Source organism: Macaca nemestrina, chromosome 7 (assembly GCF_043159975.1).
Source record: "Macaca nemestrina isolate mMacNem1 chromosome 7, mMacNem.hap1, whole genome shotgun sequence".
NCBI lineage: Eukaryota > Metazoa > Chordata > Mammalia > Primates > Cercopithecidae > Macaca > Macaca nemestrina.
The window spans coordinates 13,267,654-13,411,832 of NC_092131.1; the positions used below are offsets into that span (position 1 = coordinate 13,267,654).

At 45.4% G+C, this 144,179-nt stretch overlaps 3 protein-coding genes across 3 annotated transcripts; all 3 read left to right on the forward strand.

The window, feature by feature from the left end:
• Nucleotides 1-38,701: 38,701 nt before the first annotated feature.
• Nucleotides 38,702-67,253, forward strand: LOC105467491 (serpin family A member 12). The gene is made up of 5 exons (XM_011717111.2): nucleotides 38,702-38,923; nucleotides 56,075-56,741; nucleotides 58,434-58,704; nucleotides 63,833-63,980; nucleotides 66,392-67,253. Exons 2-5 carry the CDS (start codon nucleotides 56,108-56,110, stop codon nucleotides 66,581-66,583), a joined length of 1,245 nt encoding a protein of 414 aa, XP_011715413.1. The 5' UTR covers nucleotides 38,702-38,923; nucleotides 56,075-56,107; the 3' UTR covers nucleotides 66,584-67,253.
• A 9,997-nt stretch (nucleotides 67,254-77,250) lies between these two features.
• LOC105467493 (serpin family A member 9) lies at nucleotides 77,251-90,775 on the forward strand. The gene is made up of 5 exons (XM_011717113.2): nucleotides 77,251-77,312; nucleotides 83,515-84,159; nucleotides 85,957-86,230; nucleotides 88,459-88,606; nucleotides 90,212-90,775. The coding sequence occupies exons 2-5, from the start codon at nucleotides 83,532-83,534 to the stop codon at nucleotides 90,413-90,415; spliced, it is 1,254 nt and encodes a 417-aa protein (XP_011715415.2). The 5' UTR covers nucleotides 77,251-77,312; nucleotides 83,515-83,531; the 3' UTR covers nucleotides 90,416-90,775.
• A 9,860-nt stretch (nucleotides 90,776-100,635) lies between these two features.
• Nucleotides 100,636-113,215, forward strand: LOC105467494 (serpin family A member 11). The gene is made up of 5 exons (XM_011717116.3): nucleotides 100,636-100,720; nucleotides 104,723-105,368; nucleotides 106,908-107,181; nucleotides 110,456-110,603; nucleotides 112,870-113,215. The coding sequence occupies exons 2-5, from the start codon at nucleotides 104,726-104,728 to the stop codon at nucleotides 113,071-113,073; spliced, it is 1,269 nt and encodes a 422-aa protein (XP_011715418.2). The 5' UTR covers nucleotides 100,636-100,720; nucleotides 104,723-104,725; the 3' UTR covers nucleotides 113,074-113,215.
• Nucleotides 113,216-144,179: the final 30,964 nt, after the last annotated feature.

Consider the following 144,179-nt stretch of genomic DNA (forward strand, 5'->3'; position numbering starts at 1 on the left):
GTAACAACTTGAAGAGGGCAAGAAGCTTCCTGGCCAGAAGTCAGGGAAGGGTGCAAATCCAGTGTGCAGACTCCACAGGTAGGGGAAGAACCAAAGCCCTGTTCTTTCACGGTTGGGAGGTGGGTAACCTGGGGCAAGTTCTCAAGCCCTGCTCGCCCACTGCCTGGAAACAGACTCAGGGCTGTTAGCAGGGGCATGGTGGGAGTGAGACTGGCCCTTCAGATTGTTTGGGAGCTGGGTGAGGCCTGTGACTGCTGGCTTTCCCCCACTTTCCTGACCACCTGCATGACTCAGTAGAGGCAGCCGTAATCCTCCTAGGTACACAACTCCATTGACATGGGAACCTCACTCCCATCCCACACAGCAGCCATAACAAGGTCCACCCAAGGAAAGTCAGAGCTCAGACACACCTAGCCCTGCCCCTCGATGGAGCTTCCCTATCCACCCTAATAGCTGAAAACAGAGAACATATACTCTTGGGAGTTCTAGAACCCCACCACGACCAGTTCCTTTCCATACTACCACAACTGATGCTCTCTGGAAAGCACCAGCTCCTGGCAGAAGGCCAACCAATACAAAAATAGAACATTAAACCACCAAAGCTAAACATCCTCACAGAGTCCATTTCATACCCCTGCCACCTCCACCAAAACAGGCGCTGGTATCCATGACTGAGACCCACAGACAGTTCACATCACAGGACTCTGTGCAGACAACCCCCAGTACCAGCCTGGAGCCGGGCAGACTTGCTGGGTGGCTAGACTCGGAAGAAAGATATCACTGCAGCTTGGCTCGCAGGAAGCCACATCCATAGGAAAAGGGGGAGAGTACTACATCAAGGGAACACAGTGTGGAACAAAAGAATCTGAACAACAGCCTTCAGCCCTAGACCTTCCCTCTGACGGAGCCTACCCAAATGAGAAGGAACCAGAAAACCAACTCTGGTAATATGACAAAACAGGGCTCTTCAACACCCACCCCCCCCACCCCACCACCCCACACTAGCTCACCAGTAATGGATCCAAACTAAGAAGAAATCCCTGATTTATCTAAAAAAGAATTCAGGAGGTTAGTTATTAATCTAATCAGGGAGGCACCAGAGAAAGGTGAAGTCCAATGCAAGGAAATAAAAAAATAATACAAGAACTGAAGGGAGAAATACTAGAGGAAATAGATGGCATTAAAAAAAAATCAAAACTTCAGGCAACATTGAACACACTGATAGGCAACATTGAATACTGGATAGAAATACAAAATGCTCTGGAAAGTCTTACAATAGAATTGAACAAGTAGAAGAAAGAAATTCAGAGTTCAAAGACAGGTCTTCAAATTAACTCAATCCAACAAAGACAAAGAAAAAAGAATAAGAAAATATGAACAAAGCCTCCAAGAAGTGTGGGATTATGTTAAATGACCAAACCTAACAATAATTGGTGTTCCTGAGGAAGAAGAGAATATTCTCTGGGAATAATCAAGGAAGTCTTCCCCAGTCTTGCTAAAGACCTAAATATCCAAATATAAGAAGCACAAAGAACACCTGGGAAATTCATTGCAAAAGATAATCACCTAGGCACATTGTCATCAGGGTTATCTAAAGTTAAGACAAAGAAAAGAATTTTAAGAGCTGTGACACAAAACCACCAGGCAACCTATAAAGGCAAACTCATCAGATTAACAGCAGATTTCTCAGCAGAGAAATCTACAAGCTAAAAGAGATTGGGGCCCTATCTTCAGCCTTCTCAAACAAAACAATTTTCAGCCAAACATGTTTATCTAGTGATATTAAGCATCAGCAAAAAAGGTAAAATACTTAGGAATATACCTAACCAAGGAGGCAAAAGACCTCTATTAGGAAAACTACAAAACACTCCTGAAAGAAATCACAGATGACAAAAACAAATGAAAACACATCTCATGCTTATGGATGGGTAGTATCAATATTGTGAAAATGACCATACTACCAAAAACAAGGCAATCCCCATCAAAATACCACCATCATTTTTCACAGAACTAGGAAAAACAATTCTAAAATTGACATGGAACTAAAAAAAGTGCCTGCATAACCAAAGCAAGACTAAACAAAAAGAATAAATCTGGGGGCATCACACTACCTGATTTCAAGCTATACTGTAAGACCATAGTCACCAAAACAGCATGGTACTGGTTTAAAAATAGGCACATAGACCAATGGAACAGAATAGAGAGCCTAGAAATAAATCCAAATACTTACAGCCAACTGATCTTTGACAAAGCAAACAAAAACATAAACTGGGGGAAAGGACACCCTTTTCAGAAACGGTGCTGGGATAATTAGCTACACGTAGAAGAATGAAACTGGATCCTCGTCTCTCATCTTAATACAAAAATCAAGTCAAGATGGATTAAGGACTTAAATCTAAGACCTGAAACTATAAAAATTCTGGAAGATAATATTGAAAAAACCCGTCTAGACATTGGCTTAGGCAAGAGTTTCATGACCAAGGACCCAAAAACAAATGCAATAAAAACAAAGATAAATAGTTGGGACCTAATTAAACTAAAGAGCTTTTGCATGGCAAAAGGACCCATCAGCAGAGTAAACAGCCCACAGAGTGGGAGAAAATTTTCACAATCTATACATCTGACAAAGAACTAATATCCAGAATCTACAGTGAACTCAAACACATCTGTAAGAACAAAACAAACAATCCCATCAAAAAGTGGGCTAACGATATGAATAGACAATTCTCAAAAGAAGATATACAAATGGCCAAGAAACATATGAAAAAATCCTCAATGTCACTAATGATCAGGGAAATGCAAATCAAAACCACAATGTGTTACCACCTTACTACTGCAAGAATGGCCATAATCATAAAATCAAAAAACAATAGATGTTGGCATGGATGCAGTGAACAGAGACCACATCTGCACAGCTGGTGGGAATGTAAATGAGTACAGCCACTATGGAAAATAGTGTGGAAATTCCTTAAAGAACTAAAAGTAGAACTACCATTTGATCCAGCAATCCTTCTACTGGGTAACTACCCAGAGGAAAAGAAGTCATTATATGAAAAAGATACTTGCACACACATGTTTATAGTAGCACAATTTGCAATTGCAAAATCATGGAAGCAACCCAAATGCCCATCAGTGAATGGGTGAAGAAACTGTAGTAGGTATTCACAATGGAATACTACTCAGTCATAAAAAGGAATGAATTAACGGCATTTGCAGCGACCTTGATGAGACTGGAGACTTTATCCTAAGTGAGGTAATTCAGGAATGGAAAATCAAACATCGCATGTTCTCATTGATACGTGGGAACTAAGTTATGAGGATATACAGGCATAAGAACGATAAAGTGGACTTTGGGAACTTGGGGGAAGGGTGGGAGGGAGGCGAGGGATAAAAGACTACAAATATGGTACAGTGTATACTGCTCGGGTGATGTGTGTACCAAAATCTCACAAATCACCACTGAAGAACTTACTCATGTAACCAAATACCACCTGTATCCCAATAACCTATGGAAAAAAATAATAAAAATAACTATAATAATAACTACAACAAAACCAGCTCCTGTTTGTTGAGTTTTTGCAATGTACTGGGTCTTGTGTTTGATGATGTATTGACATTAAATCATCCTGGGAATCCCAACAGACATGCTTTATCCTCATTAAAGAGAGGAGGTGGTGGAGGCCCGGGGGGGCTAAATATCTTCCTTGAGGTCATACAGCTCCTATATGGGAAAACTTAGATTTGAACCCAGAAATTTCTTTTCACCTCCACCTTGACTAGTACAGTTAGAAAGGAAATTTAATCTCAACCAATTGTGCAGCCACCCAGGGGCAGTCCCAACCCACACTTTCCTCTCAAAGAGGATAGGACTCTTTTCTTGGGTTATGTGGGTAGAGTGAGTCCCCTGTGGGCCTGTGACCCTGCAGGAAGCTGTGCATCTCCCAGGGAAATTCTGCTACCCTGAGGCCACACCCACAGTCACGGAGGCTAGGCCACTGCCCCCTAAGAACACAGAGGTGGAAACCAAAGAATTCAGCTGCTTTTTGCCCAAGACCAACATTCCTCAAAATGTGACGCTGGAGTCCTCCATAAGAGAGGTACTCGTTAATTATTTTTGAGACAGAATCTTGCTCTGTCACCCAGGTTGGAGGTCAGTGGCACGATCTTGGCTCACTACAGCCTCAACCTCCTGGGCTCAGATGATTCTCCCACCACAGCCTCCCAAGTAACTGGGACTTCAGGCATGCACCACCACGCCCAGCTAATTTTTGTACTTTTTGTAGAGACGAGGGTTTCACTGTGTTACCCAGGCTGGTCCGGAACTCCTGGGCTCAAGCCATCCATCCACCTTGGCCTCCCAAAATGCTAGGAGCCACTGTGCCTGGCCTAGAAGTTGTTATTAAAAGCAAAGAACCACAGGTTTTCCCCCAAGTCTCTTGAATCAGAATCACGGGTGTGGGCGTGCAGGGCGGGTCTTGGTGGGGGGGGGGCGCTGCACTTAATTCTTTCCCCAAGGGAGTCTTCAGAATCACCCACCGTCTCAGGGCAAGCGCTTGGCGGGGCCTGATCGCTGCAGTTTGAACTTTCACCACCAGAGGGCGCACCTCTATTTCTTAACCGCGCTGGCACCACCTCCACCTTTAGGCGCTCCTAAAACCCGCGCCCTGGGACTTTGGGTGGGAAACGGTGGCTTTTGCGTTTGGGAACACAGGGTTAGTCCTCTACTATTCTGAAAGTGTTAACACTAGCTCATCTAGCCAAACACCCCCTCTTACGTGAGGGACAGAACTTGACTAAGGCAAGTTAATGGAGGAGCTGGGCTCAGAAAGATTCGCAACAGCAGGGTCCACACCACACAGGCCCCTTCCTCTCCTGAGCTTAGACTTGTCGAAGGTTGGAGGGGAAAGAGAAATAGCCTCTGGCCCCGTGGGGAGAAGACTTCAGAGGACCCTGCGTTCATTCGTTCATTGATTCATGCACTTGTTCTCAGCTGCTTACTGAGCTCCTGCTGCAGTGAGCAAAATCACCCTGTTTTGGTTGGTGGGAGCCGCCCCTGCAGCAGCAGTGTGGGCGGGCTCTGAAGAGGAGAGCAGGAGCTGGGATTGACGGCAATGGGGACTCGCTCCAGCTGGGGGAGGGGGCCTTCAGGAAGGGCTTCCTGGAGAAGGAGCGTTTGAGCTGAGCAGAATGACAAGGAGGTACCAAGTGTGGAACAGTGTTCCAGGTAGGGGAATAGCATGGGCAAATGTCCTGCAGAAGTATGGAGCATGGAATGATGATGGCTGTGCTCGGGGGCTGGGGCACATCCAGGACACAGACGTGAGCAACCTTGACCTTAGAGAGCAGCAAGGACATGGTGAGGCAGCCCCAGGTGCGGCCATAGGCCGCAAGGGGAGGGAAGGGGAGATAGGGGCAGGCATCGTGGAGGAGGGGGTGTTAGGTTGATCCCGATTTGGTTTGATTTGAGGACGCTGATTCTGGCCATGCAGAGCAGGTATCACCTTAGCCATGAGGATTTTCTAACTGATGCTGAGCTGGTGATTTCAGAAGGCAGAGATATTTCTGAACTGAGGAGGGAGGGAGGGGATGGTGATTTCTGTTCTTCAAGGGCCTGCTTCATCCTCCAAACCCTATCCCTCTGCCCACCATGGCTGTAGCCCAGCCTTGCCGCCCTTCCTACCCCAGGCTTCCTGCATACGCTGCGGTCTCTGTGCAGTGCTAACCAAAGTCCAGACTCAGAGCAAACACCTGACCTTCTGCCCTGTCCTTCTGAACCCCTCAACTCAGGGCCTCCTAGGTCTCAGTGCTTTGGAGCTGTTGTGGATTGTAGCGTAAGGAGAGGAGCAGGTTTTCCAAACTCCTGTGCGGCTATGAAGGACTTGCAGCAGGCCCTTGGAATGCAGTCTGACTCCGTTTCTCGATGCTTGGCTGCTGACAGCTTTTAATCTTGGTTCCTCCCTCTCCCCTTTCTGCCCCACCTCTGGGCCCACTGATGGGATAGCCCAGTGCTTCTCAAACTGTGCTTGGGAATTCTCACCCCAGCCCCACATACTAACCACCATAAAACACCAAGACAGTCAGTCTTCCTTCCGTGATTTCTCAAGCCATGTTCAGAGCACCTTAGGCAACCTGCCCTGCTGTCCTGAGAAGCCTCATAGGGTGAGCATTAGATCTTTCTATATCCTCGGGTGCATGTGTGTTGCTGTTGGTCTCAACATCCAGATCAAATTTGAGTGGGAGGTGTCCATCCTGCCTCTGGGTTGCAATCACCTCCCCTCTTCAGGATCTGCCCCGATACCTTGCACAGTCCCTAAGGCCATGGCCTGGGCTGTGCGTCTGTCCATGTATTAGTCCATTGTCAAGCTGCTAACAAAGACATCCCTGAGACTGGCTAATTTATAAAGGAAAGAGGTTTAATGGACTCACAGTTCCACATGGCTGGGGAGGCCTCACCATCATAGCAGAAGGTGAAGGAAGAGCAAAGTCACATCTTACATGGCAGCAGGCAAGAGAGCATGTGCAGAGGAAGCGCTCTTTATAAAACCATCAGATCTCCCGAGACTTACTCACTGTCATGAGAACAGCACAGGAAAAACCCACCCCCGTGATTCAATTACCTCCCACCAGGTCTCTCCCATGACACGTGTGGATTATGGGCACTACAATTCAAGATGAGATTTGGGTGGGGACACAGCCAGACCGTATCAGTCCCTCAGGCTGGAGCTAGCAGCATACCTGAATGATAGGCCACTGAGTCTCTGTCCTGGAAAGTGAGATTTGAACGTGAGGAAAACAGTGAGCAAGACTCTTGAGTGCTGAGTTGCGGTTGCAGGAGAGCCTCAAAAGACAGCCCATAGCCCCCTGCGGCTGAGTCCCCAGAGCTGGCTTTTCTGTGATCCAGTCCTTCCATGCTCTGTGAGGCTCACCCACAACCTGGCAGCCCTTCCAATATTTTTGTGTGTTTATTTGTTTAAGCAATCCAAAAGGGTCTCTAAGATTATGTTTTTGTAAGTATAACTTACAAAGTTATACTTTGTAACCGAAAGAAGTATAACTAGCACAGGTATTAGCATATTTCACAAGTTGGGCTGATATTCTCCCTCAATTTTGTCCTTAGTATTAGTTTCCACAGCAAACTCATCCTTTATCTTAGTCCATCATTGTGCTTAGCCTTTTCGTGGATGATTGTAATCCTCAAATTAGTGGCACTCAGTGAGGCCTGATCCCATGGAGTAAACATTTATCCAAGTCTTTTTGGTGGCATCTGGGAAGGGATTTGTCCCTGTGGCGGATGATATATGGCTTCAAGGCCTTTGCTGCTCTTCCCATAAAAGGTGGAGTCTATTTCCCCTTTCTCTGAGTTTAGACATCAGTTGTGGCTTCTCTTAATACTATGGGAGAAGTGATACAACGTGAGGCTTAGCCTTAAGTTCTGCAGCTTCTGCTTTTACATGCTGGAATGCTCCTTTTGGGAAGCCAGCTGCCGTGTATGAAATCCGAGTGATCTGGAACTGCCATGTTGTGAGGAAGCCCAAGCTAACCAAATAGAGAGAGCGGTCTCATGGAAGAACACTTAGGCCCCAGACATGTGAGCAAAACCTCTGTGGCCTTCCAGGCCAGCTCAGCCAGTCATGGTATGAATGCAGCTAAGTGAACGACTCTGGCTGGCACTACATGGAGCCAAAGAACCGCTTGGCTAAGTCCTGAATTCCTAACCTACTGAATCTTCAGCAAATAAAGCCATTGTTGTTTTCAGCCACTGAGATTTGGGGTCATCTGTTACATTGCAATGGATTCTCCAAACAGTACCACACTTAAAAGACTTTTCAAGTCATTGTTCCTTTTCCTTTTTCTTTTTGAAGAACTCCAAAGCATAGCTTGCCTGACAGATACTACATAACCCAACATCACACCTGGATAAATGATGTTCCCATGGACTAGAAGGCTGAGATCTGGAAAGGAGACGTGGGGCCAGTTACTTAATCACTGGTTATTTATTGAGTACCTACTCTGTGGCAGTCACTGTGCAAGGCTCTGGAAATTGAGCATTGAGCAGGACAAAGTTTCTACCCTTGTGGAATGTATATTCTAGACAGAGTGGTGGGCAGTAAACAAATAAACAAATAATAGAATTTCAGCTTGTGCTAAGTGCCAGAAGAAGTCCAGCGGGGAGCAGGAGATAGAGTAATTAGGGGCAAAAGGTCAGTGACATCCACTCTGAGGAAGTGGCATCTGAACCAAGAGCTGCATGGAGGGAGAGGACAAACCATATGAACAAGCATGGCTGAGCATTGTGGGCTCAGGGAAGAGCACAGGTTTCCCAGGCCACACAAAAAGTCAGCAGCAGAAGGAGGTGGCCGGGGCACCTAGGCCACACCAGGAAGTCTCTGGAGAAGAGGTAGCCTCTGCTTCATTCAGATGCCACAGCACCCGTTGCCGTGGAAACCATCTTGCAAAGAAAGTGATGGTCTCTGGCTCAGCAGCACCATAGAAACCGCAAGGAGGGAGACGGTGAGGGGGTGGGTGCAGGGGGAGAACTGGGCGGTTGCCAACCTCCAAAAGGTGTGTGGGTGGGAAGACGAAAGGCTTCGGAGACAACTAGCTGAGCATCACACACAGCTGAAATGACGGGTTGCACTGCAGGGATGACTGGGTTGGATAAGCCTGCTGAGAGCTTGATCATAGTAAGTTAAAAAATTTTAAAAAAACAAAGGCAAACAACCTAAGGAACAGCAAGGCTACTCACATGGTGGGCTTGTGGCTCTGATTAGTCAGATGCCAGGCTGGCTGGACAGCGGGAGGGGATGGACCTGCCAATGACGTGCATTCCTGGTGGAAGTCGCTGCCCGCCCTCAGCTGGAGGCTGGAGAGAGGCCCCTCCCCACAGGGTCAGATCAGCCCAGCATGGGACACACATTTACTAAAACACGGGGTCCTGGCAGCACTGAGGGAGCCCCTCCCTAGGGGCGGTCCCTGGTGGAGGGAGCTGGAGAGAAACTGAACTGGATCATGGGGGTAGGGGAGTGGCTGCCTGAAGCCACCCACCCCGGCTCAGATGAATGTCCTGGGAACAGGAGTCAGGAGGCCTGGATTCCAGTTCTACGTCTGCCATTGGTCACTAAGTTGTCTTCAGCAAGTCACATTCTCTCTCTGGGCCTCAGTTTCCTCCTCTGTAAATCAAGGTGGCTGGACCAGGAAAGGGTTGTAAACTGGACCATCTGGGGCCAGGTCATTAACATGACAAGGAGGCAGGTCACAGGAGCTCAGAGGAGAGCCTGCTGTCAGCTTCAGGAGGACCAGGATCCCTGACTGTGCCACTGCCATGTACATCACCAGTGCCTGGGGCCGTGTCCACATGGCACAGATGCTCCTTGAATACTTGTTAGAGGTGTAGATGAAACTGTGTGTCCAGTCCAATGACCATGTCAACGGATCTCCTGATTACACCAAAGAAGTTGGAAATTTGGGCGTTTTAAATTATAAACTATCCCAATTTTTAACTGTGGACCTCTAATTTCAGTAAGTTAGGGACATTTGTACATACCAAACAGTACAGGTTTGTGTACGTTCAGCTTAAAGATCTTCAAGGCCTTTTCCAACTCTGCATTCTTTGGGGGATGAAAATGTTCATGTCACACTTGATCCCATAAAGGATTTGAGGCAGCTTTGAAGACCTCCCCAGTTTAAATTAAAAAAAATTAAAATTAGGCCGGGCATAGTGGCTCATGCCTGTAATCCCAGCACTTTGGGAGGCCGAGGCAGGTGGATCACCTGAGGTCAGAAGTTCGAGACCAGCCTGGCCAACATGGCAAAACTCTGTCTCTACTAAAAAATACAAAAATTAGCCAGATGTGGTGGCGCACACCTATAATCCCAGCTACCTGGAAAGCTGAGGTAGGAGAATTGCTTGAACCCAGGAGGTGGAGGCTGCAGTGAGCTGAGATCATGCCACTGCACTCCCCCCCAAAAAAATTAAAATTAAAAAGGCATACCTAAACAATCAGGAGAGATAAATCAAAACAGAATACTGATCAAAGCAGTTATAAAAGAGAACAAAAGTAGAGGACTTACCCTACCTGACTTCAGGACTGACTACAAAGAACTGGTCAAGGAATTAGAACAGAATGCTGCAGCCAGGAGGCTGTGTGGACTCAGTGTGTAGACAGTGCGTGTTTACAGCTCGAAGGCGTCATGCAGCTATTTGCCTCCAAGTTTCCAAGAGACCAAGGTGAAAAGCGTCATTCTCACTGTTACGATGAGAAAGGGATACTGGTTCTTCATGTCCCAGCCCCTAACTTGGAAGGAAAATTCTGACTTCAGAACATCCTGTGGCTCCTGCTGGTCGCACACCCACCTTCTCCTGCTTCAGGGCTGGACATGCCTGGGAAGGGCAGAGCCGGGGACCTGGGACTTATTCTTGGCAGCTCTGCCCTTAAATGAGAAGCAAGGGCTCCTTCTAATCCATGCCAGGTTGGCCTCACCATTCAGGATCACCCAGACAGCACCACCTGGCCCTGCCAGGATTACTCGTAGATTGCAGATCCCACCCCGCGGGTGCTGACTCAGCAGACCAGGACGGGGCGGGGTGGGGGGGGTGGGGGGGGTGGGCCAGGGATGTTTATTTGACTTGGTCTCTAGGGTGACGGGATGCCCATAGGGTTTGGGGATTTCTGGAGCAGCCAAGAGCAGGCCAGCACAGTTGTGCCATTGGGGGAACTCAGTGCATGTGTCAGGGATGCCAGGACACCCCTCAGGTGTCTCACCAACCTCATGACCAGCTCCCAAAGTGGCAGACGGGGCAAAGAGAAGCTGTGGTTGCCAGGAATGCCTTGGATTTAGATCTAGATTTCGACCTAGACAGCTCTGCTTTTCCATCTCCACGCCATGTCTCTGTAGGTGTTCACACCCGTGTGTAGCTGGTTACAGACAGGCCTGCACACGCTTCTACCTGCAGTTATCTCTCTCTTTCTATGGACATGGGTGATTTATGTTACACAGAGAGCCATGCATGCATAGAGTACTATATGACACATGTGAACACACACACACAGAGGAGGAGAGAGGAGATAGTAACTTATGACTTCATAAAAACAGGGCCCCCACATGCTAACATTGCTGGATTTTCTTCCCGCAGGAGGCCGGCTGGTGAATGGGCCTCAGGAAGTGGCAGTCAGGCCTCTGTAGGAGGCATTTGATTAAGGCCTGATGGTGTCGTGGGGCATATCGTGTTTGGGGCACCTACAGATACAGAGGCACAGGCAGTGATGGCAGACAGAGGCTTGGGGTGCCCCGACGTCCAAGGCACACACGTTCTGCAGGTGGCATCACACCATCACACAGGAGTCTTCTTAGACTTGAGTCTCTTAGACTTGAGTCCTGTCCTTGCAGACGGGCTGGAGGTCCTCCACAGGGGGACAGGGTCATGCGCAAGCCACCTTCTTCAGCAAGCACTTTCTGGAAGCTAATGCTCTTTTCCTCTTGGTAGGCCCTGACCTTCAGGGCTCTCGGCAGACACCCCTGAACCTGGGATCCACACATCCTCTGTTGGTGGAAGAGCAGGCATGGGGAAGCAGGACTTTCGCAGGCTCTGGTGTTTAATCTGATTTGGGGGTCTAACCTGTCCACGTCCCCAGAAGCCTGTGGCAAGAAGTGCTTCCCTTCATATCGCACGACCACACAGGTGCTCTCAATGCAGAGGCCACTGTGGGAGGGTGACGTGTCAGCGCCTGATTCCTGGGCTACAGTCAAAGCACTGCTTCTTCCTTCCAGTTGGAAACGCTTGTCTCAGTGAGTCATGGCACACGCTCTCTGCCTACTTACCAGTACATGATCAATTCTAGGCCTTGGAGGGGACACCTCTGTCTCTCCTCCCACGCACCCTCTGGCTCCAGGCAGCTGTGCTGTGCAAAATTTGCAGTTGGACAGAACTTCCATCAAGTCAGGCCCTACCACTGCTGTGTGCATGCCCAGGGGCAAGTGATTTCTCCAGCTGGGACTTAGTTTTCACATCTGGAAAATGGGAACCACCCTTCCTACCACAGAAGGTTGCTCTGAGGATTAGCTGGAAGAAGTAACCTAAAAGGGCTTTGTGAATTTTCAAGTTTTGCCCAAATGTACGGCCCGTGGGTACTCTATCTCCAACAGTTGTCACCCGAAGCACTGTGGTTGAAAGACGGTGAAAGTCGGTGCCCGTGGTCCCAGGATACCTTCCTTCTTTTCCAGGAGCTGCTACTCTGCCATTCACCAGGTCTCCATTCACTGACTGCAACATTGGGTCCTTGAGGGAGGGAGGACAAGGCTTTGGGTTGCCAGAAGATGGCACAGAAATGCTTCTAAGGCTTCTGCAGATGCTGGCTTCCCTGTGTTTCCTGATTTACTCTCACAGCTGGATGACACTGGGGCTGAGAGGGACCTTAGAGCCATGGTTCTCAGCAGGGGGCAATTTTTGCTCCCTCTGGGGACATTTCTGGTTTTCACAACTGGAGGGGAGTGCTAGTGGCATCCAGGAGATACCAGGAATGCTGCTGGACATCCTAGCATGTACAGGACAGCCCTCCATGAGAACGGATTATCCAGCCCAAAATGTCAATCATGCTGAGCCTGGAAAACTCCAGTTTACCGATAGATGAACTGAGGCCACAGTGGGGTAGCCTAGCAGTGTGTTGGCTTCCCACCATGGTTTCAGGATGTGGTTATAGGATGGGAGGAAACCTCTGCGTGGCTGAGGTTTGAAGCACTGTGCACCATATTCTAAATAGTGTGCTTGTTAAGGAGTTGCATCCCATCACACACTGTCTTGCCCTCACCTTTGTGATGGTCAGAGCTGGGGGAGGCAAGGCCTTTTGGACATCATGAAATTAACTGGTCAATCAACAGACCTCCTTGTCCCTCTGAATGTTCAGGATGCCCTGCACCTCTGTGCTTTGCACAATCTGTTCGCCCTCCAGCACAATCCCAGCTCTGCTTGCTTCACTCGACCCATGCATCTCCTTGAAGACCCCACTCAGACATCGTCCTTCCGGAAAAACTTTCCTGATTATTGGCCCTGCCCTGGCCTGGGCTCCTCTCCCATGACACACTGTCCTTTATTGCCCTACTGTGTGGAAGCCACAGGTTCTGAAAAGAGAAGGGCAGGAGAATGGAGCTGGGTTTCGAAGAGAAGCAAAGGTACAGATGGAGAGGTGGGGCAAAGCAGGGCAGATTCCCCGGAGCTTGTTCCCCAGGATCTCAGCTTCTCTCTCCATCCCATGCACATACTTCTCACTCCACAAAACTGAGAGTTCTGTAAAAGCCTCAGAAGTTCCATCAACACACAAAGCCTGTGAGTTTGGCTTTATGTCCTTGGAGGTTCTCATACGCATAAAATATCTAGATGTATTTAACCAGGCTATCTTAGAACTGATCACATTACAGTGACCTAAGCACATTATATTTTTAAAAACAACATTTTGGGCATCTCTAATTTCAACAAATGGGGGGTCTCAAACACAGTGCCTGATATTCTACTGGGCATTGTCCATACCTTTTCCTGTCAAACTGCATAACTTCCTTTGAAGGTTAAAGCAGATGATTCGTTTTGTAGATGAAAAAACTGAGACTTAGGTGAGGTAAGGTGGCCCAGGACACACAGCTGATAGGTGACATGGGAGTGGAATCTGAGCTGGTTTCCACTCTTTCCAAGTCCTCTGGGTCCTAGCATCCACTTCCCAAGGTAAGGGAAGGGAAGTGACTATAGCAACGATGGAATGAAATAAAGTGCAGTGCATGACAGTATCGCTCTCTTCTCCACAACTCTTCCCCACTGCCACCAGCTCCACCATTGCTGACTCATGCTCCCTTTTATTTCCCAGGGGTGGTGTCTCCTTTACTGCTTTGGGAAAAAGAAATAAACAAATTAACTGAAAGAAATGCATCTGCCCAGGCCTGCCACCTTCCACTGGGATATTTCTGGTTCCTTTCATCTTTACTTTGCCTCTGCCCTCATGGTCCTACCCCGGGCTGACCCTCCTCTGCGGGTTCACTTTCATAGCTTCCTGACACATTTCTTGCCTTCCATACTCTCATTGGCTCTAGGCTGCAGGCTGCTTGATGGCAGAGGGCCTGGTTTCAGTGTCTCTCCCCAGTGCATTCCCCAGTAGTGCTCAGGAAGTCAGCTCAATTGACTTCTCCACACTGCAGGTGGATGATGGCTGTAGGTGCATCTCAGCACCACCTCCTGAAAAGCTCTTCTAATGGTTGCCTGGAGCACTGAGCTCAGTAGCACAGAATTCTAGGATTGACTACTAATGTCTGCTACTGGAGCAGAATAAGAGGATGGGAAATTCAGCCTGTTTGCTGGTCCTAGAATAGAGGATCAAAATACTGGGAGGAAAAGGTTGGGTTAGAGAGGATTTTCCTTATAAATCATAAGTCCTCTGAACTGATTCACTGTAAAACAAATAAACATCAAGATGCATTTAGAGGGTCATAATAAACAGTGGAAAATGGGTCATAAAGATTGGTTACAGAGATGGTTCAGTGTTTAATCTTTTGGGGCAGTGGTATGGTCTGGTTATGTGACCCCACCCAAATCTCATCTTGAATTGTAATCCAAATTGTAATCTCCATGTGTTGGGGAAGGGAACTCATGGGAGGTGATTAGATCATGGTGGCGGTCCCCCCATGCTGTCCTCGTGATAGTGAGTTCTCACGAGATCTGATGGTTTTCTAAGGGGTTTTTCCCCACTTCACTCAGCACTTCTCTCTCCTGCTGCTCTGTGAAGAGGTGCCCTTCGCCATTATTGTAAGTTTCCTGAGGCCTCCTCAGCCATGTGGATCTGTAAGTCAATTAAGCCTCCTTCCTTTATAAATTACCCAGTCTTGGGTATTTATTCATAGAAGCATGAAAGGGATGCTTACATTGTAACAAGATGGAGGCCCCTTTGCTGGCCAGAATTACTTTTCCAATGAACTCTGCCTTTGAGGAGGTGCTGATAGTTGCTCAGTTTGGTGCATCCAGTTACATTGTTGCTCACCACTCAGTCTGTGGCATTGAAAGCCTCACACCCCATTATATCCTGACTTCCATCTCTGCTACTGCTCAGCTTGACCAAGTCCCAGGCTAGCCTCAGGTTGCTTATCTGTGAAATAGGAGTAATAATTCTCTTGCAGCACTGTTGGCCAGATTTTCTGAGGTAAGGAAGGAGACATGTTTCATGAGCTTCAAAGAGCCACATACCTGTCAGGACCCATTTATGAACTGGGCAGCAACTGAACGATGTCATCATGAGGTAGGAGCCCCACAGGACTTATTGTTAAAACTGCAACTACTTTTACACCAACCTGATAATATTTCCCAGTCTCTGATGGATGAAGTGAAAAAATCAGCAGGAACCAGCAGGTGGTGCTGAAGGCAACCTCTAGTTGCCCTCACTGCTTATCAGCATAAGATACTCCCACCAGCGCCATGATAGGTTACAAATGACGTGTCAGTAACCCAGAAGTTACCACCCCTTTCCATGGTGACAACCTGGAAATTACTGCCCCTTTCCTAGAGAGTTCTAAATAACCCACCTCTCAATTTGCATTAACCTGCCCCTTAATTTGCATGTAATTGAAGTTGGTACACCTGACTACAAAGAGAGTTGCCAACAACCCATGGGTTGCTGACTCTGGGTACACTGCAATGAGTTAGCCCTGATCACAAGAAGGAGTCCCACTCAATAAAATATTGCTAACACCACTGGCTCACCCTTGAATTCTCTCCTGGGTGCAGTCAACAACCTTCCTAGGCTAAGCCCCAATTTGGGGGCTGCCTGTCCTGCATCAATCACATCTCCCTATGAGAAGCATAATTGTGAGTGTTTTGTTGCTGGTTTGTTTTTGTCTTTGTTTCTTCAACCCTCAGAGGCTGTGAGGTTGAGAAACCTTTGGAACTTTTAGCCATAGCCCCACGTTTCTCTCATTTTATTGTCTCATATTTTTACTAGGTAATGACAGCCTTGGTTGGGTTGACTTTTCTAGAAATGATGTTGCAACAAGAGTTGTGGGTTTTTGGAGTTTTCCTCTGTGCTCCCCTGTCTGGTCTGTGCCCCTGCCTCCTGCTCCTGAGCCAGAGGAAGCTCCATCAGCAGCTGCCCCACCTGGGATTCCTTTCATTGTGTCTTGATCTGAAGAGACAACTCTTAGCTCTCACTACATTCCTCAAGGGGTTGCTCACCCCAAAATGGAGAAGAATAACTAGCCAATTCCAAATATTTGGGGGAACTGAGGACCAGCAAGGTCTGTGGTGGTGCAACGCTAAGTAAGGCAGGATGGGATCACAGTTGCGTGAGGCTGAGATGGCTTACTCCCCCCTGCTCTCTCCACCTACATGTCATGGGGCCAGGTTGCTGCCATTTGCTGGGATAATGGCAGGTGGGAAAACAGAAGCAGAAGGTGAAAAAGGGAGTGACAGGACGTAGCCAAAGTGAGCCAGAGAGTGGCTGCCCAGAGAGGGGAGCAGAGCATGGCAGGTCCCCTCTGGGAAGGAGGCATTTGAACAGAGACCTCTGAAGCCAACCAGTATCTCTAGAAAGGGTGTGGTCTTCAGAGGCTACAGAACAAGGTCAGAATCTCAGCTCTGTTTCTAAACAGCCAGTGACAGTTCAAGTCACTCAGATCTCTGAGCCTCAGATTTCTCACTTATATGTGGGGACACCTACCCCACAGGGCTGTGGTAAATGCAATAATCTACAAAATCTGCAATAATCTACGTAATCCACAATAATCTGCCTGGCCCATAGTAGGTGCTCAATTGATGCTCCTCTGCTTGTGTCATACCTATAAGTTGCATTGAAAGCAAACAGAATCTAGAATAAGGGTGATGGAAGTCCTCTATCCTCTACCTGCTTCTGACCCTGCCTGGAGCAGAGTCCCAAAATAAGTACTCCCTCCTGCAGGCAGAGACAATGGGAATGTGGCTGGAGAATATAGACAGGGATGATAAGGGCTCTCTGGGATTGTGTCCTGAAACCCATCTAAGGAACAGATGGCATATACATAGACAAAAGATAGTACAGGGACAAGCTGAGGTGCTTTGTGAGATACCTGAAGGCCGGTCAACCATGCATCCATTCGGCCCTCGTTAAGTGCTTCTGTGTGCCAGCCGCATGCAGTGCTCTGGGAACACCATGCCAGACATAGCGCTCACTCTGAAGGAACTTACAGACTTTGTGGCCAGCATTTGGGAAGGAGTAGGCTGTGCCACTCTATGCACTCCAATGTCTAATGGCTTCCTGTTCCGATTAAGATGATGTCCAGAGTTCTTAATACTGTCCAGGATCCATGGAATGGTCAGCCTCTAAATACTTTCCTGTTTCACTTTCTACCACCGTCCCCTTCACTTACTCCACTCCAGCCCCCACTCCAGAAACCCCACTTTCTTTCTGTTCCCACATGCTAAACTCAGTCTACCCCATGGCCTTTGCACATCCTATTTCTCCTTCAAGGGGAACTCTTCCAGGCTGGTCCTCCTTGTCACACAAGTCTCTGCTCCAGTGTGACCTCCTCAGGGACTCTCCATGACACCCTATGGAAGGAGCTTCGCCCATTCTCTGCCCAGAGTCACCCCATATCACATTGTCCCATTTAGTTCCTTCAAAGCAATGATCGTCACACAAAATCACGTGTCCATTTACCTGTTTGCTCATTTGCTGTCTTCGCTACTAGCATGTAACCTTCATGAAGGCAGGGACCTGCCTATGTGGGAGCCTCAGGGTCTCTAAAGCAAAGCATGCAAGATGATCCATTGCGGGATAGGAAGAAAATATTAGAACTTTGTTTAACTTTTACTATTCGAATAAAAAAGAGAGACATTAATCTCTACTAATACGTAATAAATGGGTTGAGTCTGGGTCCCTCACTTGGTTCACAGGTCACTCAGGCACCTGTCATGTGCAGGATCTGAGGTATGCTGATGGGAGAGTGAGAGCCCCGTGGTTGGCAGTGAGGGTGGGAAGCAGGGTTGTCCTCAGTCCTTAGTTCAACTTCCAACTATTGGCTCTCATTGCAGTTTCTATGTGCCGAGTAAGTGTACTTACCAAATACATAGAATCTATTACTAGGGGTTAACTAAACTAACCCTCACAATGGACAACCCATGTAAAGAGATTCCTCCATCACCTGGGTGGATGTCTTCTGCCGTCTGCACAAAGGCTAGCATGCGCTTCCTGTGTGGGCTCCCACCCCTGGTTCCGGGCCCTCATCAGCCACATCAGTTCTGATGGCCAAGCCATATCTGACAAGGAGTCAGCTAAAGCGTACTAGAGACCGCAAAGACAACTGAGAAATCATATTTATAGCTATGATCAGTAACTCCGCCAGGTTTTGACTGGGAGACACTGCTTGTTGCCTCTCCAATGGACAGTCCCGCCTTTTTTTTTTTTTCTTTTTTTTTTTAAACAGAACTCTGGTTTTATATGGGGTAGCCATGTGCCCAGCAAAAAAGCAACATTTCCCAACTTCCCTTGCTACTAAGGGTGATCATGTAACAAATATGGCTAAAGAGAAATCATAGAACATCTCTTAAGGATTTTTGAAAAAGCTTTTTCTTTTTTCTCACGTAGGCAATGCCCTTCCTCCTCATGGCTTCCTCCTTCTCCCCTTCTGGAATGTAGATGTGATGACAGGCGGTGTGGCAGTTGTCTTGTGCTCCTGAGAGAAAGGACAAGACAGTGATAAAGACTCATCTGTGACATCTTCAAGCTGCTGAAACAATACTGGAATATTGGAACTGTTGTCTTTCTGTTAGGTGAGAAAGCACAACCCCCTAATTTGTTTAAGCGATTGTTTGGTCAGGTTTTGTGTCCCTTGTGGCTGAACACAATTCTAAAAGATTCACTCTTTAGCAAATGTGGTTGTATGAAATATTAGTTATAGTAGTGTGGAACCATCACAATTAGCCAGCTATTTAAGAACTAAGCTTGACTGGGCATGGTGGCTCAAGCCTGTAAACACAGCACTTTGGGAGGCCCAGGCAGGCAGATCACTGGAGGTCAGGTGTTCGAGACCAGCCTGGCCAATATGGTGAAACCCTGTCTCTACTAAAAATACAAAAATTAGCCGGGCATGCTGGTGCATGCCTGTAATCCCAGCTACTTGGGAGGCTGGGGCAGAAGAATTGCTTGAACCTGGGAAGTGGAGTTTGCAGTGAGCTGAGATCATATCACCGCACTCCAGCCTGGGCAACAGAGCTAGACGCCATCTCCAAAAAAACAAAACAAAAAGAAAAATTAGAACTAAGCTCAACATCTGTAAGTTTTTTTCAGTAGTGTCTAAAATCATGTGTTATTCAATTTGGTATGTTAGAAAATTGTATCAATTTTAATAACACATTAAATATCTCTTTAAGCATTTTTATTAAAATGTAATACACATATGGAAACAAGCACATAAGTATAGACCTCCTTAATTATTCACAAACCAAATGCATCCAAGCAGACAAGACCCAGATCAGGAAAGAGAATGTGACCAACTTCCTGGGAGAAACCTCTTTTGAGATTTGATGCTTCATTGTGAAAACAAAAAAGCCACACCCTGTTGGTCACAGAAAAATGACTGAAATAGTCTGTGAAAAATAATAGCATGCTAAAATAAACTTATTTGTCAGCAAATACAGTTTAATGACGCAGAGAAAACATTGTTAAAGAATCAAAGCAAATATTGCTGGAACGAATTTCTCATGTGGGCTGTTTGCTGTATGGTTGGGTAACAGCACTGATGAATCTAATATGTCTCAATTAGGATGCTTGCTAGAGGCTTCGATTCTGTTTCAGCTTTGAATTATACTTAACTGTTATTTTTCCATGAAACCCTAAAAGAAAGTTGTACTGGAGAGTATGTATTTTTCAACACTGTATTATTTCTAAAGTCAAAACAATATTTTTATGGAAAAATGTGCAGGTACAGGCACAGTATTTGTTTAGACTAGAATATACAAAGAATTCTGGGGTGTGGTTCTAGAAATAAAACTGTATATGAAACTCTTTATATTTGCTGTAAGCAAGCTACAAGATATTATCAATGTGTTAAATTTTATAAAGAGAGGTCTTTAAAATTAAATCTTTAGAATTCTTTATAAAAAGATGAAGAGTGATTTTAAATGTCCTGATTTTATGAAAAGAATATCACAAAATGGAATCCTTACAAGAGGAGGAATCATGTGGAAAGCCCTGATACCACACAGAAATGTTCTGCTTATCTTGTGCAAGATAATTGCCAAGTGTGATCCTTAAAAATGAGTTGCATATTTTTTCTTTCACATAACAAATATTTTAAATTTGTTAACTTTTTTTTTTCAATTTGAAATGGATGCCATTTCAAAGTGTATTTATTCCCCCCTCCCCAAATTTCCTATCTCTCTGATATAAAAGATAGGCTTTTATTATGAAATTAGAAAGTAAAATATTTCAAAAGACATAAAAAAAAAACCAGCTTTGGGCTTGGCAGAATTTTTTAAAAGCAAAAAAGTTTTGAAATCTTTTAATCTACTAAAAAATTTTTGCAAGCAAAGTGTTTTAGTGAATTTGAACCTGGGGTAGACTGTTGTGTTTGCTGCTCCTCCTTGGGAAAAGATTATACATTGACCTTGCACAGTGAAATAAGTGCAGAAGTGATGTGATTACTTCTGGAAGTAGGCTTCACGAGCCATGCATGGCTCACCATGCTTTTCTCACCACTGCTACTAGCCACTACAGTTGGTGATATTTGGGAAAGATTTTGGGTTCCAGAGGGAAGATTATGTGGACCAGCAGCCAATCTGTGACTGACCTGTGGCATGAGCAAGAATGAACTGTTGTTGCTTTAAGACCCTGAAATTTGGGGCCATTTGTTATTGCAGCATAGTCTTATCTTTCCTGACTGATACATGACTTGTTGGTTAAAAATATAAAAATACACCAGTTGCCAATTTGTTGATAAATGCAAGCTGATTAAACTCCAAAAAAGTTTAAAAAATAGAATCTCCAAATTAACAACAAAATCCTTTGCCTAGTCAGTGGGTCTCTTATCTTACTATTGGCAGTTATTTCCTAGTCTGCCTGTCGTACTAGCCTGGGAGATCCTTGAGGGCATAGAGATGTCTCTTTAATCTTTGCAGTTCCAGAGTTTACCCCAGATATGGCACAAGTAGTTACTAAATTAAATGTTTACTGAGTAAATGTGTATGTGTAGAGCCTACTTCATCTTAGATCAGCTGTCTTCATTCTTCATAATTCAGTTTATTATATCTGGTATTTGCAAAGCCTTCATTCCAGGAAGTGGTGGGAAAATGGGTGTGGGTAGGTAGAGTCAGGGAATCTGGATTAATGGCTGGCTACAACATTTATTCACTGTGGCTGTGTGATTTTAAATGCATGGTCTAACCTATCTTACTCTCCTCAACTGTGAAATGGGTGAATGTTCATCTCACAGGGTTCTTGAGGGGGATTGAATTAGATAACATTATCAGAGGACTTTGTGACTTCCTATATGATGTTATAATTTTATCATCTCTGAAGTACTGTTGGGAGCACACTGGTTGCTTTGCATCTGTTTCTGTTACTGAAACTGGTCTATTTGAAGGCTCTGGAAAAAAGGTCAGGAACTGGGATAGAAGGTTGTATCACGAACAAAATAAAAGAAACAAATACTTCCCTTGTGTTCCTATTTAGCTGAGTGGTGTCATTAAACTTAGTACACGCACCTCTCCATTTCTCCCACAAAGCCCCTGATCCCTGATCTTTCCAGAGGTGGAATTGTCAAATGCTGCTGGGAGTGCATGCTGATCCCTTTGGAAATCAATAGTACTGCCCTTCCCCAGCGTGCCACTGAGCATGTTTTCCCAGGCCTTTCCCTTCAAAGCCTTTCCCACTCCACATCCCCTCTACAGGCCCACCCTGCTTTGTAAAGCAGTTCTTTCCCAGGGCTGAGTCACAGGGTGAGGAGGAGAGGCCTGTGGCTCAAAATTTGGTACCTGAAGCTATTTTTTTACTCTGGCTTAGGAAAAAATTTAATCCTTTAATCTTTGCCAGTGTAGCGAAGAATGCAAATCCTTTAAAAATCATATGTGCAAATGCAGCAGGAGAATAGGGTCTGGAGGCAGGGAACCTAAGGCCAATTTGTGTGCACTAACTTCCTAGAACTGAATCAAAATGAAAACCCCAACTTTCCACGCATAAGTAACAAAAGAATCAGAGGCTACTCCCTTTGCAATTCCTGCTCTGCTCTTTTTCTGAAAAATGTAAAGTATCTCTGATTGATCCTCTCTCACAACCAATCAGACTGGCCACAGGCCTAGTCTTCATTTGCATAGCACTATAGCTTTGTAACTCCACTTCAGCCTTTGATTGGTTCCCTCCTGCAACCAATCAGATTTTTGCATAAAGTGTAACTTTGTAACCTCACTTCAGCCTCTGATTGGTCCCCTTCTGCAATTAATCAGACTGGTTGTGGGTCATTACTTCATTTACATGGGGTGTTAATCAAGTAACCAACCAGAAACCTCTAGAGGGTATTCAAACCCCAGAAAATTCTGTAACCAGCACTGTTGCGCTGCTTGTTTGAGCCTGTTCCCATTCTGTGGAGTGTACTTTTGTTTCAGTAAATCTGTGCTTTTGGTGCTTCATTCTTTTGTTCCTTTGTTTGTGCATTTTGTCCAATTCTTTGTTTAAAACACCAAGAACTGGACAACTCATACTCAAGACCCTCCACCAGTAACACAAACAGCTGCTCCATGAACAGCCTCAAAGGAGACAGTGGAGAATACAGACAGTGCAGAGTAGGAGAAGCCTGAGTTTGAATTTCGGTTTTGTGTTTTGTAAGTGGCATGACCTTAAGCAAGTTGCTTAACCTCTGAGCCTCAATGTCCTTCTCCATAAAAGGGGTAAAAATCACCCACTTGGGGATGAGAATTAAATAAGGTAACTCCAGTATTATCACATTTTTCTGCTTTGCTGCATTTCTGTCTTTGCTGGCCAATTCCCTCCTTCAATTATTCATTTTTGTGAAATTTCACAGGGGTTTGTAATTGGGGGACAAGGAAGCAACATACCTACACACTTTACTGTCTGTGTCTGACCCAAACCACAGATGCAAATGAACCAATCGCCAACAGACATTGAAAGAAGTAATATGATTGGCCACTGATCATGATGCACTTCTATTATTTACTGAATAGCTAGTGAAGAAGTTTGCTCTTTGGGAAGTTATTCACAGCTCCCAATTCACAGCATTTGGAGTTGGCCTGTGGGAAAAGCTTTCTTTCTATATATATACCTTCCTTACAACTAGGGAAAGATAATGGTTGCCTTATATTTGAATCCTAATAAATTCTCATAGTTTGGACTCTTTCTCAAATAGTTTATTTTGAACAGCAAAGTTCTAAATAGGGAAGATACATAAGCCTTAAACCAACTCCATCAGTGCTAGTCAGGGATGCTTATAGAGATCATATAAGAGAACTTCAGAAAAGGAGACCAGAAGGCTACATAGATTAGGTGTTAATTTCTTATAGTTCTAGCCCTGTAACTCAAAGTCCTGGATTTTGCTATATGCAAACCTTTTAAAAAACATTATTTGATAAAATATGTAATTATAATTATATGGATAATTAACTAAATGAAATGTGTGACTTTTGTGTTCATTTCTAAAAGGTTATGTTTTTGTGTTGCCATCCCTAAAATTTATATTTTTTTAATTGGTCAAATTGAGCATATACTGTATTTTTCAACTTAAAAGGTATTGGAGGATATTAAAGCCATTTCTAGGGGTTCAACCAAATGGGATAATCTGAAGAGAAACCCCTTATCTGGGGGCTTAATGATGGTCATTCATATATGATGTCTCCTTGGATCCTTGTTTTATACCCCAGGAAGATAATCCCATGTTTTTCAATCTACCATTGTGAAGATAAGAATGAGAGCAGCTAGTAGCCTCAGCAGGATTATTCTGAGGCAAGCAATGGACTAAGGGTTATAATATGGTTATCTTATCTTGCAGGTGGCTAGTACCCAGCAGTAAACATGACCATGCAAGGTGACATCCTGCACCATGATCTCAACAATTGATGGGAAAAATCACAATTGTTCTTTAATTTTGTCAAACGCCAACATTCTCTTACTGTTGGCTATAAATGGATAGAAAATGAAAAAAAAGTAAAACTAATATTTGTTTAGTACACTGTAATTTAAAACATGAAACATAGAGAATTAAAGTGTTTTATTTATTTTTTTAAAAATACCTTATCAACAACAGAGCAATGCTTGTCTTCTTCTTGTATTCTTCATGATCCAGAGCAAGGATCTTTAACTTACTCCTTTCTAAGTTTAGATGGGCTTCTAAGATTTTATCTTTTGTTCTTTTGATGTCATGAAATATCTCTGAGAGTCTGGTCTTCACCAAGTTCCTCTGGCTGCATTATCTGTAAAGCCTTTCTAATGGTGAATGTCAACATTTTCATCACCAGCTATCTTTTTCATAACTCCATTTTTGTTCTATTCAGATTTCAGTTCTAGTATTATCACATTTTTCTGCTTTTCTGCATTTCTGTCTTTGCTGGCCAGTTCCTTCCTTCAACTGTCCATTTTTGTGAAATCTCACATGGGTTTGTAATTGGGAGATAGGGAGGCAACATACCTACACACTTTGCTGTCTATGCCTGACCTGAACAACAGATGCAAATGAACCAGTGGTTGACAGGCATTGAAAGAAGTGACATGACTGACCACTGATTGTGATACACTTCCATTATTTACTGAATAGCTAGTGGATAAATTTGTACTTTGGGAAGTTATTCACAGGTAGAACACTGTAGCAACTGAAATCTGAATTGTGTTGTTGGAAGACTGATGTTACTTAGCAAAATCATGTAAGTGAAATTCATTCACATTGAAACTGTGCAAAGGGGGAACGGTCTGTATTTGCTGAGTTTCCAGTGAGAAGTCTGAGCTCTGATTGGTCGAGGATGTTACATCTAGGATCTCTTTTGATATGGTTTGAATCTGTGTCCCTGCCAAATTTATGTTGAAATGTAATCCCTGGTGCTGGAGGTAAGGCCTGGTGGGAGGTGTTTGGATCATGGGTGCAGATCCCTCATGAAAGTCTTAGCACCAACCCCTTTGTGACGAGCTAGTTCTCATGAGATCTGGTTGTTTAAAAGTATGAGAACTTCCCACTCTCTCTCTCTCACTCCCACTCTCACCATATGGTATGCCAGCTCCCCATCTGTAAGTCCCCTGAGGCCTCCCCAGAAGTCCAGAAGATGCTGGTGCCATGCTTGTACAGCCTGCAGAACTGTGAGCCAATTAAATCTCTTCTGTTTATAAATTACCCAGTCTCAGGTATTTCTTTATAGTAATGCAAGAACAGCCTGACACACTTTTCATGGCAGTGTGGGTCGCTGAGACCCTGGGATAGGAGAATAGGAGAGGAAAGAAAAAGATAGCTCTCAACAACTTGGCCAATACTATTTTCCTCATGAAGTCAAGAAGATTTATGGCAGAGGTTCACATCATACCCTAGTCTCGATGTTCTCAGTCTTACCTAGGTTTAGGTGGATCTTGGAAAGACCATTTCCCTGAGGTGCCTCAGTGGGGGTGGAAAAGTTTTTTCTTTTTAAAAATAGCTTTATTGAGGTGTAATTGCTTTACAAAACACCCCTGCACATGCTTAATTTATATAATTTGATGAGTTTGGACATATGCATCTTGTGACACTGTCACCACAGTCAAGGTAATAAACATGTCCATCATGTCCCAAAGTTTCTTTGGGTCCCTTTAAGATTTTTTTAAAAAGAACATTTAATATGACATCTATACTCTTTACAAATGTTTAAGTGCACAATATCATATTGTTAACTATAGGCAAGGAGGGTAGATTTGGATGCAAAGATAGTCACTGGTTGATGCTGAATTAGAGTCTCCTCATCACTAAATTTTCTAAGTTTTTTTTAAGGTTAAGAATCACTAGCATTTTTATTTTTAAAATATTTTTAATTTTTATTTTAGGTTCAGGGGTACATGTGAAGGTTTGTTATACAGGTAAGTTGTGTGTCACAGAGGTTTGTTGTACAGATGATTTCATCACCCAGGTAATAAGCATAGTACCTAATAGGTATTCTTTCTGATCTTCTCCCTCCTTCCACCCTTCATCCTCAAATCGGCCCCAGTGTCTGTTGTTCCTTTCCTAGTATCCACGTGTTCTCATTATTTAGCTCCCACTTATAAGTGAGAACACGCAGAATTTGGTTTTCTGTTCCTGCCTTAGTTTGCTTAGGATAATGGCCTCCAGCTTCAGGTTGCTGCAAAAGACATGATGTTGTTCTTTTTTATAGTTGCATAGTATTCCAGTATGCCATGGTGTATATGTACCACATTTTCTTTATTTAGTCTACCACTGTTGGGCATTTAGGTTGATTCCGTGTCTTTGCTATTGTGAACAGTGTTGCAATGAACATTCACATGCATGTGTCTTTATGGCAGAATGATTTATATTCCTTTGGGTATATATTCAATAATGGGATTGCTGGGTCAAATGGTAATTTCATTTTATGTTCTTTGAGGAATCACCACAGTGCTTTCCACAATGACTGAACTAATTTACACTCCCACCAGCAGTGTACAAGCATTCCCTTTTCTCCACAATTTCACCAGCATCTATTATTTTTTGACTTTTCATGAATGGCCATTCTGACTTACGTGAGATGGTATCTCATTATGATTTTGAGTTGCATTTTTATAATGATAAGTGATATTCAGTATTTTTTCATATGCTTGTTGGCCACATGTATGTGTATGTCTTCTTTTGAAAAGTGTCTGTTCACATTATTTGCCCACTTTTTAATGGGGTTGTTTGTTTTTTTGCTTGTAAGTTTAAGTTCCTTACAGATGCTGGGTATTAGACCATTGTAGGATGCATAGTTTGCAAATAGTTTCTCCCATCCTGTAGGTTGTCTGTTTACTTTGTTGATAATTTCTTTAGCTGTGTAGAAGCTCTTTAGTTTACTTTGATCCTATTGGTCCATGTTTGTTTTTGTTGCAATTGCTTTTGGAGTCTTTCTTATTAAATCTTTGCCAAGTCCTGTGTCCAGAATTGTATTTCCTAGATTGTCTTCTAGTCTTTTTATGGTTTTACATTTTACATTTAAGTCTTTAATCCATCTTACATTGATTTTTATATGTGGTATAAGGTAGGGGTCCAGTTTCAATCTTCTGCTTATAGCTAGTCAATTATCCCAGCACTATTTATTGAGTGGCAAGTCCTTTCCCCATCGCTTATTTTTTTCAGCTTTGTCTGATCAGATAGTCGTAGGTGTGTGGCATTATTTCTGGGCTCTATATTTTGTTCCATTGGTCTATGTGTCTGTTTTCATACCAGCATCATGCTGTTTTGGTGCCACTACTGTATTAGTCCATTTTCATGCTGCTGATAAAGACATACCTGAGACTTGGTAATTTATAAAGGAAAAGAGGTTTAATGGACTCACAGTTCTATGTGCCTGGGGAGGCCTCACAATCATGGTGGAAGGCAAAAGCTATGTCTTACATGGCCATGGGGAGAATGAGAGAATGAAAGCCAAGTGAAAGGGGAAACCACTTATAAAACCATCAGATCTCGTGAGACTTATTGACTACCACGAGAACAATATGGGGGAAAACACCCACCCCCATGATTCAATTATCTCCCACCAGGTCCCTCCAAAAACATGTGGGAATTATGGGAGCTATAATTCAAGATGAGATTTGGGTGAGGACACAATCAAATCATATCAAATGCCATGCTGTTTTGGTTACTGTAGCACTGTAGTATCATTTAAAGTTAGGTAGCGTGACGCCTCCAGATTTGTTCTTTTTGCTTAGGATGCTTTGGCTATTTGAGCCCTTTTTGGTTCCACACAAATTTTAAAATAGTTTTTTTTTTCTAATTCTGTGAATAATTTCATTTGTAGCTTGATAGGAATAACACTGAATATGTAAATTGCTTTGGGCAGTATGACCATTTTAATCATATTGATTCTTCCTATCCATGAGCATGAAATGTTTTTTCATTTGCTTGAGACATCTCTGATTGCTTTGAGCAGTTTTGTAATTCTTGTTGTAGAGATCTTTTACCTACCTAGTTAGCTATATTCCTAGGTATTTTATTTCTTTTGTGGCAATTGTGAATAGGACTGCATTCCTGATTTGGCTCTCAGATTGGATGTTGTTGGTTTATAGGAATGCTACTGATTTTTGTATGTTGACTTTGTATCCTGAAACTTTGCTGAAGTAATTTATTTAGATCAAGGAGCTTTTGGGCAAAGACTATGAGGTTTTTTAGTTATAGAATCATGTGGTCTGCAAACAGGGATAGTTTGACTTCCTCTTTTCCTATTTGAATGCCTATTCCCATTTCTTTCTCTTGCCTGATTGCTCTGGCAAGGACTTCCAATACTATGTTGAATAGGAGTGGTGAGAGAGGGCATCCTTGTCTTGTGCTGGTTTTCAAAGGGAATGCTTCCAGCTTTTGTCAATTCAGTATGATGTTCTTTTCTAAGTTTTCACAAAGTCCCCATATTTCCCAGGGGAGCTCCCATAAGGAAAAGAGAGGACCCACCTCAAGGCAGCAGAGACTATTCTGAAAAGAGAGATTCTAGTAAGGTGAAGGGAGGGTGTCATGGCTTAAGTTTGGTCATGTCCAGGTCAGGGCTCAGAGGCCCTGGGGCTCTACTACCACCAGGCAGCCTGAAACAATATTTCCCTGGAGGATTTATGTTTCAGTTGGAGGTAGAAACTCAGGATGGAGAGATGCAGCAGAAACAGAGTGGCTTTGGCTAAGCTAAGTCTTGCCTTGTGGGCCATAGGGGCTTGGAGTGGGAGTGCCTGGGTGAAGAACACCTTTCCCAAAGGCCCTTTCCTTTGCAGCCTGAGATGGAGACTTGGAGAGATCACAGAAAACAGGGAATAATTTAGAGAGGAGAAAAAAACTTCCAGGAAACTTCATGATGCAAATGATCCTCTTCACTATTGTCAAATTTAATTACATATATTTCATTTGTTTGATGCTTTCCTTAAGTAAGTTTCTTTGGATGGTAAGAAGCCAACTGTGGCCCAAGGGGGGGGTCTCCTAGAACAAATGAATAGTGATGCAATCCAGCCCTCTTCCTTCATCTTCTCCTTCTCACAACCTTTTATACTTTTTTCATTGTTTTGTTTTTCTCTATTGCTACCAACTGATTTTTATCCCGTTCTTAGTCCACATGGCAGGATGAAGCCATCAAGAGCTCCAAATTTATATCTCTTTCATTTCAGAGAGCAGTCACACTAAGCATCCCTTAACTTGGAGTCCAAATTCCTCAAGAAGGAGGCTAATTGACCCATCTTGGGTCAATCACTTAGATCAATCACATACAGAGGTTGGGGATACATTGTACCATGGTAGCAGCTGCCATAGTAAAGATCCAGTGGATGGAAAATTGAAAGTTTTCTATTAAGGGAGTCATCAGCCAACAAAAACAATAGGTATCAACTATCACTGCTTAATTTTTAAAATTCAGTGAACTTGCGGTATTTTATGAAATAACAACTTTTAATATCTGTTCGTAAGGGGTCAGTATATGCACATTCCTCAGCTTCTTAGTGTAATATCTATATTTTCTCATAAAATAAAAGCAGAAAAATAATATCTACGGAAACTCCATGTCCATGTGTGTCTCCTCATTCAAACCCCTGATTTTCTCTTTTCCATGAATGAGTATGTGTAATACACTGTTCTGCTGGCAACAACAATATTCTTTTGCCTGGTGTCATCTAGAGAAAGAGACCATGCCAATGATCTGTTGTGTTTCACAGACCTTTATGAATATGCTAAATTGTGTATCTACACATACACAGAATCGTGCCCTTTCATGGTTTAAAATGTGAATTATTCCTCAATAAAGCTGTTGAAGAAAAAGTTTGTGAGGCCAGGCACGGTGGCTCATGCCTGTAATCCCAGCACTTTGGGAGGCCGAGGCGGGCTGATCATGAGGTCAGGAGATCGAGACCATCCTGGCTAACACGGTGAAACCCCATCTCTACTAAAAATACAAAAATTAGCCAGGCCCGGTGGCAGGCGCCTGTAGTCCTAGCTACAGGGGAGGCTGAGGCAGGAGAGTGGTGTGAACCTGGGAGGCAGAGCTTGCAGTGAGCCCAGATCATGGCCACTGCACTCCAGCCTGGGCGACAAAACGAGACTCCATCTCAAAAAAAAAAAAAAAAGTTTGTGTAATCATCCTCCCAACAAATATTTCTTGATCATCCACCTCAAGTCAAGCACTGTTCTAAGCCCTGGAAGAACAGCAAGGAAACATCTTTCCCTGGGGAGATTACATTCTAGTATGCAGAAGAGACAGACAATAAGCAGATAAACAAATATGGTGATAAGTGCTAGGGGGAAAAATAAGGCAGGAACAGGGGGTAGAGGTAGGGGATTATGTGCTATTTGTTACATACCATAGGTCATCATGGGAGACATCTCTGAAGCTAGCATTCGGGCAGAGGCCTGAGAAAGTGAGGAGGTGGCCTGGACTCCCCAGGTTCCAGACCTAGGAGCAGCTCCAGGGGGGTCATACTCCAGCCAGGGCTTCTACACGGTGACCCACAGCTTCCTCAGAGGCCAGCCAGTCAGGTGCCATGGCAGGATGGGTGGGGTGTTCCCTCCAACCCTCCACAGCTTGCCCTGTAATCAGAGAGCACCTCTGCTTTGTTTGTGCTTGTTTTACTGGGGCTCCATGTAAAATTATCTTTGAAAAAATGGTTGCGCTGCAAAATCAAACATTGAAAAGAACAGAACTGGGTTTTGGGATGGGGGTAGGAGAGGGGAGGTGGCATTTTTAGAAAATATTATGCTAACATGTGAGTGAGACTAGGATGAAGGCATAACAGGTGTTAGGAACTGAGATGTGTCTCCTCCAAATAAAAGAGGGGTTGAGTTCCTAATCCCCAGCATCTCCGAATGTGATCGTATTTGGAAATAGATTCTTTACAGAGGTAAAGTTAAAATGAAGTCATTGTGACTGCTATCTTTCCAAAGAGGGGAAATTTGAACACAGAGACAGAAGTGCACAGAGGGAGATGACATGAATACAGCCACTTGATGGCAGAGGCAGATATTGGACGGATGCAGCCACCATTTGAGGAACACCAGGCATTGTCGTCACCACCATAGGCTGGAAAGAGGCAAGGAAGGGTTCTACCCAGAGTCTCGGAGGGAGTGCAGCCCTGCCCACACCTTGCTCTCGGACTTCCACCCTCCAGAACTGAGAGACAGGTGTCTGTTGTGTTAGCCTACCAGCCTGTGCTCCTCGCAACACACTGATGCTGCAGGGGACACGTGATCCCAGAGCTCGGAGTGCTTAGTTCTGTGAGCAGGTGAGGGTGGAGTATGGCACAGGACACTGAACCTGAAGAAGGGCCACCTGTCGGGTGAGTATTGCAACAGCTGGTGACAGTGCTGAGGGCCTGCCCAAACCAGGACCTCACAATCAGCTTGGGAGGTGTGGTCACCTCAAGGACAGGTGGCATCAGGACCTGGTGCTGAGGGAGAGGGAGGGGTTAGGGTGATGACCAAGGATCTGGGTGGCATCCACTAAGATCATAAACCCAGGCACAGGAGTGGTAGTAAGGACTGGGGACAGGGGAGTCTACCTGGGACTACTCGGGCTGAGGGCATTTGGGGAGGCACCCAGGTGGCAGCTGGGCCTACAGGGCCAGGAGAAGAGTTCTTCCCATGTCTGGCTCCTCAACCTTCAGGACTCAGAACGAACATCTCCTCAGAGAAACTTTTCTGCAACATGGGAAGTTGCCTCCAAGTTACTCTCTGTCCAATCACCCTGTCTGTTCCCGTAACATTTGCCATTATCATTCATTACTCGCTTCTAGCCTGTGAGTATTGCTTGTTCTAGCCTTTCTCACCATTCTAGTCTGTGCATCCCACATTGTTTGCTGCTGGGTCTCCACTGCCCAGTGCAATGCAGCACAGTCAGTGCTTAATTGGTATTCACGGAAGGAAGAATAAATGGAGAAAGCCCATATAGCCAGCTGGGCTCTCTGGAAGCAGAGGCTGGGATGGCGTTTGGGGTATGAGATGTTTGTCAGGGATCCCCACCTAAGGGTAGAGCAGGCGGAGAAGCTGAGCTGCAAGGCCAGGCGGCAAAGCTTTGGCCTACTCACTCCTCAGCATGAGAGTGCTGCTCAGTTGAGTTCCCTGTTTGGCTCAAATGGCTGGACTTTGAATCTCATCTTGCTCAGCCCCTGGGTGATGCCTGTCCCGGGAAGGGCAGACCCTGAAGGAGCAGGCGGCCCAACCACACTCCCCGTGGCTGAAGGCGGTTCATCTCCACTCCTTCCAAACCCAAGCTGGACACACAGATCCACAGGGTCATGGACTGAAACCAGGATAGAGAACAAATGATGAGTCCACAAACAGCCTGTGGTCCTTATCACAGGAAGCACACAGGACAAGCACTGTGGGAAAGAGAGAAGGGTGTGGCCTCTTCTAACTCTGAAAAAAATCCAGGGAGGCTTTTGTGAGGTGGTGGAGTTTGAGTAGAAGAGTTTGTTTTGTGTGGATATAGGAAGCTGGAATGGAGGCAGCCCTGGGGTGGAGAGCCACCTCTTGATATTTATGAGAAGGGATGTGCAAAGCTTAGCTGCAGTGTGGACGTTCCTGGAAAGGTAGGTGGAGGCCCACAGATCCACATAGAGTGGGTCCTGGATGATGGGCCGCACACAGCCTATCTGAGGACAGACTTTGTGAGAAAAGAAGCTCTTTCCCAGCAAGGCCATTGCATTCTCTTTTAAGACACAGCAGGGAAGCAGAGTAAAACAGGGTCTGCTTAGGAAACTGGAACAGGGCAGCCCAAGGCAGGGCATGCAGATGGGAGGCTGGGCTTCTGCAGAACATCATGTTATGCAACTGTTCTAGAATCAAAGTCCCATTTAAAGAAAAGAGAAGCAGAGTTCAAGAGAATTTTGGCATAGGGCATCTCTTTAGAAACCACTGGGAAGGATGTTAAGGAAACAGGATCACAAGTCACCCACAAGGCGACAGAAAAATCTGTCTTCTACCACAGTCACCCAGAGACAAAGCAGAGCTTCCATCTTCTAAGAAAACCCCTGATGGTCATTGCTGTCCTTCCAGGGTGGGAGATGGAGCCGCTGGCACATTTTATCCTTCTGATTAGAGATGGAATAATGGGGAAGGCCATCGGAGGTGGCACCACCAACCTGGAGATGATGTGGCCAGGCTCAATGCCACCTGTCTCCAGTGGGTCTCCCTGGGCGGGAGCAATGGGGTTGGATCTCATGTGAGGTGGCATTTCAGGTCCCAGAGGGGCTTCTGCTTGCTGGTACTCCCCCGAGTTACACCTGCCTACTTCTCCCTACCCTCTCACCTCCTTGCAACTAGGGAAAGATAATGGTTGCCTCCCAGGCCTGAGCCTCACACACCAGAGATTCTGGAGACTGTGGGCCCTCTGGACTGTCACTTAATCTTTTACTAGATTAACAGTTCCATTGAGGAATTATGTGCATGTTTTTTTTTTTCCTTTTATTAAATTTCTGGGTTTGGAGACTGTCTTAGTCCATTTTCTGCTGCTATTCAGGATACCTGAGAAGGTAATTTAAAAATTAAAAAGATTTCTTTCTTACAGCCAGGGGCTGGGAAGTCCAAGATCAGGTAGCTGCATCCGATCAGCTTCTTGTGAGGGCCTCATCCTGCGTCACAACTTGGCAGAAGACATCACAGGGTGAGAGGGGTACACTGAAAACCAAACTGACTTCTATTAAAAAGCCCACTCCTGTAATAACCCATTAATTCATTAATCCGTGAATGGACAAATCCATTCATGAGGGCAGAGCCCTCATAACCCAATCACCTCTTAAAGGCCCCAACTCTGTTACATTAGGGATTGTTTCAACATGAGTTTCAGAGGGAATGAATATTTAAACCACAGCAGGGACCTAATTATCTAGATCAGCCAACTGGCACAGTGAAGCCATAGATGAATCACAGACATTTCTCCCACTGGATTCCAGGTGGAGGAGGTGAAGCCATTGCACTTCCCCCAGGAGAGGCCTGCACGTGTGGCAGCTTGGGGGAACTTGGGTTAGGCTTGTGTCCTCAGCACCTGCCACAGTGCCAGGTGCAGAGAGGGCAGTCAGTAAGAACCTGTACATGGAGGAATGAATTAATGAATTGGAGAGGCAGGCCAAGAGAAGAGATTCCATCCAGAGTAGCTGTCTAGAGCAATTTTCTATTCCCTGTCTCACTGTCAGAATGACCTGTTATCTCCTCCTACTATATCTTTGTCTATCAAAGGTGACCTTCAAAGCCTTTTTTCTCACTCAGGAATAGAATAGACGACCAAGAAGAGTTCAAAGCTGGAAGTCCTGAAGGTTAAAATGTGTTTGAATTTTAAGAGGATGAAAGAGAATACAATAAATAACTTTCTCTTTGGGGCCACATGAAAACTATGGTTCAAAAAAGAAATAATTTAATAATTATTTAATTATTAATTATTTAATATTATTAGGGTAAGGATTTGTTCAGTGTCTGCACCATCATCACAACCACCATCATCATCAACTCCATCACCACCACAACTATTATCACCACTGTCACCACCACCACCTCCATCATCACCATCAGCAGCACCACCATCACCAGCCTCTCCATCACCACCACTGTCATCACCATAACTATAATCACCACCATCACTACCACCACCCCAGTTATTATCAATACTGTCACCATCACCACCATCACCACCACCTCCATCACTACCACCTCAATCACCACCATCATTTCCATCATTACCATAACCATCACCACCTCCATCATCACCATCACTAGCACCTCCATCACCACCATTACCACCACCTCGATCACCACCATCACTGCCATCTCCATCCCCACAACTATTATCACCACACCAGCACCACCACCACCTCCATCACCACCATCACTTCCATCACCACCATCATCTCTATGATCACCACCTCCAGCTCCATCATCACCATCACCAGCACCACCACCTCCATCACCACCACAACTATTATCCCCACCGTCACTCCCACTACCTCCATCACCACCATCATCATCCTTTTCATCACCACCACTGTAACCACCATAACTATAATCACCACCATCACCACCACCACCACCACCACCCCAATTATTATCACCACCATCACCACCACCACTACCATCACCACCACCTCCATCAACACCACCATCACTATGACAACTATCACCATCATCATCACCACGACCCTCACCACCACCTGCATCACCACCTCCAGCTCCATCATTACTATAACCACCACCACCTCCATCATCACCATCACCATCACCACCACCATCACCACCAACTCTATCAACATCACCATCACCACAACAACTATTACTTCAATCACCACCACCTTCGTCATCACCACCACAGTGCCATCATCACCATCATCACCACCTCCACCACCATTCTCACCACCACCATCACCATCACAAGTATTATCTCCACCATCATCACTATGAGCAGCACCATCACCACCACCTTCATTACCACCACAATCAGCACCACCATCACCACCAAAACTATTATCACCATTGCAACTACCACCACTCTCACCACTACCACCACCACCATCACCACCAGAATTAATATCACCATTACAACCACCACCACTCTCACCACCACCATCACCATCACAACTATTATCTCCACCATCACAACCATGAGCAGCACCAACACCACCACCTTCATTACCACCACCAACACCAGCACCACCAGAATTAATATCACCATTACAACCACCACCACTCTCACCACCACCAACACCACCAGAACTATTATCACCTTTACAACCACCACCACTCTCACCACCACCACACCATCACCACCAGAACTAATATTACCACCACTGCCAGCACCATCACCCTGTCCTCACGGAAAAAGTGACATGTAAACTAGACTTTGAAGCTGAGTCAGAATTTCCCAGGTGGACAAGAAGCAGGTATTACAAACCCAAGGCTCACAATGTGTAAAGACAAGAAGGGCTTGTTTGGGGTGGAAAAGGCTAAGAATGTTGGCCCTTCCCTAATGCAAAGGTAAGAGAGTCTGAACAGGTGGGTGGACTGAGGGCTTGGGGAGTGGTAGACGTTCCATTACAATCACAACGTTTTTTCACTGCTGCTGTTTAGCAAACTTGGATTTTCTGTCACAGGCAAAGGAGTTTAGAGAGGGAAATAACACCTCTTCATTCATATGTTTGTTTGTTAATTTGTTCAACAGGCATTTATTGAGTGCCTTTTATGTGCAAGGTTCAAGGTTCAAGGGATATAGCTAAGAACAAAACCACAAAAATCTGTTTAAATAATCTCATTAACCCTCACGATAAACCTAGAATGTCTATTTTGGTATTGTTAGCAAATAAGGCTTCTAAGCCCTAACTTGATGTTCACATTCTTCGTGGTGGTCTCCTATGGGGTGTACGATGTCCATTTTACAGAAAAAAACTGAGGTGTGAAGAGGTCAAACATACTATCCAGACACATCCAGCTAATCAGGAATATAGCCAGGATTCAAAGCCAAGCTCCTCTGACATCAAAACTCGTGACCTTTCCCTTTCAAAGTGCTGTCTGTGATAAATGCACGAAGCTGTAACTTCAGACATCGGCCACTGGTGAGTCACGAGCATTGGGATATTTTTGACATTTAATTTGATATGCTTGCCAGAGACATGCTTTCATGCTGCTTTCTTTTCCCTCCTGCTTAAATGCAGGGAACAATGACAAAGTTGTCTCTTGCCAGTATTTTCCCATTTCCCTGTAAGGGTTCGCCAGGCTCGCCAGGAAGTTTGCTGAGCACAACTGCCCTTGACTTTCCCCAGCCAGAGGCCGCAGAGGCTTTGAACACATTCAAAGGGCCATTTCTTCCCCACACATTCCAATGCAGCCTTTCAGCCTGAACTGTCTCGGGGAGACTGGAGGTGTCACAAGCTGGGAGGATCACTGGATAATTAGGGAGACTCCCAGGTGCCTGGCAGAGAGTCCTCACCGACCCCGTGCCGGATGTCTGGCTGGCATTTGAGGGGACCGAACATGGCAAGAAGCAAAACAGCAGCACCAGAAACCAGTTTCTTCATCTGAAACTGAGCAGGCTCCACTCCAGAACAGAACCCACAGACCCAGGCACTGGGCCTTCTTCTTAAGTCTGGGAAATCATTCATCCCCAGGAGAAAAAACAGCAAACGCTTCCAGTACTGGAAAAGGGGATGTGGAGAGAAGTTTTAAAACATATCAGCCCAATATGTGTGAAAGTATGGGGTGCAGGCATCCCCAGGTGTCAAGTGTCCAGATCCGCAGACACACTGGAACGATGGTGATCAGTATCACTCCCTCGACTCCAGTGTCAGTCCTAAGGGAAGAGACTATGCTGGTGCACAGTTGGTGCCAAACCCATGTTTGCAAATGAATAAGGTGAGCGAAGTTATAGAGAGCGCTAACCAGAAATCTAGGAGGTACCTCTTGTAGGGAAGAACCCAGGAAAGCCGCCATGCTTGCTTTGGGAGACAGAGGTGAGTAGCGAGAATACGCTGCTCGCAAAAAGCCTCCAAAACACACATTTGAAACTCTCCACTGTGCTTCCTGCTGTGACAGGCAGTGCCTGGGTGCAAGGCTGTGCTACACATGGTCCCACCCTCTGATGCCTGTGATGGAGTGAGGAAGTGACACTCACACACATTTATGCTGAGAGCTGTGGAGTTATGTGTGGTCCTTGGCTTCTGGGACGCAGAGAGCCATGTGTTGTACCCCCAAAGGGCAATTTCATTGACATTATGGTCAGCAAGTTCATTGCTCCTCCCCCGAGCCTTTTTCCTCCCCCGTGTTATCCCTATTTACTAGCTTAACGCGTGTGTGTGCAATAGCTACGGTGACACATAGTTTTTCCTTCCTGCCCTTCCTATAGAAACTGCCCCTCCCTAGGTACCTGCCTGTGGGAGCTGTCGTTTTCTCACCTGTTCTGCCCTGACCCCTGTGTCCTGAAGTGTTTGACCTAAACAGGGGCACCTGAACCAGGTGCGGATGGTCTGAGCCTTGGAATTAGGACCTGCGGTCAGAGAGTGCAAGGGCAATAGGTCTTGGGAACAGAAACTGTAAGGTACAAGCTTTGGAAGATGTCGGGGGTGATAGTTCCAGCCAGGCGTGTCAGCGTAGCTAAGAATTCTCACCCTCTGTAGTTCCAGATAACAGCTGGCTACAAGAGAAAGGTACTTCTGGTTTGGAAGGCAGAAGTCAAGCAGGAACGCTCTGAGGTTGGTGTGGGGTGCTAGGCGCTGCTCCCCTTCACCTGCTGGTGCACCTGGTGGTTGTGAAAAGCATCCATGCCAAAGGCTCCTCCAGCCCTCACCAGGCCTCCTCCTCTAGTTCTCCAGGTCTCAGGTCAGGTGAGGAGCACCGGCCCCTTCCTCGGGTCCCTGTGTCAGCCAGGCTGGAGTGAGAGCCTTCAGGCTTTGACCAGGCCTCACTCTGCCCCTTCTCATACCCAGGTTTTCTTCTCCCTGCCCACCTGGCTGACCTGCAGAGATTCTGGGCTGACCACCAGACCCAGGATGACAGCCTTCCACAGACCTCTCCCCAGCTCCTACCATTGGGGGACCTAATCCCTGCAGTAACCTCCATCTCCTATCACTCTTTGCAGTGTTGCTGCCCTGGTGGAAGCCCAGCTCGTGGTGGAGGAAGCCAGCTTGCAGAGAGAGCGAGAGCAGAGCCAGCACACACATTGGAGCAAAGGCAAGGGCAAATGGAAAGTTCTGGCGGCATCACGTCAAGGCTCCCATCCGAGGCCTCCCTGAACCCCACTCTCTCCAGGTGTAACCTGCTTGCTGAGCACCACCTTGGATGCTGCGGGCTGGTACATTCCCCACTTGCAAAACTCTGCGGGACTGGGTTCCTCTCTTTTCTTTCCAAATATCTCAGGAAGTGGATGGTTTTTTCCAAATTCTGCAGATGAGTAAAAAGAGTCTTCAGGAGGTGCAATAGCTTTCCAGGGATGAGGTAACTGGGAGCAGAGCTGGTGTTCAAACCCGGTCTGCTCAACTCAAAATCCACAGCATTTCCCTGCCCTGAAATGACCCACATCTGCACTGCTTGCCCACATCTGCACTGCTTGCCCACATCTGCACTGCTGGTCTTTGGCTGTTCGAGTATCAGCTCCCTGAGCACAGAACCTGGCTGTCCCTGCCGTCCCCAGCTCCTGGAGCAGGGCCCAAGTGGAGCAGCATTTGCTGTCTGTGCAGAGGCAGACCCTGGGATATGGGGACGTGAGCGAGGCTCTGTAAGGCAGGTGTCCCCATCCACGGCGATGCTGAGTGGGTGGCACCCTGCTCCTTCACTGCCTCTAGACATGGGGGTGGGGGGATGGGAGGACACAGGTGGATTTGAGTGCCTCTTGCAGGGGAAGGTGATGTAGAAACTCTGGGTTCCTCCCGTTCTATGGCCACCTTCTCCAGGAAGCCTTCCTGACTACCCAGACAGCACTGAGTCTTCCTGACACTCTGACTCTTTTAAATTCTCACCACGCAGCATCCCCTTGTGATTCTGCTTTTCTTTCAGTCTGTGGCTTGTCACTCCCAATCATCTGCCTCTCCCACAGAAACATGTTGCATAGTTTCAGGATCCCCCAGGCATGTCACCTTCAGCCCAACATTGGTAACCTTGGCTGTGCTGGCCCTTGGGGACCATCACTCCAGCCTTAGCAGACCCTGACCCAGGTGTCCAACTCAGCCACTGAGTCAGGTGCAGCAGCAGGTGTGTGGCTGGTGGCTTTGGCCTTCTTTTCTGGCCAGAGTACACCATGTCTCCAGCCACAGTGGGTTTCCTCGGTCCATGGAAGCTGGCCTCTGCCTCGGGGCTCTGATTCATTCCCTGTTCTCCCACTGGGCTGCAATCCTGTCTTGACATCCAACCTAATCTTTGCCCACCTCCACACTCTCCCCAGCTCAGCTGCACTCCGACCAGTGGCTGCAGAAGCCCTGAGTCAAATAACTACGGACTCAAAGCCCCACTACCTGCCACTCTGGCCACCAACTGCCACCACCTCAGAATTCCTTTGCCCTGCACTTCCTCTGAGCCCTTAGATCTGGGACATGGCCCAGACCAAGTCCCTGGAATAGACCCACTGGCTCAGAGAGCATCTAGCCCCAGCTGCCGGACACCTACATGGACCCAATTGCACCCCACCCCCAATGCCCAAAACAAGCCCTTTCGAGCCACCTCCAAGGGCCCACCCAAGTCCCCACCCGACCCCAGCCCTGCTCAGTTTGCCCGCTTCTTGCATTGAGTTCTGAGGTTGTTCTCCCACCTCTGCCAGCCATAGGAGGTGAGTCACAGCCACCAGGGGCTGGCAGAGAGTACCCGCCCAGTAGCTGTGGCGTCCAGCTCTGTCACGTGCCTGCAGCACACGAGTCCCATCTGGCCTGGCATGCCCAAGGCTGTCAGCGTGTGCCAGGTGGGAGACAGCTGTGGCTGGGAGAGGGGGTGGATGTGGATGCACTTGTGGAAATGCCTTGCTTGCCATGCCTGCAGCCCTTTGGGGTTGCCTCCAAAAACAACCATCTCTGTCATCAGAGCCATCACAAAATAACAATTAAAGTTATATGAGGATAAGAATAATAGTGATTGATAATAATAAAACAAGTCAGCCGCCACGGAGTGCCTAAGCTGCACAGTCCAGGCACAGTCCCAGAGCTTTGCACAAATTATCTCAGCCTCTCAACAGTGGGGAGGTGAGTATTATTGCCCTCATTGCACAGGTGAGTAGGCTGAGGCACAGATGTGCTGAGATGTGGGGTGGCCTTGGGAGTCTAGGCCTGCACCATGCTGCCCTGCTCAAACCCATACTCCTTCTCGGACTGTGAGTCCCCCAGGGAGCCACTGGAGCAACCTCCAGGCTATTCATTCAAGGAGGGAAAGCATTTTTGGTCTTGGGAAGTGATGCAGAGGGCCTGACCAGGGTTGAAGTCCCACTGGTCAGGTTATTCTGGCATTTGGAAACACCACTGGAAGACAATAGCAGTTGTATGGTGTTTAGGTTTTCATCCCAGCAGCACAGATTTCAAGCTGAGCACCCAGTAATTTTTAAAAAATTCATCCCAGAGTGAAGGCAAATGAAAGCCATTGGTCTAGCCCTTGGGGACCTCGGCAAAATTCCAAAGTCACAGAGCAGCCTGTGCATGGGCGGTTACAGTTTACACCGCGCCTTTTACAGTCACTACTTTAGTTTACCTTCCCAATGGATTTCTCAAACATTTCCTCAGTTTTATGGGTGAGGAAATCAAGATCCTGAAAGATGAAGTAACTTGAGGAGGGTTGCACGGCCGGGAAACAGTAGCCATGGAGCCCTGAATCCAGATTTTCTGTCTCTACATAGAATTCTCTATCGTCTTTTCCCGCTCTCAGGTCCTCCCTCCCTGCTTCAGATTCCTGAGTCTCTACTGTTTCTTGGTTTGCACTGCTTAAAGGTATCTGATATCAGCCACTTGCATCTTGGTATTCTCTCTCCGAAAGTAATTGTCCTTCATTTTGTCTTGGATTATAAAGGCAGTTCTCTGTAAGAGGACTGTCTGGCATCAGCAAACAAGCCGTGGCAGCTCAGAGCATGCCCTTGCAAATAAGGGTGACCTGCTTACGAGCCCACACTTGGTTTCTACCAGCTTGCTTTCGCTTATCCTGGAAGGAGAGCTGAAAACCTGGATGACTGGAGGGAAACGTCCCTTCTTCCACCTGCATGGGGAGCCGTGGGATGGCTGCTTCCAGAGCTACACTCGGTATCACTCCTCATTCTCATGCTTGTGGCTTGAGCTGGTAATGGAACCCATTTGGGAATGCATGGAACATTCTTGGAGAATAGATGTGTGGGCTTGTGTATTTCTTCACTACATCTTCTCTGTGACTTGGCCCTTTCCTCGGTCTTAAGTAGACAACCACTCTGTTTTCCCAAATTTCTGAAAGCTCAGAAATGAGCTTTTCCCATCCTTAACTGTATAAAAGCACACAAAATACCCAGTAGTTAGATGTGAACAGATAACCCTATTTGGGTAACTGCTGACTATCCATCGAAATTCCTTCTGAATTTCAAGGATCTCAGCCATCCTTAACATTTGGTTTTTGCTGTCTGATCCATTATTGATGGCACATGTTTCATTTGACTGGCAAGAATTGTCCTCCTGGGCCCCATCAGTGTTAGGCACCCGACACCCTCACTCCCGATGCTGGAGGATGAGAATGGTGAGCAGAGTGTGACTTGGATGAGCAGAATCAGCTCCCTGTCATCATGTTTATCATTAGTAATGATAAATTAATAGTAATTAATTACTATTTTATTAACTACTATTATAACTATTGCTATGATTACTACTAATTAGTTTTAATTGATCCTCTCCACACGGGCCACTGCATTTGATAGCACTGCTAACAATCTGATGAAGCAGGTACTTCAGTAGTCCCATTGGACAGATGGAAATAGTGAGGCACAGAGAAGTGAGGTGACCCGGGTGAGGTGGCCCAGTCTGCTATGGCTGTAGGACCTGTTCTCCACCTCAATGTCACAATGCCCCCCTGAGATGGGACCCAGTGGGGGATGGAGCTGCTGCTTTTTTTGTTTGGGGGCCTTGATTTGATTTAATATCCGCCTCTCGTGGGTGCAAGTGATGTTGAACTCATCCCTCCACAGAATTCTTGTTTTGTTTTGTTTTTTGAGATGGAGTATCACTGTCACCCAGGCTGGAGTGCCGTGGCACAATCTCAGCTCACCGAAACCTCTGCCTCCTGGGCTCAAGCAATTCTCATGCCTCAGCCTCCCGAGTAGCTAGGACCACAGGTGCGAGCCACCACCCCCAGCTAATTTTTGTATTTTTAATACAGATGGGGTTTTACCATATTGGCCAGGCTGGTCTCAAACTCCTGACCTCAAGTGATCCACCTGCCTTGGCCTCCCAAAGTGCTAGGAGTACAGGCGTGACCCCCCAGTGTCTGTCCCTTCCCTGGTCTGTGAGCTTATGAGGACTTGGGTTATTTCTCTCCCCCCTGCACCTGGCTTGCTGCCTGGTACATTATAGACACTCAATCCACTTTTCAACTCAAGTTCTGCCTCTTTGGAAGGAAGTAGGAAAGGAGGATGAGGGAAAGGCAGGTGAGAGAGGTGGGTGGGACACCTTCCAAAGGAGAAGTCGAATGACTCAGAGATGGAAAACTGAAGGTGGTGTCGGCCCCCGTTCTGGGCTGCACGAACCATCCCGACAAACACTAGAGTGAGCCATTCCAGGAGCCAGCATTTAACAGCCACAGCCTTATATGGGGGCATGCAGACAGCCCCAGAATTTCCTTGGTTTCTCCCAAATGTTCTCCACTAGTGGTATCCACATTTTTTTTTCTGCTTTTATATTAAGAATTTCTTATGAAGCTGCACATCCATTTAATAACCATGTGACATTTGACAGATGACTCACTATCCCAAACCTCAGCTTTCTAATCTGTATAGTGAGGCAATGATCCCTCGCAGACTTGTAAGAATTAAACGTGTGTGTGTGTATATAAATATATATATGTGTATATATATGTGCGTGTGTGTGTGTGTACATGAGGTGTGCACAGAAGTACACGTACTGCTGAAATCAAATTGGTGGGCTACCTGAAAGTGCAGAAAAACATTAAATTATGCACGTTTTTGCAGTTTGCGATTTGCCTTCCATAAATATTTTTCTGAAATGCTCTTTTTAAATTTCAATAGTTTTGGGGGTACAGGTGGTTTTTGGTTACACGGGTTAAGTTCTTTAGTGGTGATTTCTGAGTTTTAGTGCACCCATCACCTGAGCAGTGTACACTGTACTCTATATGTAGTCTTTTATCCCTCACCACCCCCTCCCAACCTTCTCCCCTGAGTCCCCAAAGTCCATTATATCATTCTTATACCTGTGTTCACAGCTTAGCTCCCACTTACAAGCAAGAACATACAATATTTGGTTTTCCATTCCTGAGTTACTTTAGTTAGAATAATGGCCTCTACCTCCATCCAAATTGCTGCAAAGGACATTATTTCATTCCTTTTTATGACTGAGCAGTATTCCATGGTGTATATATACCACATTTTCTTTATTGACTCATTGTTTGATGGGCACTTAGGTTGGTTCCATATCTTCGGAATTACGAATTGTGCTGCTATAAACATGGGCATGCATGTATCTTTCTCGTATAATGACTTCTTTTCCTCTGGGTGGATACCCCGTAGTGGGATTGCTGGATCAAATGGTAGCTCTACTTTTAGTTCTTTAAGGAATCTCCATACTGTTTTCCATAGTGGTTGAAGTAATTTACATTCCCATCAGCAGTGTAAAAGTGTTCCCTTTTCACCACATCCACGCCAACATTTATTTTTATTTTTATTTTTGACTTTTTAATTATGGCCATCTTGCAGGAGTAAGGTGGAATCTTATTGTGGTTTTCATTTACATTTCCCTGATGGTTAGTGATGTTGAGCAAATGCTCTTTTTTTTTAACATCCTCTGTTGTTCTGCTCTTCTACCAGCATCTAGATCTGGCTAGAATGACATTTAGCACAGACTTGGGTCTATATTATTTTAAGTGAAATTGATTGACAGCATGACTTCCAACAGTTTGGCTTTCTCAGGCAACCACAGATCCAGTGCAGTCTCCTGTTGCCCATTGTACAGGTGGGTACACTGAGAACCAGAGGAAGGGATGGCTTCTCCAGCCACCAGGTGCATTATGGGTCACCTATGTCTGGTACCCAGACCACAGGCCCAGGCCCTCAGACTTCCCAGGGCTTGGGAGTGGGGTGGGGTTGGATGGATAGGCTGCCTGCTCCCAGGCTGCACCTGGGAGGTGAGACAGGGCCATGTGAACATCTATGCCAGGTGGCTGGCATTCTACAGCAGTGCCAGGGTGCCCACAGCCATTCCTGTCCTGCCCCAGGGAAGGAATCTGGGGTGGAAGATTCTGCTCAAAGATCACAGGGATCAGGGCTGTGGAGCCAGGAGGGGATGGCGTGTGTCACTCTGGTTTCTGGTGCACTCACCTTTATGAGGTTTACTGGGTGCCAAACACTCAGGTCCTAGCAGGCCAGGCCCTCATCAGTGAATCTACAGAGCATCCTGGGTGTACCAAGCACAATGCCCCTTGCTATTTGGGATGGGAGAGAAAAAGTAGGCCTGAGTTTCCCAAGGGGTGAGGAAGGGAACTCCCAGACGCTTTGCTCTCTGAGTGAGACACTTGGCAGGGCCAGTTAGCCAGGCTGATCCTGGGAAAGGGGTGGAGGTGGCAGAGGCAGGCTCAGCAGGTCATTGGGCAGAAGTCCACCCAGTTTGTAGACAAGGCTTGAGGGGCTGGGGAGCCTAGAGGAGCGCACTTGGAACCTGGAGGCTGCAGGACCAGGACGGAAAGAGGACTAGGAGACTGGGATCATCAACACCTGGGGAAGGCCAAGGAGGACCGACCTGAGGGGAAAGGAGGAACTGGGGAGGTGAGGTTAGTCCAAGGGTGAGTGTGTGTGTGTGCGTGTGTGTGTGTGTGTGTGTGTTGTCTGCCTGTTTCTCTGTCTTAGAGAAGAGAACCAAGGGCCAAGGTGATCACTCAGATAGACATTTTTCATCCTTCTCATGCCTAGCTCTAGGGATGAATTACCAGTCTTGCCAAGAGTTCCATGGGTCCATGCTGGCTGCCAAGATACTGTGGCCATGCTTTCATTTATCATCTACCAGAAAGCTATCCATGGAACAAGGGATTCAGAACCAGAAGATCTGATTTTTGAGTCCTGAATCTGCTAACTGTCCAGCTATAGGAAACTCAGTTTTCTCATGTGTAAAAATGGGTCTAGCGGCACCTAAACTTACAAAGTTGGTGTGAAAAATACATAATGTCTATGAATAACCATATCTACTAATATGTGTCTGGAAGTACCCTGTTCTGCAAAGACAAAAACAAAGAAAATAAGATGGGGAAAATCAAAGCTGGCCCCACCCACAATGTGTCAATGCATATTTACCCCAATTTTTTACCTTTTTGCTAATTGAGAAACACATGTGGTTACTTATTGATATATAAGAACTCTTCATTGTTAAGAACATTAGCTCTCGATCTTGTACACGTGTTCCGATTTGTGATTCCAAATTTTACATATTCTGTAGAGTTTTAACACATTGCATAAAGATGGTATACCCATATTTGCCATCTTTTCTTTTCTTTTTTTTCTTTCTTTTTTTTTTTTTTTTTCTTTTTTTGAGATGGAGTCTCGCTCTGTCACCCAGGCTGGAGTGCAGTGGCACGATCTTGGCTCTCTGCAAGTTCCTTTTCCTGGGTTCGTTCTCCTGCCTGAGACCTCCAAGTAGATGGAGTAGGTGGCGCCCACCACCATGCCTGGCTAATTTTTTGTATTTTTAGTAGAGACAGGGTTTCTCCGTGTTAGCCAGGATGATCTCGATCTCCTGACTTCATGATCTGCCGGCCTCGGCCTCCAAAAGTGGTTGTTTCCACTTTAGGTCTATTACATAAAGCTGCTATAGACATTGCAGTACACATCTTTGTAAACCCAGAAGCACTCATTTCTGTTGGGCATATACCCTGAGGTACAATGAAGGGGTCAAAGGGTAAGCGTATGTTTACCTTTTATAGATCCTGCCAAGCAATTTTCCAACCAACACATTGGTGTCGGTTTGCACACCCACCCACAGTGTAAGAGTTCCACTTGCTCCACGTCTTGGTGTTGCCAGTCTTTTTAATCTGAGCTATTCCAGTGGGTGTGTAGTGAGTTCTTCCTGTAGTTTTGTTTTGCATATTTCTGATGATTAATGATGTTGAGCACCTTTTCAGATGCTTATTGGGCATTTGGATATCTTCTTTTGTGATCTATTTGTTCATGTCTTTGCTTAGTTTTTACGTTGTTGTCTTTTTTCAGTTGATTTGTAGAAGTGCTTAAAAACAGGCGTGAGCCTTTTATCAGACACAGACATTACACATACCACTCCAAGCCTGTGACTTGCCTTTGTACTCTCTTAGGTACTTTTAGAGGAACAAGGCTCTTAATGTTAATGAACTTCCATTTATCATTTTTTAAAAATGGTTAATACTTTCTGCCTATCTCACGGTCACGAAGATCTTCTACTATCATTTGATACAAATTCTAGAAGAAAACATATCAATATTTGTGGGTTTTGAGGTTGAAAAATATTAAAGACCAATAGTTTCATATAGTTCAATCTAATACCTTTCACATTTAGGTCTGTGACTTCTCAAATTAATTTTTGTATGTTGAGTAAAATGGTCACTGTTTATTTTTTTTCCTGTATGGACATCCACCGGTTTTTTGTTTGTTTGCTTTGTTTTGTTTTCACCACTCATTGAAAGGATCATCCTTTCCTTTGAATTGCAGCAATGCCCTTGTCACATATCAGGTGACTTCCTGTGTGGCTCTTTTGGATTCTCTAGTCCATTCCATTGGTCAACTTGTCTGTCTCTGTGCCAATAACTTAATGCTGTAGCTTTATAGCTATCTTGATACCTGGTGGCTGAATGCTTTAAAAGACCTGGGAATCATCAGGTGGGAATCACTTGCTTTGGAGTGGGATTCTCAACCTCTAGTACTTATTAAATTCCCTGGAGAGAAGTTCTTAAAAGTACCCTCACCCAGGATTTATCCCGCCTCAACTAACTCAAAATATCTAGAGGAATGTTCTGAAAATAGGTATTTTTAAAGCTCCTAGATGATTCTAATGCACTCCCAGGATGGAAACAACTGCTTTAGAAATAGGTTATTCTCATTTTACCATTAAAGAACCAGAAGCCCAAAGTCACATTTACAATTTCTGGAGGCATTAGATTGTTCACTCACTTTCTCCAGGATGCAAAATCCTTGATATACTTCTCTTGCCCTCAGTTTTCTCCTAGAGAACACCTACTTACCCTTCAAAACCCAGCTTAAGAGTGCCCCATCTATGATGTAGTCCAGAGCACCCCAGCTAGGATCAGGTGCCTCCTGCATGTTCTCACCTCCCAAACTTACCTCTACCTTGGCCCTTACCTAGTGTGACTTGTATCTCTGTGTTCTCCTGTGTTCCCATCAGACCAGAGCTCTTGGAGTTAGAATGTGGCATGGTCATTAATATGTTTCTGGCATCTGGGAGATTCAAAGAGTGACGGTGAGGACCAGAAATTCCTAGCTCCCCTCTCACCCCTATACAAGGCAATAATGTAAAAAATATTCATGCCACCCCTCAGCCTCCAGCCAGTGTCTTGGGCCCATTAACTTATAACAATAATCTCCCCAGGCTGGACAATCCCCTTCATCCTCCTAGCCCCCGATGAACACCAGGCATAAATCCATGGGACCTGAATCTTAACTACAGGCAGTCAGGGCAGCCTCAAGTCTAGGCTGAGGTCCCTTAATGGGCACGTGGAGAGGGCTGCTCCTTCCCATGCCTATCTCCTTCACTGCTCTCCACAGACATGCACCTCCTCCAGGGCTCTTTTTCCCAGGCAGGATGGGCCCACCAAGGTATAGCGCCTGGCTGGCCTGCAGCCCACCTGTGGCTACCCTCTTCCCGTGGCCTACTGGCCTTTGGCACTGTCTGAATTCAGGCATCCCCAGTGCTGCTCACGTCACTCAGTGGGCATCCCCACCCTGGCCTCTCCCTGCATGTCTCCCGTGGGAATTTGCCCTGGAGCAGAGTGTGTCTGGGGCAGGCAGGGAGGCATGGCCCTCAGACTCACACAGGCCTCACCCTGTCATTAGAGGGCAAGGTTTTCCCTCCCAAACCAGGGGTACAGACCTGGATTCTGGGTCAGTGTCCAGCTTGCTGGCTCTGATCTTCCACCACTATAGACTCTACAGTAACAATAGGACCACCTGCACTCTTTGGTCTCAACCTGTCCTTCTATCTCCTCTGCAGCCCCTTGGTGACCAGAGCTGGCCAGTGTGAGGTCTCTTGTCTCACCGTTCACATGGTGTCTCTGACCCACGCATCCCAGCAGGCAGGCCTTGCTCCCTGGGCGAGGGAAGGTGGTAGCTCAGGGGCTTCTTCGGGGGTACTCTCTGATCTGGGCAGCTCCGGAACCCACATCCCCATAGCCTTGTTTGTCTAGGCCCTGAGTGCATAGAGTTTGTGGCTGAACCAGGCCCGGGAATGAACTAGTGTTGGCTCTTTCCAAGAAAGTTTCTCTGGGTCGCCTGCTCTGAATAGCGCTGGGAATGAGAGTCATGTCTTTGTCAAAAGCAGCAACCCAAAGGAAGGAAAAACACCACCCACGGCTCTTCTGAGGCCTCTGAGGTGCTTTGGTCAGATATGACCTACTGTGAAGCACCACTAAATGGGGAAGAAATACATGAATGTTTTTTCTGCTCACCGGAGCTCACTAGATAAAGCAGAATTGAAGATAGGCATGTTGAACTTATTGCTCTTCCATCCCAGGATCAGTGGGTTTGGAAGGTTCCCAGACATCATCAATGCTTTTCTCTCCAAGAGATAAAACTGAAGATAAGAATTTTATTTTATTTTAAGCCTTTGAAAAATTAATCCTAAAGTAGTATCTGTTTTTTAAAGACAATTTGGAAAATATAGAAAAGTAAGGGGGAGGCAGAGACAACAGAGCCCAGCCATAGTCTCATCACTCCAGCACAATAAATATACAATAGGAAAACAATTTGTAATTTCCATGATCATGAACTTTGAGGTGAATTTTTAATTCCTGTTCTTCCTAATGGAACTTATGAATTTAGTTGTCTATTTGTCTCTCCTCGAACTTTTTCCCCAAAGGACTCCATGTGAGCTAAGGTAACAGAGGTGACAATTTGGAACACATGAAAAAATAGCAAAAGAAAATGGTGAGGGATATATGGGAATGACCCCAAGAAACCCAGTTATCAACCTGTTCCTATGGTCAGCAATGATGATATTTGGGTTGAATATTCAGTATTAGGACTCCAGGCTGATCTACTTGTAGACTATTCTGACTTCTATACCCAGAGAGAGATTGGGAAATAGAGTCGTTGCAAAAGGTGTCTACTGGAGTTCATTAGGGAAGCCACAGCCCAGTGGGCGTGGCCGGTACAATATCATGCTGCTGCCTCCACGGGTGAGGAGAACTCCTGGGGAGGTGGTGTGGCCATCCCAAAGCCTCCATCACCTGCCCACTCACGCCAGCTCATTTTATTGACCTTAGTCTTCCAAGAGACCATGGAAGTATAAATAATAAAGCAAGAAAGGCAGATGCATTTGGCTGGCTCAGTGGACTTCTGAATGTACTGTGAGTATAAGACCTTCCCTTTCAAAAGACCGAGTGCTTCTTGTCTATTCCACGTGAAGCTTTCTTCAGAATGAGGGAGGATATAGCACTATCCACAGGAGGGGGTATGAAAGGAAAATTCTAGAGGATCTCCAAAATCCAGGTAAACCCCTCTTGAGGAATTTGTTGAACGTCTTTGGCAGAGTGTTATGGATGTCTGCTGCCAAGTGCTTTTCTAGAGAAAAAAGCTTCATGAATGTGGGGATGGGAGAGGTCTTGGGACATAAGTGGTGCCTCCAACTTGGGTCCACCCTTGCTGCATGATGCTGGCCATAGTCAGCCTTGTATGTGAGCTGTTTGGGAATCTTTCTCTCTCTCTGAGGACAGAGGCTAGATCTATCAACTCATTGATTCGTGGAGAAAGTGAGGCCAAGGAGCCTGTTCAATGCATTTCTGCAGAATTGCCTTCACCAGCTGGATTCTCACCACTGATGCACATTGCAACCATGATGTCTTCCTTTGTCCACTCTGAGCCTCATTTCCCTCTTTATGGCACAGATAATCCTGAAGTCGATGATCTCTCAGCCTTTCCAACCCACATATCCCCTCCCCTTAGAATGCAGTCACAGAAGGGGAGGAGGACCAGGTCAGGCAAACAGCTGGAAAGTTCTTGAGGGTTTGGAGAAGGCTGTGGGGCTTGCTGGGCTGAGAGTCAGTCTGCAACATCAATATGGACCATTTTCTGGGCATTGCTGTAGTGTCCCAGTGCCTGACACAGAGTGAGGACTCAAACATATTTCTTCAAGAATGAAGGCAGAAATCTACAGGGCAAATTAAGAAGTGGAATGGGGACATGTGCTCCACTCTTTGTTTTCCAGGAAGGAGGAAAAAGTATATTGCTGTGGTCATCAGAGTTTGTTTACAGGGCTTCTCTTACTTCTAACAGGGGAGAGAAGATATATCTTACCACCACTTAGTTCTAAATGTGCTTTTAAAAATAGTAATTTAATTTCTACTGTATATTGAGTGATTTCTTCTAAAAACAATATGAGTCCTTTAAAACAGGTGAGCCACAGAGCAGGCCTGGAGTGGCTCTTCAAGATGGGGCTCTGGTGAGGGTCTTCTGTTGGGAGGCTAAGGCACATCTTTAGCAAGGATTCCCCAGATTTCTCAGCCCAAGGGAGGGCACTGAGTTTACCCAAGTGCTACACACTCCAAGGGGTGCTTTGAAAAGGTTCCGAGGAAAGGTGGCATCTCAGAGGGCCTGAGGTTCCTGGGGCAGGAAGGGGTTTCTGGGGCAGGAAGGGGTGCCTGGTGCATGCAGCCAAGTATAGGAAGCTTCTCCCCAATGAGCAGGGAACACATTGGTTGCCTGAAGCTCACTCTGTTGGTTCTCAAGACTTGGGAACTTGTCCAAAGTATTCTAAACATTTTGGTCTCATTGGCTTGAAGAAGGATATTACACCAACTCTTTCTAGCCAGTCAGTTTCACCCCAGGGAAGAGAGGGAGGGTGGTCAACTATCAGGAGAGGAGTGACCTGCCCAAGGACAGGGGGAGGTGTCTCTAAAGGAAACTGTGGTTCCAAACCACTGTGCGCTGAGTAGACCTTCTGTAGCCTGTGTGTGTTCTCCCTGTTTAGGTATTGTTTCTTCAAACTGTGGTGATAATGGGGGAAGCACTTCGTAAATCTTGAAATATTATTATTGTTGAGTCTGCTGTCATCATTCACTGTTGCTTCAGTTGGCTCATTGGGACGGTGTGGGAGGTGGAAGCAGTGCCCTCCCACTGCTACACGCCCTCTCGTGTAGACTTAAGCCGCCTGTGCTACCTGTGCAGATGCTTCCCACCTGGTTTGAATCTGTCTTTAGGATGAATGACTTCCGGGTCAGTGAGGCACTATTTTATCTAGTCATAAGAGGAGGAAATTATTTTTCCAAATTAATAGGGAGCATGGGAGTAGGATGGTCAGAGACTTGAAATACTGACTATAGCCTTATGTGTCCTATGTGTACCCCATGGGGTTCGGTTTCTATCTTGTTCTCTTTTTTTCTTGGTTTTGTTTTAGCTTTATCTCTTTATTTATTTTGAGTGACAGCCAAACACACACAGATACACGCGCGCACACACACACACACACACACACACACACTCCAAACTAAAAGCCAACAAACAATTGCTCAACTCAGGAGAGCAACATATCAATTGATTGGGAAATAACCAGTTGCTCAGCTATTTTAATTGATGGAATTAAAAATTAGCCTACTCAGGTATCTAACCCAACTGACAAATTTGGGTCAGTTTAAAGCCCGTGATGATAGATGGAAAGGCCCAGAATTGGGCTGGTGTGGGCTGTTTGGGGGAGAAAGGCCAGATGTTGGCACTCAGGGAGCCAGGGCAGGAGGCCTGGTGGGGACTGTTGTGACACAGGCATGCAAAGGTGGGAAGGTGCTGAGACCTGGCCAGGCCAGGGTGTGGACTGTGTCCCTTGGGGGGGCGGTGGTGGCAGTACCACCTGATCACCAGCATCTCATGGGGGAAGAAACCAAATTATCACCACCTTCCCCTTATTTAATAGATGAAGATACTGTAAGCCTGAAGGGTGAGGAGACTTGCCTTGAAACGCCTAACAAACATACAAGTTGGGGAGAACCGCTATCCAGACCTGGAATTCCATAATCTGTTCTCGTTTCTGAAGCTTGGCGATGTAGAGAAAACTTTAGGGCACAGTGACTGAACATCACGGTAAAGCTGTGCGTGCCACAAAGTGTTCCCAGGATGGCGCTTTTTGCAGGTTCCTTCCCTGCTCCGGCCCTGCCCTGCCCAGCCTCGTCCCAAGGCTCCTGCCAGGCTGCTGAACGTCCTCCATGTCAAATGGCTGTGAAACCTGCTGCTGAGAATGTTTTCTCAGCTCCTTGAGGGACATGACTTAACTTCTCCACTCCTAGGCACTGGGCACTTGCGCCCACTGTGAATAGCAGAAGCTTCTGTTTTTAATCCAGGCAGCCTTTGTAAACAATGCAGCCCCCTAAACCCTGAGCTGGAATCCTTCCCATTTTCTATTTTCTTTTGTTTATCTGAAGCATCCTTGGGAATTTTACTAATTTCTCTTCTACAGTCTGTTTTCAGACAGCCCATAGAGCCCTTGTTTATCACCGGCTGTTATTAAGTTTTACCAAAAAGTAGTTTTTGGGGGTGGAAGGTGCTTGAGAGCACCTAGGTTCAGAGAGGGAAAGTGCTTCCTGGAATGTCACACAGCTACGAAGGCATGAGAGCAGAGCACAGAACTCCTGCCTACTTCGTAGTCCTGGCATTTAAAAAAAAAAAAATGTATCTGCCCATATTTGTGAGGATGTTTTTGGCTTCAAGGAAATGACGATGTAACTCAATGTCACTGGGGGTCCAGAGGCAGGGTGCGCTCTGGGGCCAGCTTTTTCCATGGCCCCAGCTCCGGTTTCTCCTAAGAGCCCTTGGATGTATCCTCTTTGTGCTCTGGCTTTGCTTTCGAGTCACTTCCCCCATGGAGCAAAGTTGCTGTTAGTCCCTGCCTGCCGTACCTTCCTGCCCAAGATATCCCAGGAAAGAGACAGGGCAGCACCCCAACATTCCAACAGTCTTGAAATCCTCCCTCATTGTACCTCTTAAGCCACATGCCCCTCCCTAAACAAGTATCAGGGCAGAAATTCCCACCTGCAATGATTGGATTAGGTCTGGCTCCTGAAGCAACCAGTAGCAGGAGAGTTGAGATGCCCCTGCACCAATCAGGCCCTCCATTGGAGTAGGGAGGAGCTTCTGTCCCTGAGGCACATGGGCTGCCTGAGAGAAGAGTGTATTACTGAAAATAAGAAAAAGAAAGAGAAGATGAGGAGGAGAGGATAAGAGGAGAAGAAGGGAAGGAGGGGGAAGAGGAGGAGAAGGAGGAGGATGATCTATTGGGAAGCTGGGAGAATGGATGCTGAGGGAGCAATGAGCATTATTCACTAGAATTTTCCAATACTATACTACAAACTCCTTGAAGACCTTTGTTGTGATCAAGGCTCTATCCATAGTGCTTGGCATAGAAGGATTTGGACATGAAGAACATGGGAACTGGGGACACTCCCAGGTACAGGCCCTGCCTAGTGTTCATTCATCTGCTTGTTCAGTCAACCAGAAAGAGCCAGGCATGGGAATTTAGCTGCGCAGACCCTGTTGGTGGCTGACCCAGTTCCCCTTTGCTGGTACTGCTGTGAGGATTGGCTGCTGACAGCTCACAGCGGCCTTCCCCTCTCCAGAAAATTGTCCTTGGCTGATAAGACCTAATTGACCCAGTTATGCACCATGACCTGCATCCAGAGGACAGATCACAGCCACTAACTGACTGATTCTGTCCAAAAGGCTAGCCTGGAGAGCCCTTCCACTGTGGACCAGGCCAAGGCTAGATGTCACCTTGGCTCCTTCCCTTTTCCATCCCATTTCCGTCACTTCCCTATAGGCTCCTGCTGAGACAACTGCCTCAATACATAACATGCAGCTAAATCCCCATCTCAGGTTCTGCTTCTAGGGAACCCATCTAAGACAACCATGAATAGCCTTTACTGTGGACAGGCTGACTCTTTCCCATGAATTACAGACACACAAGATATGAATCACAGGAAGAAAGCAGACTAAATGACATAACAGATGACCAAGTAAAGAAATCTGCCTTCATTTTACGTATGAATTGGTATAACCATCACTGACAGTAGTATGTCCAACCAGAGAAATCAATAATTAGGCCAACATGCTTTTGGCATCTCTCTGCAGCATTAGGACTGGAGATTAAGGGCAAAGAGTAACTAAAAGTCTTGTCTCCCAGAAGCTCACAGTGCCGTTGGAAGATGTCAAAGCTGAGAGGTGGGTGAAAGGAGCAGCAGTCCAGCGCCAGGCAGACCTGGCTGTTCCTCTCCCATGGTGCCATCCCCTTCCCTCCCTGGGAAGGGCGTAGGGAAGAAGGTTTCCTGGAGACCTAAGTCCTTCTGGTATGAGTATCCACCACCTAGAGAACATATGCGCTTAAACAAAGGGCTTGATCTCTGCAAATTAGTCATGATTCTTTTGGCTGAAGGGGAAAAAATTCACCTCAAACCAGCCAACTCTAAAAGGGAAATTTATTGGCTTTTATAACTTGGAAACATGGAAGTGGGTAGTAAATTGAGGTAAAGCTTAGTCCAGGGTCTCCGAAGATGTCATCGGATGTGTCAGTCCATTTCTGTCTTTCCACCTCCCTCTATTGCTCTCCTCTCCTACATGTGGAAATCATGGCCACATTCAGCTTCAGGGCTACTTCACAAAGTTAGCTGCCTCAAAGTTTAGGGGCTTTTACATTCCCTTAGAAAGACACTGACTGGTCTGATTTTGGTCCACACTCTCGTCTTTAACCAGCCAGTGTGGCAAAGGAATGAAGTATTATGACGGTAGGTCTGGGTCACATGCCTACACTACGGGGTATCCTCACTGTGGTCCAATGGAGGGGAGGAGAGCTGTTCCTCAAAGGAATTGAGACACTGTTTCCATAAAGAGGGTACAAAAACAAAAGATGTCTTCTACATTCAGTCCTCCTATTTACAAAATGTAGAAAGTCATTTCTAGTCCCCAGGGTGACTACAAAGGTTAAACGCTATGAACGGGTCAAAGCACTCACAAACTGCGATGTACAACACATACTAGTCACTGTATTTCTTCTTTCATCTGGTCTTCCTCTGGGTAACTTGTGGGCGATGGGGTTATCATGTTCTTTTTTTCTGCTAACCTCAGGTCTACTACTCAACAAGATAGTCTTCAAGGAAAATGAACCCCACGCTGGGCCTGGCTATTTTTCTGGCTGTTCTCCTCACTGTGAAAGGTCTTCTGAAGCCGAGCTTCTCACCAAGGAATTATAAAGCTTTGAGCCAGGCCCAAGGGTGGAAGGAAAGGAAGGCAGCCAAGGAGCTTACAAGGCAGAACATGGATTTTGGCTTTAAGCTTCTCAAGAAGCTGGCCTCCAACAACCCTGGCAGGAATATCATGCTATCCCCCTTGAGTATCTCTACAGCTTTCTCCTTGCTGTGCCTGGGTGCCCAGGACAGCACCCTGGATGAGATCAAGCAGGGGTTCAACTTCAGAAAGATCCCAGAAAAAGATCTTCATGAGGGCTTCCATTACATCATCCACGAGCTGAACCAGAAGACCCAGGACCTCAAAGTGAGCATCGGGAACACGCTGTTCATTGACCGGGGGCTGCAGCCCCAGCGTAAGTTTTTGGAAGATGCCGAGAACTTTTACGGTGCAGAAACCATCCTTACCAACTTTCAGAATTTGAAAATTACTCAGAAGCAGATCAATGACTTTATCAGTAATAAAACCTATGGGAAAATTAACAACCTGATAGAGAATATAGACCCTGGCACTGTGATGCTTCTTACAAATTATATTTTCTTCCGAGGTAAGGTTTTTGGCATGTTGGTGTGGAAAGAATAGGATGACCATTAGACTTGGGTTAAAAATCTGGGTTGGCCACTGTTTGCTCTTTGACCTTGAATTCATATGTCATTTATCTCTCAGAACCTCACTTTTCCTATCTGTAAAATGGGTATCATGATACATAACTCATCATACAATTATCAAGATTTAAAGTGAAAATGTATGTGAAATGAGCTTTATGAAGTCTGTCATTTTCATGAATAGTGATTATCCTAACACAACATTGGTTATAGAGGTCGGAATTACATTTCGTTCCCATCTCTTAGATGAGAAAAAACATTCAGAGAGAGATTAACTGACTTACTCCAAGTTACAAAGCCCATCATTGAGTCAGGACTGGAACCCATTTCTCCTGGCTCTAGCACCGTGTGCTTTCCAGCACTTTAAGCAGACACCTGAGATGGTGATTGTGTTGATTATGGTGATGGTGATCACTTGGTGGGTCTTCTTACATATAATATATATGAATTCTCCTTATCAGACTTTATGTATTTCCCAGATCTGATGGAGAGAGACAGAAAAAAAAGACGGAAGAATGTTTCCAAATTTCAGCTTTATCCCCCAACACCACACAGAACACATATACACAGACAGGTTGGCCAAAATAGGTGAGAATCAGAGGCCAACACCCATCAGTCCAGATAAAATCACTGCTGGAGTGTCGGGAACATGGTACTAAATATAAAAAATTGAGGGTTCTCAAAATCCACGGGCAGATTGACGGCTAAAGAAGAAAAAAGGTGACCACTGGCAGTCTAAAACCTCAATGTGCCTAAACCAGAGAAGGAAAAGGGAGAATATGGAATTTCCTGAAATCCCTATGTCCCCTAGATAACAATAGGAATAACAGTGAAAATAACGATGCTGATGACAACTAGCACCTACTCAACCTCACTATACACAGGCACTGAGCTGTGCTGCCTTATCCCGCTACATGTCAAGGCATCCCTATGAGGTAGCTGTCAATATCCTCATTCTACAAATAAGAACACTGAAGTCCAGGGAGATTGAGACACTTATCCAAGGTTAACCCTTGATAACCTTTTGGACAGGTAGATAGAACAGTGAGGCCAGGATTTAAACTCAGGGAGTTGGCCCTACAATGAGGACTCTCGGGTGGCAAGTTTGAAAGACCCAGGTCTGAGTTTATGCCCAATAGGTCAAGGCATCTTCAGAGTCCAGGCACCCAGGCCTCAGTGTTCACTGCTCTTTGGCAAGCTCCCAACGGCAGCCTGTTTCACCAGTTTTCTTAGTTCCACATGACAGCAGCTCCTTCAGGACTGACTCAGATTAGAATCAAGCATTTCTACTCACATTAGACTCAATTAGCCATCATTAATTGTAATGCAGTCCCCTCTGTTAGGACATACTCAGTGGGCTTTCTCAGGCTTAGGGGAACCTGAGCTTATGGTAGTCTGCTTTTCCCCTCTTAATTTAGCAGTCTAGTCCTGACTTCTTTGGGAACTAATAATTGCACCTGAGCCCATCTCATCAGAAATCTCCAGGACGTGGAATGAGGGCAAGGACTTCCCTGATACCCCAGATCATCCCCTTTCACCCTGAATCTGTGTGGACAGAGACTAGTGGTTAGTTGGATTTAGTCACCTTTTTTCCCATGGGATAATCATGTCATTTTGTCTTTCTTCAAACTAAGCCAGGTGGCAACATGAGTTTGATCCAAATGTAACTAAAGAGGAAGATTTCTTTCTGGAGAAAAACAGTTCAGTCAAGGCGCCCATGATGTTCCATAGTGGCATGTACCAAGTTGGCTATGATGATAAGCTCTCTTGCACCATCCTGGAAATACCCTACCATAAAAATATCACAGCCATCTTCCTCCTTCCTGATGAGGGCAAGCTGAAGCACTTGGAGAAAGGCTTGCAGGTGGACACTTTCTCCAGATGGAAAACGTTACTGTCACGCAGGTAAAGTGGGTGCCTAGCCCTCGCAGCTTTTTCCTTCTCCTGTCTTCCCTCTTATTTCTTCTCTCTGAGCTCTTACCTCATGGCCAAGTCCTCTTCTGGGCTCTATAATAAACTTATATCATGGTGAGAAGTATACTGGGGAACAAATCACAGGAATAGAGTGAAGTGCTTGACTCTTTGAGGGAGATTCATCAAGACTGTGCAAGCACAGTAGATGGAGTCTCAGTGGAGGGTGGTGGTCAGGGAGGACTTCACAGAGGATATAGTATTTGAGCCAAGTCTTCAAGGTTGGGTGGCAGTCTGTATGAAAGGGGGAGGAGCAAAGGAAACGGCAAGGACAAACACGGGCTGTAAAAGAGAGCTGTGAGTTGTGAGGAGAATGATGTTGTCAACTGTGGTGTCACAACAGTTGAAGCTGTAGGGTGGCTGCTCCTCCACTGAAGAAGATGTTTCCAGTGGGAAGGGCAGGTGAAGCTGTGCAGATCTCGAGGGATGGCAGCGCTCTTGGAATGCCCTGGCACTTAGCTCCCCCCTTCCAGAAATGTGACTTTATTGAAAGCATTCAGAACCAGAATTTTCCTTTCTCGAGCCTGCAGCTCACTCTAGATATCACAGATGCATTCTGCAATGCCTCCAAGGCTATGTTCCGTGTGAAAGGAGTCACATCAGTTCAGTTCAGTTACCATCCACAGGTTCCCCCATGTTGTCTCAACATGGGGACATCCCAAAGGGACTGACATGTTTCAGCCTGCACTCTACAGAGTTTTAGAGTTCATAGGGATGTCTTGGGAGATCTCCCTAAGGAATTCGGGGCTGTAGAAGGTGAAGAGAAGGTGAGAAATGGGAGGAATGCCAGGTCTTCCACTCTTGGCTTTGTGAGACATGGACTCCAGAATATGACATTTCCTGTAGGACTCAAATTACAGTGGCTTGAGACCCTGCAGTTGATTTGCTGGGACTTGCCATCCTGACTGCGCTCCAGTCCCATCTCCAAGCCATGTCTGATGATTTCCCCATGGGGCTACAGCTCAGGTGCTGCACTGGAGGCTTCACGTTCCCCTCACCAAGGCCCTCTGCAGCCCCCGGTGCTGTGACCACCATCAGGCCACCATCAACCACACAGAGATGTTCCCTGGGCACGGCCACCATCTCTCTGGCTTCAGGCTTCATCTCCTTTTGCACCTTTACTCAAGAGTGGAATAGAACCTTCGAGATTTTCTGTAGGCTGGTGCCAGACTTCCTGGAGGTTTGGGAATAACAGAACCAAAGCTCTCGCAGGAACCCAGGATAACTTAGAGTGCAGTTACTTAGAAGTGGCATCTTGTAGAGTCCAAGTGTAGGCTGCTCTCAGTGTCTCTTCCAGGGCACCTCCTTCCATTTATCTAGTGCCTGCTCTGCCTCCCCTATCCCTCTGGGACTGCTTCCCGCATCTCCATGACTTGAGGCCAGGCCTCCTCACCAGGAGGGCCATGGAGAGGAAGGTTCCTCTCACCCAGGAATGTCTTGCCTACCCAGTCACTTCTGGCCTTGGAATGACAGGCAGGGAAATGTCTACCTTCCCAAGAAGTAACTCCAAATCCTCTTACAGGACAGGGGGCTTTGCCCACGGTCCCCAAGGAATTACATTTGGTTAGAACATGATAGGCAAATATTCCTACTGTCTGAGCTCATTATTTCTGGGAGATAAGTGGTCAAGTTGCTTTGATCTACAGGTAAGAAGCGCAGTCCAGACATCTCAGTGGTCCGCTATGGGGTGGACGGGATATCCCTATGTGTTCTTCCTGCAGTCCCCTCCAGACGGGAGAAGACCCTGAGCAGAAAAATCACCTTTTCCCTAAAAGAAGTAACCAAGTCAACAGACACACACCAGTTTACATGTGGGTAGAACACATCAGAATTTAGGCTTCGGATGACGTCCACCTGGCCTCTGTGCAGGAGGCAGACACCTGCTTTGGATTTGCAGAATTTGAGGCCAGGTGCTGCTCCTCTGATTTCGCCAGAGGAAAAGCTCTATTTCCCAGGGTCCACCTTTAGGAGCAGAAAACTGCTGGTGGTTTTGAAATAGCCATTGTCCTGTTCAGAAGTGTTGAGGGTTCACTCCCAGCCTGGGCACCCCACACATTTCCGTACATATTGGTATATGCACTCACCTGCCAGCAGCAGCTGCATTTAATGCCTTCCCATGTTGGCACAAATGAAAGCAAATCTCCCCATTAACGCACTGGACCTAGGGCCCTTCGCTACTCAGGAACTTCACCCTAGAAATCCTCTCCTCACTTTCCTACATCAGCATATGTTTTTCTCTCTTCTGAATCATTTCCGTCAGATACAAAGATGCTCTTATCTTCCATCTCATCATGAAACCTCGTAGGGGGCCAGGGATAACTTACAGCTCATGGAAGTGGCTTCTATGCAAGAAGACAAAGCAGGTGTCTGCCTTCTGTGCAAGCGACCTGTACGGCTTGTGCTGGCCTGCAGGAAATCCCAATGCTCTTGTTTTTCCCAACATAAAAGTTTCTCTTGACCCTTGTTTTTCCCCAGTTATTCCCCCATTTCGTCACTCCGCCTTTGCAGGTGAACACCGTGAAGCAGTTGCCTCTGTTCACAGCCCCTAGTTCCTCTCATCCTTTCCTAAATCCACTCCAGTCCAGCTTCTGCACCTACTTCTCACAGACAGCTCCATTCCCAGGGTCTCAAGGGTGTCTGTGTTGCAGAGTGCAGTCAGTCTCAGGCCTCGCTGTTAGGCTGGTTGGTGTCCCCACCTCCTTAAGGTGCTCTTCATTTGGCTTCAAGCTCTCCACTCTCACGGCACCTCCCACCTTTCCCCTCCTCAATCTCCTTTGCTGGAGACTCCTCTCCTCCTCCAGGTCTCAGAGGTGAGTGTCTTAGGGCTCAATTCCCAGCCTTCTTTTCTGTCTATACTTACTCCTGAGTGAGTGCACAGGCTCAGACCTTTAAACACCATCTCTATTACCACGACTGCCATGCTTCTAGCCCCAGCCCCTGTTCTCCCCCAAACTCCAGAGTCATGGATCTTTCTGTTTACCCAGAATCTCCCCTGTATGTGTAATTGGAGCTTAGAGTCAACACATCTAGAATGGTGTCCTGATCTGTCCCCAGGGAGCCTCCCCAAGCCTGCCCATCTCAGTCAATGGTGACTCCATCTTATTAGTTGTTCAAGCCAAAAACCTTGGAGTCACCCTGACCCCTCTCAAATGCCTCATTCCGTCTGTCAGGAAACCCCTTTAGCCTACAGCAAACTACATCTGGAATTTGGTATCTTTCCACTGTCTCTATGGCTCCCAACATCCGACGACCACACTAGCTTCCAAATGGTCTCCCAGCATCAGTTTTGCGCATCCCTACTTCACACACACCACCAGCACCAAGAGTATATTCTTAACAGAGGCGACAGAATGATCTTTTTAAATCCTAAGCAAGACTATGTCACTCCTCTCTTCAAAACCCTACAGTGACTGCCCATTTTATTCAGGAAAAAAAAAATCCTAATTTGTCTAATTCCCTTGCATGCCTCAAGGTTTGCTCAAACCTTGGACTGATCCCTGATTTCTGCAAGTTGACCTATTTATTTTTTTCCATAGCACTTACTGCCTTCTGCATACTACCGGTACATGTATGTAGGTTTAGGTGGTACTTTTTGCTATGTTGATTCTATCCCCCGTCTTCCCTGCTAGAACACACAGTCAGGGGCAGGGATCTTTGCCTGTTCTGTTCATAGATGCATCTCCAGCACCTAGAACAGCACCTGGTATACAGTGGGCATTTAATAAATGTTTGTTGAGTGAATGAATTAGTGGAAAGGTGAATTTGGGAGTCGTCGGGTCTGTGGATGATACTCAAAGCTTGAGACTGAATGCCCTTCATGGGGAGGGAGTGAAGGTGGAAAAGAGAAGGGGACCAAGGTCTGAGTCTTGGAGCAGCAGCGTAGCTGGTAGAGACAGGTGGGCTGGAGCCAGACAGGAGCAGGAGTGGTGGGGAAGGAGGAGAAGCCTCAAGGGTGGACTTGGAACGCTTCATCCTGGGGAAAGAGATTACTGGCAGGTGCGGCTCACTGAGAGTTGACTCTGGGATGTGGGGCTGGATGTCAACGGTGACTCTGGAAAGAGTTACTTCCATAGAAAGTTGAGGTCAAAGAGCCGACTGCAGTGGACTGAGGCAATCGTGGGAGGGAGTGGAGATAGCTAGCAGAGACAACCTCTGCTACAAAGGGAAGTAAAGAAATAAGCTGGAAGCTGGAAAGGCAATTCAGGGCCAAGACAGATGTCTTGGCATTAGTTTTTGAGGATAGGGTGCAGCCTTCGCCAGAGGAGGATCAAAGGGGCACTGTTGAAGGATGATGCAGGAGAGAGAGGACACATAGGCAGGAATGAGGTCCTTGGGTAGGTGGGAAAATAAGGTGCAGGGCCAGGTGAGCAGGAGTCCAGGGTCTGCAGGTACCTCAGGAGACCCTGGCCCCAGGCTCCGGGCAGGAGGCTGATCGCGGTTCAGCCACAGAGGATGTGAAGTTGCTAGTTGGAGGGCAGGAGGATGGACACCTGCTAAGTGCTGACTGTCTGCTGAGCACCTTGCCTGCATTTGCCTTAGCACCCCTAGTGTCCCACGGGAGAGATGATGATCAGCTTCCTTCTCACGTAAGTGACTTAGAGAAGGAAGGTCATTTGCCCCAAGTCACAGAGCTCATGAGAGGCAGAGTGGATTTGAACCCAGTTCTGTCTAGCTCCAGATTCTGGATGCCCTGTTCCCTTCAGCGTCAGATATTCCAGGGTCAGGATGGGCTCAGGGCTCAGGCATGGCAGTGACTACAGTGGGGACATCGTCAGTGACTGCGGCTGAAGGGGCTCTGAGACAGGGGGACTTGAGACTTGAGAACACTCCCTGTAGAGGGCTCTGGGGCAGGTGTGCTGGGAGGCAGGGACACTGTTCAGATTGCTTACAGTGTTTTGAAACCAGGGTCCCAGGGTTAAGGAATCCCTCCTCATTCTGTGGATGGAGAGAGATTGGAGACCTTTGGGGCTGGGAGGACACATTTCATTCGTCATGTATCCTGAGGCCTGCCCTGCAACACGACAGGACTTGACCACTCACCCTTGTCGTGTCAATTCCCCAGGGTCGTAGATGTGTCTGTGCCCAGACTCCACATGACGGGCACCTTCGACCTGAAGAAGACTCTCTCCTACATGGGTATCTCCAAAATCTTTGAGGAGCATGGTGATCTCACCAAGATCGCCCCTTGTCGCAACCTGAAAGTCGGCGAGGTAAGCCTGCCTAGCCTGGACTCCACTCCCTGCAGCACAGGGGCCTTCGCCCAGCCCCGGGCCAGAGCTGGGGTCACAGTGGCTGTCAGAGCCAGGACTCCACCCACCGGTTGGAGTGGCCATGAATCCAGCTGTGACCCTTACCAATCCCGTGATACTGGGCAAACCACATAACCTCCCCCAGCCTCATGCTTCCAGTCTTTAAAACTGCTACTATTTTGGAAATCTATTCAATGTAGCAAACATTGATCAAGGCCTGGAACAGTTATCAAGCCTAGAACTGGTCTAGATCTAACCCAGACTCTCTCTCAAAGGCAACATGCCTTTCTTTCTTTCTTTCTTTCTTTCTTTCTTTCTTTCTTTCTTTCTTTCTTTCTTTCTTTCTTTCTTTCTTTCTTTCTTTCTTTCCTTCCTTCTTTCTTTCTCTTTCTTTCTCTCTTTCTTCCTCTCTTTCTCTCTTTCTTTCTTTCTTCTTTCTTTTTTTTTTTTGACGGAGTCTTGCTCTGTTGCCCAGGCTGGAGTGCAATGGTACATCTTGACTCACTGCAACCTCCACCTCCCAGGTTCAAGCAATTCTCCTGCCTCAGCCTCCTAAGTAGCTGGGATTACAGGCACCTGCCCCATGCCCAACTAATTTTTTTTTGTATTTTTAGTAGAGACGGGGTTTCACCATGTTGGCCAGGTTGGTCTCAAACTCCTGACCTCAGGTCATCCACCCATCTTGGCCTCCCAAAGTGCTGGGATTACAGGCGTGAGCCACCGCACCCAAGGCCACACGTTTTGTATGAGTTGGCGTAAGCATGTGCTGCATAGGAAAATATGACCAAGCAAAGGGGCCTGTGGCCTCTGGCAAAGGTGAGCACCTGATTGCCTGGGGCCAAAAGAGAGCAGCATATAAGTAGGGTCACCAAATTTAGCAAATTTCATACAGGGTACCCAGTTAAATTTGAATTTTAGACCGGGCACAGTGGCTCAAGCCTGTAATCCCAGCACTTTGGGAGGCCGAGACGGGTGGATCACGAGATCAAGAGATCGAGACCATCCTGCCTAACACAGTGAAACCCTGTCTCTACTAAAAAATACAAAAAACTAGCCGGGCGAGGTGGCGGGCACCTGTAGTCCCAGCTACTCGGGAGGCTGAGGCAGGAGAATGGCGTAAACCCGGGAGGCTGAGCTTGCAGTGAGCTGAGGTCTGGCCACTGCACTCCAGCCTGGATGACAGAGCGAGACTCCGTCTCAAAAAAAAAAAAAAAAAAAAAAAAAAAAAAAATTGAATTTTAGATAAATGATGAATAATTTTTTTAGTGCCAGTATGTTCTGAATATTGCACGGGACATACTTACACTAAAATATATTCATTGTTTATCTTGAATTCAAATTTCACTGGATGTCCTGTATTTCACCTGGCAACCCTACTTTGGGGTTAAAAAGGCATTGAAGGAGGGGAAAGATTTCAACGAGCAGAGATGGGTGCGGGAATGGGTGCAGCAGTGTGGCCAAGGCTGGGGGTTTTTGGATATCATGGAGTAGTGGGTGGTGGGGATTAGGTGCTTAATGGAGATGAAGTGGGAGGTTCAAGCCAGTCTGGGAAGGATCCAGCTTGCCAAGCTGAGCCTGCTGCTCTGAATCAGATGGCACAGATTCCACTGTATTTTTCATGTTGACATAAGGAACACAGTTACTAGAATTTTCTCACTTTTGAGCTTTCCTGCCACAGACTTCCCACAAACATTCAACACCAGCTCTGAAGGTCTTGTTGAGTTTAATGGCTTGTTTCGTTCTGTAGTTACGTTTGCTGATAGCTGTGATTCTAACACAGGATACTGTCCTGTTTTCTGCAAGGAAAATTGTGAGAATTTTGCAGACTAGAAAGAAATGTGCAAGGATTTCACACATACCCATCAGCTTCCCAGTACTGATCACCTGTTTACAGATGTTGATACCTTTGGAGTGGATTTGGGATGTAAGTCATCTCAGAGCTAATCCAGAATCTTCCTCCCTCTTAACCATCCACCAGGTGGATGAAAGGAGGTGCTGGAGGCTTCAGGGTGGGGATACCACCACCTCACTTTCACCCAGCTACAGCCCAGTAGACCTTTTCTGCCATGGCTGTGGTTGATGCTTCCCTGTAACCCATGAGAAAGAGAAGCAAACCCCACTCCATCTCTCCCCACATCGACCCCCGTAACTGATGCTCTCCCTGCACCATCTTTTCCTTCACGTGGCATCTGCTTGTCGAATATTCTCCAGCATTAATGGCAAAAGAGCCAGAAACCCTGGAGTAAACCAAGTTACTGCTGTGCTGGACAGCTTGGACCAAGTTGTCTCCCTCTCTGATCCTCTCTGGGCCTCCGGCCACCATGGTCGCTGAGCAGCTTGGCAGTCCCTGACTTTGCCCTTGGCTTCCACAGGCTGTGCACAAGGCTGAGCTGAAAATGGATGAGAGGGGTACGGAGGGGGCCGCTGGCACCGGAGCACAGACTCTGCCCATGGAGACACCACTCGTCGTCAAGATAGACAGACCCTATCTGCTGCTGATTTACAGCCAGAAAATACCTTCCGTGCTCTTCCTGGGAAAGATTGTTAACCCTATTGGAAAATAAAGGAGAATTCCTGCTTGCCGCAGACCCCGAACATGGCTTGGGGTTGAACATGTTCCGTCTTCCTGAGATGGAAGTGACAGGCACGGTTCAGCTTAGCCCCTCCCCGTCACCATCTCCCTAGACTGCCCGAAAGAGCAAAATTGCAAGTTCTAGGAAGTCCTGTGCCCCGTTCCCTCCCTGCCCATTCAAATGCTGGGATTCGATGCCCCACCCACTCGGTGGCATTCTCCTCTCCCCTCCAGCAGGCAGAGGGACTCTGTGATTTAATAAACAAACGTTTCTCCCCACAGCCCTCCCCCAGGTTAACTGGCTATTGGTGGATAATTTGGGGAAGGTATGGGCCACCGCAAGTATCTGGAGACTGGAGGGAGAGACTGGGTTCAAATCCTAGAATGAGGTATCTTTGGGAAAGCCACAGACCCTCTCTGGGCCTGCCTTATTTCTGAAGTGAAGGTTCTGCCACTCCCTTTGGGGCTCCGAGGAAGCTAGTTCAGTGCTTTAAAAAAGTTGTTCCCGCCTCTGTGAGCCCTCGGCCAATTATCTGTCCCAGTGTGTCCACGTGGGAGCTCTGGGCTTAGCCAGCATCCAGGTGGATGGGGAAACAGGGACAGGGCCAGTCCAGCCCCTCGGGCAACATTAGAAGGACGAAGTCTAGAGTAGCAGCTAGAATTTGCCGCCAGCTTTATCCATTTCAGGCACAAAAAAAACGTCCTGGCACCCTCCCTCCCCTGTCCCTTCCTTATCTTGTTGTCAAAGGTAGATCCTGCGGTTTAAACCTGTTAGCAAGTTCAATTGAAGAGTGAGTGGTTCCAGAAAATGCGGCCCTGCAGGGCCGCCTGTGGCCACTAGAGGGCACCAGGTGCTCGCAGGGCCGTGCACAGGTCCCCGGCCTGGGGCAAGCTCATTTCAGGCATCTGGTTCCTTCTTCTCCTGCAGGGAATTCCCAGGGCTTCCGGTGTTTGGAGAGGAGAGGATACTTGCTGGCTTGGCACTGAGAAGCCTCGGCTGTTACTACTTATCATTTCCCGGGCCTGTTTAGCAGTTTGCAGCTCAAAGTGTCCTTTGTGTTCTGGTCACAAGTGCTCTCAGAGCAGCCAGAGTGGGCCTCCCTATGACAGACGTGGAAACTGAGGCTCAGAGAAGTGAAGTGGCTTCCTCGTGGCCTCAGGGTTAGCCACATGCAGCAAGCGCCCCATCTTCTGGTTTGGGGCAGGAAGGGAGGAGTCCCCAGAGGCTGGTGGAGAAGGCTGCCTGGTGGGGGGCCGGGGCTAGTGGACGGTGGTGAAGCCTGAGCCTGGGAGCCCAGAGTGCTCAGCCCCTTTTCCAGAGGGTGGGGGTGAGGGAGAAGGTTGAGACCCCACACAGGGACACAGACCTGGGGAAAAGGCTGGGAATCTCAGCCGAGCCCTTTGCCGATATAATTTCCCTTGCCCCAGCCTGAAGGGTGGGTGTGGAAAGACACAGAAACCCTCAGCTACGGTGTCAGGTGCACAACATATGACACTGGGGACGTGACACAGCCAGGCAAGCCACTGAGTGGCCGGGTGACCTGGGCATGTCACTAAACCTTTCTGAGCCTTAGCTGCTTCATTTATTGAGAGAGGATCATAATATCTACCTCAGCGGCTAAGCTGGAGTCTAATACCCTCTATCTACCTACCTACCTCTGAGGATCACATGAGGTTGCATGGCCATCGTGCCTGGCACGTGGGTTTGCAGTAGAGAGCCCCTGCTGCGGTCCTCCACCAGCCCCCCTCCAGTGTCTGCGATGACCAGTTGTTTCCCAAAACTCTGCCCCAGGCATTTGCTTCCACCGTCTCCTCTAATGGAATTCCCTCCTCCAGCCTAACAAACTCCTACTCACCCTTTAATACCCAGGCCATTAGGACCTCTTTGTGAACTCTTCTCTACCTTTCTAACATCTTCCAAGCAGCCTCTTCCAAGCAGCCTTCCAAAACCCTCATCTCCATGCATGACGATGGCAAGTGGGTCTGAATGTTCCCTCCAGCCCCCATGGGCCGCAGTCAATCCTTCATTAAATGATGACTTCCGGGCTGCAATCTCTGAGCTCGTTATTGATATATGTAGACCGGTTCCTGCCTTCCTGGGGCTAATAATCAGTGAGGGAAGCCATCATGAATACAGTAAACACACATTTGTCATGAGCTGCAGTGGGCACAGTGAAGGAGATGTTGCAGAGCTTGCAAAGGATGTCACAGAAGGATTACATCCAGTCGGACGGTCACGTGTCACAGAAGGATCACATCCAATCCGGGGGTCACGTGTCACAGAAGGGTCACGTCCAGTCCGGTGGCCCAAGAAAGGCTTCCTCAGGATGTAACATTTAGGGAGAGCTCCAAATGCTGGGAACTCATCTGTTTTTAAACTGTAGTTAGGAATTAAAACTGCATATAGAAGTGTTTTTTCCAGCATAGTTAGTAATATGTTAGATACTGATTGGTATTTCTAAGTAAACCAATAGAAATCAGGCGTAAGCTCGAGTTCTTTATTCATCTTCCTTTTAACTAATTCTGTTTTTAAAATGACAGTTGCATACCTTAAATATTTTTAAATATGTTCTGCTTTCATAGCCACATTTGTATTATTCACTGTAAAAATAAATTCTATTTTGAAAAAGAAAAAAAGAGGAAGAAATGAGGGTGGGAGCCCAGGGAGACCCCACCAAGCAGCGGGAACAGTGTGTGCAAAGGCCCTGAGGTCGGGAGTGGCATGGGTGAGGAGCTGAAATGAGATGAGTAAGCAAGAAGGGGTGGGAGCAGGGCCGAGAGGTAGGTGAGAAATCGTGGGCCACAGAGGGATGCTGGTCTTTAACTGAAGAACTATGGTGGGCTGCAGCAGGTGTGCAGTTTGAGAGAGGCTCAGGCAAGTCCATGTGTTGTGTGTCCCTCTGCCTGCAGACTAGGTGTCCTTGTATCCCCCATGCCCAGGCCGGTACATGCCACAGAGCACACACCCAACACGTACTTGCTGGAAAGAAAAACTGCCCTGCCAATCACCCGTGTCCAGACACAGTCAGCCCCCTCCAAAGCTCCCCTCTCCTCTGGGAGGGGAGTCACATGCCTTAGCCTGGCAGTGACTGGGATGTGGCCGTGCCTGCTCCTTCTTGTAGGTCCGTGTGCCATCTCCCTACATCTTCCAACTTTCCTGAATGCTCTCCTTGCTCCTCATCCTCTCCCACTCCCACCACTTCCCTCCAGCGTGTTACTCAGTCTTTCAGGGAAGGTCAACCACTACTCCTTCTCAGAAGCCTTCTCAGGTCACATATTTGTGGGCCGACCGACCTTGTGAATAAATGAGTGAATGAATGAGTGGATTTTGATTTTGACATAACCAGCACTTCCTAGATGCCTATCAAAACCTGGCACGACAGGAGTGCTTTCCCCATCTCACTGGCCCACAAGCCTTCCAGTTGGTGTGACCGTCCCATTTTACTGATGAGAAAACTGAGGCTCAGGAAGATCACATCACTTGCACAAGGTCCCACAGCAAGACAGCCACAGAGATAGGAGCAAATACAAATCCCCTGAGCACTTGTGGCTTTTATTTGTCCAATCAGTTCATCCATCCATCCATTCAACAAATATTCACTGAGTGTCCTCTCTGTGTGGGGACAGAGAGGGGCTTTTAGGGGCTTGTGAATAAAATATAGAAAGATCCTTGCCCTTGCAGAGGTCTCAGGTTACTCGGGAGAGGCAGGCAATTAACAATAGGTGTGATCAAGAAACAAGGACATACAAACCTGGCCAATATGGGGAAACTCCGTCTTTACTAAAAATACAAAAATTAGCCAGGCATGGTGGCATGCACCTATAATCCCAGCTACTTGGGAGGCCGAGGCAGGAGAATCACTTGAACCTGGGAGGCTGAGGTTGTAGTGAGCCGAGATGGCAGCACTGCACCCCAGAACAAGACTCCGTTAAAAAGGAAAAGAGAGGAGAGGACAGGAGAGGAGAGGAGAGGAGAGGACAGGAGAGGAGAGGAGAGGAGAGGAGAGGAGAGGAGAGGAGAGGAGAAGACATTAAGTGGAGTGGGTAAGGGTGACTAGAGGTGCCAGTGGCCCTGGCAGGGGTCACAGCCAGCCTCCCCGGGAGGCTGAGACAGTGGGTTTTATGGTTCTCCTCTCCAAAACCTCTGCTGCGCAGTCCTCTGGAGCCTTTAGCCTGGGAAATGCCCATGCAAATGAAGGGGACCAGCCCCTCCACACCTGTGGGCTTTTCTCATCAGGTGGGATGAGAGACTGAGAAAAAAAAAAACACAGAGACAAAGTATAGAGAAAGAAAAGTGGGCCCAGGGGACTGGCACTCAGTATACGAAGGACCTGCACTGGCACCGGTCTCTGAGTTCCCTCAGTATTTATTGATTACCATTTTCACTATCTCAGCAAGAGGAATGCGGTGGGAGAGGAGGGTGATAGTGGGGAGAAGGTCAGCAAGAAAACATGTGAGCAAAGGAGTCTGTGTCACAAATAAGTTCAAGGAAGGTACTATGCCTGGATGTGCACGTAGGCCAGATTTATGCTTCTCTCACCCAAACATCAGTGGAGTAAAGAATAACAGAGCAGCATTGCTGCCACCATGTCTCGCCTCCCACCACAGAGCAGTTTTTCTCCTATCTCAGAGTTGAACAAATGTACACGGATTTTATACCGAGACATTCAGTACCCAGGGGCAGGCAGGAGACTGGCCTTCCTCTATCTCAACTGCAAGAGGCTTTCCTCTTTTACTAATCCTCCTCAGCACAGACCCTTCACGGGTGTTGGGCTGGGGAACGCTCAGGTCTTTCCCATCCCACGAGGCCATATTTCAGACTATCACATGGGGAGAAACCTTGGCCAATACCCGGCTTTCCAGGGCAGAGGTCTCTGCAGATTTCCTCAGTGCATTGTATCCCTGATTTATCAAGACTGGAGAAGGGCGATGACTTTTACCAAGCATACTGCCTGTAAACATTTTGTTAACAAGGCACATCCTGCACAGCCCTAGATCCCTTAAACCTTGATTCCGTACAACACATGTTCTTGTGAGCTCAAGGTTGGGGCAAAGTTACAGATTAACAGCATCTCAGAGCAAAGGAATTGTTCAGGGTACAGGTCAAAATGGAGTTTCTTATGTCTTCCTTTTCTACATAGACACAGTAACAGTCTGATCTCTCTTTCTTTTCCCTACAGCAAAGGTGGACTTGATGCATAAAAGAGGGATTCACCCTAACCAAGAATGAGGGTGCCCAGAGTCAGAGGACCAGGATAGAGAGGCTGCCTTGGTGTGGTCCAGCTTGAGCTACACGACACAGAAAGCCTCTGTGCAGCCTCCGAGCAGGGGCTTTCTTGCCTCTTCCAGCATAGGCTGGGTGCCAGGAGTCTGGTTTGCTGTCTTCCCCCACCCTGCCTGCAGCATTGCCTGCCTGGACTGAGGTCATTCATGTGGGTGAATGACAGAAGTGATAGACTGGTGTGTTGGCAAGGATGATCACAGATGGGAAGTCCTAGTTCCTGGCCCTGCTTTTCCCAGACACTGACTGTGGCTGGAGCAAACACCTTCTTCCTCTTGGGCTTCCACTGCCCATTCATGCAATGATGAGGTTGCCCTGGATGCCCCCAGACGACTTGTCTATTTTGGGCAATACTTTGATGTTCATATTGGAAATGCTAGAACTGGCTCCAAAGTCTTATGTATAGTGATTCTCCCATGCATTTGTTTAGTCAATAAATACTTACTGGGAATCTACTATGTGCCAGGCTGTGTTCCAGGGAGGGAGAAGCCAGGATCGACAGGAGGGACAGGGACCCTGTTCAAGCAGAGCTGAGGTCACATGGCCTGCTTCCTCCCCATTTCCTAGTGTCCCCTTCAGAACCAGCCAGGAGCACGTTCCCTGACCCACTGAGTCACCATGTCAGTGCTCAGGTGTTCCCACAAGGGTGCAAAGCCAAGGTGACCTTTCTCGTTGGGAAACCAGCTCTCCATTAGTGCTCAGTTTCTCAAATTTTATTTACTCCCAAACCACGTTCATGATTAGGACTGAATTCCCATCTCTTTTGTACATTATTTGCTCAAGACTTATCCTTAAATCAATTCATGTTAGGAAAAGAAAATTTGTTAAAATAGAAAAATTAATATTGCAGTCATACATAGAAACTAGCACAACTTGCCACAAGTAGAAAGTAGAAGTGCACACAACAAAACTAATTCGGTGATTAAATTCTACCAAGACTGTCACAGATCGCAGGCTCCCAGCCTATGGTTTGCTCCCCCTTGTTAGAAAGGAAAGTCAGCAAGTCTAAGATGGTGGTAAAGATGGGCTGGCATCAAGCCGAGACTCACTCCAGGGGGAACTCAGAATGATCAAAAGAGAACTGGAAGAGGGAGGACTTTGCCACTGAGTGATTCCACGTCGTGAGCAGAAACCACCTGAGATTGTTTACCTTGTAAACAGAGCAGTCATCTCCCTGATCCCTGGAGACCTTGACCAAGGTTGGAAGGTTTTCCTGATTATGTCCTTGACTGATTGGCTTTTCTTTCTTCTTTTTAAATTTTGGAATAATTTTAGCTTCACAGAAAAGATATGAAGAGAGTCCACTGAGTTTCCACGCACCTTCGACAGCTTTACCTAATGCTAACATCTTCCATGACTGTGAGACGTTGGTCACAACTAAGGAACGAATGTTGGTAGCTTACTATTCACCAAACTACAGAATTTATTTGAATTTCATCATCTTTTTAAATGCATACTTTTTTTTTCTGTTCCAACATCCAATCCAGGCTACACGTCACATATGGATCTATCTCCCTTCCCCATCTCCACCCTCAGTTTGGTTCAGATTCCTAAAAGTCAGGGGATCACACTGGGCAGGCTAGGAAATGAACAAAGTTGCAGCAGAAAGGGTGGCAGGGACCTGCACTTCCTGAGACAGATCCATGGTGGGGACTGTGGATCTCAGCTGGGGAGGCTTCTTGACAATCCAAAGGGTACCCTCTAGCTAAGACGGCACTCCAAGAGTAGCCTTGAGGCACCCAATCTGCTCCACTGTTAGGAGAAATATTGAGTGAAATATTCAAACAAGTACTGAAATAGAAAAGTATAAAGATGTAGCCAGATTTTTAAAATAGTATGAATATCTCCAACAAACCAAAAATGGAGCAGAAGCATAAGAATGTGTGAGGCAGGCAAGAGATCCTGTAGCCAGGGTCCTAAGAGGATCCCAGAAAGGCCTGGACATAGCAGGAGATGCTCCATGAAGGAGTATGGACTTGGGACAAGGTTCCATCTTGATGAACCCATGGAGATCTACTCCTGGGTGGTTGCTACTCCAGCAGGCTTGGTTTTGTGAATTTGGGGAGAAATGGGTCTTTACTTTCAAGGAGGCCCTGAGGCCCCAGAAACTGAGGACCTCAGAGCTAGAGGAAACCCTGAAGAGCTTCTCTCTGGGGCAAGGACAGAGGGTGGAGTGAGGGGTGGGAAGAGGAAGCATCCAGCCCTCTCCACTCTCAAGTCTTCTCGTCTTTCCCTGGAAAATCTGATTAGGTAGTTCTGCATGGGACCTGGGAATTTGCATTTTAATAAGAGCCCAATTAAGCTTGGTAAGTTCCATACTTCTTCAGGTTGCCTCTCTGTGTTTTACCAACTATGAGTCTTTACAAAAGTCCCTGGGTGTGGGTGAGCCAATAGTGCCTGGCCCTCAGGGTTCCCAACATCCCTCCCACTTGCTCCTTCCCATGTAATCTGCTACCTCTCTCCGTATTACTTACTGATCATAGTCCCAACCCTGGAGGATGCCACACAAAGTCCAGACTGTCTAATCAGGGAGACTGACATATGGGAAGGTAAACTGCTCTGGTTTGCTCCAGGTGTTTGTAAAGGGAGGGGCAGACTTTCTGTGGCATCTAGAGAAGACTTTGTGCAGTGGGTGATTTTGAGCTGGAGCTGGCAGGATGGAAAGGAGTGTTTCAGGCAAAGAGAGTGAGATGGGTAGTTCAAGCCAACTGAGATATATGTGTAATCATAGAGAGTAGAGGACGAAACAGCAGGGTGGCATTCATTTCAATATATTGTATTTTGATTTTTATTTAGGTATAGTTTACATAAAGTACACAAATATCACAAATATTTCTGCCCACTATTTCTTCAAAATTTTCTGTTCTCCACTGTCCCTCACTTTTTTTTTGCCTAGAACTCCAGTTACACGTATGTTAGTCCATTGATGTTGTCCCACAAGTCACTGGGACTCCTTTTTTATTACTATTATTTTCCAGCTTGCTGTCTTCAGTTTGAATAGTTCCTATTGATATATTTTCAAGATCACAGATCTTTTCTTCCATAGTACTAAATTTGTTGTTAAACCCAGCCAGTTAATTTTTCATTTCAGATATTAAGTTTTTCATCTCTAGAAGTTTGATTTTTCTCACATTCCAGTAAAATTTTTATTATTTAAGCATCTTTTAAGTAGCTGTTTTAAAGTCCTTGTCTGCAAATTCCTTAATCTCTATTATGTCTGAGCCTGTTTCTATTGCTTAATTTTTCTGCTGGTCATGGATCACATTTTCCTAGTCCTAGAATGTCTAGCAATTTTTGATTGGATGCTGGACATCATAACATTATAATTTTGTTGTCTTCCTTTACAGTATTTGAAATTTGTTTTAACAGGCAATAAGTTACTTACAGATCTGCTTGAGCTTGTCAAGGCATGTTTTTAAGCTTTGTTAGGGTAGGTCTAGTGCAGCTTTAATTCAAAGTTAGGTTAGCCCTAATGCCAAGATGTGACACTTTTGGGTCTCTACTGAATGCTCCAGGTCTCTCCACTTTGGGTGGTCATAACCTTAATATATCCTCATGCCTTGTGAACTCTGGAAATTATTTTGTTTATACCTTCACAGTAGGTTTATTTTTTCTTCTGTGTGTGTGAGTGTGTTTGCGTGTGTGTGTGTGTGTGTGTTGACCAGCCATGTGGAATTTCACTTTACGCATGCAGAGCTTAGTACTTAGCTTTGGACTTAAAGAGACCCCTGTGCACGTTTCTAAAGCTCTCCTCTAGTCCTTCACTGCACAAATTGTAGCTTCCTCAGTTTTCTCAAACTCTAATGTCTGTCTCCTAAGCTCAGCAAGCCTCCCATGCCCTCTTTGGGTTTTCTTCCACATGTCCAGAAAGTGTTCTTAGGCAGAAAATTGGGACAATTATAGAGCTTATCTCATTTTTTACCTCCCCTGCCTGTTCTCTAATGTCTGAATGTATTTTTCGAGTATCTCAATAGTGTCATAAATTTTGTCCAGTTTTCTATCTGTTTACAACTGTTTGCAACCAATATCAGTTACTTTGTTTTAGCCAAAAGTGTAAGTCAACTCAAACTTTAGATATATACCTGTGTAACTTTACCTTAAGTAGCTACAGGACTTTTCATCATCCTGAGTTACCCTGTCTTCAGTTTGCTGTCTTACCAGTCAGGATTACTCTTGCTTATTACCTTGCTTATTACCCTTGCTTATTACCAGTCGGGATTACTCTTCAGAGGTAAACAGATTATTTCGTTTTATTTCAATTCATTTATTCTTTTCGCAACCACGTACTGGACCATGAGTATTGGCCAAAGAGTGGGTATACAAGTAGACAAAATCAAGGTAGACAAGATCCCTGATTTATGAATTGTTCAGTCACACAAATAAATGTGAAACTATGACAGTGATAAGTGTTTCACTGAGAAGTTAATGGTACTATAAAAATAGTTGCTAGAAGAAATTTTTCGTATTTGAGTGATCAAAGAGAGTTTCCTTGAGGGAATGATATGAACTAGGGCCTAAATAATGAGTAAAAGTTAATTAGGGGAAAAGTCAGATGAAGAGAGTTAGAAGGATATTCCAGAAGTAGGAAACAACAAATATCACATATGAGCATAAAAATTAATGGGCAGAAAGGTGTTACACGGATGTCAAGGGCAAGGGGCTTCATGATCTGCGATGAAGTTGGAGGGGCCAGCAGAGCCCAGGCTGTGCAAGTTAAGACTTCAGTGTTCACTTTGGGAAACGGGAAGCTAAATAGTAAGTGACACAGTCAGGTTTGAGTTTTAAAAGACTATTCTAGCTGTCACGTGCAGAGTGAATTGGAGGAGCAGGACAGGGTATGCGGAGAGAGCTGTTAGGAAGCTTTGTGGTAGCCCAGGCAAGACACAATGACAGCACAAATAGCCTGCTAGAGTGAAGGCAGAGAAAAGTGGATGGAGTTGCGCAACATTTAGGAGGTAAAGTTGACAAAACTGGGGATAAATTGACATGAACAAGAAGGAAGTGCAAGGATGCCTCCTAGGTTCAACTAACTAGGTGAATGGTGGACCCCAGTGACAGAAATGTTGAAAAGGGGTTTCGGTTGTGGCTGTTGCTGGGAGATGGTTCTTGGGGAGGAGTCTGAGTTCATTGTGGTTCATGTTGCATGGAAGGTTTATTTGCAACATCAGGAGGAGATATCAAGTAGGCAGTTAGACATATAGAGATCAAAGGAAAGGATTGAGCTGGAGAATAAAAATAATATATCATTTGCATGTCTAGCTGGAGAATAAAAATAATGTATCATTTGCATGTCTTAGTAATGAAGTCGTGGGTGTCGTGGCATGAGATCAGCTGGAGGGAGAGGAGAGATTAAAGTGAGGAGAGAGCTACAACCAAGAAAGCGAGTGCCAGGGCTCGCCAACCGTGCAAGGACAGGGCAGGAGAAGAGGAACCCGCAAAGGTGGGTAAGGAGGAGGTGCAGAGAGATTGGGAATGTGTTGTCACTGAGCCAGAGGGAAGGACTGGATCAGAGCAAGGTCTTCTGTGTCAAATGCAGCTGGGAAGTCAAGGAAGATGAGAACCTAGCTATACTATTTGGCTTTTAGTAGCATCTGGGTCACATTTTTGTGAATACAGAAGCCAGGCTGGAGTGGACCAGTGAGTGAGTAGGAGGTAAGGCCACAGAGGCCATGAATACACAGCTCTTGAAAATTTGGGCCACAAGGGGAGGAGCACTGGCCTCCGTTGGAAATAGGGCAGCAGTTAGAAGCAAGTGAGAGGGTGAAAGGAGTGTTTTCGTTGTTGTGTTGTTGCTTTCTTTGTCTTAACAAGCAAGACTTGAACAGTTTCCAAGCTAACAGTAAGAATCAGGTTGACACGGAGTGTTTAAGTACAGAAAAGAGAGGTGGAAGGGTCCTGAGATGGAGAGAAGAGATACTTTCCAAGGCCCAGGAAGGGGGTCTGGACATCAAAGGAGGGCAGATCCTCTGCTTTGTTGGTAGAGTGGAGGTGTAGGGGAGAGAGAGGGGTGACTGGGCAAGTAGGGATAGGCAGAGAGGATGCCCTTTGAGGGAAGCTGAGACAATTCCTTTTCATAGGATCTCTCTTTTATGTGACATAGGAGGCAAGGCTGTCTGCTGAGTGTGTGTGTGTGTGTGCACATGTGGGCACACATGCATATGTAGCAGGGTGGGCATCCACTCCACCCTGGAAAAAAAGGTTAAGGACACGGAAAAGGTGAAGGTTTCCCCTGAAAATGGGAGAGTGAGCTGATGAGTTACCTGTTGCCAGGTGGATAAAGGTTGGTGGTTGGGAACCCGCAGTGGACAAGGCTGCCTTGCAGAATCTCTCTTCCAGCAGCATTTGGCAGGGAAGGAGCAGACAGGTAGGTTCTACTACACATGGAGCCTTGTCACTGGGCTGGGACATGAAGACAAAGGCCTAGGGGTGAAGCACATTAGATTAAAATAAAGCCCTTGACACTCAAGCTGGATAAAGAGGCAAATGAAGATAAGGGATGGGGTGAAATTTAGGAATGCAAACAGCTGGGTCCTCAAAGGTGAAGCTGGGGTGGTAAGTCAGGGCCCAATAAATAAGGCTCTTGAATGCCAGGGCCTTGAGCATTTTTCCTGAGCTCAATGGGGAGCCACTGAAGAATTCAAGGTGAGGTGAATGATACACCAGATCAGCATCTGGAAAGGTCACCCTGTCTGCAGGGTGGAGTGCTTGGAGATGGGAGTGGGTGAGAGACAATGGAAGGTGGAATGCAGGCTGTGGTAGCTGGGAGGGAGATGCCCAGAAGAGGCAAGCCATGGGGACGGCAGAGTGTCCCTGTCACCCCAAAGAGCAGAGTCCACTGGTCAAACGCTCACATAAACGCAGGCCACAGCCAAAAGAGGGGCAAGGGCCTTGGCAGGGCTGGGAGAGAGAAGGGATGGCCACAGGAGGACAGGAGTTCAGGGTGGGGAGAAGCGAAGTGGGGAGTGCGGTGGATTTTAAGAGCTGACTGAATGAGCTTTGGCCACGGTTTTCCCCCAAGAGAGCAATGACCTGGGGGCCCTCAGACATAGATCCCAGACTCAGAAGAGAGGGAGGGACCTTTTGAGATTACCTCTTCCTGAAGTCTTGTGAAAAGCAGAGACTTACCTGAAGTCACATGGAGGCCAGTACCATTGATGAGTCAGGACACTTACTAGCCAACTCACCGACTTCGGGTGGGTCTCCCCTACTCAAGCCCAAAAGAAACAAGACTTGAGGCATGGAGGCCATGTCTAATAGGCCATCTCTGCTGATGGGGATGGGGAATTCTTTGGGGGGCACAACCCAGTGTCAGTGGGGGCCCCCTGAAAGCCACCTGCCCCACCCCCAGCATCCACAGAAAGGGGCATAGACCCCTGGTGCTTGTGGCATCCTGGCACCTGACAGCACCTCCCCTCCATGTGGCGGATGTCCTCTTCCTTCAACCTGGTCCTCTTTCCCATGGTCATGAATAGCCAGGGACACTCCTATTCCTTCATCCTGGTTCCAAGGGAGGAACACAAAGTCATAGGAGCCACAAAAGAGATGCAGCTTTGGTCTCCTGCCCACCATGGGCTGAACGCCGCGCTGGGCATTCTGCAGACGTTATCTCGCCCTTCCTCAGAGCTGCCCTCCTTACAGATAGGGGTCGACGCAATTCAGAAGGTGAAGCAATGCAAAGACAATGCTGTTCTCTAAACAGAAAGTACTGCTCTGAGGTTAGGAGGGGAACCATGATCTTGCTTAGGCTCTGACTTCTGAGTGGCCGTCAAGATCAAGTGCTGCCACTTCATCATTGAGGCTAGAGGGCCTGCAGACCCCAAGTAAACACAGTAGACCCCAGCTTATAGCAGGGAAGCCTGCCGATGCCACACTCTTACACGGCTTCCTGAAGAGCCCCAATCTGTCACAGAGCTCATCAAATACAAGAAACTCGGGGTTTCAGTCCCATATTCCAGGAGGCCTCCTTCGTTTTTTTGTTTTTTTTTTTTTGAGATGGAGTTTCACAGACTAGCGTGCAGTGGCCTGATCTCGACTCACTGCAACCTCCACCTCCCGGGTTCAGGTGATTCTCCTGCCTCAGCCTCCTGAGTAGCTGAGACTACAGGTGCCCACCACCATGCCTGGCTAACTTTTGCATTTTTAGTAGAGATGGGGTTTTGCCATGTTGGCCAGGCTGCTCTTGAACTCCTGACCTCAGGTGATCTGCCCGCCTCGAAAGTGCTGGGATTACAGGCCTGAGCCACCGCGCCCGGCCACCACTCCAGTTCTGAGGCTGGTGTAAATGCTTCTCCATCTCAGGGCAGTGCACCAAGTGTCTACTGAGCCCTTACATTGGGCACTTCTCCGTGCTGGCAGGGGAAGCGGGAAGGAGGACAGGAAGCAGGTGTGTAGAGCAGTGAGGAACACAGACAGGTGCCAGGATAGTCTTGAGAATTCTCTGCTGCTGAGGTTCTCTGCAGCCATCCCCCAGTGGGTTCCAGGGCCCAGAACCAAGCACATCCCTGCATGGGGCCCCCTCTCTCTGCAGCCCGTCTCCCACTCCCCAGCCCTTCCTGCCAGCTTCTCTGGTGCTGAGATCTGTGTCACAGAACCTTTTCTGTTTCTTAAAGCTGCCTGGCTCTGGGTTCCCTCTGGGCCCTTGCACAGGTGGTCCTCCTAGCCTGAATCTCTCTCTTCTCTGCTTTTCCCCTTTATCTCGCTAACATTTTTCAAGTCTCCATCAGCTGCCACTTCCTCTGGAAGCCTTTCTCATTATGGAATAGGTGTGCTCAATGCCTGTACTTACTCATCCCACACACACTTCTTGTGCCTAGTGGTGTTTGCTAATTGCCTGTCTTCCCAGTGGGCTCCTTAAGGACCAGGACCTGTCTCTCTGTCCCTCACTGTAGCCCCAACACCTGCTATAGCACCTGCATAATAAGTGTACATGTTCAACCCAGTGGACCAAATGCATGAATTACATATTCAAAGAACCTAGAGATTATCTAAAGGCATGAGTGTGGTCAGTGGTAATCCATTTGGTAATAGAAGTCGAGTAAATTCAGAAGTGGCAGAAGAGAGAAGGGAGAGAGTAATAAAAGTCACAACAGGAAAGGGGGGCCAGAGAGGGCCTCTCAAGCCAGAAATAGCTAAGCAGATTCTTCCAGAGTGAGAAACAAGGGCTTTTCCATGAGCAAAGGAAGGTGGCGTCCAGGAGGGGCATTTGTAGGAGAGTATGCTGTGCCTGAGCAGGGGCTGGGTGAGTGAGAGGAGGAGGGAGGGAGGTGGACCCTGGGCTGTTTGCTATTGGTGTTGACTACAGAGACTGCAGATAAATATACTGGCTGGCAGTGGGGCCGAAGAGAGGGGAAGCAGTGAACTCTTAACGCCATGTGTCACAGGGTTCCCAGCGAGCCCTTTAAGAGCCAGGACCCTGGCTATCTGTCCCCGATTGTAGCCCCAACACTTCCATCTCCCAGCAGATCATCTCTGTGCAGAGTCAGATTGGTGAAGTTTCTTAAGAAAACCGTTTTGAGGAAACATGACCAGAGGAGGGAGATGAGTCCAGAAGCCTTCAGGATTGTACAGTGGGAGGAGATAAGGCAGGTTAGGACCAAGGGAAGAGCAAAGAGATGGAGAGAAGCTGGGGCTTGCAATGTCTTGGGGAGGAAGAACAGTGTGGGGAAGGAGGGTGGCCGAAGAGTGCAGAGTGACCATCAGTCTCCTGACTTGGGAGATGACAGCATGGGTAAAATGGCCTTCTTGGAGAAAGGGAGAGATGGGGCACTCAGGGTAGGGGCAGCTCCGGAGGTCAGTTCAGAACATGTTGGCAAAGAGTCCAGTAGGTGGATGGATGGATGTGAGCATAACTTAGAAAGAAAACTCAACCTTAGTCAAACAGGCAAACACAAAACTACAAAAGAGAAATCGTCCAATCACATAAGTGGAAATGGAGAGAAATGAACAGTTTTGCAAAAGAATTACTCATTCAGTAAAAGGGTTCTTTATAAAGTTCCATCTAAGTTAAATTATATCTGGTATAATAAAATGTGATTCATTTACGTATTTCATTTCCACAGAGAAATTGTTCGGAATGTGGCTGTCACGTTATGCTTGGTCTGACATAGACAAGTGACTGTGTGTGGCAGTCTTTTTGTCACTTTCGGCAAAGGTTCTCTTGTCTTTTCCTTCTTCATTTCTGGCAAACTAATTGTTCACTTGTTGACTGAATTCTTGCTCCAGTGGGTAAAGTCTTTCCTTCACAATCGGGAGTAACACTTCATGCCGGTGCTCCTAGGAGAAGAGTGGGTGGCAGCCATTCACACCGTAGTATAAATGACTAAAGAACAAAGTTTGATGAAGGGCAAGAGGGGTTATGAAGGCACTGTGCTTGTGAAAAGGATAATGGGGGGAAGGACATCCAGGTCATGGGGGAGAAATTGTACAATTGGTGAGGAGAGAAAAGGCTTCAGACAGATGAGACCTATTGGAGCACACACCTGCTTTACCTTCCCCTCTGGCTGAGCACAAACCCCACCTAGTCTTGCATTGGATTCATACACCTTCCTTCTCTAAAATGACCATTTACTGTTGTATCTCAGGGTCAACCCACAGGGTTGGAGCTCCTCTGTAAAGGTGTGTTAAAGTGAATGAGATCTTTCTGATGAAACTGAACAGGTGAGGGTGTTGTCGGCAGGGCTGCGGAGACCTGCGAGCATTACTTCATAGAGTTGCCCAAATCAAATGCTCTCTGACTTCAACAAAACAGCAGTAAAAGTAATGTATTGAGCACTCACCATGTGCCGGGTCCTGTGCTGCACAATGTATGTGCCTTATCACACTCAGTCCTCTGAACAGCTCTGTAAGGTAACTATCTGTTTTACAAAGGCGAAACAGAAGTCCAGAGGGGTTACTTGTCCACCATGAATGTCAGAGTTGGATGCAAGCCCAGCCCTGTTGGGGTTTGAAATTGCTATCAGGTCATTTAGTCTGAAGTCTCCTTGGTGCCAAAGTCTTGTCAGCTGAGGCTTGAAGGGGAAGCAGACAGATGTGGCTGGAGCTGCAGCTCATCAGCAACTGACCGCCAGTGCTCAGGGCACCTGGAGGACCACAGAAAAAAGGACAGCCTTTTGCTCCAGGTTTCCACTTTTTGAGAGATATGAACACATTAGTAAATGTCGGTTTCTGGGAACAGGCAGCCAGGGTGAGAAAATAATCAGATCTACACAAAATGGATAAAGAATGTGTGGAGGGACCTCCAAAGGGTGAGAAACCACTTCTGGCTGCTAAGAGGGGGACTTTGCAATCTGGTCTCACACTCTCAATTCTTAAAAAATAAGTCCATGAAGCAGAAAAAAGCATGGGATTTGGAATTTGGGACCTGACTTTGAAGCCCACACAGAACACAGACAAGTCAACCGTGTGGTTTGGGGTAAGTTACGCAGACTCTCTGTGGCCTGTTTACTCATTTGCAAGTAAAACAGTAATGATAATACCTACATCATGGGACTATTGCGAGGCTCAAAGGAGATAACGTGAGAGTGCTCTGCTAGCCGGCCTATTTGTCTTCATTCTGCTGCTGATGGCGTGGGGTGTTGAAGTGTCTCTGATTCAGGGCCTGGACCCTCAGTTTACCCCCTCAATGGTTCTTACTTCTCTTGCAGACGTATTTGGTTCCAAAATGGCATCTTCCGTTTATGGAGTACTCTTTGCTGTTGGCCTCTGTGCTCCAATCTACTGTGTGTCCCCGGTCAATGCCCCCAGCGGATACCCCCACCCATCCTCCACAAAGAGCACCCCTGCCTCACTGGTGTATTCCCTCAACACCGACTTTGCCTTCCGCCTGTACCGCAGGCTGGTTTTGGAGACCCCAAGTCAGAATGTCTTCTTCTCCCCCATGAGTGTCTCCACTTCCCTGGCCATGCTCTCCCTTGGGGCCCACTCAGTCACCAAGACCCAGATTCTCGAGGGCCTGGGTTTCAACCTCACACACACACCAGAGTCTGCCATCCACCGGGGCTTCCAGCACTTGGTTCATTCACTGACTGTTCCAAGCAAAGACCTGGCCTTGAAGATGGGAAGTGCCCTCTTCGTCAAGAAGGAGCTGCAGCTGCAGGCAAATTTCTTGGGCAATGTCAAGAGGCTGTATGAAGCAGAAGTCTTTTCTACAGATTTCTCCAACCCCTCCATTGCCCAGGCGAAGATCAACTGCCACGTGAAGAAGAAGACCCAAGGGAAGGTTGTAGACATAATCCAAGGCCTTGACCTTCTGACAGCCATGGTGCTGGTGAACCACATTTTCTTTAAAGGTAAGGATTTGAGAAGTTGATTTTTATTTATTTATTTTATGATGATGATGCTGATGATTTTTGCTTAGTGAAATACACAAGGCAGACAAAGCCTAGACTGCAGGGTGGAGAAATGGGAGGGCCTGAGCTCTAATTAGCTTTGCAGTTAGCTGATTGCAGGACCTGGGATAGCTCATGTTTATCAGTTACAGTGGGGGACTCATTTAGTTCTCTTTGGGTAGACAGATAAAGTGTCTCGAGGTGTGTTTACATTTGACTCAGTGGGAAACCCACAGGAAAAATCTGGAAACTACTTGAGAGAAAGGATCTCTTGCCACCAGCAGCTGTCCCACTGCCCCTTGAAAGTTTTAAAGAAGGAACATGGAACTCTCTGACAACCCAGTTTAAGAAGCAAATCCAAGAGTGTGAACACTTTCATAGGTGTAGAAATGTAGACAAGTTGATGTGACTGTCATTCATATCTCACATATATATGAAGTCTCCTTCATATATAACTGCATATACATTTATATATATATATATATGTTAGAGATTTACAGTTTTCACTGTGTTGTAGGGAATGCACATCAGCTTTTAAATCAAACAACTTGGATTTGAATTTCACCTCTGCCCCACACTTGCTCTATGATCCTCAGCATGTATGTCTAAAAGATTTACCATGTGTTGAGTGCCTGACCTGTACCAGTCTCTGTGCTGACTGGATAGTTTGATGATAAAGCCAACTTTATAAGGTTGTACTTGAGATAGAAGTGCCTGGCGTCTCCAGGCAGAGTTTTCAAGGATGTCACCATATCATCCCTCCCCTCCTCCGTCCCTCTCCTCCCCTTCCTTCCTCCCTCCCTTCATCCACCTGTTCACTCATTTATCCACGGACTGGTTTATCTGTCCATCCATCCAGGCATGCACCTAGCCAACCAGCCAGACATCTATCCATTAACGTACTCATCGATCCATCTACCCATTCACAAAGCTATCCATCCACTTGTCCATCCATCAGTTCATCCATCCATCCACCTAGCTAGCCAACCACCTGTCCATTAATCTATCCATCTATCTACCCACCCTATATCCACCCATTCACCAAACTATCCACCCATTTATGCATATGTCATTCATCCATGAATCCATGCATGCATCCATCTATCCACCCAGACAGCCAAACATGTATCCATTAACCTGTTCATCCCTCCACCCTCCATCTACCCATCCAGCAAACTATCCACCCATTTATCCATCCATCAGTTCATCCATCCATCCATTTATCCATCCATGCATCCATTCATCCACCTAGCTAGCCATCTAGCTAGCCAACCACCTATCCGTTAATCTGTTCATCTATCTATCCATCCATCAGTTCATCCATCCATCCATCCATCCATCTATCCACCCAGCCATCCAACCATCTATCCATTAGCTATTCATCCATCCATCCACCCTCCATCTGCCAAGCTATCCACCCATTTATCCATCCAACCTGCAAAGAGGAAAGAGAAGGAAAGAAAACTGGTATGCTTTGAGCCCTTACTAAGTTACCTTCACTTTGTGTTGTTCTATTTAACTTAATTCTGTTTTTAATTGAAATACAATTCATATGTCATAAAATTCACCATTTTATTGATTTTCAGTATATTCACAAGTTTGGGCAACTACTCCGCTGTGTAATTCCAGAGCATTTTTTTTTTGTCACCTCAAAAAGAAACCTCATACCCATTAGCAGTAATTCCCCATTTCATTTTGCTGTCTTCGCCTCACTAATTGCACTTTGACATAAAGACCTCATTTCTCTCTTTGTGCTAGCCAAGTGGGAGAAGCCCTTTTACCCCGCATATACAAGAAAGAACTTCCCATTTCTGGTGGGCAAGCAGATCACTGTGCGTGTCCCCATGATGCACCAGAAGGAGCAGTTTGCTTTTGGGATGGATACAGAGCTGAACTGCTTTGTGCTCCAGATGGACTACAAGGGAGATGCCATGGCCTTCTTTGTCCTCCCTAACAAGGGCAAGATGAGGCAACTGGAACAGGCCTTGTCAGCCAGAACACTGAGAAAGTGGAGCCACTCACTCCAGAAACGGTGGGTGTCTGTGTCAATCTGCTGGGCCCTGAGGCAGGGGACGCACACATTCAAAGATGGGGGAGAGATTGTGCTAACAGCTGTTGGATAATCACTTCTGAACAATGAGCACCAACTGTATGCAGGACAGAGAGCCTGGGGCTGTCTATACATGTTCACACTTGAAGTTCACTATCACCTGATGAGGAGTCTTAATACCACTCATTTCACAGATGAGGAAATGGAGGCTCCAAGGTGGTAAGTGAATTGTCCAAGGTCATGTAGCTGTTACATGCTAGCAGAGCTGGCTCTAGAAGCCAATCTGATATTGAAATCCATGGAACGATCCCATAAAAGCAAGCAAACAAAAGCATTGGTGATTACATATAAGAAAGAGGATAACAGTATTACCAAATCCAAAGGTTGGTGAAAAGATAAAGTAACCTACTATTTACAAAGTGCTTAGGAGAATTCCTAGAAGATGGTAAGTGTTCAGTAAATGTTAGCTAATAATGTTATTATTAGTCCCATAATTATTATGGTGAGTATAAAAAAATGGAGAATATCAAAAAGATTAATCATGAGATAAAAAAGAAATGTCAAAGTTTTATGTTCTGTCTCTTAGCAATATACTGTTGGCATCGTAGAATGATTTCAGCAGCATTCCCTGGTGCTCATAGTCTGGAAGAGAGAAGGAAGGCTGCAGTGTAACTGGAATTAAAGAAAGAGACTGGGCAATGCCCTAGGGGAGGGCAGGAAAGGTGCTGAGGAGCTTCTGAGCAGAGAGAGGTCACTTTCAGCTGGGACTGAGGGACAGCTTCAAGGAGGCGGTGGGGTTTGGCTGCACATACAGGTAGCATATGAGCACACCGAGGCTTGGGAAGGGCAGCTTTGGTAGACGACGCACTGGCAAGAACTCAAAGTCAAGGACGAAGAGATGCTGCAGGGTGTGTCAGCGACTTCTCTTCTCTGGCTGCATCTGGGGCTGGGGATAAGAAGAGGAGGTGGCACAGAAGCTCAGGGAGGAAAGCATGGAGCACAGAGCAGCAGATGGAGCACAGAGAAAACAGGGAAAGGGGGTAGTGGCAGGGAAGAGAGAGGTGTCCCTGGCATGAGGGGTCACAAGATACCTGTCAGATGAGGACTGAAATGTGTCCACCCAATATTTTTGTGCTTTCCTTGCTGTGAGTCACTAAGTACATAACCTTGGGCAAAGCACTAAAACTAAGCTTTACCATCTTTAAAATGGGGGCAGTGTTGTTGAATGTGCCTGGGACAATGTCTGGCATATAATAAACGTTCAGGCTGGACTCACGCCATAATCCTAGCACTTTGGGAGTCTGAGGCAGGTGAATTGCCTGAGCTCAGAAGTTCAAGACCAGCCTGGGCAACACGGTGAAACCCTGTCTCAACTAAAATACAAAAAAATTAGCCAGACGTGGCCACGTGTACCTGTAATCCCAGCTACTTGGGAGGCTGAGGCAGGAGAAAAGCTTGAACCCGGGAGGCGGAGGTTGTAGTGAACCAAGACCATGCCGTTGCACTCCAGCCTGAGCGACAGAGCGAGACTCCATCTAAAAAAAAATGTTCAGTACGTGCAGGCTGTTTTCTCTTGGTTCAGAGGGAAAAAAATATTGTGCTAAATTATCAGGTGGTGCTGTTCAATATAGTAGCCACTAAGCCACCTGCAGTTATTTACACTTAAATTATCTGAAATTCAGTAAAATTAAAATTTTAGTTTCTCATTTGCACAAGCCACTGTTCAAGTTGCTCAATAGCCACACATGGCTAGTGGCTACCATCCTGGAGAGCACAGGTCGAGGATCTTCCTAGTATCACAGGCAGTTCTGCTGGACTTTGCTGCTCTAGGGCATTAGCAGGGCCTGCATCAGGAAGTGCTGGTGAGGAGGTACTCTGGACAGTGAGTGAGTGGTTAATGAGCTTCCATTGCTACTTGACGTCTCCTGTTGGTTTCTGCCATAGACTCCCTTGCCGACCACCTTCTCACCTCTGCACCCACTTCACTGGGGGCCCGTCTGTCTCCTTGCATGTTTTTAGTGCTGGACCTGCTCAGTTGGGAGACTGACTTCCAGAGCAACCTGGGGTTCTTGGCTAGGATGTGTTGACTTTTTTAGCAGCAAGTAGCAATGGCTGGAGGAAGAATGGAGTCTCCCAAAATGGCATCTAGGAGCAGAGATGCAGACATCATGGACTTGTGACCTCATTGTTTCCTTTTCCCTACTGCACAGGTGGATAGAGGTGTTCGTCCCCAAATTTTCCATTTCTGCCTCCTACAATCTGGAAACCATCCTCCCAAAGATGGGCATCCAAAATGTCTTTGACGAAAACGCTGATTTTTCTGGAATTACAAAGAGAGACTCCCTGCAGCTTTCTAAAGTGAGTTGAATGAGAATATTTGCCAAAAAGTCCAAGCAGGAGGCACCTGCAGAATTAATCAAGTGCTCTTATGTCATTGATAAGGAAACAGAGGCCTGAAAGGTGAAATGAGGTTCTTCTGAGGCCAGAAGAACCGAATCTTGCGACCTACGGCCACCATCCCTCCGGCACACAGCGTGTGTTATCCCTCTTCACTCAAATGTTCCGAAGGCGTCCTCAGCAGGCAGCTGCTCCCCTATGCCTGCTGCAGGCGAGCAGGTGCTCCCTTGGGATCTGACCTCACCTTCTTCCTCCCTGGAGTTTAGGCCCTCACACAGGCATCACAATATGGCTGCCCATAGGCCATTTACACCCTGCAGGTGTGTTGTCTGGCCTTCAGTGTGTAAGGAAAGAGAGAGAGAGAGGAGAGAAAGAGAGAGAGAGAGGCAGTGAGAGAGACAGACAGAGACAGAGGAGAGAGAGAGGAGACAGAGAGAGAGAGAGATGGGGGGAGAGAGAGAGAGAGAGAAGAGAGAGAGAAAGACAGAGAGAGAGGAGAGAGAGAGAGACAGACAGAGAGAGGAGAGACAGAGAGAGAGACAGAGGAGAGAGACAGAGGAGAGAGAGAGAGAGAGAGAGGAGAGAGAGAGGAGTTTTAAAACGTAGTATATTGGATCTAAAATCCAGATTTCTGATCCTCTTGAAACAAATCACTGACCCTAATTCCCACATGGCAACAGTGAGTCTATGTGTCCACATGGCAGCCATCACCGGAGCTGAGTTGTGAGTGACCCTTTTAGTCAGACAGGACCCTCCAGGTAATGTGGGCACCCCATGCTCTGACAAGAAGTCTCCCTCAGTTAATTGGGGTTACCTGCCTAACCCCTACACACATATGGGTTACTGATCCCTGACCTAAACTTTTATTTTGATAATGGATTACAATAGTCAGAAGTGATCCTGGGGCCACTGAAGGGGACCTTTGTCACTGGTCTAAAGAAAATGCTGAGAGGCCCCACTGGAATATGATGAGCATAATGGACTTTTTCTCGAGGAAAATGCATCTGTGAGCCTATGAAAAACAATGCCTGTAGTCACAGGAGCTCAAGTCTCCCTGAAGCTTAGAAATCCAGGAACTCCAGGTTAAGAATCTCTTCCCTAGAAGACAAAGAAGGGATCTAACCTTAGTCATATCAAACCCATGTCTGCCATGCGAGAACTGCAGCAATCACCACTGCTGGCAAGTCCACGAGCATTTGCTTTGTATGATCTCCCTTAATTTACCCAATAACCTTATGGGACACACGCAATTATTATTACCTTTTATAGATCGGGAAACTGAAGCACGTGGCGTCTAAATAATTTTGCAACCATAAGTGGCAGAACTGAGATTCACTCCTATCTTCCTGCTCTGTGTTTGTAACCATCTCACTCCCGGTGTAAGGACCAATGGGCCATAGTCAACGCCCACTGCAATGTACTGAGCAAACCCAATGCCAGGCATTTGAACCTTGAATCCTTTCAAGGTAGACATCACCATTCCAGGGCAAAACACTCAGTTTAGTTTACTCAGTTAACTAAAAGTGTCTCTACTGGGGCCACTGATGTTTGTTTTTCCCTTGGCAGGCAACCCACAAGGCTGTGCTGGATGTCAGTGAAGAGGGCACTGAGGCTGCAGCAGCTACCGCCACCAAGTTCATAGTCCGATCGAAGGACGGTCCCTCTTACTTCACTGTCTCCTTCAATAGGACCTTCTTGATAATGATTACAAATAAAGCCACAGACAGTATTCTCTTTCTAGGGAAAGTGGAAAATCCCACTAAATCTTAGGTGGCAAATGGCCTGTTGACTGATGGCACTTTGCTAATGCACAAGAAATAACAAACCACATCCCTCTTTCTGTTCTGAGGGTGCACTTGACCCCAGTGGAGCTGCATTCACTGGCAGGGATGCCACTTCCAAGGCTCAATCACCAAACCATCAACAGGGACCCCAGTCACAAGCCAATGCCCGTTAACCCCAGTCAGTGCCCTTTTCCACAAAGTCTCCCAGGTAACTAGCTTCGTGGGATGTTGCTGGGTTACCATATTTCCATTCCTTGGGGCTCCTGGGAATGGAAATATGCCAAACCAGGTCAGGCACTTCTATTGCAGAATTACAACAACACATTCAATAAAACTAAAATATAAATTCAGCTGTCAACAGGGTCCTAATCTGAAAATGATTTACTGGTGAACTCTCAGTGGCTGGGCTGCCGTCCCATGACATCTTAGAGGCTGCATGATTTGTTTTCCTTCATTTATTCAGCAAAAACTTACTGCGCACTTAATATACGCTAGGAGTAAATCAGACAAAATTCCTGGCATGTTAGGCCTAAATGGGGGAGACAGACCCCCTACAGCAACAACGAAACCAAACCTATAAACATGGTCATAACAGCTTATAAGTGACATGAAGGCATTGAATAGGATGACTGAGAGTGAGGGGAGGACAAGAGAGGGGTGTGAGAATAAAGGCTGTGAGCCAGGAATGAGCGGCATGTTGGAGGGACAGAGCAAGGACCTTGTAGCATCATGTGGGGCAGATGGAAGAAATGAAGACACAGAGGCTCAAGGAGGTCAGCTGGTGGAGGCCGTTGTTGGCCAAGGAGAGAGCCTGCGTTTGTGGGGAGCACCAGGACATGGGGTGACGAGGGCTAATGCATGGGCTGTGAAGGTCTCCCTGGGTGCCGTGGAACAGTTTTCCATTTCCTCAAGCCTGGCTGTCTCCCTGACTCTGATGATGTCATGTATGCACATGCAGCCTTCTGGGTGCTCAGCCCCTTCCCTGCGGGTCTGTAACGGCAATGGTCCTGCTCCCATACTCTGAGTCCTGAGAGCAGCACAACAAGCAATGGGCCACGGTGGCACCACAGCAAAGGCAGCTCATGTCCTTTGAGTCAGACTCACCATCCCTCCCTCCCTCATTGCCTGACAGGCTGTGCTGGCACCTCTGCATCACCCTCATTACCAAGGGCATCTCTGGCGGCCTCCACGGAGCCCTTGCTCCAGTCAGATCCAAAGGCTCCTCTTCTGGGGACCCCCGTGCCCCACCCACCTTGGATGTGCCAAGGGCCTCATGTTGGCTTTCTCATGCTGTTTTACAAGGAAAGAAATACAACAGAAAGGAGTTACGCTGGAGAGCTGGCAGAAGTCCCAGGGGAACCTAACCCCCGCTCCTCACGCTCCCACTTTATTTCACAAACAGAACAAGCTGCCACTGCACTCCAGCCTGGGCAACACAGCAAGGCCCTGCCTCAAAACAACAAAAACAAACAAACAAAAAACAAAAACAAAATAGCTGAGACTTAAAGAGTAAAAACAGCTAACCTAGGCCATAGGGCCCTCCTGTGCTGACTTAGAACAAGGACTATTGGCCAGTTATGAAGAGCTCCCGCAACAGCCCCTGGAGCAAACTTTATTTTATACACAGTGCTCTTCCCTCAGGCTCTCCATTGTAAAGGTCACAGTGGAGAAGCCAGGCATCCTTCCCAGGAAGGAGCATACCTGCTCAGACATGGCTCCAGCCTCCTGCAGCGTAGGCAAGAAGATGTCCCACAGTAGCACAAAGGAGATAGTAGGTGTGAAGAAGTGACTAACAACACCTGTTGTTCACAACTAGTTCTTTCTGGAAACTATAGGGAACCCCAAGTAGTCAGCAGTGGGTGACAGCTGTAAGTATCCTTCCGACAGCCTTGCTGCTGGTGACACTTTACAGTGAAAGCAAGCTTAGGTGGCATCCTGGTGCCCACTCAGACTTGCATTGGCAAGCAGATATAAGAACAGCCATGGGGCATTTTCTGTCAACTCGCTGAGGTCCCAGCTCTGTTTTTTGAAATGCCAATCCTTTGCATTTGTTTTTAAATGTACCTCACATTTTGTTTTGAAATCATTTCCATTGTGTATGGTAAGGTGACAGACAGAGACACCTGCCTTTGAAAGAAGAGTTTATTACTTGAGCACCCAAGAGGAGGGGTCCTGCCCCACCACACAGGGCCACACGGGGAAGCACTGGGGCTAGTCCAGAGACACAAGAGCGAGAGGAACACTTGGCCAGAGACTTTAGTACTGAAGTATGGGGAGTGGTTAGGTGGGACATCCCTATTGGGCAGGAAGTGAAGTATAGAGGTTGGGGCTCGTGGTTGGAGGATTTGTAAAATGGTTCTTACATGCCCATGAAAACACAAAGAGGGCATGAACATAATCAACTGTGGCCGTTAGTTTGGGCCATCATTTCAAGACGCAAAATCATCAGTCACAGAATATCAAGCATGAGTATTACAGCATCTTATGAAAGTTTCACTCAAGGTAGGAGTGACAAATGCAGACCCATGGGCACCCGCACCTCCACCCCATTTAGAGAATCAGCTTCAACCTCCTGGGAGACTTTATGTTTTACAAGTGCCTTGATTGGAGCCACTGTGCCAACCTCAATCACTTATTTTAGGATGAGCTTTACTTGTACTATTAAATAATGCTACTTTTCAACAATAATGTTTTATTGTTTTTAATTATGAATAAGATGCATGCTCTTTGTAGGAAATTTGGAGAATATGAAAATCTACAAAGAAGAACTTAAAAGTCACCTCGATTTTATCATAAAGAGATTCTCTCATAAATAAATACTCATTTAATTCTAAGCTTGCTCTTCTTACTTGGGAGTCATGGGTGATCATGAGCCAATGATTCTGCTTCACAGGTTTCTTCAAGTAACAAGAAGAAAGATTTTTCTCTGTTTGTGAAATTTCCTTCCAATTTTTTTTTTTCCCATCACTCAAGCTGGAGTGCAGTGGCACAATCTCGGCTCACTGCAACCTCTTCTGCTTCCCAGGTTCAAGGGACTATCCAGCCTCAGCATCCCAAGTAGCTGAAATTACAGGCACCCGCCACCCTGTCCGACTAATTTTTGTATTTTTAGTAGAGACGGGGTTTCAACATGTTGTCCAGGCTGGTCTCAAACTCCTGGCCTCAAGTGATCCACCTGCCTTGGCATCCCAAAGTGCTGGGATTACAGGCATGAGCCACCCACCCAGCCCCTTCCAATCTTTGTATTCATATACAGATTATATTTTATTTGCAGTATCAACAAAATACTGGAATGGTTTGGTGTGGCGGTGAAGGCTTGGACTGGGGGATGGGATCCAAGTTCTGAGTGTGGCCCCATCCGTCCACTTAGTAAGCAAGTGACTTAACCTCACAGAGCCTCAGTTTCCCATCTACAAAGTACAGGTGACTGTGCCTCTCTCACATTCTTGTGGTGAGGGTGACCAATAAAGAACACAGCCTAAAAAAAAAAAAAAGAGGGGGAAAAATGGCAGAGAGAAGGCAAGACTAGGTTGCAGCTCCCACTTGGACAGAGCACTGTGTGGACCTTTGGAAAAAATTTCAAAGGTTCAAGACTGGTATCTTGAACCTTTGTTCCAGAACTAATGCGGGAATAAACCAGGAAAGCCGAAAGAACCCACAGACCCTCTGAAGGAAGCAGGTTGCTTCTGCAGGACCCAAGAGACAGTCCAAATATTGTGAGTGTCCAAGCTGTGAAAGCGGGAAAGGGGGATTGTCTGCCACTGAACACACACCCTCACTGGGGCACCAGAAGGTCTAGATCACGGGAGAAGGATCTGACCTTACCTGGAGCTGAGTCAATTTAGAGAACCAAGCAAAATATAGGCATAGAGGAAGCAGCATGTAAAGCCCTGTGGGTTTTCCACCCTTGGAAAACTATTTCAGACTTGTCTCATGGGTGTTCTTGGGGAGGGCTGTCAGAGATACTGGGAAAAGACCACAGGGAGAAGGAAACCCCCAGTTGAACTTTGTAACAATTCCAACTGAACAGGAAGTCTCCTGGCCAGAACTCAACGGAGGGCGTGAATCCGGTGTGCAGACTCCACAGGCCGAGAGGTGTGAAAGCCCTACTTGTTCTCACAGGTGGGAGGCTGGTAGCCCGGGGCAAGTTCTCAGCCCTTCCTGCCCACTGCCTGTAAATAAACTTGGTGCTGTTTGGGGGGACATGGTGGGAGTGAGACTGGTCTTTTGGGTTGCGTGGGAGCTGGGTGAGGCCTGTAACTGCCGGCTTTCCCCTACTTCCCTGACAACCTGCATGACACAGCAGAGGCAGTCATAATTCTCCTGGGAACAACTCCATTGACCTGGGAACCACACCCCATTCCCCACAGCAGCCACAGCAAGCCGTACCCAAGGAGCGTTTGAGCTCAGACACACACAGCCCTGCCCCCGTCTTCTGATGGTCCTTCCCTACCCGCTCTGGTAGCTGAAGACAAACGGCATATACTTTTGGGAGTTCTAGGGTCTACCCACAGCCTGGTTCTCCAGGCTGATGCTCTCTCAAAAGTGTCACCTTCTGGCAGGAGGCCAACCAGCACAAAAATAGTGCATTAAACAACAAAAACTAAGGAGCCTCACAGAATCAATTTCACCCCTCTGCCATCTCCACCAGAGCAGGTGCTGGTATCCATGGCTGAGAGACTTGCAGATAGCTCACATCACAGGACTCTATGCAGAAAATCCCCAGTACCAGCCCAGAGCCTGGTAGACCGGCTGGGTGACTAGATCCTGATAACAATCACCACAGCTTGGCTCTCAGGAAGCCACATCCCTGGGAAAAGGGGGAGAGTACTACATCAAGGGAGCACTCCATGGGATAAAAGAATCTGAACAGCAGCCTTGAGCCCTAGATCTTCCCTCTGACATAGACTATCCAAATGAGAAGGAACCAGGAAAACAATGCTGGTAACATGCCAAAAAAGGCTGTTAACACCCTCAGAAAAATCACACTAGCTCACCACCAAACAAAAAAATCCCTGATTTACCTGAAAAAAAAATGCAGAAGGTCAGTTATTAAGCTAATCAAGGAGCCACCAGAGAAAGATAAAGTCCAATTTAAGGAAATTTTAAAAATACATAAGAAATGAGGGGAGAAATCTTCAGTAAAGGAATAGCATAAATAAAAAACAATCAACTCTTTAGGAAATAAAGGAGAGCACTGAGAGAAATGCAAAATGTTCTGGAAAGTTTCAGGAATAGAATCAAAGAAGCAGAAGAAAGAACTTCAGAGCTCAAAGACAGTTTTCAAATGAACCCAATCCAACAAAGACAAAGAAAAAAGAATAAGAAAAAATAAACAAAGCCTCCAAGAAGTTTGAGATTATGTTAAGTGACAAAACCTCAGAATAATTGGAATTCCTGAGGAAGAAGAGAAATCTAAAAGTTTGGAAAACATATTTGGGGGAATAATTGTGGAAAACTTCCCTGGCCTTGCTAGCAACCTAGACATCCAAATACAAGATGCTCAGAGAACACCCAGGAAATTCATCACAAAAAGATCATCATCACCTAGACACATTGCCATCAGGCTATCTAAAGCCAAGATGTAGGAAAAAAATCTTAAGAGCTGTGAAGCAAAAGCACCAGGTAACATATACAGGAAAACCTATCAGATTAACAGCAGATTTCTCAGCAGAAACCCTACAGACTAGAAGGAATTGGGGCTCTGTCTTCAACCTCCTTAAACAAAACAATTATCAGCCAAGAATTTTGTATCTAGCAAAACTAAGCTTCATAAATGAAGGAAAGATAGTCTTTTTCAGACAAACAAATGCTGAGAGAATTCACCACTACCAATCCAGCACTACATGAACTGCTAAAAGGAGCTCCAAATCTTGAAACAAATTCTGGAAACACATAAAAACAGACACTCTTTAAAGCATAAATCCCACAGGACCCATACAAGAAAAAAAAAAAAAACAAGGTATACAGGCAACAAATAGCACAATGAATGCAATACTATCTCACATGTCAATACTAATGGTGAATGGAAATGGCCTAAATGCTCCACTTAAAAGATATGGAATAGCAAAATGGATAAGAATTCACCAACCAAGTATCTGCTGCCTTCAAGAGACTCACCTAACACACAAGGACTCACATAAATGTAAGGTAAAGGGATGGAAACAGACATTCTATACAAATAGACACTAAAAGCAAACAGAAGTGGCTATACTTATACTAGACAAAACAAACTTTAAAGCAACAGCAGTTAAAAAAGATAAAGAGGGACATTATATAATGATAAAAGGCCTTGTCCAACAGGAAAATGTTACAGTCCTAAATATATATACACCCAACACTGGAGCTCCCAAATTTATAAAACAATTACTACTAGATCTCAGAAATGAGGTAGACAGCAACACAATAATAGTGAGGGACTTCAATATTCCACTGACAGCACTACACAGGTCATCAAGACAGAAAGTCAACCAAGAAACAATGGATTTAAAATATATCCTGGAACAAATGGACTTAACGGATATTTACAGAACATTCTACCCAATAACCACAGAATATACATTCTATTCATCAGCACATGGAATATTCTCCAAGATAAACCATATGATAGGCCACAAAACAAGTCTCAATACATTTAAGAAAATTGAAATTATATCAAGTACTCTCTCAAACGGCAGTGGAGTAAAACTGGAAATCAACTCTAAAAGGAACCTTCAAAATCATGCAAATACATGAAAATGAAATGACCTGCTCCTGAAGGATCACTGGATCAACAATGAAATCAAGACGGAAATTTAAATGTTCTTTGAACTGAACTATAACACTAACACACACTATCAAAACCTCTGGGATACAGCAAAGGCAGTGCTAAGATAAAAGTTCACAGCCCTAAATGCCTACATCAAAAAGTCTGAAAGAGCATAAATAATCTAAGGTCACAAACCAAGCCAAAACCCAGCAGAAAAAAGGAAATAACCAAGATCGGAGCAGAACTGAATGAAATTGAAACAACAACAACAACATACAAAAGATAAATGAAACAAAAAAGCTGGTTCTTAGAAAAATAAATAAAAATAATAGACCATTAGCAAGATTAACCAAGAAAAGAGAAAATCCAAATAAGCTCAATTAGAAATGAAATGAAAGATATTACAACTGACACCACAGAAATACAAAAGATCATTCAAGGCTACTATTAACACCTTTGTGTGCATAAACTAGAAAACCTGGAGGAGATGGATAAACTACTGAAAAGATCCAATCCTAGCTTAAATCAGGAAGGATTAGATACCCTGAACAGACTAATAACAAGTAGTGAGATTGAAATGGTAATTTTAAAAATTACCAACAAAAAAACGTCCAGAACCAGATGGATTCACAGCTGAATTCTACCAGACATTTAATGAAGAATTGATAAAAATCCTATTGACACTATTCAACAAGATAGAGAAAGAGGTAATCCTCACTAAATCATTCTATTAAGCCAGTATCACCCTAATACCAAAACCAGGAAAGGACATAACAACAACAACAACAACAAAACTACAGACCAATATCCCTGGTGAATATAGATGCAAAAATCCTTAACAAAATGCCAGCTGACTGAATCCAACAACATATTAAAAAAAATAATCCACCATGATCAAGTGGGCTTCACACCAGGGATGCAGGGATGGTTGTCAATAAATGTAATACACCACATAAACAGAATTCAAAACAAAAATCACATGATCATCTCAATAGATGCAGAAAAAGCATTTGACAAAATCCAGCATCGCTTTATGATTAACACCCTCAGCAAAATTGGCATATAAGGGACACACCTTGATGTAATAAAAACCATCTATGACAAACCCACAGCTAACATAATACTGAATGGGTAAAAGTTGAAAGCATTCCCTCTGAGAACTGGAACAAGACAAGGACGCCCACACTCACCACCTCTATTCAATATAGTACTAGAAGTCCTCAAAGGAGCCATCAGACAAGAGAAAGAAATAAAGGGTATCCAAATCAGTAAAGAGGAAGTCAAACTGTCACTGTTTGTTGATGATATGATCGTATACCTAGAAAACCCTAAAGACTCCTCCAAAACTCTCCTAGAACTGATAAATTAATTCAGCAAAGTTTCAGGATACAAAATTAATGTACACAAATCAATAATTCTGCTATACACCAACAGTGACCAAGCTGGGGATCAAATGAAGAACTCAACCTCTTTTACAACAGCTGCAAAAAAATAAAATACTTAGGAATATACCTAACCAAGGAGGTTAAAGATCTCTACAAAGAAAATGACAAAATACTGCTGAAAACTCATAGATGACACAAATAAATAGAAACACATCTCATGCTCATAGATGGGCAGAATCAATATTGTGAAAATGACCATATCACAAAAAGCAATCTACAAATTCAGAACCAATTCCCATCAAAATCCCACCATCATTCTTCACAGAACTGGAAAAAATTACTAAAATTCCTATGGATCCAAAAAAGAACCTGCATAGCCAAAGTCAGACTAAAATGAGGCTTCACATTACCTAACTTCACACTATACTGTAAGGCCATAGTCACCAAAACAGCATGGTACTGGTATAAAAATAGACACATAGACCAATGGAACAGAAGAGAGAACCCAGAAATAAACCCATATATTTACAGCCAAGTGATTGTAGACAAAGCAAACAAAAACATAAAGTGAGGAAAAGACACCCCATTCAACAAACGGTGCTGAGACAATTGGCAAGCCACATGTAGGAGAATGAAACTGGATTCTCATCTCTCACCTTATACAAAAACCAACTCAAGATGGATCGTGGACTTAAATCTAAGACCTGAAACTATAAAAATTCTAGAAGAGAACACTGGAAAACCCCATCTAGACATTGGCTTAAACAAGGATTTCATGACCAAGAACCCAAAAGCAAATGGAATAAAAACAAAGGTAAACAGGTGGGACTTAATTAAACTAAAGAGCTTTGGCACAGCAAAGGGAACAGTCAGCAGAGTAATTAGATAACTCACATAATGGGAGAAAATCTTCACAATCTATACATCTACCAAAGGACTAATATCCAGAATCTACAAAGAATTGTAACAAATTAGCAAGAAAAAACAAACAATCCCATCAAAAAGTGGGCTAAGGATATGAATAGACAATTCTCAAAAGAAGATATACAAATGGCCAACAAACATATGAAAAAGCGTTCAACATCGCTAATGATCAGGGAAATGCAAATCAAAACCACCACGTGATATCACCTTACTCCTGCAAGAATGGCCATAATCAAAAAATAATAGACGTTGCCGCGGATGTGGTGAAAAGGGAACATTTCTGCACTGCTGGTGGGAATGTAAACTGGAACAACCCCTATGGAAAACAGTGTGGAGATTCCTTAAATAACTAAAAGTAGAACTACCATTTCATCCAGCGATCGCAGTACTGGGTATCTACACAGAGGAAAAGAAGTCATTTTACGAAAAAGATACTTGCATACACATTTATAGCAGCACAATTTGCAATTGCAAGATTTTGGAATCAACCCAAATACCCATCAATCAACAAGTGGATAAAAAACCTGTGATGTGTATATATACGATGGAATACTACTCAGCCATAAAAAGGAATGAATTAATGGCATTCACAGCAGCCTGGGTGGAACTTGAGACTATTATTCTAAGTGAAGTAACTCAGGAATGGAAAACCAAACATTGTATGTTCTCACTCATAAGTGGAGCTAAGCTACGAGGATCAGAAGACACAAGAATGATACAATGGACTTCAGGGACTCAGGAGAAAGGGGTGGGAAGGGGGTAAGGGATAAAAGACTACATACTGGGTTCAGTGTGTATTGCTTGGGTGATGGGTGCGTCAAAATCTCACAAATACCCACTAAAGAACTTACTCATGTAACCAAATACCACCTATTCCCCCAAAACCTATGGAAATAAAAAAGTTAGGAAAAAAAGAATAGAGCCTGGATCACACAACCACGGACACAGGCACCAGCCGCAACCACACCACCTCCTGCTGCCGGCATCAGAATATTCTCAAATTGAGCCTGGGCTTAAGTCACAATCCACCATTTGTTTGTGGGACAGGCAGTCAGGGCAGATATTTTGGAAAAAAAAGAACCCTTCCTGTTTGCTGTGCATTATCTTCATACCAGTTCCCAGAACTGACCTGACAAATATTGACCAGGTTGCTGCGATCCTCAAACACCATTTTCCTGTGGGTAGAGGTGATGCACTGCTGAAGACCCGGGCCCCCACTCAGTGCCTTCGCTCTGTGAGTACTTTGCCTGTGCCCAAAATGAGGGCAGGGGCAGCAACTGCCTCACTCCCTTTCTCTCTCTCTCTCTCTCTCTCTCTCTCTCTCTCTCTCTCTCTCTCTCTCTCTCTCTCTCTGTGTGTGTGTGTGTGTGTGTGTGTGTGTGTGTGTGTGTGTGTGTGTGTGTGTGTGTGTTCCTGGCTTTGGTGGTAAGGATAGGAGAAGTAAGTCCCTGAAGAAGGAATGCAACCATGTACTCCCTCTGAGTCTTAAAGGAGGGACTTCAGGTTTTCAACCGCCTTTTATGGAACACTTGGCCCTCAAGAATTTTGAGAGAAGAACCCCGAATATTCCTGGCAGTTAGGCAAGCAAATGAAACAATACAACCTAAAGCACGATGACAATGATGCTGTAGCAAATTTACTAGAAGCCGTCCTCTGAAAAGGGTGCTTAGGAGCTCTGGTCTGGAGTCTGCGCCTTGCTCCTGCTCTCACCAGGTGGCTTGTCCTAATACTGCATCTGTTGCCCCCTGTGTACAGTAGGGCTGATAATCCCTGTGCTTTGAGGTTCTCATAAGGATTAAATTAAATAAGACAAAGCCAGTGTTTCTCAACAAGGGCACTACCAGTACCTGCGCAGGACCACTCTTCATTGAATGTGACTCTTCTGAGTGTTTCAAGAGCTTTCGGGAGCCCGGCTGTTCCCCAGCTAAACTCCAGCAGCACTCCTCCACCAGGCATTAAGCTGATCCAAAATGTCACCCCTACCTCCTTTACACACACCCCTCCCCATGCCTTTGTCAGGAGCCAGTGTTACATTGCATGTAATATTCTATCACTTCATAAACCCTTAATAAGTGAGAATACTATACTTTTTGAATATAGTTCTTAATTTTCCTCTGGTATCTTTCTGGAAGAGGAATTAAGAAATGAACTGGGCCTCATTACCCCCAGGCTTGATAGAAAGGGAAAAAAACTGCTATTGAGTACTTTCGGCATGCCTAGAGCTTTGTACATTGACTGTCATATAATCTCGAAACGGCCCCACAGCCAGGAGGTGGCAATATCATTTGCATTTTGCAAAGGGAGACACTGAGTTTCAGAGAGCTGCTTTTGTACGGTATCAGGCAGTGAGTTACTGCACAGCCTTGATTCCAAGGCCCCTTCATTTACAATTCAATCCCCTTTGGGAAATAGATCCTTTGCAAGTCAGGGGGTCCTTGGGGTGCAGTGGGGTAGAAAATGGTGCTGAGTTCAATGGGATAAAAATAATAAACCAGAAATAGTTTCATCAGAGTCGCTTTATTTTACCCAGGGGTAGAACAATTTTTAAATTGATTTGCATCTTCCAAATTTTCAATCAAAAGAAAATCTGAAGTGTATGGAAGCTGTCATTAAGTGAACCCACACTGTGCTGCAGGAAGGGAGGACATAGCCTTGGGGACGTTCCCACAGGACTTTGACCAGCAAATGCATTTCAACATAGCAGATAATGAGACAACATTTGTCCCTCCTGACAGCTGGCCTTTGTGGTTTGGCAGACTATTCAGGGCACCAGGGGCTACAAACCATTTGCAAAAATATAACCTCTCTTGCACTGTCACAGCATTTGCAGTTGATCCAGAAGTCATTGGTTTGGGCAAAAAAGAATATTAAAGTGCCAGTTAAGACACAAATGTTATCAGGACAAACTAATGAGGAGTGATACAGGTGGTCAGCAGTGCACAGCTGCTGTGCAATGAATGGAGAAGTGGAAGAGTTGGATTTGAAGGGAGAAGAGAAGGCTGCCTTCCTTACTGAGGACATCAAGGTTTGGGAGCGTCCCAGTAGCAATGTGGTCATGAGTCTTCTGCAAGAACCTGAGGATGTGTGTAGGGTGGGTGGGGGGATAGGACTGAAAGGGAAAGGAGAGCATGGAACATGGGGCAGGGTGAGCAGAGACAACACTGTTTGCACTGCAGTTTCCCTCCAGCTCAGGCTGCATTCCCGGCCCTAAAACAAGGGGTCTTCCTGTTCCTGTACCACTTTGACCCCTTAAATTGGACTAAAGGCTCTTCTGGCACATTTTATAACTTAAAGCACAAGAGATATCACATGAGTTTGCAACGGCTCTCTTAATAAATACTACATGCCGGGCAGCTTAAACAACAGACATTTTTGGCTCACAGTTCTGGAGGTCCAAGATCAGGGGGTTGGCAGGGTTGGTACCTTCTGAGGCTGTGAAGGAGAATCTGCTCCAGGCCCCTTTCCTAGCTTTGCCTCTCTCCCAGTTTGCTGGCCATCTTTCACGTTCCTTGGCTTGCGGAAGCACCACCCTGCTCTCTGCCTTCATCTTCACACGGCATTCTCCCTGTGTGCTGTCTGTGTCCAAATTTCTCCTTCTTGTAAGGACATCAGTCCTATTGGATTAGGAGCCTGCTCGAATGACCTCATCTTAACCGGTTACATCTCCAATGACCCTATTTCCAAACAAGATCATATCTGGAGATACTAGGTGTCTAGACTTCAGCATATGAATTTCGGGCAGAAAAAATTCAGCCCATAACAGATATCATCCCCACAGCCCTGCAGCAATAAAAAAAAATAGAGGTTTCGGCCTCTGCATGTGACAAGAGGCATCCCAGATATTAGAGGCTGGACAGAGACATGGAGACAGAGTTCCTGTCTCTCGTCATTCCTCTAGGCTCCATCAATCCTGCTACTTTGCTACCCACTCCTGGGCTGTCCTCATCCACACGTCCAGATGGTTGATCCTCACATCCCCACTCCAGCTAATGAACGACTGGAAAGGGGGAGGGCACTCTTCTTTCTCTTGAGGTCTGACCAAGGCTTTGCACATCATCCTTTCCTTTCCAATGGGCAGGATCATAGTCAATAGCCATACTGGATGTGAGGGAGGCCTAACATCACTGGCAGCGTGGCCAGGACATTTGCTCCAAGCATGTTCTTCTCAATTTGTCATCACATATATATTTGCGTATTTAGCTATTGAGTGCCACCTAAGCTAGTGTCAGTTAAACCCTAAACTCTAGGAAATCTGAAATTTTGTTTACTTCTTTCTCCCACTAAATAATGAGGACCTAGTGCACTTCTTGGACCAGGCAGATGCTTGAAAGTTAATGGATGATTGAAAGAATGACTGGAAAGAAGAAAGAAAAGAGAAGGAAAGAAGGAAGGAAGGAAGGAAGGAAGGAAGGAAGGAAGGAAGGAAGGAAGGAAGGAAGGAAGGAAGGAAGGAAGGAAGGAAGGAAGGAAGGAAGAAGGAAGGAAGGAAGGGAGGGAGGGAGGGAGGGAGGGAGGGAGGGAAGGAGGAGGTGGGGAGGGAGGGAGGGAGGAAGGAAGGAAGGAAGGAAGGAAGGAAGGAAGGAAGGAAGGAAGGAAGGAAGGAAAGAAGAAAGGAAGGAAGGAAGGAAAAGAGGGAGGGAGGCTAGACTATGGAAGTTGTTTTGCTGTGGTGGTGGTGGTTGTTTTTAAAACAGATTCTCACTCTGTTATCCAGGCTGGAGTGCAGTGGTGCAATCACAGCTCACTGTAGCCTCCACCCTCTGGGCCCAAGTGATTCTCCCACCTCAGCTTCCAGAGTAACTGGGACTGCAGGCACATTCCACCACACCCAGCTAATTTTTAAAAACTTTTTACACATAGGTCTCCATATGTTTCCCTGCCTGGTCTTAAACTCCTGGGCTCAAGCGATCCTCCCAAACTGCTGAGATTACATGGTGTGAGCCACCATGCCTGGCCAGGAGTTGCCGTTGTTGTTGTTATTGTTGTTTTATAGCCCAGAGACTTTTACTCAACAAAATCTTAGAAACCTATGTGTAAACAGATAAAGGGTTGCTACCTTCACTGAAGCCTTAGAAGAAAGTGTCCAGAATCCTAATTGTCCACCGCCTTATCTTCTTCAGTGACCCTCATGGCAGCCCTGTGGGCACATTGTGAAGGTGAGATTTGTGATATGAGCAATAGAGAATTGTGACATTATTTATGGAGAAAAGTGACATGTTCATCCTCTTGTTTTCAGAGAATGGGGCCAGCTTGGCTTTGGCTACTGGGAACAGGGATCCTGGCCTCTGTCCACTGTCAATCCCTTCCTGCCCATGGAGATAAAAGTCTGCAGGGGCCTCAACCCCCTGGGCATCAGCTCTCAGAGCCAGCCCCCGCCTACCGCAGAATCACACCCACCATTACCAAGTTTGCTTTGCGTTTGTACAAAGAGCTGGCAGCAGACGACCCTGGAAACATCTTCTTCTCGCCGGTGAGCATCTCCACCACCCTGGCCCTACTCTCTCTTGGGGCCCAAGCTGACACCTCAGCTCTGATCCTGGAGGGCCTAGGATTCAACCTCACAGAAACCCCAGAAGCCAACATCCACCAGGGCTTCCGGAGCCTCCTCCACACCCTTGCCCTGCCCAGCTCCAAACTCGAACTAAAAGTAGGAAACACCCTGTTCCTAGACAAGCGACTAAAGCCTCGGCAGCACTATTTGGACAGCATCAAGGAGCTTTATGGAGCTTTTGCCTTTTCTGCCAACTTCACAGATTCTGTTACAACTGGGAGGCAGATTAATGACTATGTGAGAAGGCAAACATACGGGCAAGTCGTGGACTGCCTCCCAGAGTTCAGCCAGGACACGCTCATGGTTCTTGCCAATTACATCTTCTTCAAAGGTGAGGCTTGCTCAGACAGAATTATTGCCACTGCCTCTGCAAGTAAATGCTCTTACAGCAGAGAGCCAGCTAACAGGTTCTTTGCTAACCACTTGGGGAAATCTATGAATAAGATAGAGCTTTCCCACCCTTGCGTGGCCACAGTCCATGTGGGTTGGAAATAAGTACAGACGCAAGCAAAATAACTCAGTGGGATGGTGATGTTCTCCTTGCATAGGCATTGGGTCCCACAGAGTTCCCAAAAGAGACACCCATCCAGACTTGAGAAGCTTCCTGGAAAAACAGCCACCGAAGCTAAGACATGACAGTGAGTTTTATCCATTCAGGTGAAGAAGCTTGGGAGAGGTGGGGCAAAGAGGGTTCAGGTTGCAAAAACCCAGCATATCTAAAGGTCCAGGGAAAAGAGATATCATTGCATTTTCAAAGAACTGAAACAAATTTAATTGGGATAGAACATCAAACACAATAGCAGAATAATAGCAAGGAGCCAAGAGTTGCAATGTAGAGGGAAACAGAGCCACGTTGAGGGTTCCCAACTTTATTCAGGGAACCTTAGAATTGCCAAAGAGTTTTAAGTGTGAAGTGATAAGATTACATATTTTTAGGAAGATCAGACTGGCTACAGTTTGGAAGGTGGTTTGGAAGGGAGAAAGGGGGAGAAAGGAGAGACAAGTTGGGAGGTTTTCAAAGTGGTCCAAAGTAAGTAGAATGGTGGGCTTGAATAATGTTGCAGTTTTGGAGGCTGAATCAGCAATACTTGGTCACTGATTGGGTGTGGGTATGTAGGACAGGATGATCCAGTTCTCTTGTTATCTAGACCAGTGCTTGCAACGGGTGTTTGTGGGGACAGATTTATAAGAAGTAAGAGAGAAGATACTACACATGTGAATGTAACCATGACCCCAAAATTCTGCATTTCTAACTACATCTTAATGGGCTTTTGCCTAATGTAAGACGTTTTATTAATTGAATTCTTTTTCCTTTTTCAGTTTGAAGATTAGGGAGTTGGGGTGGGTGGGTGAAGGAAGGAGTTCTAGAGCATCTCTGTAGAAGGTTGTTGTCCAGAGGCAGTTTGGTTGAGAGGAATTAATTCAGTGTGTGCAAAAGCAACCTGAGCTGCACAGTCAGTCCTCCCAGCTCTGCAAATCAGTATGTTTAAATACATTCACAAAGACTCAGTTTGATCATCCCTTATATAGGAATAATAATACTTATTTCTTATTAATTTTTATGATAATTTAAAGAGATAATGTCTAGCACATGGAAGGTGCTTAGTAGATGGAAAAATACCGTCCAGCTTCTTAGAAGCTAAGTTCCTCTGAAATGGAACAAAATCATAGGCTGTTAGGGCTCAAACACTGGTGACTTGTCCTGGAGGCCTGACTCAGGCCTAAATTCTGGTCTCCTGGCTCTGTATCCATTCCACTTTTTTGCCATATACTTGCATAGCCAAGAGGAAGTGTGGTTTTGTGTGTGTATATACCCAGAGGTGATCTCTTGAAAAGAGTTCTCATGGCCTTATGGGATTTGTGTCCTAAGCCAAGTGGAAGCACCCTTTCAGTCGCTACCAGACCCAGAAGCAGGAAAGTTTCTTTGTGGACGACAGGACCTCTCTCCAGGTCCCCATGATGCACCAAAAGGAAATGCACAGATTCCTCTATGACCAGGAGTTAGCTTGCACCGTCCTCCAGATAGAATACAGAGGAAATGCCCTGGCGCTTCTGGTCCTCCCTGACCCGGGAAAAATGAAGCAGGTGGAGGCCGCTCTGCAGCCAGAGACCCTGAGAAAATGGGGCCAATTGCTCCTGCCCAGGTAAGTGTCACAGCAGAAGGGTGCTAGCTGACCTTGCTCAAGAACCCCAGTAGGTCTTGATCAACTCCAGCTGCAAAAGCCCAACATCTCGATTAGGCTCACCATCTTGTCCTTTACTAACTGTGTGATCTTGACAATTTTCTCACCTTTTTTGGGCCTTTACTGTAAAATAGGACATGATACCTGCCTCATTGGGTTGCTCAGTGGATTCATTGAGTTTCTACCCATAGAGAACATAGAACTCAGACTGGTATGTGGAGCATAAGAAGTGCTCACCAGGCATTGACTGTTATTATACTTTCCTGGTGTCTGTCTGGTCCCCATCTCCTTTCCTCTTGCTTTCCTCTCACCACCGCACCCCCACTTAACAATTCACTACCAGAAGGTGGTTAAGTGCAGCCAAAAATACAGATCAAAGACAGTGAAAAATAATCATGGCTGGGTGCAGCAGCTCAGACCTATAATCCCAGTGCTTTGGGAGGCCAAGGTGGGAGGATTACTTGAGGCCAGGAGTTTGAGACTAGCTTGGGCAATATAGCAAGACTGTGCTGCAATACAAAATGAAATATATATATATATATATATATATATATATATATATAAACGGCATCACTATGCCATTTAACAAACATGAGGAACCTGAAGCGGAGATGAGTGAGAGACGATGGCTGCTTTTATTAGGGGATGCCAGGAGGTGGATTTAGGACCTAGTTCAGAAGCTGAGCCAACAGAACTTACTGATGTATCAGATATGGAAGTGGGAAGATGTCGAGATATATATATAAGGCTGGGCATGTTGGTGGTGCATGCCTATAATCCCAACTATCCGGGAGGCCAAGGAAAAAGGATCACCTGAGCCCAGGAATTCGAGGTTACAGTGAGCTATGATTGTGCCACTGCACTCCAGTCTGCACAACAAAGCTAGATCCTATCTCTAATAAAAAATTATTATTATCATTATATTGTTAAAGGGTGCTTCTATTTTAATTGAAACATGTTTAGAAAATTAAATATCAAGAACATTGTAAACATTAAAATTCCTGTTTTATGTGATCTCTAAACTATTTCCGATCTCACTCACTTTTTGGTTTGTAGTTTCATCACAACTTCAGCTTTTTCTAGTTTCCCTAGATCCCTTTCACCAGCTAGTACTTTCTTGGGGGTGCATCTTCTTTTCTGGGGTACTCTGAGATGAAATCTGGTACTGAGTTCTACTGACTGTTTGCTGCATAACAAGCCACCCCAAAACTGAATGACTTAAGACAATCACTTCCTTGGTTCTATGGATTAACTGGACTCAGCTGAGCAGTTTTCATGTGTTGGGGTAGATGGTAGCTGGAGCTGAAGCCAGTGAACTCTTTTCACTTATGTGTCTGGTGCCTGTGCTGGGCTGACTGGAGGAGACTAAGGCTGGGAGGCATCTCTCTCTGCAGGTAATGTCTCCATGAGGCTAGCTCAGGTTCAGTAACTCAGCATAGCTAATACTGGTATATGGCAGCTAGGGTCTCCAAGACAGAATATTTCAAAGGCAGGAAATGAAAGCTACCACTCTGGTAAGGCCTAGGCCCGAAAATCAGCACAGTGGCACTTCTGCCACATTGTATTGGTGGCAGAGCCAATGGGTGGGTGGTGCAGAGCCCACCCAGATTCAAGGGGAGGGCGCATAGATGCCACCTTTTGATGATCTTGAATCCACCACAACCTGGTAGGCACCAGCCACCCCACATATCCAAAGGTGGCTTCTCTCAGCACCCCATCCACACTGAGGTACCAAGGATAGAGAAGGTGTTCTGTGTTTGGGCAGAGATTAAAGCACCAAATAGGAGGCACAGGCCAAGGGGAGAGGCCAGGATTTAAGGGATTATTCCTGTTGTCTATGAAGCTCCACGGCTCTAGTCAGTTGCTAATTTCAGCCCCATAGTCCCTGGCTCCTTTGGGGTGAGACTTCTCCTTGCCCCCATCAGAGAAGGGACTGCCATAGACTCTTCTAGACCAGTAGATTTTCCCTCAGGGAGGGTTTGGTTTGACTTCTTCCCACTTTGACATTATAAAAGCAAAACTGACCCAAATTACTCCTCTAAATCTCAGATATTCCTTGTGCCAGAGAGTTACAATATCATAGTAGCCATTTGTATGGGCTTTTAGATATAAGAATTTCAGACTCTGCCAAGTTTCATTCCATTCAGACCTGAGGCAGGTTAGCTTGCCAAGGGGAACTGCACTTCCTGGCACACCATTCGTGTATGTATTCATTCACAGTTGTTGAACACCCACTGTGTTTTGGGCTCTCTGTCAGACCCTTGCCCCACTAGACTCTACTCCACCCCCCAGCCCACTGGCCTGGGGCTTGCTTCCCACCCACGTGCTGCTTATGGGAAACTTGTCAAGTAGCCCTAGATGTCCTCCTACTTCAACTAGGCATCCAGACCCTCATATTGCTCAGGAGTCAAACCAGCCATGATTCTCTAACTTGAATTCAATTTTCTGAGGCAGAGGTATTCAAGTTGATCATGAACTAGTCATGCTTTCAGGTGCCTGGGTAGCTGTCAAATCATAATTACAAAGAACAATAGCACCGGAGAGAAAGGGCAGATTTGCTGTGGATCTAAAGAAATTTCTGAATTTAACCCAGGGAAACATGGCAATCAGATGGTAAAGATGCTCCAAACACAGGAGCGAGAGTTCATTTGTGCCCTATGCCCAACACACATGATCTCCCATCAGATCCTCGCAACAGCCCCAAGGAGGGGGCATCACTATGTCATTTAACAAACATGAGGAACCTGAAGCGGAAACAGGTGAGAGACGATGGCTGCTTGTATTAGGGTATGCCAGGAGGTGGATTTAGGACCTAGTTCAGAAGCTGAGCCAACAGAACTTGCTGATGTATCAGATATGGAAGTGGGAAGATGTTGACAGTATTTACCTCATGTGGTCATGATGTGGATTCCATCAGTTCAGACTTGAAAAAACATAGCCAATATCTGACACCTAGAAAGCCCTCTATAAATGTGATGAAGATGACAAAGACATGTAGCTGTGCCTGGAGTCTTCTCAGATCCAGCCACAAGATATTCCAGGAGGTCCAAAGAGAAGGGAACTATTGGTATGGGTAGTGGAATGGTCCGCCATAGTGAACAGTGTCATGGGAAGATTGGTTGCCTCTCATGCTGGGAAATGCCTCTCTCCCCCATGGCTCAGGCTGCCAACATACAGAGCAAGAGTGGCACATATAACAAAAGAGCACCATTTCTCTGTGTGTTTCTCTCTCCAGTCTGTTGGATTTGCACTTGCCAAGGTTTTCAATTTCTGGAACGTATAACCTGGAAGACATACTTCCCCAAATTGGTCTTACTGACATACTCAACTTAGAAGCTGACTTCTCCGGAGTCACTGGGCAGCTCAACAAAACCATCTCCAGGGTAAGGTGGTGAATATGGATGTGTGTGGGCAGGTGGGGGCAGGGAGGAGGTTTCTCCTTTGGCATGTGGGACATTTAAAAGTCAAGTTCTCTGTTCTTTGTCTTATGCAGACTATTTAATACCACAGTTTTTTTTGTTTTTGTTTTTTGTTTTTTTTTTGTTTTTTTTGAGATGGAGTCTCACTCTGTCGCCCAGGCTGGAGTGCAGTGGCCAGATCTCAGCTCACTGCAAGCTCCGCCTCCTGGGTTCACGCCATTCTCCTGCCTCAGCCTCCTGAGTAGTTGGGACTACAGGCGCCCGCCACCACGCCCGGCTAGTTTTTTGTATGTATTAGTAGAGACAGGGTTTCACTGGGTTAGCCAGGATGGTCTTGATCTCCTGACCTCGTGATCTGCCCGTCTCGGCCTCCCAAAGTGCTGGGATTACAGGCTTGAGCCACCGCGCCCAGCCAATACCACAGTCTTTAAGGCTTCTTTTCATGGGCTTCTCCTTCTCTCTCTCCCCTTCCTTAGTTTCCTTCTATTCTTCAGGACAAGAATACAGGGTTCTAAATAGAATTGATGGTCATTTGGGGTCAACCATGCAGCCAGAATTTCCCCAGGTGTTGGATAGCTTTATTTTGATTCCTGATACCTCCTTCCAGGGCAGCAGTGAAACTCTACCTGCCTTTGTTGTAGCTCTAGAGGGTAGTGAGGTATGAACTAGAGGTGCATCAGTCAGCTTTGCTGCAGTAAGAAAACAATCCCAGAATCTCAGCGCCTTACTGCAACAAATGCTTATTTCCTGGTCGTATTACCTGTCAGAAGCAGGTCACTACCATCAGCCACAGGGCTGCTGCACGCATCTCCCTTCCAGGATGTAGGTTAAAGAAGCCCCTGTTTGGGGCAAACCATTTTCATACAAGGGGAGGAAAGCAAAAGAAGATGTGTACATGGCTCTAAACACTTGTCCCCCACACAGCCTGTGCCATGGCCACTCACGTGCCATCAGCTGAAGCAAGTCCCACAGTCCCGATCATCTCCCCCTGCAGGCGGCTCTGCCAGTCTTGTGGAACTGTCAAGGACCGATAACCCTCTAATGGGAAGAGAGAGTTCATATTTGGAAATAACAATGCATTCGTCATGGAAGAGAAGACACAAAGGCCTTTCCCTGAGCTTCAGCTGTCCACTTCGTTTTAGGATAGACTTGTCCATTACCATTTGAGTCTTCATTAGAAACTTCATGAGGAAGTTATTCTGTCTTTTATTTGGGAAAGATCAGCCGAGGAGACATGGTCTTGTGTGCACGTACACATGTGTGTGCATGCGTGTGCATGTGTGCATATGTATGCATGCATATTTGCATGTGTGTGCATGTATGTGTGTGTATGTTGGAGAGTTAACAAAAAGGGAAAAGAAGTAGTTTAGCTTTTTTTTTTTTTCTTTTTCTGAGAAAGAGTTTCACTCTTGTCGCCCAGGCTGGAGTGCAATGGTGCAATCTCAGCTGATTGCAACCTCCATCTCCCAGGTTCAAGCGATTCTCCTGCCTCAGTCTCCCAAGTAGCTGGGATTACAGCCCGCAACCATGCCTGGCTAGTTTTTTGCATTTTTAGTAGAGATGGGGTTTCACCATATTGGCCAGGCTTGTCTCGAACTCCTGACCTCAGGTGATCCACCCACCTCGGCCTCCCAAAGTGCTGGGATTACAGGCGTGAGCCACCGCACCCAGCCTAGCTTTTTAAAGAAAAAAAAAATTTTTTTTCACATTGACCTTAAATGCTAGATCTATCTTTTAATATAGCTTTTTAGTTAATTGAAAGGGATCATCAAGGCCAATGTTTTATCCACTTTTTTCAAAGCCTCAAAATCCTTTCTTCCTAGGAAGTAGTGTGAAAATGAGGCTTAAAAAAGGGAAGTTTTTGGCACAGAGGTTGGCAGAAGGTTTGGCACATCAGACATGCCGAGCACTTTCTGAACATCATTGACTTAAGCTGAGTGAGCCATTTTACAGATGAGAAACCGAGACTTAGAGAGATTATGCGGAGCTTGTAGCAGAAAATGACAATAAGGCCTGTGCCACAGGTACACCCAGAGGCTGGAGAGATGCTCCTAAAAGTTGTTTTTGGGTTTTGCAACCTGGTACCTGCTTAGCAGCACTCTAGGTCAGGTCCTTTTGTCTCCCCATTAAAGAGTGATGGGTGATGTCGGTGTAAACCCTTGGGATGAGCAGTGTCTTCTACTTGAAGGCCCCCGAACTGATACTGTCTTCATCCCCTCTTGTCCTCTAGGTGTCACACAAGGCGATGGTGGACATGAGTGAGAAGGGGACTGAGGCCGGGGCTGCTTCAGGCCTCCTCTCCCAGCCCCCATCTCTGAACACCATGTCAGACCCACATGCCCACTTCAACAGGCCTTTCCTCTTGCTCCTTTGGGAGGTGACCACCCAGAGCTTACTCTTCCTGGGAAAAGTTGTCAACCCAGTTGCAGGGTAACCGTGGTGGGAGGCCAGGGGTTATCTTATCTCGCCCTAGACCAAACAGATAGGGCAGCACCAGCCTGCATCCTGGGGCTGCTATGTGGACCAGTTAATCAGTGTGCCAAGATTCTAATAAAGTTGACCTTGGGTTCTGTGAACACTAAAGAGCAATGCTTACAAGGGAGGGCCAGCTTCTAGCCACTCACTCACAATTGTCCCAAATCTGGTGTTAACTGTGCTCAGAAAGTTGAAAATGAGAACAACCCTCGTGTTATGGCCTCCCAGGAGACGTCCACCGCTGCTGCCGCCATTGTAGATACTTGTTGCGCGTCCTTTGGGTAAGGGTCAGAGTGAAAAACACAGAGGGCATCAGCAGGAGTAAACAAGTTTCTCCCTTCATAATGGCCAATATGTGCTGTACAGACAAGAGAGATTGTCCTAAAATGTCATCGCCCAGACATCAGGGGCTAGATCCCCTCAAGAGGAGGTTGGACCTGCGTCAGGGCTCCAAACTACACCCCATGTAGAAAACCAGGTGTGTGGATGGGCCGACGTAATCATGGGTCAACCTGGAGGGAGGTCGAGTTCAAGCAGCAAGAATGGAGCATCAGAGCCCAGGGCAACACAAAGACCAAAGAAAGCAGGAGGGCAAACATGGCCGGGAGGGATGATGGACATCGGGCAGGGTCAGTGGGGTGAATTGGGGGCCATATTCAGTTGCAATGGAGCCTCCATTAGAGATCGAAAGTCCTACTCCCCCATGTGAGCCCCTCCAAGAGACATTCATTTGAAACTAGTGGGGAAGCAGAAAGAGATGCCCAGCTGCCTGTGTGTACCACTTGGATGATAATACCCATCACTACAATGAACTCGTGCCCAGACACACCGGAGGGTAGGATATAGGTGGTGAGTATCTAGGAAGGAGCCATCCCAAAAAGTGCTACAGTGGTGGAAACTCCTGACCTACTCCAAGGAGGTGAGGCTCAGATCCTGAAGACCAGGTAAGCTTTAAATAAAGAGAAAAAGGTAGGACAGTCTGGGAGAGGCCAGAGGAGAGATGTGATCGGCAAAAGCAATGGGTAAAGAGAGGAAAAGGTATGTTCCAGTAAAATGAGAGAAAACCAGCTTTGCAGCCATGGAAAGTTCAGGTAGGGTCATGGTGGAAGGCAGTGTTAGAGAGGTGTTCAGAGATAAAAGGCTGGAGGCTTTAGGTCCCCGTGGAGTGGGTGTGAGCGTGGTCTTGTAGACAGTGGAGAGTAGCTGCAGGCCTGTGGGCAGATGTGGATATGGACTAAGTAGTAATGGGGAAGTCATCTGTCAATTGGGCATAGATAAGAATGAGTAGGGTGAAGCCAGGGTAAGGGCCAGCCAGGATGGCAACATGCGGTCCACTCGACCACCGACCATGCTGCATGCAGGGCTATCAGAACACATGCATCCACTGCTTCAGTGCAGATTTATTAAACACCTCCTATGCCAGGCACTGGGAATGCAGCAGTGAACAAAACAGATGATACGTCCTGCCTACATGGGGCTTACATTCTAGCAGAGGAAACCCAGCACTAAACAAAACAAGTGAAATATGTACTGTATGATAACAGCAAGGACTGTTCAAGGACTGGTCAGCAAGGACTGGCCAAGAATATGCCCAGGAGGGTCTCTATGGTGCACATGAAGGGGCAGCTGGCCCTGATGGTGACAAAGTGGATTGCTCAGTGGCGAAGCTGGATTTAAGCCCAAGGCTGCAATGTCTCCACAATCATCCTTCTTGATTAAAGAAAACTGCAACTGAAAGATCCCTCCCTGTCATCTCTTCTGAGAAAGTGGCATTTGATTGAAACCAAAGTAGTCAGTGGTCTAAAGATATTCATTAAGTGTCATGGAGGTATGGACCAACCCTTCAAGGCTTCCGCCTTCTGCACCCAGTGCTGCCTAGGGAACACACTATTGAGACATGTCTTGTGTTCACTGAATGTTAGACACCAATATAAGCAATTGACAGATGTCCATAAACTTACTATTTCCAACAGTCATAGGAGGGAGGCACTGCTACATCTTCATCTTACGGGTGGGTAAACTGAAGCACAACATGCTAGCATATCTGGAGCCTGGATTTGAACCCAGGCTGTTCATCTCCGTAGCCCGCTAGTTTCATCTCTATGCCACACTTCCTTTTGTGAGCACAACTTAAAAGCCCTTCAGCCATGCCTCGTTGGCTGCCACACTGCAAGGATCCAACTCCCAGGGTCATAGGAAGTAGGAGAGGGAAGAAGTCACAAGAGCAGGAGCATCTGAGGAAGACTTTCTAGGGAAAGACCCAGAAGCATGGATGGAAAGTTGGTGGTGTAAGAAGCACTGATTGAGGACAGTGATGTGCCCTTTGTTGTTTATTTCTGTATTCTGGTACAGACACTAGCATAGGATAAATAGTAAAACCTTTTCTACCTTAATGCTGTGAGGGGAAGTTGTGCCATGTGGCAGAATTCCATGACAAAGACTCAGAGGCAGGAAAGAAAGCAGCCTGGTGAAGGACATGGTATAAAAGTACACTCAGTTTTGGGAGAGAACTTAGTGAGAGAGACCCTGCTCTACTCCAAGCTGTGTAGACAGCACTCTCTCTCTTTGGCCTCTTGCCTTCCCTTCTCTTTGGGAAGCCAGTTGAGGCAGGCTCCCTGGACTCTAGTGACATCTTACACCCTTCAGCTGGCTGGACAACCTTGGACACATTGCTCAACCCCTCTGTGCCTCAAGTTCTTTTGCAAAATGGAAAGTGTAAACCTTGCTTTACAGAATTGTAGAAATCAAATGAAGACATAAATGTGAAACATTAAGCACTTTATATACACTAGGTGCTCAATGAGGTTTCCTTCTGGCCCCATCTTTTGGCTCTTCCAACTGTCAAGGGTGCTCTTTCCTCCCACGGAGCAGAGCTCAATGCCAGGTAATGTCAAAATCCCCCCAGTAGTCACTGGCCACATAACTACCTCCCAGTGAAACCATGAAGGCAGCACATCAAAACCCAAAAGTGTTGATGGAGAGGCCTCAGGGGCTTTATCTGGGCACTAAAGGTGACATCTGGATAACAGAACCATTCTTGCTGCAGGAACATTAGCTATGACACTATGGCATTAAGTGGGGGAATGCTGGCCCAGGGATCAGGGCTGAAATTGCAGAGGTCCACGTGAAGGAGGGCCACGTGATTTTCTCTAGAAAAGCATCATTGTTAGAGATTGTTCACTGGGTTGTTTCTCCTTTTCCCCCCAAGATGTCTCCTTCAGTTATCTGTGAATTAGGTATGAGTCTCCGTAAGCATACATTTCAGATGTATTTACACTCCAAACCAACCTTTTAACCACCTAGAAGAATGGACCATTTTCAAGATAAGTCAACAGCCATCTAAAATTTATATTTTCAGAGATCTTGCAATGCTCTCTCTGGTGGAATTGAAACATCTTTGTAAGGCCATAGAGTCCCCGGTATACTTATTTTGACTCTGGAATGGAGGTAAGTGGCTTGGAATGTTGGGACTAATGCCCTGGCCAGTTCCAGCCTATATGAACACACAGGGCCAAGTAATGAAAATATCACTGGGGACACTGGTGTCTGTCATTCCACCTCAAGGTTCTATGTGTTTCACAGAGACCATGAAAATATTTGTAAAATTTCTATTCCCTTTATTCTAGCCATGAACAGAGCTGAGATCTTTAAAGTTTTCTATGTATGGGTGGGTCTGTTTCTAGACTGTCTATTTACAATTCTATTGAATGATTTGTCTTCCCTTGTGTAATCTAGCTTTGTAAGTCTTGATATTATGTCAAGTCCTCCAGCTTTGTTTTATAGAAGTATTTTATTTGCTTATGCTGTTTAGTTTTGCTTTCAATGTTTGTTTGTTTTCCTGCCCACTCCACCAATTCTGGCTACAGTGGCTGGTGACTCTGTTTCTCCAGCTGCCCCACCCCTTCTCTTCCCACACTTATATAAGCCTCAAGTCCTATATTAAAACTTTTTATTTCACAGAGTATTTGGAGTGTCTCTGTTTTCCTAACCCAGACGGATTCATCTCAAAACGTCTTTGTTCTGCCTTCATGCTTGAAGGATATTTTCACTGGGCACACAATTTTAGATAGCCAGATGTTCTCTTTCAGGGCTATAAAGATGTCACCCATTTTGGCTTTCATTGTCTGAGTTAAAAAGTTATCTGTAATTACTATTATTATCCTTTGCAGGTAATCCATTTTTCCTTTTGGCTGCTTTAACATTTTTCTCTTTGTTTTTGTCTTTCAATTGTTTTCAAATGACATTCCTAGGTATAGTTTTCCATGTATTAATCCTAATTAATCTTAATCTTAATTAATCCTAATTAATGTTAGTGTTCACAAACCTTGAATATACAACTTGATGTCTGTTTTGGAAAATAGATACTATCTCTTTAAAAATTGCTTCTGGCCGGGCGCGGTGGCTCAAGCCTGTAATCCCAGCACTTTGGGAGGCCGAGACGGGTGGATCACGAGGTCAGGAGATCGAGACCATCCTGGCTAACATGGTGAAACCCCGTCTCTACTTAAAAAAAAAAAAAAATACAAAAAAACTAGCCGGGCGATGTGGCGGACGCCTGTAGTCCCAGCTACTCGGGAGGCTGAGGCAGGAGAATGGCGTGAACCCGGGAGGCGAAGCTTGCAGTGAGCTGAGATCCGGCCACTGCACTCCAGCCTGGGCGACAGAGTGAGACTCCGTCTCAAAAAAAAAAAAAAAAAAAAAAATTGCTTCTGTTCCATTTTCTCTTCTTTCTCTGGGACAGTCAAACACATATCAGATGTCTTCGTGATGTGCCATGTCTCCTTCGCTCTTTTCTGCATTTTCTATTCTTTTTTCTTCCCGTGTGTAATCTGGATGTTTTCTACTATGCCTATCTTATACTTGTAGTCTTTTCTGCTATGTTTGATCTGCTTTTAAATAAATCTATAAAACTTTTAATTTCAGTTATTTTAATTTTTAGTGCTAGGGTTTTTATTTTATTCTTTTTATGCATTTTTGTTCTCTACGAAGTTTTTTATATTTTCTTCCATCTTATTACACAGGACAGTCATGGTTATTTTAAATCCTGTGTTTGATAACTCCAATATCTGATTACCTGTGAATCTCTATAGTCTATTCTATGCTGTTCTCTTGGTGTTTAATTGGTTTTTCTGTTACCTGGAATGCCTGGTCATTTTCACCGAATTCCGCACAGCGTGCATCAAAAATTATGTGGCTTTGGGTAATACTATCTTCCTCAAGAGGAGATTTGATTTTCTTCTCAGGCAGATCGAGTATAAAAAGATTACTTTGATTCAGCCAAGGATGGATTTCAGTCCTTTGGGGAGTCTGGTTTATTTCTCTTGGGGTTTACCCCTATAATGTTATCTTTGGGAGATGTCAACTGAGAGCTTGGGCTATTTGTGAGGGCTCCTCCCTGTTAACATGTTTATACACCAATTTTTGTCTCTTTCATTCTGTGAGGCTGCTAAAATCTCTGCCCTTCTAGCAGGTGGCTTTGGCATAACTACTTGATATCTTATCCCACACATGCATCACTTATGACGCAGAAAATTACCTTGAAGGGAAATTGCATTCAGGATATTGCATCTGCTTCATCATGATTATCTTTCATCTGGAAACTTGATCCCTTGAATCCTAATTACTTGTTGACTCTGAATGTTAACTCTGAACTCCAATTTTTGTTTCTCCAACCCATTGTCACTATTAAAGGCTCTAAGCCAGCAGCCCCCAACCTTTTTGGCACCAGGGACTGGTTTCATGAAAGACAATCTTTCTACAGATCGGTGCTGCAAGGAATAGTTTCAGGATGATTCAAGCACATTACATTAATTGTGTACTTTATTGTTCTTATCACATTGTAATACGTAATGAAATAATCAAACAACTCACCATAATGTAGTAGTACCCGTGGGAGCCCTGAGCTTGTTTTCCTGTAACTAGACAGTCCCATCCAGGGGTGATGGGAGACAGTGACGGATCATCAGGCATTAGATTCTCATAAGGAGTGCACAACCTAGATCCCTTGCATGTACAGTTCACAATAGGGTTCACACTTCTATCAGAATCTAATGCCACTGCTGATGTAACAGGAGGTGGAGCTCAGGCAGTAATGCGAGCAGTGGGGAGCTGCTGTAAATACAGATGAAGCTTTGCTTGCTAGCCTGAAGCTCATCTCCTGTTGTGTGGACCAGTTCCTCACAGGACGCAGACTGGTACCAGTCCATGGCCTGGGGGATTGGGGACTCCTGCTCTAAGTGACTGTCTTCTGTTCACCTTTATGCCTCAGACTTAAAACCAGCAAAAGTCCTACAGGAAAACAACAGCAGCAAATGTAAGCCTCACCTCAGTGCAGTTCTCCTCTCTCTGGAATCTCCTCCCAATTTTTAAGTTATAGCATTCCTCATTGTGCTCCAGTACCTTCAGCCATCTAAATTTTATATTGTATTTGTCTTTTATAATTTTCTTAAGAAAGAGTTAATCTGACACTAACTTCTCTGTCATAGTCAGAAGCCAGACACTTTCTTAATAGAGCCAAGAACCCCCAATCTGTAATGCTGTGCCGGCTGTACTAACCCCACGTGACAGTAATTTCATGTGTCACCTGACTGAACCATGCAGTGCCCAGATCTTTGGTTAAACACTATTTTAGGTGTTTCTGTGAGGGTGTTTTTGGATGAAATCAATCTTTAAATTAGTAGACTTTGCAAAGCAGGTTACCCTTGTAATACAGGCCAGCCTTATCCAACCAGTTGGAGACCTGAATAGAACAAAAGGCTGATCTTCCCCCACGTGAGAGATAATTTTCCTGCCTAATAGCCTTCAAACTGGAGCAATGGCTCTTCCTAGTTCTATAACTTCTGGCTGTCAGACTCAAATTGAGATATTAGCTCTGCAGATTTTGAGCTTGCTGGCCTCCAAAATTGTAAGTTAATTCTATATACACATAATATATATTTTATATATATATGTCTTATTATGTGAGATGATCTTTGGTAGTAAGATATGTTGTTATCTCTTTTCTGGATCTTTCAACATTGTAGAATAGGGCTTATATTTTGTCTTTATTCATGCATGTGTTAAAAACCAGTGTGCCATCAAGACTGTAATATGGCAGGGATCTGGAAGCACTTGTGTCCTACTCCAAATCACAGTACCACCTCTCCAGGAGTTTCCCAACGGTGATGTGTGAACAAAGTGAAAAAGGCAAATGGGAATCCAAGGTTTGTTGCTGTATTCATCCATTTTCATGCTGCTGATAAAGACATACCAGAGACTGGACAACTTACCAAAAAAAAAAAAAAAAAAGAGAGAGAGATTTCATGGACTTACAGTTCACGTGGCTGGGGAAGCCTGACAATCATGGCAGAAGGCAAGGAGAAGCAAGGCATGCCTTACATGTATGTCAGCAGGCAAAGAGAGAGAACTTGTGCAGGGGAACTCTTCCTTATAAAACTATCAGATCTTGTGAGACTCATTCACTATCAAGAGAACAGCACAGGAAAGATCTGCTCTATGATTCAATTACCTCCCACTGGGTCCCTTCCACAGCACATGGGAATTCAAGATGAGATTTGGGTGGGGACACAGCCAAACCATATCAGTTGTATTGCTGGCTACAGCTTTGAACCAAGATCATTCACAAAACCTTGGCCAGCTGAGCTGAGTCCCCTGACATATACCTGAGATCCAAGGAGACTATTCTCCACAAAACCCAAACCCAAATCTTGGATCCTCCTATTAAGGTGGTCTGAAATAGAAAGCCAGTGTCAGGTGGAGGAACGAAGGAATGTGAGACAAAAATGTACCAGAAAACAGAGTTAGAAAGAATACGTTTGCCCCAGAGCTTCGTGCTGAATGTGCGATGTGGTGATTGTCCTGTTCTGGCTGCTTGTGTAAAACAGAAAGTCCTTCCCACAAAGTCAGAGAAAGGAATGACCGAGCAGGTTTGAAGGGCTCTGGCAAGGACTGACTTACTACTGTATTAACAGTTATATGGGGATGTCAGAAAGTGATGAGGTGGTTGAACCTTCTTCTGTGTGGAAAGAGAGTCGGAGATGAGAGCACATCTTTGCACTGACATTTGAACCCATGGGATTTGCACCCATGGGCAAAATTCCAAAATCTGAGTCCTGAAATCAGTTTGTAGGCTACCAATTTAAAACACATTTAAAAGTTCAGACTACTAAATGTTTAAATAATACAAAGATAACTTGGGCTCATTGCTGCATCCTAGAAGCAGGTCAGTGCCCCTCTCCTCCCTTGAGTCTGGGCTGAGGAGGAGTTGTGGGAGAGTAGGTGTCTTAGTCCATTTTTGCTGCTGTAACAGAATGCCAAAGACTGAGTAATTTATAACAAACAGATATTTGTTTCCTCACAGTTCTGGAAACTGAGAAGTTCAAAATCAAGGAGCCACATCTGCCAAGGGCCTTCTTGCTGCAAAAGTCAACACTCATTCATAATAAAAAGTCTTAGTAAACTGGGAATAGAAGAGAATTTCCTCAACTTGATAAAGCATCTCTATGCCTAACATTTGCAAAATAAAAACCAAGCAGATTCTCCAAAGATAAGTTTACTGGGGAATGAGTATTGCCATGGAGATTTCTGTGGGCATATTCAGTGGAGCAAAGGAAGACAAGGGTTTTTAAAGATAAAATGAAGAAAGTCTTATAAGCGATTCTGAAATAATTATTTATGGTTACCAGGATCAATAACAAGGCTAGTGTCAGTCCAAGTTTAAACAGGCAGTTGCTGAGCAGATGTTGTCACAGAAGTACTTTTTTTTATAAGATTGTACTGGTCTTTGTGCAAAGTTGTAGTTTTGACAGTCTTTTGTGATATTTCTTGTCATCACGTATGAGACTCTCTCTTCATGGTCTTCCCAAGCTCCATTTTGTCAGGGTTTGACACAAGGGCAGATCACAAGGTCAGGAGTTCGAGACCAGCCTGACCAACATGGTGAAACCCTGTCTCTACAGAAAATACAAAAATTAACTGGGTGTGGTGGTGCATCCCTGTAATCCCAGCTACTCAGGAGGCTGAGGCAAGAGAATCTCTTGAGGCCAGGAGGCAGAGGTTGCAGTGAGTCAATATCACACCATTGCACTCCAGCCTGGGCAACAGAGCAAGACTCCATCTCAAAAAAAAAAAAAGAACTAGTACACATAGACAATGGAATTGTTCAGCACTAAAAAGAAACTAGGTATTAAGCCATAAAAAGACACAGAGGAACCTTATTGCATATTACTAAGTGAAAGAAGCCAACCTGAAAAGTTACATACTGTTTGATTCCAACTGAAACTAACCCAATTGTCTCATAGAACTAATGTTTACAATTTTTCAAATAAATCTAAAAATTGATCTTCCAATCTTAAAACTTGAAACTTACCTTTGAGTTCCTTCCTCAGGAAACTGACCCTCAATCCAGGAACTGAAACTCACCAGATCACCACATCAAGACAATGAGACACAGACCCCTCATTCATCATGATTGCTTCCTTATCCTTCCCTAATTCCTGTTTTCCTGCGCATAGCTACATTCCTCGCTATATAAACTCCAGATGTCAGTCAGTTAAGGGAAATGAATTTGAGGGTTGGCACCCATCTCTCTGACTGATGTCACCCAAATAAAAAGCCTTCCTCCCTGGCAATACTCATTGCCTCAGTGATTGGCTTTCTGTGTAGCCAGCAACAAGGACCTAGATCAAACCCGTGGTCTTTCGATAACACAATTATATGATGTTCTGGAAAAGGCAAAACTGTGGACATGGAAAAAAAATAAAACAACTTCAGTGGTTGCTAGGATTGAAGTGAGGGTAAATAGGCAGTGCACAGAGGATGTTTATGGCAGTGAAAATATTCTGTATGATACTATAATGATGGAGACATGTCATTATATGTTTGTCCAACAAGTATAATGTACAACTTTATATATTGCACATATATGTGTGCCCACAGAATGTGCAACACCAAGAGTGAACCCTAATGTACATTATGGACTTTGAGTGACTATGATGTGTCAAGGCAGGTTCATCTGTTATAACAGATGCACCTCTCTGGTGGTGATGTTGACAATGTGGGAGGCTATGCACTAGTGGGGCCAGTGAGTATATGGGAAATCTTGGTACCTTCCTCTCAATTTTGCTATGAACCTAAAACTGTCCTAAAAAATAAAGTCTTTGGAAGAAAAAAAAAACCCAAGATACATATCCTTGGAATGCAAGCATAGAATTAAAATGGCTCACTCAAAAGATACATAATTTACAGGATATTGAAGCATGTTTTCCAGATTATTTTCCAAATGAGTTGTATTAAATCAACTGGGTAGCCATAGCTGATTTGAATTATAATTATTTGTAAATCAAGTTTTTATGTACACTTGAATCTATTTCAAGTATATCTATTGAATCTATTTCAAAGTGATTCTTTGTTGGCTAGGGTGTCTGTGGTCCTGTACCCTGGTACTTCATGTGTTAATTACTACAGATGTATTAACAGAAGTCCCTCATATTATTCTTATTTTAAAAAGATTTTCCACAATTTCTTAATGAAATAATTCTGTTATAGGTAGATAGGCATGAGGGGGGCAAGAGAGGGGTCTCGCACCAACCCACTAGAAATGTCGGGTGATGGTTTGGAAATTATCGCACTGCCTCTCTAAAAGTGATAAATTGGCAGCTGGCACCAGGAAGAGGCCATTTCCTGACAGTCCACACCTGTTAACATCAAAATGTTAACTGAATGTAGACCCCAGGGAGAAGCAACTTCCTGGACATGCACATGGCTGAGTATGATCTCCCAGGTACACACCACGGGAAAAGAGAAGAAAGTCTCAGATGGGCAAGAATATATCTCCCTAAACACAACTGCGTGTGCTCAGTTCCAAAGGGTAAGGAAAGCACTGGGCAGGCGGGAAGCCTACCCTAAGAGAAGAATCATGGGACAGAGATGAGACTATAAAGTTCTAGGATCAAGGTTAAAGGCAGTTCCTTTTTCTTTCTTTGACCTTAAGGTGCCCACTTGGGTCTCTTCAAAGGGCTCTTTCCTTTCTTTCCTGTTCTAAAGCATTTTTAATAGACTTCCACTCCTGCTCTGGAGCTCTCCTCACTCTCTTTTTCTGCTTCATGCCCCGCTGGAGAATTCTTTCTTCTGAGGAGGCAAGAATTGAAGTTACTGCAGACACGTATGGATTCGCTGCTGGTAACTCAGGGTAACTCGGATCTCTTCCATTGTAACACTTCCAAATGAGTCTTAGAATCCCTTTGTCCAGAGTCCAAAAAAAAAAAAAAATCCTACAAACATGTTGATAGGATTGACACTGAATATAAAAATCAATTCAGAGAAATTTACATTATATGTACATAGAGTCTTCTGATCTAAGAACATAGTGAATCTCTTCTCTTACTCTCATCTTTTTGTGGCCCAAGTTTTCTTTTTTCTTCTTCTAAAGCTTCTGCATATTTCTTGTTAATATCATTCTTAGATGTTTTCTATATTTCGTTCCTTTTGTGCATAAGATCTTGTCTTCCATTTTCTGGCTGCCTTTTAAACTATAGGTGAGAAAACTATTGACTAACTTCATAACTGACTGCTTTAACATTTTGAGCATGTTAATTGTGTCTAACAACTTTTTTGTTTTTTTCTTTTGGATTTTCCAGCTCTATAATGCAAGCCATTTAAATACAATGATTACTTTGTTTCCTCAAAATAATTTATCCCTCTCAGGGCAAGCAGGGTGAGGGCATAGCAGTAAAGCAAGTGTTCTCAGCAAAAGGTAGACTTGGACGAAAACTTCAAAGATGGGAGTTTTACTCTCCTGGTCCAAAGACTCCAATCGGTAGAGGCACGATTCATGTGCATCCATAGAGAGGGGTGACTTTGTGTACAAAACAACTCCTGCTTAGAAGTTCTTTTTTATCCTCAGTCATATGAATGCTGGTAGCCTCTGAGTCCCCCTTGACTCAGCCTGGGAGAACAACCTTCTCTCCCAGGTAGAAGATGCCTGTCTGCACTCCATGGCGCTGCCCAGCCTCTCCTACCCCCAGTACGGGATTCAGAGCAGCGAATTATGCTTGTGCCAATGTACTTGGTCAGTGTGAAGATGGTTCGCGGTCAATGTGAAGTGCAAGGCTACTTTCTTGAAGTGACCTGCAGAGTCTCTAACAGAACAAGTGGAGAGAGGAGTCCAAGAAGATTTCATTTATTTCCTCTTGAATCTTATCCTGCCCAGAGACCAGTGGTGAGATTTCAGCCCACAGTGTCTTGGTAACAATAACGCTCAGCAGTGTGGCTACTGAGGGCTGGAACCACCCTTTCTGGCTAAAATTTTTTAAAAATGTGTTGTTTCCTGCAGGTTTTCAATTCTACAGAAAGTGTTTCTTATTCATTTTACTTTTCATCTTATGCTCCTTCTACTCTCAACCAAAGGTGCTCAGGAGAGTTATTTACAAATGGAATGATTATTTCCATTATCTTCCAGTGGAAAAAGGACAAGATAAGCTGCCAGTGGGGTTGTGCAAATTGTGTAAAGAACAAAAATTCTAATGGCTTTTTTTAAATCTAGTTCTAATGATTTGGCAAGTAGTTAAAAATAACCTGAAAACCATTAAAATTTCTGGGAAGTACCTTGGTTCAACTTTAATTTTCTGCATTGTTGGGCAGACTCAAACACTGGCTTCTGGTGGTGGGGTGTGGGGGGGCTTGTTTAACTGCAGTGCTTTATCACTCTTATCACTCTTTAGTTGGATTCCCACAGAAGGCTCTATCACAGATCTATTGTACATATGGGTCTTCTTTCTACTTGCTTTTAAGCTGATTTCCACACATTTTTTCACAAACCTCAAAGACAAGCTTCTACATGCCCTTCCCAGCTTCCTCTGGAAACTTTCGATTCTAATCAAAATTTCTACCAAGTAGCTTAAAAGAACAAGAGGCAGTATAAAGTGGCAGCAGGAAAAAGTATATATCTACATACAGGCTTAAATCCCAGCCCCATTACTTAATACGTAATGTTGGCAGGTTACTTAAATTTTCTGAGCCTCAGTTGCTTTGTCTGTAAAATGGGAATAAAGATGCTTCCATTTTATTAATGATCTTAATAACGAATCCCTTTGAGTGGTAAATATGTATGTCAGGTACTTAGCCAAACACTTTGTATGTTTTATCTCCTTTACTCCTACGATAATTTCTGACATGGTTGCAATGATCATCTTCCTTTTACAGGTAAAAGAACAGAAGCTCAGAGCCGTTCAGTAGCTTGCAGTTCAGGTTCCTGGAAAATGCAGATTTGCATGCAAGAAGTTTATCAGGGAACACCCTCAGGAACAACCCCTGTGAAGGAGCAAGAAAAACAAGTTTGAACCAAAGGAAACTTCAATGTAATGGTAACAGCAATGTCAGATTGCACGGGATACTCTGTAATGGAGATATGCCAAATGAAATCAAAGAGAAGCGGGCCTTTGTACCCCCACATCAATCCATCATTGGTGCAGATTTATCCCCAGAGGGCTTGTCACTTTGGGCATAGCAGCTTCCTTCAGTAGAAAACCATTTTCAGAGAGAAACAAAACCATGAGCTGTCAGCAGCTAATACTGTTGGCAGATAAATGAGAAATTTAGTCCTGAGAGGCCATCTGGGTATAGCACCACAGCGTCCTGTACCCAAACGTCACAGAGATGGTAAAAGTTGGAGCCAGAATTGAAGTACTGAACTGCCTGGTTCCAAAGCTTGTGTTTTGATCCACTCTCCTACACCACGTCGTTGCCTTGAGTGAAATAGCATATATGAACTTCCTGGAACGTAATAAGGGCTAATTAAATGTGAATTTCTGTATTAATTTAGGAACAATCAGGAGACAGAAACCATATTGTGATTGAAACAAGGGGAGTTCTATATAAAGAATTATTAAGTTATGGTCAAAGAGTAACTGTAATATGTAAGAGAACTCTATAGAATATTCTAGGGCTGATGGAGAATATCTAAAGGACAAAATTGGAAGGGAGGTTCCACTTTACAAGGGGATCAGACCTCACTGGAGAAGGGGCTATTGCAACACACTGGGTGTCAGAGACATTTGCTGGTGTTAGTAGGCCAGAACTGGTCCACAGTCCCTGGGTAAGCAGGAAGCAACCCTCGAAGGCACGCATAGGCCACAGTCAGTGGCTGGTTATTCAGGCATATGGAGGGAGTAGGGGCTCTGATGCAGACAGAAGGATATGTGCTGTCCATGTTAGGAGGGCCGTAGCATCAGATAGGCCGTGGAAGACCAAATGCTGCAGGAGAAAGCTAGCAGAGGGACATGAGGCACCAGTGCTTAACATCATGCTCACCGTGAAGAAGAAATGCTTGAAGGAGGCCCTTCCGTTATCACTGAGGACATATCAAAGGATGAATTTGGAGGTGAGAGGTAGTAAAATGATAACTGACACACAGAAACATTGTCACAGATTAGTTCTTCAACAAGTCAGAATTATAAAGAAACCCAATTATTTTAATAAAAAACTAATTCAAAGACAAAAGCCTGCAAACCAGCTAAAACCATGTCCCTTTCCATGGCTGACCATTCACCCTCCCTCTACTGATAACCTATTAGCAGTATCTGTTTGCCTTCTGAATATAATCTAAGATGGCATTTGAAAGAGCCTAAAAACCTGTCTGACTTCTCTTTCCTGTGCCCAGATTCAAAAACAGGGACAGAAAGTAAGTTTCCTGGGTGCAGCAGAGTCGGAAAAGGTCAATAAAACCAAGTCCCTCTTGGAAACATTGATGGAAATGGCTAGGAGAATCACCAGTTTGTTTCTTGGAACCACATACTTCTAGATGATATGGCCCCTGCTGCTTTTTCTCTTAATATTTTACCCTTCTTTATCCCCACAGTAAAATTGGTTGACCTCATATCAGACTCAGGAGAAAATAAGAAAGTTATACACTGACTTAAAACTCTCAGATAAAAGTAGTGACTTGCAATTTAGAAAGAGCCTAGCACTGTGTGTAAATTAAGATGCTTTCTTTTATTTGAATATTCTATTTTATTCCTAGGTTCTAGGTCTTACAATAAGTCAGTTTCAGAAAAAGTATAAAAAATGGTAGGCTAGAATGCTATTTTAGTGCACAGAATTCTGAAAAAGACGTTCTGAAATAATATTCCCTGCACTTATACCCCCAAATTGCTTTGCTCCTGCAGACCTAAGTTTGAAACTAGTTTTTCTTGGAGGGACTTCACCTCCCACCCAGTCCCCTTTGATTTCCTGTCAGCCTGGCCCCTTGGCTGGCTCTAACTCAGATCTTTGAGCTAGATATCAATGCCCTTCTTGGTATTCTTGGTACCAACAGTCCGTTCTTAAGACCTTGCTCGGGATTCTGACACGCTGACTTGATCTGGCTTTTGTAACCATGTCCCATCCACATCATGATGGTTCCTAAGTTAGTGTCATGCAGTCACTGGCGGCACCAGTCACATGGTCTGCTCTCCACAGCCTTGATCCCTGAGTCAGCATCTTGACCTGCAAAGCATCTGCCACCTGCTCCATTTTGCTTTCAGCCGGAGGAGACAATTGTGCTCTGGACATTTCTTCAAAATACATCTACCATGTACTGCCTCCCTTGTGAGGAAATAATGGAGTTAAAGTGTTAAGCATCTAGGACAGTGCCTGGTGCACAGTAGGTGCTATGCAAGTGTTAATTAAATGAAAGTAAATCCCTGATGTGCTTGAGAGAGGACATTCCCTGGAGGTTCCTGCATCCTCAAAGAAGTGAACATCCACCAACCGTGCCCAGAAATGTGCCCCTACCTTGGGAAAGGACATCACAGAAATATTCCTTTATCTGTGATTTATATCTTTCCTCCTGGCTTCCAAACTTCTGAAACAAATACCAAATAGAATGAAACTTGATATTAAATGGAAAAGCGAGTAGAAAAATGTAAATGCTGCAAGATTCACCAAAGGAGAACACAGGCAGGTCCTGTAATGTGCACTGGAAGGAAGCTGCATTTGAAACCACAGGGAAGGCCGGGAGAATCTTCAGTATACTTTCTGGGGACTGTCAGAGGACTTGTGCTTAGAAGTTTGTTTCTGGGAGTCTTCCTGGAGTAAATACTTTCCAATGTTTCAAGTCTTGCCATTGTCATTGTCACGCAGAGATCACAAACTAAAGTGGTGTTTGGTAAACACACCCCAGAAGAGCGTGGCAAAGACTCAATACAATCAGCCTTTGGGGTGATGAATTTCGGGTTTAGTTAGCTCCATGACGGCCAGGCTGCCCGAGTGTTGACTCCCAGTAGAGCTGTGGGACGTCTTCTAAAGCGAGGTGATTAGCGCGCCCCCGTGTGTTCAGACACTGCCATGTCATTTTAGGTCTTTCAGGGGACATAAATTTCTGTGGGCCCTGGTAAGGGTAAGGTCTGCGCCACGCTTGAAGACTGGGGCTGTGCAGTGAGGAAGGAGAGCAGGAGTGAGGCTCCTGTGACAGAGATGGGCTCACGGCCCCAAGGGAGCAAGACCTCAAAAGACAGAAGTCCTGGTGGTGATGAGGGAGAGGGAGAATGAAAAGAAAAGGAAACCAGCAAACGGAAAGATAGTATTTTGAGCAGTGATTATACGCCCAACATCATGCTAATCCTTTGCGTATATTTTGTCTTTAAATTTTGGAATTATGATTTTTTGTAATTATAAAAGTAATACACAAGTGGTAAATAAAACAAGAAGCAAAACTCTCATTCTGTAAATTCACCTTCTTGGAACAACCAGAGTTAATAGCCCAGTTAAAAATAAATGAACGGCCGGGCACGGTGGCTCAAGCCTGTAATCCCAGCACTATGGGAGGCCGAGGTGGGCTGATCTCAAGGTTAGGAGATCGAGACTATCCTGGCTAACACAGTGAAACCCCGTCTCTACTAAAAATACAAAAAAAAATTAGCCGGGCGTGGTGGCGGGGGCCTGTAGTCCCAGCTACTCAGGAGGCTAAGGCAGCACAATGGTGTGAACCCGAGAGGCGGAGCTTGCAGTGAGCCGAGATCACGCCACTGCACTCCAGCCTGGGCCACGGAGCAAGACTCCATCTCAAAAATAAAAATAAATAAATAAATGAACAAATGAACAAGCAAAAAATAAGCAAAATAAACCTTTAATTTGTGATAATGATAGAACACATCATTTGAATCAACCCTCAAACTAAACACAATGAAAAGATCTAGATTAAATACTTTTCAAAGACCTTTAAAGCATTGAAAAGCTAACAGGATATGGAGGTTTATTGAGCTAAGTTCTAGAAAAGGATAAAAATCCAGAAAGATAACCTGGGGCCACCATTACTAAATGAATGTTTGCTAATGTGGGAAAGATTGCTGTTTTAGAAGACACTGCTGACAGCGTCTGAGCAACATTTTTGATAACCAGGATGGACAAGCTCAATGGACATAAGTTGAAGTCCAGACTCTGCAATGGCAGGGGGGGCCTGGTAAGCCAGGGGGCCTGATGTGGGATCACAAAGGACTTTATCGTGAGATTTAGGGTGATCCAAGTATAATTTCGAGACCTATTGCATCCTAAATAATACTCCCAAACACCTGGTAGAAATGAACAACAACAGCAAAATACTATCTGGAGGAACATGTCACTATCTGAGACCTCAAATTACTCCTTCAAATATTTTTTAAAATTTTAATACTTAAAACAGAGACAGTGATTATGCCGCAGCACAACTTTCAGTGTGTCAAGAAGACTTGATGACAGTGGGGAGAGCCAGGAGTCCAGGATGACTCTCAGGTTTCTGTCTGACTTGTACAAAAGGCTGGATGCAGAGGTGTTCATGAAGATTTCAAACACAGGAGAAGGGGGAGGTTTAGAAGATAGTAAATATTTTCCTGAATATTCTGAGCCCGGGAATTGAGGAATACATGTATAGGAGGCTTAGAAACTCCTTATATCCCATCACACACTCTAAATACAATCTCCATATAATTAAGAAGTGAGATGCAGCTGGCTGGTTAACTCCATATTATTTTTATTAATCTATCTATTTGTATCTTTCCAGTCTTTGTATGTATATATTTCCGAATTTTAAATATATAAGCTACTGAAAGATGGAGTTAGGACCACAGTGTTTAACGGGATTAGCAGCCCTTCAGCATACATGCTCACACAGTTTGAGAGATAAAAGGAAATTTTATGAAAATGGCTTACTGTCTTAAAATTTGTTTTTAATGAGTGACTTTCCCCCTTGTTTATTATATAATGTTTTATATTACATTTTAGGTTTCCAATTTGCCTACATAAATTCATTTTATTAAAAAGAATCCCTTCGGTGAGCCAAAACAGTCTAAATTGCATCCTGTTAAACTCTCAAAACACTTATCTGTTCTTTCATAGCACTTACCATAGCAATTTTCAATTATGTGTACATTTGTGATTTTTTTTCTAATTTGTCTCTCCTGTAACCCTCTAAGCTCCAATCTGATAGAAAGGACATCTGTATAGTTGATTTCTGTAGCTCCATCACCTAGGATATAGTAGGTACTCAAGAGTTGTTGAAAAATGAAAGAGATGAGTTAAGGTTATTCGTAAAGTTATCACAACTGTGGATGACAGAGGTAATGCCTTTGTGTTGTGTGAGAGAGTGCCTTATTAGGCTTTGCATCAGGGCTCTCTCTGTTCATTCCACAGCTCCACGCAGGTGTTGCTGTAATAATGTAATAATGAAAAACTGAAACAAACAGAGAGACAAGAAATCTGGAAGAACAAGGTCTGGAGGAAGTTGCATTAACAGTTCTAGAGGATGAAGTCACCTTAAAGGGACAATACATGTCCCAAACTGGAAAGAAGCTGGGAAGATGAAAACAGGGAAGTTAGGAAGAGTAAGAAGGGGAAAATGAGATTGGCCCTGCCTGACCAACTCAAATGTTTCAGGAGAGTAGCAGGTGCCATTGGTTGCTAAGACTAAGCAGGCAGGATGAGACTGGGCTCCAGAAGAACACAGAAATTTTTAAGAAGCTGCCTTGGAGCACAGGAGATCAAGGTCAGCTGAAAGGCTGGAGACGGGACATTCGTACTGGCACCAGGTATGCAGCAGTTGTACCAGGATTTTAATGCAGGGTAAGGTTACACAGTTAAGCATCTCTTTGGGAAAAAAAACTCTTCAAATTCAGCAATTCAGGAAGCCTGCCCTCTAATCCCCTATTAGGAACTGAATATTTGTGTCCCCACAGAATTTAAATGTTGAAATCCCAATCCCCAATATGATAATATTAGAAGGTGAGACCTTTGCAAAGTAATGAGGTCATAAGGATGGAATCTCTTGAATGGGATGACAGCCTTTATAAGAAGAAACAACAGAGCTTGTTCTATCTCTACTCTTGCCACGTGAGGATACCAGGAAAAGACGACCATCTGAACAACGGGAAGTAGCCCTCACCAGATACCAGGTCTGCAGGGACCTTGATCTTGAACTTTCTGACCTTTAGAACTATGAAAAGTAGATGCTTTTGTTTAAGCCACTCAGTCTATGGTAATTTGTTAAAGCAGCCTGTCTCAGTATGTTTTGGCTGCTATGACAAAATACCTGAGACTGGGTAATTTACAAGCAACAGAAATTTATTGCTGACAGTTCTGGAGTCTGAGAAGTCCAAGATAAAAGTGCCAGCAGATTTGGTGTCTGGTGAAGGCTTGTTCCTCATAGATGGAGGCTTCTAGTTGTCCTCAAATGTCAGAGGAATCTAACAAACTCCTTCAGGCCTCTTTTATAAGGGCGCTAATTCCATTCATGTGGGCTCCAGCTTCGTGACCTAATCACCTCCCAAAGGCCCCACTTCTTAATATCATTTCACTGAGGGTTAAGTATCAACATATAAATTTGGGGGAGACACAGCATTCAGATCATGTCACAACCTACCTAATTCATCTCTTCTTTTATTAATTATCTGTGGAACTAAATAAGGATTCTCTGGAAAGAGAGACAGACAGACAGACAGACAGATGGAGATTACATCCCAGCAGAAAATCAACATGCTTGGCCTGTGTCCCACAATGTGTACCAGAACCTAAACTATTAGTCTGTTCTCATGCTGCTAATAAAGACATGCCTGAGATTTGGTAATTTATAAAGGAAAGAGGTTTAATGAACTCACAGTTCCACAAGGCTAGGGAGGCCTCGCAATCATGGTGGATGGTGAATGAGGAACAAAGTCACATCTTACATGGTGGCAGGCCAGAGAGTTTGTGCAAGAGGGTCTCCCATTCATAAAACCATCAGTTCTCATAAGACTTATTCACTACCACAAGAACAGCATGGAGGAAACCAATCTCATGATTCTATTAACCCTGCCTGACCCTGCCCTTGACATGTGGGGATTATTACAATTCAAAGTGAGATTTCGGTGGAGAAACAGAGCCAAACCATGTCTTTATGCCCCTGGCCCCTTTCAAATACCACGTTTCAAAATCCAATCATGCTCTTCCAACCAGCATTAATTCAAAAGTCCAAGTCCAATGTTTCATCTGAGACAAAGCAAGTCCCTTCCACCTATGAGCCTGTAAAATCAAAAGCAAGTTGGTTACTTCGTATATACAATGGGGGTACAGGCATTAGGTAAAAATACCCATTCCAAATGGGAGAAATTGGCCAAAACAAAAGGGCTAGAGGCCCCATGCAAGTCCGAAATCCAGTGGGGCCTGTAGCTTCTTTGTTTTGGCCAATCTCTTAAAGCTCCGAAATGATCTTCTTTGACTCCATGTCTCATATCCAGGTCATGCTAATGCAAGAGACAGGTTCCCATGGTCTTGGGCAGCTCTGCCTCTGTGACTTTGCAAGGAACATCCCCCTTTCTGGCTGATTTCACAGGCTGGTATTAAGTGTCTGCAGCTTTTCCAGGTGCACAGTGCAAGCTATCAGTGAATCTACTATTCTGGGGTCTGGAGGACGGTGACCCTCTTCTCACAGCTCCATTAGGCAGTGCCCCAGTATGGACTCTGTGTGGGGGCTCCCACCCCACATTTCCCTTCTGCACTGTTCTAGAAGAGGTTCTCCATGAAGGCCCCACCCCTGCAGCACACCTCTGCCTGGACATCCAGGTGTCTCCATACATCCTCTGAAATCTAGGCGGAGGTTCCCAACCTCAATGCTTGACTTCTGTGCACCTGCGGGCCCAACACCATGTGTAAACCACCAAGGCTTGGGGTTTGCACCCTCTGAAGCAATGGCCTGAGCTGTATGCTGGCTCTTTTTGGCCATGGTTGGGATGCAAAGCACCAAGTCCTGAGACTGCACAAAGCAGCAAGGCTCTGGGTCCAGCCCAGTGAACCATTTTTTCCTTCTAGGCCTCCAGGCTTGTGATGGGAGGTGCTGCTATGAAAACCTCTGACATGCCCCAGAGACATTTTCCCCATTGTCTTGGTGATTGACACTTGGCTCCTCCTTACTTATCCAAACTTCTGCAGCTGGTTTGAATTTCTGCTCAGAACATGGGTTTTTCTTTTCTATCACATTGTCAGGCTGCAAATTTTTCAAACTTTCATGCTCTGATTCCCCTTTAAACATAAGTTCCAATTCCAAACCATATTTTTGTGAATACATAAAACTGAATGCTTTTAACAGCACCCAAATCACATCTTCAATGCCTTCCTGCTTAGAAATTTCTTCCATCAGATACGCTAAATTATCTCACATTCAGCTTCACAGATCTCTGGCACAGGGACACAATGCCCCAGTCACTTTGCTAAAACATAGTAAGAGTCACCTTCATTCTGGTTTACAACAATGTTCCTCATCTCCATCTGAGACTACCTCAGCCTGGACTTTATTGTCCATATAACTATCAGCATTTTGGTCAAAACCATTCACAAGACTCTAGGAAGTTCAAAACTTTCCCACATTTTCCTCTCTTCTGAGTCCTCCAAACTGTTCCAATCACTGCCTGTTACCCCATTCCAAAGTTGCGTCCACATTTTCAGGTATCTCTACAGGTACCAATTTACTATGTCAGTCTGTTCTCATGCTGCTAATAAAGACATACCTGAGGCTGGGAAAGCAGTTTAATTGACTCACAGTTCCACATCACTGGGGAGGCCTCACAATCATGGTGAAAGGTGAATGAGGAGCAAAGTTACATCTTACATGGGAACAGGCAAAAGAGCTTGTGCAGGGGAACTCCCATTTATAAAACCATCGGATCTTGTGAGACTTATTCACTATCATGAGAACAGTATAGGGAAAACCATCCCCATGATTCAATTATCTCCACCTGGCCCAGCCCTTTACACATGGGGATTAAGTCAAAGTGAGACTTGGGTGGGGACACAGCCAAAACATATCATAAACCAACTTTGAGATAATGAGTGCCTTAATTATTCAATAGTAAATAATTTAGAATATTTTTTTCTTGTCAAAACAAACACTGATTTGTTATGGAGCACAAGGCAAAACTGGCCAGATTTTCAAAGGAACCCATGCTCTGAAGCCTCACCCTGCTCTGGACCCCAGGGAAATAAATCATTCTCCTCTGAAGTTTGGGGAAATTTGATGACAAAGCTGACCCCAGTAGCTCTGAGCAATGTCTAGCCAAGCATACATGAAAGAAAGAATTTCCGTTATAGTCCTGTGTTTGGCACAGGGTCCGTGCTTAACTCTCTACTGTTTGGTGCTGTTTCTGTTGGTTAGAACTAGAACAATCTGCAGCATCCCTGTGGTGTGAATACTTGGTGCACCCTCATCAATGTCCTCTTGCCAAAAACCTCACCACCTCAAGGCATTAAGTTATAGGTGCCAGCTCTGACCAGGTTGTTGGGCATGATTTCTGGCCATCTCACATTCCCAGTGAGAGACTAAAGACTTTTTTTTTTAATTTTGAGACTGAGTTTCGCTCTTGTCACCCAGGCTGGAGTGCAATGGCACGATCTCAGCTCACTGCAACCTCTGCCTCCTGGGTTCAAGTGATTCTCCTGCCTTTGCCTCCTGAGTAGCTGGGATTACAGGCACCTGCCACCGTGCCCAGCTAACATTTTTGTATTTTTAGTAGAGACAAAGTTTCACCATGTTGGCCAGGCTGGTCTCGAACTCCTGACCTCAGGTAATCCACCTGCCTCGGCTTCCCAAAGTGCTGGGATTACAGGCATGAGCCTCTGCACCCAGCCAGACCTCTTAAGTATTTATTTAAAACCTGGGAACCATAGGTTTCCATAGTGTAGTAGTTATCACGTTTGCTGAACATAAAACCTGGGAACCCTTGCTACCCTAGGGAAGTTATCACCAGAGGCAAGCTTAGCAACATGGTGGAGATGGCTGCCTTATAGACAACGAGAAACACTATCCTCTTCTCTTCTCCACCTGTCTCATGATACATGGGTTCTTTTTCTTTTACAATGGCTTTGCTCATGGTTATCCTCATTATTTGTAGTTTTCTTCACTGTCTCCCTCACAAGCCATTGGGGCCATCCAGTGATGCCATCTTCCATGTGACAAAGGGCTGAGTCTACACTGTTGAGTTTCTACTCCAGACCGTGGCTGACACATTGCCTTGCAACACATTCTTGGGCTCCCTTCACATCCAGTAATTATATGTGGCTAGTCGTCCAGGACACCCCTCCCTGTTCTTGGTATGGTTTCTATTCTTTTCTCCAGAACGTTTCAATCTTCTACTCTCAATTCTAATACCTGTTCTTCCACACAATCTAAATAGGAAGATAACATGTAAGCGAGCACATTCTTAACGGAATAGGCAGAACAGATCACCTAGGTGTCTACACAAAGAAGAGTTCATAATCCTACAGAGCTGCTATAAGGAAGATCAAAAGCGGGTCTCAAAGACACAGAGCAAAGCAATCAGCTGTGCCAGGAGGAGGTGTCCAACAGTCTTAGTACCAAGCTTCCATTTTGCCCAAACCACTGACTGAGTTGCCATACAGAGAGGACTTCAATGTCCTTGCTGGGAAAACTAGATTATTTACCTACCACTTCTAGCTGCTTCACAGGGAAACTAGGCATAAACAGTACCAGAAATAGCCAATTCATCATCCTGTTTATAATAAGAGGACACAGAAAGAGTAGAAACCCTATTATTCATATAGAGAACATGACCCAATTTAAACTCAGCCCAGAGTGCCTTCTTTGCTCTCCGATCTACATCTTTCCTCTGCATTGCACCCAGCCTGAGGGTAGATTGGTAAGAATACAAATAGATCCTTTTGAACATTTTCTTTTTTTCCTGGCCCAGTACTGAGCCCAGCGGGTATGAAGTTATGTCCAGCATGCAGAAGAGGAGGACAAAGTACAATAATGGGACTTGGGCTGGTTTTAGCATTGCCCAGGAAATCTATGTGGTTCAAACCATAGAGAAACCAGGTGTCAGACTCATCTCTATCCAGTAATTCGGGGTCATTTGGTGCAGAGTGGAGGTCCTCTGGAGCTGACGGCAATGCTGCGGGCCCAGCCTTCCTCTTGTAGGGGTGCTCAAGGCAATATGTCAGGAGTGCCTTGGGCATCTGCAGCAGAGAGAAGACAGAAGCCCCCAACTTCTAGGTGGAAGAAGTATGATGTTTGAGACACCCCGCAAATTATAGCAGCAAATATTTTAATATCTCCACCCTTTAGCATTCCAACCCATTGGCCATGGGAGCGATCCTTTGGGGATAAAATAGCCCGGCTGCCGGGGATCAAATGAGGTCATTGATGTGAGTATGCTTTATAAATTGTGTGTAAACTGGGAGGGGCTTCCTGTGACAATTGTCAAAATGCAGAGGTTTTGGAATAAATGTCAACAGAGACCAAGAGAGAAAGGTCAATGAGTAGCAGTCAGATGGAGGATGACAGTCTGAAAGGGCTCAGGAGGTGGTACCCTGTGGCAATTGGAAGCCACAGAATGTGCCTGCTTATCCACATCCTAGCTGGGTGGCTCTGGACATGCCACCTAATGGCTCAGTGCCTCAGTTTCCTCTTCTGTAGAATAGAGATGATACTGGCAATCACCTAAAGACCTGTAATGAGGACAAAATGTGCTAATACATGAAAATCACTTGGAACAATGTTTTGCACGTGGTAAGTGCTGAGTAAATGTTCAGCGTATTCATAGCTATTATTATTATTTTACTTGTCTTCAGTCAGTTGTCGCCAGGTAGAAATCCACTAACAATGCCAGATCTTCTAATTTTCTAGGCAAAAAATGAAAAGTCTCTTGATTTTTATATATTGGCAACTAATTTTTTTTAACCTGTGAAAAATTGAATGAAGTCTGGAGTTTAGTTAATAATAATATAACAAAGTTGGTTTCTTAGTCTGACCAAAATGTAAGAATTTCATCTTTGTGACTATGTAAGAATTTAATAATAAGGGGAAAGTAGGTATGTGAGTACCCAATCTTTGTAACTTTTCCACAAGTCTGATATCATTCAAAAATAAAAAAATTATTTAAATAACTGAAGGGAGCAACACACACACACACATTTATGAGGTAGGACTCCCAAAGGGAGCTTTAGTATAAGGGCCCTTTGCTAGATGCATTGATGGTGGTGAGAAATATAAGAACAAGGCTACTGCCTTCCCACAGCTGACAGCCAAGGGAAACACAGGCTTTCACTCATGAAAAGGAACCTAATAAAACAAAAAACTGTTTCTAGCCAATGGACAGCTTGTTTGTGTGAATCAACAAAGCTACTGATAACAACTAGAAAACATGGACTTAAAAAATTCTAAAAGTAAAATTAATTAAAAGGAGAGAAGTAGGAAAAATCAAGAACCCAGAGGACTACACAAGCATAAAGCTGCTTTTACTTGGAGGGCATGTGCTCACCTTACAAAATTACAACCTTCATTTTGATGACTGTTTCTAGTTTCCAGCTGTCATCTGGCTCACTCGTGCACACTTGCACACACATCTTTCTTTGGGCAGAGGAGCCATATTGTTCACTGAATTTTTCTTAGGGGTCTTTGACTACCTCCCCAACACGCACATGAATGGTTAAGAGGAATGAGTGTAAAATTATCACTTGCACTTTTTTGTGAGAATTAAGAAGATGTGGGGTGAACGCTACTGCTGAAACCTTCCATCTGACTTATCACTAATGCCTGACATTCCACCACCAGGGAAGCAGGACAGGGGAGGAGTCTTCAACTTAGCAGCCCCTTTTACTGTATGTCACGTGGTCGGATCCTGTCCAGAGAACAGGCCTTATGACGTGAGAGGGCAGAGAATCCTGTGGTCTTCAGGTGTGTGGATCACAGCAAAGGGATGGGAATGGAAGAGGGAATTCTCTTTCCCAGTGAAGAACAGAAGGCAGAAAAAGGTGACTGGGGTGGGTGCATGGCATCTTCCAAGCATTCCCTTTTTCTTACTGAAATCCAGATACCTTGGTCCTTGGCCAGCCAGGACCTGCAATATTTTACGTTCTGTCTTCCTTATCACCCCAGGAGGCGACGCTCTTGCATGTAGGCAAAGTAGGAGGTAGCCACTGCAGAGGGGTCCAATTCTAACCTGGGGCTCTATGGGTAGAATGTGTCCTGCTGAAAGTGACCTAGGGAACAAGCAGTGACACTGAACTGAGACACTGGTTTCCTGACTCCAGGCCCTGTACCTTTTTCACTTGTAAAACCTCTTGGAGAACGTTTCCACGTTATAAACATTCTTGCATGTAGGCATCATCAAGGCCTCCTAATGCTCATATCCATTTGTACATTCTCTTACTCACTGAAAAGGCACTTTCTGAGGGATCTTATATGCCAAAGGTAGATGAGACATGCTCAAGCCTGCCCTGATGGAGCTTAGTTGAGGAGACAGGTAGTCAAGAGAATTTGGGAAGTAAGATCCACAGCAGGTTATATGGGGTGTGTGCTAAGGAGAGAAAAATACAGCAGGGAAGGGTATTACGGAATGTCACGGGTGGGAAATTACACTTCAACAGCGATGGCCAGGGAAGGTCCCATTGAGAAGACTTTTGAGGAAGTTCTGAAGAAAATTAGGAATTCTGTCAAATGCATATGTGGGGAATAACCCTCTAAGCAGAGACAGCAAGAGCAAAAGCCCTGGGGCTTCTTTCAGGAATACCATGGAAGCCAGTATAGCTGGAGTGGAATGCGATGGGTTGCAGGGGGCATACAAGGAGAGGAGGCTGGAGAAGAATGAGGTGTGGGGAGCATGGGAGCAGCTGGGTGTGTACCTCTCAGCTTATTTGTTTGGTTGACTGAAACATGAACTCACCAGCCACCTACAACAATGAAGTAGGCTTTGTAAAGATTTTGACTTTACTTTGGGTTACTAAGGGATTTTTGAGCAGACAAATGGCATGATCTGACTACTGTGTTGAGTATAGACTTCAGGGGGTCACAAACAGAAGTAAGAAGATGGACAAGTAAGCCACTGTTGTCATAATCCAAGCAAAGAATGATGGTGACTGGGACCAGGGTGGTACTGTTGGTGATGTTGAAAAGGGGGCAGGTTCTGGGTATATTTTGAAGGTAGAGTTTATAGGACTTTGACCAATCAGGTGTGGGATGAAAAAGAAAGAGAGAAATAAAGGATGACCCATGATTTTCATCATGAGCCACTAGAAGAATGGAGTTGCCATTTATGCAGGCTGTCAATTTATTGTCTCTCAGCTACAAATTACCCTTCATTGCTTGCTCTGAGAAAATAGATCTGTGTTCTTTAAAAAGCTTTCCTTTGCCAGCTAGCAGAACATACAGCTTTACAAGTAAAGGAACCAGAGAGACATTGCAGGAGAAAAGGATTTTGCTTCCTCATTCCAGTGTGCTCCCAGACAGACTCCAGCAGCTTGCTCAGCCCCAGCTCCAGAAGTGCAGGTGGTTTCCTGATATCCCCATCCTGGTACCCCCATCCTGCAGTGCGCAGGGGCCACCATTTCCTCTGGCACCCACAAAATGGTTTCATAACAGACCACCTCCAGTGAGATATCTCCCCATCAAGGCTTTCTCCAGTACCCTTTGTTGGCAAATTCTGGAGAGTAAATTTTCAGAAATTTCTACCAACACAGCAGCACACTGACTTCTCTGTCATTCAGAGAGTCACTGCACTCTCTGAGATAGTGGGGTTTTAAGGCTCTTCCCTGGGTACTCTAACTCAGTCCTAGGGGTATGGGCTATTCCTTAAATCTGCTCTTTCTTTATTCTTTAGAATTCCCTTTACTTTTTAGAAGCCAGTGTCTCATTACTCCAATTGTCTGTTTTAGTTAAAGACTTTTTGTGTTAGCTATTCCCTGTTAAAATTACTGTGTATGGTTTTTCTCCTGATTGGACCCACACTAATAAAAATTGGTATCAGTCTGGGTCAGTGGACTCAGAAGACAGATCGGGGACTTTAGGATTGACTTGTTTGTGCCCTTGGGCTTGAGAGAGTGCTGAGCTCCTTGACAGTGAGAAATGGGATGTTAGTAATCTGTGGTATGCAGCGACATCATAGTTAATCAAGGTTTCACCTGTGGTGAATTACAAAGATGCCTATGCTTCACTCGACCACTATGGCCATAAGGACTATAAGCAAGTGCAAAGGCCCTGATATGAATGAATTCTTTGGAATGCACTCGAGCTCTTACAAAATGAGAATGACAAGCTGAGATCCACTAGCTCTCAGTTCAAGTCCCAATCTGAGAAATAGAGCATTTCCATGACAGCCCTAGAAGAAACTCCAATTTATTGTATCAATAGTTGCAGGACTGATATTGCTGAAAATCAAACACAAAATTTAATTTACTGGGTTGCTGGATAGCAATGAAAATTGAATTCAGAGTCTCCACAAGTTTTCCATGTGAAAGTTAGGACATTAATTGCTTTAAAAAAATGGAATTCTTAAACTTAAAACAGGGTCATCTAGTTGACAAAATGAAACTATTTGGCATTTTTCCATAATAATTTTTGAATATGATAATAAGAGAAGAAGGAGGAGGAGAGGGAGAAGAAGCATCAGTGGTGGTCATACTTAGCCTATCCGGAGCCCTGCCACTTCACTAAGGATGTTTCTGGAGATTTAATGGTCCAAACCATGTCAAGTTATCACCTCCAAGGTGAATTTTCCGCATTCTGCAGGCCCAATGCTTGCTAGACTTTTTTGGCAAGTTTAAGAGATCCATATTTGTATTTGTGGCTCACAGAATTAAAATGAAGTCACTTGTGTTAAAAATTCTGATCAATTGAGCCAGGAAAGACAATAAAAGGAAGGTTCTCATGCAATGAATACCTGATAGCAAGAGCTATTACAGAAGACTCTGCAAAAACTGCAACATTGCACAGAGGCCGTCACAACCTTTCACAAAAAGATATTTCCTTTATTATTATTATTATTATTATTATTATTATTATTATTATTCTTTGAGACATAGTCACTCACTCGGTCGCCCAAGCCGGAGTGCAGTGGCATGATCTCAGCTCACTGCAACCTCTGCCTCCCAGGTTCCAGCGATTCTCCTGCCTCAGCCTCCTGAATAGCTGGGGTTACAGGCATGCACCACCATGCCCAGCTAATTTTCATATTTTTAATAGAGACAGGGCTTCACCATGTTGGCCAGGCCAGTCTCAAACTCCTGACCTCAGGTGATCCACCCACCTTGGCCTTCCAAAGTGCTGAGATTACAGATTTGAGCCACTATGACTTGCCACAAAAAGATACCTCTGCAAGGTCATCTGCCTGCCTCTCCAACCTCAGACTGGTGCCACCTTTGTTATTGACCTTGGAGCCAAGGATAATTATCTCAAAACAGTTGTGTAATCCTCCTCATTTTTCCTGTAAAAACCTCTGTCGGCCAGGCACGGTGGCTCACACCTGTAATCCCAGTACTTTGGGAGGCCATAGCAGGCAGATCACAAGGTCAGCAGTTCAAGACCAGCCTGACCAACATGGTGAAACTCCCTCTCTACTAAAAATACAAAGATTAGCTGGGCATAGTGGAACACGCCTGTAGTCCCAGATACTTGGGAGGCTGAGGCAGGAGAGTTGCTTGAACCCGGGAGGTGGAGATTGCAGGGAGCCTGGCTCACACCACTGTGCTCCAGCTTGGCTACAGAGTAAGACTCCGTATAGAAAAAATATATATATAATAAAAAAATAAAAAACCTCTGTCTTCCTTTACTTTCCAGGATATGCACGTAGCTTACCGTGGCATGCATATTCCCATCTTGATGCCCATGTTTTAATAAATATCATTTTATTTTAAAGAGCCTCTCTCTGTCTGCTATTGAGGTTATCAAAATGGTTTCAGAAACAAGATCAAAGTCAGCTCATCTTGGACAGATCAGCAACCCAGCTGTGATACTGACTGAGCCCCTTGCTCTCTCTTCTTCCATAAGTCACATTTTTTGGCCCAGTGAATCTCATCTTGGATTGCCAGACTCCCTCCTCTTGATGAGTTCTTTTCTGTTTTATGCAGGATCTGATCTGGTTATAAGGCTGCCTTAAATGAAGGGCCTCACACTTGTCTTGGGACTATACAAGTCTGTTTTGGCAAGCCCTTGCTTGTAAGTGTCCTTTTGGAGAGTACTCTGGCTTCTACAGAATCTGCATTCTAACCCTGAGGCATATCTTTTTCTGGCGAATTCACTTTTGTTTTTTTTCTATGAGCCTAATTTAATATTTTGCTTGGTCTGGATGCCTGGCTTAAAATTTTTGTGGGCACTCTTATTTTTGCTTCATTTTGTTTTGGTTACACACATCTGTAAGTGATTTGGCTCTGTTACGTCTTCTCCTCTTGTTTCTAAAGACCTTCTGAGAGCAAAAGAATAAACATTCTAAATGATGTGAGCAGGATAGCTAATTAAAAGCTAACTAAAAGTCATTAGAGCAATCGCCACCATTTAAAACACTGGTTCAAATTCACGACATTCCCTAACAGGATTCATAGGGTTTTCTTTGCTCTCAAGAGATGAATGAGAAATAAAACGGGATTCTCAAAATTCTAAAGCGTGCCAAAACTTCTGAGACTCCAGCTGGCTACACATTCAAAATTTATGGTCCATTCTCATGTACATTTTTTAATTATTGGAAAAATTACACCAAGAATAATATATGGCCATTAAAGGGAATCATTTCAACTCCCCAAGCCTGCTTTTTTTAAAACTAAATAGAAACGGCAGCCAACTATAGAGTTAACATTTAGAGTCTT

Bases quoted from the DNA above. Each gene is read 5' to 3' on its own strand.
- LOC105467491 (XM_011717111.2), top strand. From the start codon at position 56,108: ATGAACCCCACGCTGGGCCTGGCTATTTTTCTGGCTGTTCTCCTCACT. The intron at 56,742-58,433 runs GTAAGGTTTTTG...CTTCAAACTAAG, and splicing joins AAATTATATTTTCTTCCGAG to CCAGGTGGCAACATGAGTTT. The intron at 63,981-66,391 runs GTAAGCCTGCCT...TGGCTTCCACAG, and splicing joins GCAACCTGAAAGTCGGCGAG to GCTGTGCACAAGGCTGAGCT.
- LOC105467493 (XM_011717113.2), top strand. From the start codon at position 83,532: ATGGCATCTTCCGTTTATGGAGTACTCTTTGCTGTTGGCCTCTGTGCT. The intron at 84,160-85,956 runs GTAAGGATTTGA...TCTTTGTGCTAG, and splicing joins GAACCACATTTTCTTTAAAG to CCAAGTGGGAGAAGCCCTTT. The intron at 86,231-88,458 runs GTGGGTGTCTGT...CCTACTGCACAG, and splicing joins AGCCACTCACTCCAGAAACG to GTGGATAGAGGTGTTCGTCC.
- LOC105467494 (XM_011717116.3), top strand. From the start codon at position 104,726: ATGGGGCCAGCTTGGCTTTGGCTACTGGGAACAGGGATCCTGGCCTCT. The intron at 105,369-106,907 runs GTGAGGCTTGCT...TTGTGTCCTAAG, and splicing joins CAATTACATCTTCTTCAAAG to CCAAGTGGAAGCACCCTTTC. The intron at 107,182-110,455 runs GTAAGTGTCACA...TTCTCTCTCCAG, and splicing joins GGCCAATTGCTCCTGCCCAG to TCTGTTGGATTTGCACTTGC.